The sequence below is a fragment of the Pan paniscus genome, chromosome 4 (genome assembly GCF_029289425.2).
Source record: "Pan paniscus chromosome 4, NHGRI_mPanPan1-v2.0_pri, whole genome shotgun sequence".
In the NCBI taxonomy this organism is placed as follows: domain Eukaryota; kingdom Metazoa; phylum Chordata; class Mammalia; order Primates; family Hominidae; genus Pan; species Pan paniscus.
Genome location: NC_073253.2, coordinates 100,897,355 through 101,041,533, shown reverse-complemented (window position 1 = coordinate 101,041,533; position 144,179 = coordinate 100,897,355).

Below are 144,179 nucleotides of genomic sequence, written 5' to 3'. Positions count from 1 at the left end.
ACTCAGGAGGCTGAGGCAGGAGAATGGCATGAACCCAGGAGGCAGATCTTGCAGTGAGCCAAGATTGTGCCATTGCACTCTAGCCTGGGCAACCGAGTGAAACTCCGTCTAAAAAAATAATAATAATAAAAGAAAAAAATTTAGAATATTGTATAAACTTAGTTGATAAAGCAGTAGCAGAGTTTGAGAGGATTGACTCCAATTTTGAAAGAAGTTCTACCGTGGGTAAAATGTTATCAAACAATCACATGCTACAGATAAATCTTTTGTGAAAGGAAGAGTAAGTTGATTTGGCAAAGTTCTTTGTTGGCTTATTTTTTTTAAATTGTCACAGCCATCTCAACCCTCAATAACCACACTCTGATCAGTCAGCAGCTATCAATGTTGAGGCAAGACCCTCCAACAGCAGAAAGATAAAAACTGGCTGAGTGCTCAGATGATTGTTGGCAATTTTTGGCAATAAAACTTTTTAAAATTACAGTACAATTTTTAAAAATATAATGCTTTGTGCACTTAGTAGACTACATTGTAGTGTAAACATAACTTTATATGCACTGGGTAACCAAAAAATTTGTGAGACTTGCTTTATTGAGACATTTGCTTTATTGCAGTGGTCTAGAAAGCAACCTGCCGCATCTTGGAGATATGCTGGTAATTAGCGAAACTAAAAAATTAACTTTCATAGAATTCCATTATCTAAACTAAAGGCCTTTTTTGTTATTCCAGGATCATGCATTCCATGAGCTCACATTATATCTTTTAGTTGCATTTCTTATCCTCCTCCAATCTGTGACAGTTTCTCAGCCCTTCCTGCTTTTTTTGGAGACAGAGTCTTGCTCCCTCACCCAGGCTGGAGTGCAGTGGTGTGATCGATCACAGCTCACTCCAGCCTTCACCACCTGGGCTCAAGCCATCCTGCCTCAGCCTTCCAGGTGCCACCACACCTGTCTAATTTTTTAATTTTTTGTAGAGACAGGATCTCACCATGTGCCCAGGCTGGTCTCAGACTCCTGGCCTCCCAAAGTGCTGAGATTAGCGGCATGAGCTACTATGCCCAGCCCTATTTCTCTTTAATGGCCTTGGCACTTTTGATGAGTACTCATCAGTTCTTTGTAGACTATCTTTTCATTTGATTTTATGTAATATTTTCTTGTTATTAGATTAAGGTTATATATTCTTTGGCCAAGATTACCACATACGTTATATACCTTTCATAATGCATGATATCAGCAGGTACTTTATATTAATATATCTTAGCACTGGCAATATTAACATTGATCACTTGGTTTAGTTGGTATCTGCCAGACACTCCACTGTAAAGTTACTGTATCCTTCTTTGTCTTTAATAAGTGTTCTGGGAGACATACTTAAGACCATGCAAAAACCCGACTTTATTCTTACCCATTAGTTTTAGCATCCATCAGTGAGCCTTAGCTACAAGTGTGAGCATAGTGTTCTAATGATATTTTCTATTGTCTTCATTTCTTCTACATTTACTAACTGGAATTCTTTGGAAGGAAGAGCTAGCATTTTTCCTTTATTTAATTATTTATTTAAGACTTTAAATTATTGTGCATTCATGTATATCTATTTTATTCTGTGGTTTATATTCTACTACTGTTATTATACTGTTAGTGATGTTTTTTCAACTTTGGCTATTGGGAACCCTTTCATGTTGATTCTTGTGCTTTTTGGAATGCTCCCATACATTTTTGTGTACTTTCTTTTTGTTATCACAAGATACTCCAGGATATCTTGTATTTCCCCATCCTAGCTTTGAAACCAACCAGTTCTCTAAAGATCTTGTTTATTTTTATTGTGGAATAATATTTTTTTAATCAACGTATATGTTCTGGGTGTGCCCATTGCTACTAGGATATCCTTGCTTCTAGAACATTTCAGGGAATAGAGCTTGGAAATACATGTATGTATACTGAACCCATGCACACAGACATCTCTATATTTCTAAATCTATCTTCCTGTATATATATTTTAAAGCCACAAGTTCACATTAATACCTTGATTAATTGCAACATTACAAGATTTATTTCAGCTGTCCTCCTTTCCTTATTTGCCATTTTTTTCTAACAATGTGAAGGCTGACTCTCATGATAAGATACATTTACTTATTTGTTCAACTCTAGCATATTCTTAACAGAGTTTCAGAATTCTAATCCTTACCCCAGTGAGAAAAAAAATTTGTAAACCCTGAAACCACTTCTAATACAATATTTTATCAGGTAAGTGCAGTTAGTTTACTTTTGGTATTATGCTTTAAAATCATCACAAAGTAATCATTAAATATGTAGGGAAATAAACTTTTTTGTTTTTTTGCTATTTTAAAATAATATGCTCTATTTTAAAGGAAAAAATTTAATGTAAAGCTAATTGTATTCTTATATGTTACACATTTTGACATGAGTACAATCCCTTTCCTATAGATTTTTCGGCCGAGAGACAAAAAGAGCCTCGAGTATGTCATAACATGATTCTTTTCCACATTCTAACTTAGCTATTAAGGTAGAGTGGAAATGCCCTTGATGAATTTCAGTGAACTTTCATGCTCACTCCATGGGAAAATCTGAACAAATGAGCATACCTTTAGAGTCTCGAGCACAATGGAGTATAAATGTACAAATCATTGCCATTATTATAATTGCACTACTATGCCATATTGAATAATGTTGGTGAATTAGCATTACATTATAAGGGCTAACTTACTGTATAAATAATCTATTACATTTTTACAGAATAAATGAAAGTGGAAATAATGGGCAACATTAAATTAAAAATGCAGTGCATGCATTCATTTAAGTATTATATACTAATATTCAGATAGATGCTGACATGTTTTATTGATTTTTGCTCATTTTGTTCATAAAAGATCAATTTTATATGAACTGTTTAAAAAGAAGCTTTCCTTTTTCTAGGCTAGACATAGATGAGAGAAACTTTCACATTCTGATGTCTATATAAGCATATTTATTTTAACTTCTAATAATATACTGGCTTAAAAATCTAGTTTTCAACCATATTTCTATTTGATTAAAATAGAAGTTCTCTCACAGACAAGAGTTTATAATAAGAAAACAGATCATAGAGGGAGAAAAGCACAGCTTCCCCTACATATGTAAGATGAGATGGCAGAAATTAATGACCAAATACGTAGAAAAAATATTTTGTCTGACAACATTTTGTTCTATTGTTTTTGTGTCCCAATGTGTCTTAGGCACCATTGCCAATTTTTTCTCTTAAACTGATACAATAGAAGATAAATCGCCAGTCATTAAACTCTGAGACAAAAATCTTGAAAGTCTCAAACACTGGAAAGAAAATGTTAATAAATTCAACCCATCAGTTAAATTTTACATTTTAATTCCAATCGCGTGGAGAAATACATAAATTATTACTTCTCTAAACAAAAATAAAAGTGATAAGATATAATATTAATCTAGTACATTTTGGTTATTTAAAATCCTTGAGGAAACTTAATCAGAAATGCCAATTAAAACATATTAATTTTTATATTTTTGAATTGAAATTATCCTAAAATATTCTTATCTAAATATCTTACATTCTCAAAGGTAGAATGTAAAAATAATCTCAATATTAACCATCCTAATTTATTTACAGTTTTTTATTAAATGTCTACTCTGTAGCAGACACTTTTCTGGAGAGGGGGAGGGTTGCTGGGAAGTTTCTTCAGCTGAGTAAGGAATCCAGATACATTCCTATAAGGCAGTTTAGCAACCACAGTCTATCAAGAAGCTTGTACATTTAGAAGGAATGTCTTTGCATTCAGGCAGGTAGTAAATTGCTAATCCAGCAAAGGCCATCAAAGAGAAACTACTGGCTTAAGCAAACAATGCCAGAGGAGTTGGTAGGGCAAAACCCAGAAAAACACCACCTATCCCAAAAGTACACTGAAGTCCTGGAAGCGAAGTGTCTGTGACAGAGGGATGCTCAAATGACCAAAACCTTAAGAAGGATCACAGGTAGGTTTAGAGGAGGGCTGGAGGAGAGAAAGGAGTACATCTGAGGATGAAGACAAACATGAGACAGTAATAAGAAAGAGGAAGTTTTTCTGGGTTTAGAATCTGAGAAAAGATGAATGTTTTCAAGGAGACAATATTGATTTCACAGACTTTTTATGTATTTGTTCTTTCCTGAAAAATAATTTTAAAATAATATTTGTTGCTAATACTTATGTAGTGCTTACTCTGTACCAGACACTAAGAAATTTAGAATCACACGCACAGCAATCCCATGGAAAATTAATAATATTAACCCTAATTTAAGGAGGGAATGCATGGACATACACGAAAGGCTTGAGTAACTTGCAGAAGCCACATGATTAGTAAGTCTTACTAGGATTCCATCTCATGGTATCTGGCTCTAATCTTTTCTCTTGTCTACTGTGATATATTATCTTTCAAATATTTGGCTTTAACTTACGTTATTTCCACCATCAAAAGTGCAGAAAAGTTGAGTTGTGCTGTTCTGGACATTATAAAGGATTTGTTCAATGGCTATAAACTTTATTAGAAAAAAATTCCCCAAGAAACTATTTTCATGAGATAAGAGTGGATACATATTAATTACCATATCTTCCTTAGTTCCCTTCTTTCCTACCTTCCTCCATTCTTCATTTCGTCTTTCCTTGCTTTATTTCCTTTTTTTTCAGATTAGTGTTCCTTTTGCTTTTAGCTGTCTTTGCAATAACCTGAAAAAATATTAATATGGGAAAATAAAAATATGTCAATGATATATTCATTCTTTAAACTTATTAAGCTGGATGCTTCCCAAAAAGGATCTATATGTGTATGAGAAACAGATTTAAAATCCAGGATGGCTTACCAATAAACTCTTAAACCCCCCAAAAATATCTAAAAACTGCTTCAGTTAGTCTGAAATATGAAACCTGAAGTGTTTGTTGAGCTCTGGTTGGAGCCCCTATTGGTGGTTCTCTCCATAACAGTGGCCATAATTCCTACTTCTGAGTCATCTGCATTTTGCTGTTCTGTGTGTGCGTGTGCACATGTGTGTGTGACTGTGTGTGTAATAGCATTTAAAATAGATGGATTAAATTTCTTTCAAAGATTAGCATACACAATGTGACTATTCCAATAGCGAGTCAGTTTGGAGTCTATAATCTTTGAATCATTGCGTTCCTGAGTTTTAATTAAAAGACCAAGAAAATACTTTCTTCTTAGTTCATTCATTTTTATTTGCAGCCAACCTCATGCCTAACTCTTTGTCAATATATTTTACTAATGATCCAGGCAATTCCATACAAAGAATTATGACATAATTTTATATAAAAACTAACTCTTAAAATAAAATTTCTTCTCTTTGCCTATTGCAGATGAAATATTACCAACAATCTTTCCTACCTGATTGATTCTTCCTTGCATAGGTACAGCAAAGACATGGGTAAAAAAGACCTTCGAACAGGGCTGAGACATTTGATCCACTTCAGCTGTGCTCTGCCTCGCCTCATGATTTAAAAAAGTCAATGGTATATCAGCTTAGTAGCCACTGATCCATGAGGTAATTGCACCTTCTAATGTCTTCAGCACAAAGCTTCTGAAATGGACAAAGCCAATGACTAGAGGGTAAAAAACATGTTTTGTTTGTCTTTTTTTCAATTTTGTGACCAAATTAAGAAATAATCATCTCTGTTTGCATTTCTGAAGGAAAAATAATATTTGCCTTGGAGGTGTAAAGCCACTATTAAAAAATTTTTATTATACTAAGATTATTATTCTTTTAAAAAAACTGGCTTTATTGTCCTACATATTATAGTTACCTGTAAAACTTGTGTGTAGGCTTCTAACCTAATTCATTAAAAAAGTACTCTCGATTTCATTATGGAGAACTGAGCACTTCATTTGTTTGTTAAATATGGTGGGAACTTATCCCCACTGCTTTTGTTATGCTGCTTAGAGACATCTTAACTAACTAGATAGGAATTCTTCTTTAGGAAAGAGATGTGGGCTTAAGTAAATATTAAACAAATTGAATATTAACACACAGGGAGAAAGTAAGATTGATGATCTGACAAAACATTAATTAAAAGAAGGAACATTGCCAAGATTTTCTTGTATAATTCAATTCCACATAATTCAAAAGCAAAATTAATTTACTGTTCCTTATTTGACAACAAAGAGTGAGTTTCATACTGATTTTTTTTAATGTGTGCACATATGACATGGTAAAACTCTGTAATCGGAAACATGGTTGTTTAACCTCAGAGGTTTGCATTTAAATTCCAGAATTCCATAGAGACAGAACATTTGTTTGAAATGAAATGAGCTTATACTTATTTCTGCAGGTTCCTAGGCATATACAAACATCAAATACCAATTTCTGTATTAATTAAAGGAAATAACCCTAACATATTTGGCAATTTTTACTTTGAGCAGTTGCCAGTTTGCACAGCCCAACATATGCTGAATTTTTTATATAAAGTGATTTATTACAAAATTTACCAATGATGGCTGACACTATTTTTTAAAGTTTATTTGCCCAAGTATTAACAGTTTGAAAGATTAAATATCATTATGTATTATAATGCTGAGTATACTTACTAATTTAATACTGAGAAGACTTGAAAATTATTTCACATCAGTGTCATTTCAAAACGTTATTTCCACAATAGAGATGTAGATGATGATTCTGTTAACTTCCTGTCTTTATCTCTTTCAGTTATGGTTAAAAGGAATGAATCTTTTTGGATTTCCAATCTTGATACTCAACTAAAATGTAAATAAATATGGCTTAGTAGGCTGGACGCGGTGGCTCACACCTGTAATCCCAGCACTTTGGGAGGCCGAGGTGGGTGGATCACGAGGTCAGGAGATCAAGACCATCCTGGCCAACATGGTGAAACCCCGTTTCTACTAAAATACAAAAAATTAGCCAGGCACGGTGGCACACACCTGTAGTTCCAGCTACTCGGGAGGTTGAGGCAGGGGAATTGCTTGAACCTGGGAGGTAGAGGTTGCAGTGAGCTGAGATTGTACCACTGCACTCTAGCCTGGCAACAGAGCAAGACTCCATTTCAAATATATATATATATTTGTTATATAAGTATAAATACATAAGTAAATATATATAAATAAATATATATGTTTATTTATATATAAATAAATATATTTATATATTATACATAAATATATAATATATAAATGGCTTAGTATATTGATCTGTTAAAATTTCCTATGACTCCATTTGAATTGCGTAACTTAACTGAAATTTAATTTACTCATCTATAACAAAGGAACATTTTATCTCATTCATAATGTATATAGTTTTCTTACTCTTTCTTTTCACATTGAGAGTCATTTAAGCCCCACTTGTAACAGCCATATAATACATATAATAGAACATTATGAAGCTCTTAGACAGTGAGGCATAGCTGCATATCCTCTTCAAGAACACGACCAAGATATATTTAGTGGAGCAGATGAAGTGTTACATAGTGTGTGTGGTAGAACAATATATGTCAGTGCTGTTGAATATGGTAGCCACTAGCCCCGTGTGGCTTCTCAGCATGTGCCATGTGGCTAGTTCAAATTGAGATGTGCTCTAAGTATAAAATATACCAAATTTGATGACAATATTCAAAACATCAAACACCTCATTGATGATGCCTTATGATAATTTCTTGTGGAAAATGTAATATTTGGGATAATTGGATATAAAATACATTGTTAATTTTTTAAATGTTATTTCCAAACAGTCTTCTTTTCTGTTAAAGACTTCAAGCAATAATTTTTTAAAATATTTAATTCTTCTGTTTGATAAATTTTTATTCCAAATTCATGGCTAAATGTATAGCACTTAAGTGATGCCAAAGCAAACACTCCTCAGACTTCTAAGTATCTAGAAACAGACCTTTCTGCAACAATTTTCTAAGATACTGATTAAATAGCACTGATGTAGCTGAGAAGATGTAACATCATGGCAAACTTCTGAACTTTAAATTTCCCACCCTATCAACCAGAAAAATCTCAGGACCGGATGGATTCACAGTTGAATTCTGCCAGATATATAAAAAAGAGTTGGAACCATTCTTACTGAAACTATTTCAAAAAAATTGAGGAAGAAGGACTCCTCCCAAACTCATTATATTAGGCCAGTGTCACCCTGATATCAAACCTGGCAGAGATACAACAAATAAAAGAGAAATTTTCAAGACAATATCCTTGATGAACATAGGTGTAAAAATTCTCAACGAAATACTGGCGAACCAAATCCAGCAGCATATCAAAAAGCAAATCCACCACAGTCAATTAGGCTTTATCCCTGGAATGCAAGATTTGTTCAAATTACACAAATCATTACATGTGATTTACCATATAAAACTAAAAACAAAAACCACATGATCATCTCAATAGATGCAGAAAAGGCTTTTCGTAATATTAAACATTACTTCATGTTAAAAAACCCTCAACGAACTAGGCATTGAAGGAAAATACTTAAAAATAATGAGTCATCTATGCCAAACCAACAGCCAAAATCATCCTGAATAAGTAGAAACCAGACCCTTGAGAACCAGAGTAAGACAGGGATGCCCACTCTCACCACTCCTATTCAACATAGTACTGGAAGTTATAGCCAGAGCAATCAGGCAAGAGAAGAAATAAAAGGCACGCAAATAGGAATAGAGGAAGTCAAATTATCTCTGTTTGCAGATGATATCATTCTGTATCTAGAAAACCCCATAGTCTCTGCCCAAAAGCTCTGAGATCTGATCAACAACTTCAGCAAAGTTTCAGAATACAAAATTAATGTATATAAATCAGTAGCATTTCTATACACCAATAATGTTTAAGCTAAGAGCCAAAGCAAGAATGCAATACAATTCACAATCACCAAAAAGGAATAAAATACCTAGGCATACAGGTAGCCAGGGAGGTAAACAATCTCTACAATGAGAATTACAAAACACTGCTTAAAGAAATTAGATATGACACAAACAAATGGAAAAACATTCTATGCTTATGGATAAGAAGATCCAATAATTTTAAAATGACCATGTTCCCCAAAGCAATTTGCACATTCCATGATGTTTCTATCAAACCACTAATGACATTTTTCACAAAATTAGATAAAAACAAAACTATTTTAATATTGATATGCACCTTGAAATAGCTTGAATAACCAAGAGAATTCTAAGCAAAAAGAACAAAGCTGGAGGCATCATGTTACCTGACTGCAAAGTACACTACAAGGCTACAGGAACCAAAACAGCATGGTACTGGTACAAAAGCAGACACATGTATCAATGGAACAGCATAGAGAGCCCAGAAATAAAGCTGTACACTTATAACCACCTGATCGTTGACAAAGTCAACAGAATCAAGCAAAGAGTAAAGGATTCCCTATCTAATAAATGGTGCTGGGATGACTGACTGGCCATATGCAGAAGATAAAAGCTGGACCCCTTCCTTATACCATATACAAAAATCTACTCAAGATGCGTTCAAGACTTACATGTAAAACCTAAATCTATAAAAACTCTGGTAGATAACTTAGGAAATAACATTCTGGACATGAGCCCTGGCAAAGATTTTATGACAAAGACACTAAAAGAAATTGCAACAGAAACAAAAAATGAGAAATGTGATCTAATTAAACTAAAGAGCTTCTTCACAGCACACAAACACAAAAATCAAGAACAACAACAATAAAAAAAACCTATCAGCAGAGCAAACAGACCACCTACAATATGGGAGAAAATATTTGCAAACTATGTCTCTGACAAAGGTCTAATAGCCAGAATCTATAAGGAACTCAAAAGATGTAAAACAGAATTACCATTCAACCCAGCTATTCCATTATTGAGTATATACCCAAAGGTGTATAAATCATTCTACCATAAAGACATATGCGTGTGTATGTTTATTACAGCACTCTTTACAATAGCAAAGACATAGAATCAACCTAAATGCCCATTAATAGTAGACTGAATAAAGAAAATGTGATACATATACACATTGGAGTACTATTCAGCCATAAAAAAGAAAGATATCATGTCCTTTGCAGCAACACCAAAGGAGATAGAGGCTGTCATGCTTAGCAAACTAATGCTGAAACAGAAAACCAAATACTGCAGGTTCTCACATATAAGTGAGAGTGAAACATTGAATACACATGAACGCAAAGAAGGGAACAACAGACACTGAGGCCTACTTGAGGGTGAAGGATAGAAGAAGGGAGATAATTGAAAAACCACCTATCACTGGAATAATAATGGAAATATGTAAGGAGCTTAGATAACTGTATAGGAAAAAATCTAATAATTCAACCAAAAAATGAACAAAAGATTTAAATAGATTCAAAAGAATACATACAAATAGAAAAAAGACATATGAAAATGTGCTCAACATCAGAAATGCAAATCAAAACTGCAATGGGATATCATCTCACCCCAGTTATAATGGCTTATATCTAAAAGATAGATAATAGGCCGGGCGCGGTGGCTCACGCCTGTAATCCCAGCACTTTGGGAGGCTGAGGTGGGTGGATCACGAGGTCAGGAGTTTGAGACCATTCTGGCCAACATGGTGAATCCCCATCTCTACTAAAAATACAAAAAAATAGCCGGGTGTGGTTGTGTGCACCTGTAATCTCACCTACCGGGGAGGCTGAGGCAGGAGAATCACATGAACCTGGGAGGCAGAGGTTACAGTGAGCTGAGATCGCACCACTGCATTCCAGCCCAGGCAACAGTGCGAGTCTCCATCTCAAAAAAAAAAAAGAAAGATAATAACAAATGGAGAGAATGTGGAGAAAAGGGAATCCTTGTACACTGTTGGTGGGAATGTAAATTAGTACAGCCATGATAGAAAACAGTATGGAGGTGCCTCAAAAAATTAAAAATAGAAAACCATATAATTCAGCAATCCCACTGCTGGACATTTACCCAAAAGAAAGAAAATCAGTATATTGAAGTGATATCTGCACTCCCATGTTTGCTGCAGTGCTGTTTACCATAGCTAAGATTTGAAAGCACCTAAGTGTCCATCAACAGATGAGTGGATAAAAAGAAATGTGGTAATTATATACAGTGGAGTACTAATCTAGCCATAAAAAAGAATTAAACCCTATTACTTACAACAACATGGATGGAACTGGACATCATTATGTTAAGTGAAATAAGCCAGGCTCAGAAAGAGGAACATCGTATGTTCTCACTTATTTGTGGGCTCTAAAAATCAAAGCGATTGAACTCATGCAGATAAAGTGTAGAAGGATGGTTACCAGAGTCTGGAAAGTTTAGTGAGGGGCTGGATAATTATTGGGTACAAAAAAATACAAAGAATGAGTGAGACATACTCTTTGATAGCACAACAGGTGATTATAGTCAATAATAATTGTACATTTAAAAATAAAAGGGTAATTGGATTGTTTTAACACAAAGGATAAATGCTTGAGGGGATGGATACCCCATTCTCCATGGTGTGATTATCACACATTGCCTGCCTGCATCAAGAAATGTTATGTACCTGATAAATATATGCACCTATTATGTACCTACAAAAATTAAAAATGAAAAAAATGATGTGAAAAAAAGAAAAGATAAACTACCTATGGGGTACTATGCTTACTACCTGGGTGATCAAATAATATGTACACCAAATTCCTATGGTACACAATTTACCCATAGAAGAAACCTGCACATTGAACCTAAAATAAAAGTAAAAAAAAAAAAAAATCCCAGCATAGGAATATTCTTCTTAGAAAGAGAATGTTAGAATGGAAAAGGAACTTTGAAAAGTTACTTAATTTGGCTCCACCAGAAATCAGAACTGGGGAGTAAACTTAGATAAATTAATTACTAAATTAGAGAGTGCAATCCCAGGGAAACAGAATACAAGAGAAAAGAATGAAGCAGGGAAGAAGGAAGTCAATAAACAGATGTAGTACTGAGCTGCTACCTCATGGAGCTAAGCGAAAATGATTTCTAACTGGTGATATAGATAGGCTTTGTGTCCCCACCCAAATCTTATCTTGAATTGTAATCCCCAGATACTGAGGGAGAGACCTGGTGGGAGGTGATTGGGTCATGGGGGTAGTTTCCCCCATGCTGTTCTTGTGATAGTGAGTGAGTTCTCGTGAGATCTGATGTTTTTACAAGTGTTTCACATTTCCTCCTACACATGCACTCTTCTCTCTCCTGTCACCATATAAAGAAGGTCCTTGCTTCACCTTTGGCTTCCACCATAATTGTAAGTTTCCTGAGGCTCCCTGACATGTGGTACTGTGAGTCAAGTAAACCTCTTTTCTTTATAACTTACCCAGACTGAGGTATTTCTTTATAGCAGTGTGAAAACAGACTAATGTAGCTGGAGACTTCTTCTGAAAGGCTGTAGGATTACTGGTCCCAGGGAAGTCCATGGTGAGGCAGGGCAGAGAGTAAGAAAAAAATTGTCTACCAACTTTCTTGATCTAAATAGGGAAATGTTTGCCCTGCAGGGTGTTAATTCCATACCATTTATTTTTTTTCCACAAGTATGGCCTCCAGTCAGGTCTGAGAAGTCTCAAGCCTCTGTGTCAAAGGGAAGTCTCAGGAAATAACTCAATAGAGGTGTGCACCTTGGCATCCAGGCAAGGTGCATTGTGTTGTGTGTATGTGAAGTTAAGAGAAGTCATGCAGAGTTGGTCATTACAGTGGTTAATGAACCAAAAAGTTACCAAAGCTCCAGAAGGCAAGTAAGGATAACAACAACTAAGTAGCATATAAGAAGATATTTGTAACAAAAGCAACTTTTTTATTCAGACTAGAGTAAAATTTAACATTTGGGACTGATTTATTAACCAACACTTCTGTAATTCAGAAGTGTAGCACCAGCTATACATGTAGGCACAATTTCTGAGTGAACACCTTGAAGTCAGCTATGAACATTGTACTTTATTTCCTTTATGGTGCTTATATTAGTTTAAGGAAGATCATAACCTACCTTATAGGGCAGTTGTACACTTGACTAGTAAGATAGTTCTGAAGCTATTTGGCATTTTAAGATAGAAATAACATTAGATTTTATAAACTTAGTATTATAGAACATTTGAAACTGAAGCAGGAAATTTTCCCTGACCTCTTTCTTCATGGGCGGAAACTGGAGTGCACAGGCACTAGAACTAGCCGGCCACTTCAGTGTCAGCAGGGGTGGACTCCACTTGCTTGGTGCCACTGCCTTCCATCCCTTGCAAGAGGGGGAGTGTAGGTGAGTGGGGGTAGGAGCAAGTGCCTTTGGGCACCAGCAGGAGCAAAACTCTATGAGGCCCCATGGCAGCATCTGGGGAGATGCCCACAACCCCAGAAACCCCAGAAAGAGTGTTACAATCAGTGTTCTTTTAGCTTTGCTGTCCATGTTCGGCTTAAGTGTTCACAGCTCAATGGAGGGTCAGTGTGACAGCCTTTTGCACCCACACCTGAGATCCTGTCTGGTGTCCAGGAGGAATGAGGTTGCATGAACAAATTGGAGATGGTCAATGTGAGGGATTTTATTGCCAATGACAGTGGTTCTCAGCAGGAAGGGGAACTAAAAAGGGGACAGAGCAGGAAGATAATCTTCCCCTGGAGTCCAGCCATCCCTGAGGGTTTTTATGGGCACAGGATAGGGTTTTATGGGCACAAAATGGGGGTAGGGCAGGCCATGGGTGGTTTTCGAAAAGGCAACATTTAAGTCAGAAAACAGGAATATATGTTCTCACTTTGGGTGGCAATTCCAGACTTGAGGGTAGGGCCGTCACTGGGGACCTGCCCTGTCTGCCCAGAATTTCCCTGCCTCCTGTCCGTATCAAAATTACTTTGACATTTTGGAATGAAGAAAATTAATTATGCTTTTTAAAAATATAAGTTAGCTGTCTTTATTTTCTAAGAAAAAATGTAGTTTTTACTCAAAATGGTGCTTAACTGAGTAGCATTTATGCAGAGTGACATCTATAGATAAGGACTAGCTGTTTCTAAAATCAAGTTTATTTTTGAAGATAGTTGTCATTTTTGGCAGAGCAAATGAAGGTGAATATATAGTAGTAACTATGGAGAATAAATAAATACAATAAATAAATTTACTTCTTAGTTTGCACGGTCTATGTCAACTAATCATACAGTTTTCATGAATGGCATTGTTTTATGATTTTATATATATAATTCACATTGTTTCTATTTCATTTTTACTTTTTTCAGCTCTTAAGATTCTCTTTGAATTTGGCAATAATTATATAATTTAATTCATAAACATATTTTATTTATAAAATACACATATATTTATACTATATAAATTATAAATTATATTACATAATTTATATAAATTGTATAATTTTATAATTTATATTTTATATAAATATAAATTATATTTATATATAAATTATATTTATATAATTTATATATCCTATATAAATATAAATTATACTTATATAATTTATATATCCTATATAAATATAAATTATATTTATATAATTTATATATCCTATATAAATATAAATTATATTTATATAATTTATATATCCTATATAAATATAAATTATATTTATATAATTTATATATCCTATATAAATATAAATTATATTTATATAATTTGTATATATTATAAATATAAATTATATTTATATAATTTGTATATATTATAAATATAAATTATATTTATATAATTTGTATATATTATAAATATAAATTATATTTATATAATTTGTATATATTATATAAATATAAATTATAATATATAATTTTTTATTTTAGAAAAATATTTAGATTCTAATTGGACTTCCTTTCTTCTTCACTTCTTAAAATATTAGAGTACAAATCAAGTATAAGTGAGAAAATTACATGACAACCTTCTAGTGTTTTGAATCCTCTCAATGTTCAACTTTCTCTATACAGTCACATTTACTGAGACCATATTGGTGACCTTTGCTTTTCCTTAAAAGGAATATCTGTTGGCCATGTAGATTTCTGCTAAATAATTCTGAAGGAATTAAGAATCAAACACAGTACTGAAGCAAAACACTTACTAAGTATTTTTTTACTGCAAAGACATTCCAAAAATCAGAAAATGAACTTAAATATGTTAAATATCAGCATCAATATATAATTTAGATAATTTAAATTTCTTCAAATAGGCAGATTGGGGAAAACAAAAATTCCAAGTTTAGTTTAGATTTTTACGAGAGAGCTCCAATAAATGACTTTCTGAACATTAACTTATATAACCAGTTCATGTCTATTTCTGGAGGATCTTAAAGGAAAGATAAACCATGATTGCACTCACATGTATTTGAATAACCTGCTTATGTAAGCAAACTCTGCAAAAATAAGTTTATTTGAACTCCAGAAATAATAATCTAATAATATGTCTGAATTTAATTTCAAATAATATTTTATATTATTTTAGAGTACTCAGACCCCAACCCTCTGTAAGCTCTGTGAGAATCTTTCAAAATTCAAGTCATTCACATACCCTTAAAACTTTATAGCAATAAAATAAAATAATTTATCAAAACAGAAAAAACTATATTTACAAAATTGCTTTCTATTTTTTATAATCTAACCTCAGAAGAGACATGTTTTAATGCACTTTCCAAACATGTCTCATAGTGTCTTATTGACTGAGGATTACGTAAAATAGACTAATGCATTGTGATGGTAATTAACAGCAAAATGACAGTCTGTAGGTTTTATAGAATAAAGATCCTAAACTAAGCTCCCCAACGAGAGTAATCATTAAAGGAAATTCTATTATTTATTTTATTTTCCTTTACAATTTGGCAAAATTTTACTTTAAGATTTCAAATTGCCTTTGTTTAAAAAAGAAAACTAAGCAAAAAATAGCTTAGCAGATTCATGCTACTGTAGTAGCAAATTAACTAAACGTTTAGTTCTCAGCATATTAAAAAAATGAACAGGAATAATTGATACAGCCAAAATGAATCACAGATTGGTTTAATCTGGCAGTATAACCAGTTAAAACTGGAACAAGGGGAATATTTTAGTCTAGGTATTATCTGACAATTGAGAAAACCATCTTTTTACAACTCAACCCTATTGCACTGACAGTAATAATGCAAGTTCTGATCACAAATTGTCTAAATTTGAGAATGCTATTTAAAGGCCAAGGTTTATTTTTATTTTTTTCATAAAATGAGTGTAAACACATGAAATGCATTTCTGGATATGTTGAAAGTTTAAAATTGCAAGCATTCAAAATAGGTTAAGCAGTCTGAATTATAACTCGTTTTATAAAGCTTATAGGGCTTTAGAGAAAAAAATGTACCTGAATTCACAGCTAACATGACATTTGCAATACAAAATAAGTTAACAAGGAAACCAATGACATAAGCCCTAGGATAATGCTATTTGGTAGAACAAAAGAATACCATGTATTAATACCAGAGAAGACTGCATCTACACAGAACATACATTTAAAAGAGAATGATAACATGCAGAAATGTTGCCACGTTACACAAAAATTTATCATCAGATTTGGCATATTTCATGCATCAGAACAATATATGAAAAACAAAGATATTTATCATTTAAGTGACCTAACTGCTCCTCAATTTGAGTAAAAATAATTTGAGTTTACTTGAGAATTTCCTACTACTTTATAATTTCTAACACCTAAAATATAACCATTAGGCATTTGTTCTTAATTACCAACTCCACCACGATCACATTCCTCATTAGTTGAGAAATGAATCCTATCAAATCAGTATTATAGTCAATGTCATTAAATCTTTTGCTAGGAATGTGACTATTTGTTTTCAAAACACGATACCCTTCTTGAATATGTGCTTAAATTTATCTTTGCACTGTTGTTATAAACTGTTTTGCACTTCATATATTGCTAAGGAGTATGTTTGGCTATTTAAATATTTTATTTCAGCACTGAATGATATAGTACTAGACTAGTAACTGATGCATAAAAATAAAAATGTGTGTAAATATCCTATAGTAGATTCTTGCCACTTCCTTGAAAACAGAAAAAAATTAAAATTATTTCATCTATTTTTTTCTAGTGATTGCTCAATGGTCTTGTTTAGCAGTTTCAAAAGTAATACATCAATCTATTATGAATTTTAAGTACTGATGTTTGCATCTTAGACTTATTTTAATCACAGATATTCCTTTTTTCATGCCTATGAACAAATTCATTCTTGTAGCAACATTCCGTATTATAATAGTGGTAGAAAAGGATATATTAAATTGACAACATTAATTATCTCAGGTAAATAAAACATTTAATAATGTCTTATGTAGCATTTATTCTGCTGAAGTTGTATTATATGAAAGTACAAGTATTATATGAAAGTGTTTGTATTAAAGCACTGACTGCATGCAAACATAAGCATTATTAAACCTTATCATTAAAATTATGTAAAAATAGTTCAATAAAAATATTCATAAGTAAAATAGTCAAATTGCCTTCGTATAGGTGGTCAATTAGCACAATGAGCCAAACTGAAAGTGACAGCCAAACATTTATTTATTATCTGTGACAGCACAGGAAAGATGCAAAAGAAAAAGTCGCTAGCTTCCCAGTGTTCCATTTTTCCACAGAACCTTGTGGGACTCTGAACAGATGACATCCAGGACAGATAGGGGCAAATGCCTCAGTCAAGGTTTTTCTACAAAGACATCTCTGCAAAGGTGGCTTAGAAGTCTCAGCCAATGTCCCTGATGAGGAGGCTTCCAACAGGAAGTGCCTGGGCTAGACACTTAGATACGCACATGAGCTTGATTGGTCTAGAAGTGCTGGGTCCTTGACAGCAGCTCTTTCTGGAAAAGTGCAAGTACTGACTGTACTCCAAGACTGGTGAGGGAAGGGTAGCTTCTTATTAGGCCTGACAGGCAAAGCCTTATACAATTTCTGAACGATATTGCCCATGGTTAGGCTCGAAAGTTCACACATGGGATTTTGGCCTGGTGCTGGTCTTTTTAAAAACAAGTGTTTCTTGCTAATGACAAAGTATAATCTGATTTATCTATTAATCCAATAAATACATTGAAAACTAACATAACAAAATTGTATGGTAATACAAAATTGTAAGGTAATATTAAGAAATATTTTTAATTTGTCATTCATTTTCAAATATCTGGCTTAGAAGAAACATTATTTGTTTACTGTTTCTATTGTTCAGAAACTTTTCACCTTATGATTAGCAAATTCATAAAACTCACTTCCTCAGCTTTCTTTGCAATTATGTAAACACATGACTAGACTTTTCTAACTTAGAGGCATGTTTGAACTGAAATGAAAAAGAAAGTACCAGTTTTGACTTCTGTCACTATGAGCAGTTAGATATGCTGACAAAACTGTTTCTAAAACTAACTAAAATGTTTAATGAAATATTAAAAACATAATTTCAAGTGAATTGTTGTTTGGACCAGAAAATAAGAAAAATCTCAAAAGCCACAAATGAATTAATAGTTGAAAAGCTAAGTAAGAAAGAAAGAAAGAGAGAGGTGGGGGGATCCCAGGAGGAAAAGAGGCAGGTAGGTTAAATTGAGGAAAGGAAGGAAGAAAGAGAGAGAGAATGCAAGTATTTTCGAAGTCAGATAAAGTTGGATCACTCTCTCTCAACACATCCACGAAGTTGCAGTTAATACAAAAAAATCTTGTCAACTCTATACTCTGTACCCACTTTTCTCTTTTAAGATCTTACATCATCACAGTACATTTGTCACAACTAATGAAACAAATTGGTACATTATGTTTAACTAAATTTCACAATTTGATTTCCATTAGCTTTTACCTAGTTTTGTCTATATCTAGATCTTATCCAGGATACCACATTATTTTAAGTTGGCATGCCTACTGAAGTACCTCCCTATAATAACCATTTCTTAGACTTTTCTTGTTTGCAATGATCTTGAAACTTTTGGGGATTACTGGTCAAGTGGTGTGTAATGTCCCCTCAATTTGGGTTTGTCCATTATTTTTCTCATGGTTACACTGATGAGCTTCTTTATTGAGGCTTATGAGAAAGTCAGGGGGCAGAAAATAAAGCCAAAGGCCTGTCCAGGGTGTGAGTTCCAATAAGCAATGCTTGCATATAGCTAAGTCCTGAAAGCAATACATCCTCAATGTAAGGATAAAATTGAACCACATAAAGCATCTCAGAAAGAAACTGAAAAATCTGTATTGTCTTAACATAAGGACCACGTAGAGATTAAAAAAAATATCTCCTGAGATTACATGATTAAAACCTTGGCCTTAAGCAGGTTTGCTGCTCAAGTTCACAAACCTGTTGCATTAAAAAAAAAAAAAGTCTCAAGGCAAATATGTTTTTAAAATGGTTCTAGTACAATTGTTTTCCAATTATGTGGCAAAAATGAATGGGAAAAACCTTTAATACCATTCTTTAACCAAGGCCCATAGAAAATAGTCCTAAGTGGGTGAGTTCACATGAACAAATAAAATAAAATTAAAACAAAACACACAGGGATAAAGGCACCATGAGCAAGAGTCAGCAGAATGAGGAGAGACAGCCAAATCAGATCTATAAAGACTTCTAATGTCTTAATTCACAGGCACAAAGCACAAAATATGTATGTTGAATATGGTTAAAATAAAAAAGAGGAAAGAATAAGAAACATTTTGGTTAGAAGGGAGTACTTTGTGACAGATCAACATTCCTGCTAAGAACAATCAGAAAAGCTGTATAAAATCCAAAAGTTAATTATCTGTTTAGCAGAATCAGAAAGCTATAGAAGAAGCAGCTAGAGAATTGAGGAAGAACAGAGGAAGACCACAGAGACAAATGCATGCTCTCTGTTGTTGTTGTTGTTGTTGTTCCCGGGAAAATTTGTCAATTCCAGACCAATTTAAAAAAAAATGCACAAATAGAATGAAATAAGAATCCAAGAAAAGACCAATTTTTACGTGGATTTTATATGGCATTATATAACTGTGAAAAAATTGATTATTGTATAAACGGTGGTTAGACAAGTTGCTATCCATATGTTTAAAAAATAGTAGAATACTTCCTAAGAAAATATATAAAAACTAATCGCAGGTGGATAAAATAGCAAATGTAAAAGCAACAATAGGAAAACTTAAAGTAACTATATTGATAAATATCTTTATGATTCAGAAAGCCTCACTCTGTAAATAATGAAACATTTTATATCCTTGTGGTTTGAGTGTGATATCAGCAATCTCAACCTCTGAACCAAATTTTCGGTTAGGGTTGACCCTGTTTCTGCTGTATGATCACAACAAAATAGCTTTAAAAGTTTCATAAAGCACAAATAACAAAGAAAACTTTGCACTAAAATTAGAACTCTATTAATTAAAAGATGTAGAATGGGAAAAGACAAGTTGTATCCTAGGAAAATATATTTACAATTTTGACACACTTGAAAAAGGAAAACTGTTTGTAAGTATAAATAAATTTAACATACAGTTTTTTAAAAGCCCACGTGCTGCAAATAATAAATGAACAATGACTTGACTAGGTATTTCACAAAAGAGGAAATATAATAGATAAAGAAAATTAGAGGAAAAAAGCTCAACTTCATTAATAATGATGAATATGTTAATTAAAGCCACAATATGAAATATATTTATATTCACCATTTAGCATAAATAAAAATCTGACAATAATAGGTGCCATTGGTTATAGAGCCACTGGACCTGCTTGTGGAAGTATATATTAGCAAACCAGTTTAGAAATTAAATTTTGCATTATTAAAAAAATTGAATATATGCATCCTTTTTTGGCCCGGTAATTCTATTCCAGAATCTTGGTATAGTGGTCTTCCTTTTCTCATTTCTGAGGTTGTCACCTTAATGAAAACCCAACATAAGTCTCCACCCAGTCATTCTCCATCTTTTTGTATGTTTTCTTCTTGTTTACCTAGTCTATGTTAAAATTTTATATTTACTTACTGTCATATTTGTTATATGTCTGTAACACTGGTTATAAACTTATAAATTTATTCAACATCAAAAACCTCAAGCGAGAAAGTATCTTACACAAAGTATTTGAGCAATAAAATGTGTTAAAATTACTTAAATGAAGGAAGAAATTAGCTCCCCTCGTTTGTCTGAGGATTACTTTTATTATCTCATGTATTAATATACTGAAATGTTTTGATGATTTACTGAGATAATATATACAAAACAGTACAGAGTGTAGAATACAGCCTGTCCTCATTAGATAGGGTCTGTTTCTAAATGAAAATTTACCATGAATTTGGATGCTTTATTTCCTAATGATGGGTTGGAACAGGAAGTTAATTGGACATAGGTTTTAATTTTACTCCCTTATCAACCTTTTAAAATCAGGATTTACATGTTTTGTACATATTGGGTGCAGGTGCATATTTATAAACTTTCTTTTGTCAATGAGAATTAAAAGAAACTAGTGCAAATAATAATTGTTAAAAATAAATCATATGTCACTTTGAATTGCATTTTTATAATGTATCTTACATTGTGTTCTCTCCTCAATGTTCAGATTTTTAACTTGTACAACAGATCAAACACTAGATACTTATTTGGAATTAATGTAAACCATGAACCCATTGAAGACACTTCAAAAACTATTTCTAATTTACCTATAGAGTTGACCTTATAATTTATTTTTGTAAAATAATTGTTTCTTTCCTTTCTCATCTAAAAACATAAGGCCAAAATTGCCATGTCTCTAATTATATTAATTATTTATTCAGCATTGAATGTTATGCTCTTAATTACTTACCTAATATAATCTCTTACATGCAATTTGCTCTTTATAATCTGCAAAAGAGAGGATAGCTAATGTACAAATAATCCCCCAAAAAGGAAATCTAAGAAGGATTTTTGTTTGTCTTGGTGCTATATCTTGATGATTTATTTTTCACTATTTTTCATCATAATTAAATTGTTGGGAAAATAATAAAATTTATGTAGTGAACTTTTGCTTATAACTCTTTAGTATCTATTAGTATTTTTTCTGTCAGTAACTCCTGAAAATTTTTTGGAAAATCACCTCTCTGCCAAATCTTAGCCCAATTTTAGTGGAAATGAACTCACAACCAGTTCCAGAGAGTTAATGATTCAGAAATAGCATGTTATGTAACAAACATGACACAGAGAAACATTTCCTGGGCACTGGGGAAAATTAGTTTGGACAATTTCCTGCTGGTCTTGGTAGACTAAGATAGCAGCATGAAAGAGTTAAAGCTATCTTCCTAAAACAGCTAGAGTAGGAAGCTAACTAAAAATAAAACAAAACAGAAATGCAATACAACCCAGAAATGTGTTCTGGTGATGTCATTTGGGCTCTGAATCAAAACCACATTCAGTGTAAACCCTATGTATGTATTTTGCAGTGACATAATCCAATAAATTCATGTGTTCTCTTTTCATTTTGTTTTGTTTTAATGTGTTTAAATTCCATTTTTATTCATTTATTCTGAAAAGATTCCTAATTTATGAAGTTTTTAACTCTAAACTATATAGCCATTGAAATAAGTAGAAGAACTGAAAAAAATATGTAGATTGCAGGAAGAAGTTATTGTTAAGTATACTATTTCCGGTATTTTATAGGCATGATATTCGTGTGATCAGTGGATGATTGTACATTCACTTGCAAGAATAATTATGTGATAACCATACCCAGTTGAATTTTGGACAAATGTAGCAAAAGTCTTGCCCAACCAAATATTTGGAGGAAAGAGCTTATATATAGATACATATTCCCATTGACTCATCTCTATATCACTCTTTTTCTCTCATAATATTTACTTAATCGTTTTCTGTTTGTAGACTATTCTTCATGACAGACAAGTTGAAATAAATCAGCAGTTGCATAGATAGATCTTATTTTATCATCTGTTTGCCATAAAATCTGAACCAGGAGCCTAGGATGCTCTTATTCTTATTGTTCCAATGATTAGCCATAAAGTTGAACGGAGCAAAGAGGTGTTCTATTTTTCTACATAAGTTTATTCTTATAATATGCACTCAGTAAGCCTGGAAGCCTAGAAAAGGCACATTTCAGACCTGTTGTAAACAGAATAATTGACTAATAGCCCCAGCTGCTGTCCTGGATCTACCACTGCATTTGTGTAGACGTCACACTTCCCAGCTGATTACTGATTACAGTGAGTGCACTAATGAAGGCCAGTTGTGACAAGGGACCCCTCAATCAGCAGATTTGACCCAACAACTACCCAGCAGTCTTGCCAAAATTAGAACTGCTGTTCTTACTGGAGTTACCCTTCCTCACTGAAATCTTCAGTATGCATACTTCCAGTTTTAAAATTGATCGTCCCAGGACATTTCCATTAAGATAATTCAGCAATATTACATTCCTATATAGCAAACCCAATTATCTACTTAAATTATATTATGAATCAGTGTGTCTGAATTCCCGAAATGTCTTTGGAAATTTTATGCCAAATTTAAGAACATCTAAGTCCTCAGCAGGGTAAATCTACTGTACCTGCCTTTGATGCTCACACGATGCTTTTTCCCATTTTTTTTTCTAGTCTATAGACATGAGTATTTTAACACATCCCCTCAACTAACATTTATTAAGTGTCTATCTTATATGGTACTCTGCTTGATTATAGGCTTAGAAAGACTAATAAGGTATGACAATACCAATTGATTAGTAGAGTAGAAAGTCATTTCAAATATTGGCTTATAAAAATTCAAATGCTATAGTAGAGGTCTGTATGTGGTAATGCTATGGAAATCTAGAAAAGGTAGTACAAACTTACCTTGTAGATTTTAATAAATAATGTTAACCAAAAACAAACCAAACAAAAAAAATACTTGTGTGATAGCTTGGAGCAGTATTTTAAGTGATCATATAATAACCATTTATTTTTAAAAGGTTATCCGAACATAACTAAGTGATCTTAAAAATAATTTGAGAGTTAGATATCTTTTTAATTGAAACACCACTAATTTTTCCTAATAATTGCAAGCTATTTTCGCAAGCATCAAAAAGCATCTCTATGTTTATATATATTAGTATCTTTCTTGTCATTCAGATTAAAACAGTTTATGATGTCTATTTTGATACCCTTTCTGGCTCACAGATTATTAAAATTTTTATTTAATTCTATGTGTTAGTCTTTTTGCTAGTTATTTTTTGTTGTTGGTATCTTGGTTAATTTTATCACTGTCAGAGGTTATATTCTGAATTACTGACATTTTTAAGGTTGTTTAAAAAATCCGATAGTTTTAAAATATATTACATGTGCACTTGAAATTAAGGTAAATTTTGCCACTTATAAGTGAAGTTGTTCTAAAGTTGCAAATTAGGTAAAATTTGTCAATATTATTGTTCCAATCTTTTATATTTGTATTAGAGGAATGTGTGCTCATTCTATCGTCTATTGAAAGAGATATATACTTAACTTTTTTTTTTTTTTTGAGATAGAGTCTCACTCTGTCACCCAGGCTGGAGTGCAGTGGCGTGATCTCGACTCACTGCAACCTCCACCTCCTGGGTTCAAGTGATTCTCCTGCCTCAGCCTCCCAAGTAGCTGGGATTACAGGGGCCTGCCACCATGCCTGGCTAGTTTTTGTATTTTAGTAGAGTCAGGGTTCACCATGTTGGCCAGGCTGGTCTCAAACTCCTGACTTCAAGCAATCTACCCTCCTCGGCCTCCCAAAGTGCTGAGATTACAGGTGTGAGCCACCACGCCCAGCCCAAGATATACTTAACTTTCTAATCGGATTTTGAATTTGTAGATTTCTCCTTATTTCATTAACTATTTTCCATATGTTAAGTCCTCACAATTTTAGTATTATTATATTACACTCTGGATTTACCCTTGTATGATCATCAAATATTCTTTTAATAACGCTTCTTGTCTTAAAGTAGGCTTAGTGTCTAATATTAGTGTGGCTGCACTAACTTTTCTTTGCATAGTGTTTGCACAGTAGCCAATATCATTTAAAATCGGTTGGAAACACAACAAATATCTCAAAATAAATCTAACTTAAAAGTTATAAGGTCTCCACAATAAATTTTTTGATTGCCCAGGGAAATTAAAAAAGACTGAAATAAGTGCAAGAATATACCATATTCATGAACTGTCAGACTCCATATTATAAAGATGAAAATTCTCCTCACTTTAATACATTAATATATAATATGTAGATTCAATATGATCCCATTCAAAACCCTAAATTTTCATTTCCTTTTGCATTGTTTATCAGATTAAAAACTTTACATAGTCATGCAGATACTCTAGAATATTCAAGTGAGTCTTTCAGAAAAAGAACAAAGCTGTAAGACTTATACGACCACGTAGTAAGATATATTATAAAACTATAGTAATTACAGCAGTGTACCATTTATTTAATTTATCCAACCAAATGGAATCACATCAATATTCTGTAAGTAATATCGTATTAATTTGACAGGCACAAAACATTAAAGCCACTGATATCACTAACATTTTTTAAAAGTTTATATAATTTCTTCTTAACAAATGAGAAATATTTTTAGTGGCATGCTTGAGCTGTTTTAAATAGTGCTCTTTAAACAGTTTTTACTCCATCATACATTCTTAGAAAATAAAATAATTATAAATTGAAATCTGAAAAACCAGTTAGCAATCTAGTAAACATACACTGAACAGATAATATAAAAACGGATATTCATTAGGAAGTGTAATGAGTGTTTTCATGGTATCTCATGAAACAAACTATCAATATAATTCACCAAATTCACCAGGTAAATTGCTTAGTGAAAAATGCCGTGAAAGCATGAAAATATGCCCACAAAAATTTTGGTAAAATTTAATAGCCATTAATATCAAAAGAAAAAACCTCAATAATATAAGAATATAAATAAAAATTTATCAGCCTAGCAAAAAGTATTTCTCAGAAACCTAGAGTTAGCAAGGATGCACAGAATGAGGTGTATATACCTGTGACTGGAAGTATAAATTGCATATTTCTCTCTGGAAGAAAAATGTTCTATATATGCTGATCTAGAGGAATCAATGAGACTTATGCAAATGGCCACATCCAACTGTCTGTCAACATTATTTTTGACAGTTCTCAGTTGCTATATTTATTCCTTCATTAACCTCTTGTCATTGTTTCAAGGAATACTTAGCAAGAATTAATTTTTTGCAATATAGTGCAATAAATATGGGTGCAGACAAAAGACAAGTCAGATATAGAACTTGCTTTCAAATAGGTTGTAAATCATTTGGTCTGTATATCTGTGTTTCATAAGTATGTATTTTTGTCTACATTATCTGTATTCATACATAGTTATATCAGGTTGTTTATGATAATTTTGATACTTTTATGGGTGTGTGTGTCTGTGTGCATGCATAAGCAGATAGAGAGGGAGCAAGTAGGAATAACTTAATTGAATTGACATACAAAGGCTAAAATTAAAGTGACCCATCTAAAGCCATAAATGTAGGTGTTTATCTTAAAAAAGAATTTACTAAGTAATTAATCTCATATGTTAATTACTAATTAAATTCATTAAGAGCATATAAAAATATATTGCAAAACACAGTAAGCATGTAAACTTTATTGTAATAATAAACAAGCAGACACTTGGCTTCTGAAGTTGAATAACGTAATTTAATATTTTCTCATTATGGCAATAAAGATAATATGTATGTGAAATGTAATGGTACTTCCAGAATGCACAAAGTATAAAATTTCTTAGAATCATCATATACTTATAATTATTATTTTATCAATCTGTCCCTTTGGGTGAATATTTTAACTTAATTTTGACCAAATTAAATGCCAGAAATAACATATTATATTTCATATGCTACTACCTACTAAAATCATAATGCTGATTTATTGCTGTTATCTCCTATTTAAAGCATGAACAAGAACTATTAAACTCTCATTCCAGAAAGCAAATTTTTATTATTAACAGATGCAGTCTAGCTGGGGAGTCTCACACTGCCATGAAATATGAGTCTTACTTCAAGATGCATTTATTCATTATGTGTGTGTAGGGACCAAAAGGTAGGGCAGCTCCAGGCCCAGGCTGTAGTCTTGGCTCCTGTTGTCATCAGCTCCCTAAGTGATTCTACTTCCTTTATCCCCAGTGGCCTGCCCATTGTTATATTTCTTCCTGAGTAAACATTGTTCTACAGGAGCAGATGAGCACTCTCTCCTCCTCCCTACTTTGCTCTAATAAAATCTCCATTTTTCACAAACAGGAGGACATTCATTTTTCCCGCCTCATTTTTCAAATACCAAATCATGGCATTTCAAATTTTAAGTAAACAAAAAGTCCAATTTTTCATAGTGACAGCAACTGCATTGATGTATGAACCTGAAACACTAAATGACTTATTCTTGATGATATTTGAAGAAGCCTCTTATATTTTTAAATCATGTCAGAATGATTTGTTTTGGCATTGCATTATAGCTCTTGTTTATTTAAGTTCATAATAGGCTATGTTTCATTATCCAGGGTGTAGGCCCTTCTTATAAATTAGATTCTATCTGCTAAAATCTCCTAATTAGAGGTTCAAAGGACAGGTAATGCCATATACTCTTTACACAAATAAATCTCATAAGCTTGCAGGTTGCCTGATTGTCTTACAGAGATCTTGGAAGCAGTAGCAATAATGACAAACATGAAACTTCTTTTTTTTTTTTTTTTTAACTTTTAGAGTGAACTGCAGTACAAGTATGTCTAACCAATCTCCAAGATGGACAGAACCTTTTTGCTTGTCTGGATATCCTGAGAGAGAAAAATAAGTGTCACAGCAACTGTCTTTTCATTTTTGTTCCCATCACAGAACCATAGGGATGTTTATTGAGAAGAAAATACTTGTAGCCGTCAACATAATGCTATGCCCGTACCCTGTACTGCCCCATGTGAGTGGACAGTGATGAATGGTAAGGGCTATGAGAAGCAAGTGCTGACTTACATCTGAGGCTTCTATGTTTCAAAAGTGATTTTCAGTGGTTTATGGAGTGCCAAAAAATACTTATTATTGTTCTTTCCCATGACTGTAGTGGACTATAATGATATAGTTCAGTGGTTAAGAGGTTAAGAGTTAGAATGCAAGAATGTGAAGTCTTCCTTCTCTATCTTTTACTCTTGCAGTTGGTGGAGGGGTGTCTCTTTACCCCTAATTTCATTTTTATGCTGATGTGTAGTTGACATGAAAAAACAGCACAGGGCAAGTGCGGTGGCTCAGACCTGTAATCCCAGCACTCTGAGAGGCTGAGGCCAGCAGATTGCTTGAGCCCAGTAGTTCAAGACCAGCCTGGGCAGCATGGTGAAGCCCTATCTCTATAAAAAATACAATAAATAAATAAACAAATAAATAACAGCACATATTCAATGTGCAGTTATTTAAAGTGTGGAATTTTTGTCATGTTTTGATATATTTAGACACCTATGAAGCCATCACCAGGGTGAGATAATGAACATATCAATCACCCCCCAAAGTTTCCCTTTGCTTTTTTGTACTTTCTCCTCCCTGCCCCTCGATGACTCTCCCTTATTGTCCTAGGCAACCACGTGTTTGATTTCTGTTACTATAGATTAGTTTGTATTTTGGAAGCTCTAAATAAATAGAATTAGACTAAAATACAAAAAATGTGCAAAAGATACAATACATATACAGACACCCGCACATGCAGTCCCCAGTTTATGATAGTTTGACTTACAATTTTTCAACTTATGTTGTTGCAAAACCATTGCAATTTGAAAGTAATATACAGTATTCAATACAGTACATAAGATATTCCACACTTTATTATGAAATACTCTCTGTGTTAGAAGATTTTGCCCAATTGTAGGCTACTATAAGTGTTCTGAGCACATTTAAATAAAGCTAGGCTAAGCTATGATGTTTGGTAGGTTAGGTGTATTAAATGAATTTTTTACAATAATATTTTAAGCTTGTGATGGCTTTGTTGAGATGTAACCCCATCCTAAACTAAAGAGAAGGGGTGCTCCATCTTAAGCCAAGAAGACCCCACTTTCCAGCACTGTTTCATTGAGGATTAAGTTTCCAATACATATTTTGGGGGGACACATTCAAACTGTAGTAGGTTGTTAATGTTTTTCTTCTTATTATTATTATGTTTAAACGTTAAATATTCTAGATCCATTGTTAGATACACTCAGCAAATATTTTTTCCAGTTTGTGCCTTGACATTTCATTTGTTTAACAGCATCTATCAAAGAATTTTTAATTTTAATAAATTAAAATTCACCTCATTTTATGCATTCTGGTTTTAGAATCATATCTAAGACAGCTTTGCCTAATCCAAACTTTATGTAGAATTATACTGATTTAGTTTTACATTTAGGTCTTTGATTTATTTTGACTAAATATTTTTAGATGGTGTCAGAATGAATAAAAGTTCATTTTTTAATATATGGATATTCCATTTTTTGGCATAACTTGTGGAAAATAATAGCCATTCTCCACTAAATTACCCTTATAACTTTGTTGAAAGTTATAAACTGACAATTGTCCATATATGCTATACATGTGCAGATTCATTTCTATATTCTCCATTCAGGTACATTGATGTAATTTGACTATCTCTAAGACAATATGATATGTTAGATTAAATTTGATAAAAAGTAAAGCCTTATAATATAGCTGTATAAGAATTCTTAAAATCAGATGTCTTTGGGCCTCTTATTTTGTTCGTTTTTGAAGTATGCTTTGAGGTTTTCTAGGTCTTTTATATTTCAATATAGTTTTCACCTGGGAATTAAAAAAAATTGCTGAGATTTTTGTTGAGATTGTATAGAATATATAGATTATGTATAGGAGAATCTTAAAGCAATTGAGTCTTTAGTCCCATAAATCAGTTACGTATCTCTATTTACTTAGGTCTTTAGTTTCCTTCACTGATGTTTTGTCATTTTCTCTCAACAGGTCTTACGTATCTTCTGTCAAATCTATCATTAAATACTTCATACTCTGTATTATAAAATCAAATTGTAATGATTTTTGAAATGTTTGTATCTGATTATTTTTTCTACATGTTGATCTTATATTCTACCACCTTGTACAACTCATTTATTAGTTCTGGTTAGACTTTCTATACACTCCATCAGATTTTTTATATAGATGCTCATATTATCTGTGCATAAAGACAATTTCACTTTTTTTCCCCAATCTGCATCCATTTTATTTGTTTGTTTGTTGTTGTTTTGGTACTGTGTAGAACCATGAGGACAATGTTAAATACAGTTGTGAAAGTAGATAGTCATGCCTTATTCCTGATTTTAGAAAGAATGTATTCAGCATTCTACAATTAAGTATAATAATATCTGTAGGTTTTTGGTATATACTTTTATCAGGTTGACAAAATTAGCTTCTACTCCTAGTTTGCTGAGAATTTTTATTAGAAATAAATATTGGATTATATTAATTGTTTTCTCTCAGTCTATTGAGATGATCATATATTTTATATATAGTTTTTAGTCTATTAAGATTGTGAATTATGTAACTTTTTAATGTTAAACCATCCTTTATATCCTCAGATAAATGCCACTAGGTTATTATAATTTACCCTTGTCATATATTGCTGGATCGGAAGTGCTAACATTTGTTCAGGATTTTTTAAACTAAGTTTATGAGGGAGAGTGGTTTATAGTTTTATTGATTTTTTTCCTATGATATGTTTATATAATTTTAATATCAGGATAATGGCTGCATAAAATTCTTCAACTTCCTGAAAAATCTTGAGCAGAATTGGTATTTTTTTTTTCTGAAATGTTTTTAGAATTTACCAAAGAATTCATTTGAGCCTGTCGTTATTTTTGTGGAATAGTTTCTAACTATATATTTAATTTATTTAAAATATATCATGTTATTCAGGTTATCTATGTCTTCTTGAGTGAGCTTAGGTAGTTCATTTCAATGAATTTTCCCATTTCACCTACATTCTTAAGTTTATTAGCATAAAGTTGTTCATAATATTTTTTAATTTTCCTTTTATTATTTGTATATTTATAGCGGTATCAACACTCCCATTCCTGATTTTGTTACTAATTGCTCTCTCTCAGTTTTTCTTGATGAGTCTGACTAGAGTAAAGGTTCACATTTTTGTGCAAAGAATCAGTAAATATTTGGGGCTGTGGACCACATCAGGTCTCTGCTCTACATCCTTCTTCACTTTTACTTTTTTCTTAAACCCACGGAACTGAGTTGAACTTTCTTTGTTTTTTTGTTTTTATTTTTTTAACAACCCTTTAAAATATATGCCTGGAGAGAGGACAAGATGGACGACTAGCTACAGACAGGAAGCACCACTCCTACTGAGAGAGACCAGAATATTGAGTAAACCAATACACTTTGAACAGACCTTTGAAGAGAAAACACTAAGAGTTGATAGATAGGCAACACAGACGCCAAGGCCAAAGAGGGAGGAAACTGGGAACTCTGTGCAGGGTTACCAAGTGTTAACCCCCTGAAGGGCTCCTAAGGAAGAGGTGATTGAAGGGGCAGCAGGGCAGCCCAGTATTGCTGCTGGCCCCTGGGATCCCAGCTATAAGAGATCTCATGACCCCTATAGATATTTGAACTAGCCGGGGGATCTTCCTAGAGAGTAGACAGAGACAGACCTCCAGCCTGTACAGAACCAAGGGAATTTTTGCACACAGGAAAGTTGCAGAAGAACATGGCCACAAGGACCCATTCCCAAGGCTCTCCATCTTCCTTCCAGTTGTTCTAACCCCAGCTTATTGCAGGGCCAAGAGTGTCTTTCCCATAGAACTGGGGCACATCTGATTTGCAGGTCCTCTGCCTGCAGCCTATCCCAAGGCTTCTGCTTTGTTCCTTTTGCAGAAGTGTGTGTACAGCATAGCCTCCACTGCCCAGCCTGGATGCCAGTAGCCCTGCGTGAGTACTTCCCAGAGGCCTACGGGCATTTCAGATCCCCCAGCACAGCTGGTGCCTGACCCCAAGGGACTGGAAGATGGAGTCCCAGGGCTGCAGCATCCAGCTCAGCACTGCCAAGCAGAAATCTGTGTCTGGCACTCACACAGAGGAGGAACCTGCATTCTCAGAACACTGAGAAGCGTGAGACCCATGGGTTTATGGGCTGACATGGGAGCAGGGCATGCCTCCCTCCACAGGGCCAGTCTGGGAAGACTATGGCCTGTCTGCCAGTCATGGACTCTGCCCAAGGGAGCCCTATGGCTGGGAACAACTAATAAAGAAAGTGGGTATGGTGGCACTGAACAAAGGAGCTCCCCCAAGGCCCAGGAGCAGACCTGGTGAGGGGGTCATCTCTACTCCTACCCCCTACTAGAGAGCACTGCTGTGAACACACAGAAATACAAAAGAGCCACATGACTAAGCAAGAGCCTATCTACCAGTCATTGCTATTTAGTGCTGTCTGCTGCTTCACAACCCAAATTACAACACCAAAAATATTCTGCCAATATACATAACCTGTAAAATCCAGGGCAAGGACTTCTAATTCTATGTTGAATAGAAGTGGTGAGAAAGGGCATCCCTGTCTTGTACCAGTTTTCAAAGGGAATGCTTTCAGCTTTTGCCCATTCAGTATAATGTTGGCTGTGGGTTGTTATTGATGGCTCTTGCGTTTTGAGGTATGTTCCTTCAATACCTAGTTTATTGAGAGTTTTCAACATGAAGGATGTTGAATTTTATCAAAAGCCTTTTCTGCATCTATTGAGATAATCATGTGGTTTTTGTCTTTAGTTCTGTTTAAGTGATAAATCACATTTATTGATTTTCATATGTTGAAACAACCTTGCATCCCAGGGATGAAACCTACTTGATTGTGGTAGATTAGCTTTTTCATGTGCTGCTGGATTGTTTACAAGTATTTTGTTGAGGATTTTTGCATTAATGTTCATCAAGGATATTGATCTGAAGTTTTCTATTTTGTGTGTGTCTCTGCAAGGTTTTGGTATGAAGATAATTCTGGCCTCACAGAATGAGTTGGGGAGAAGTTCCTACCCCTTAATTTTTTGAAATAGTTCTGTAGGAATGGTACCAGCCCTTCTTTGTCCATCTGGTAGAATTCAGCTGTGAATTCATCAGGTTCTGGGCTTTTTTGTTGTTGTTGTTGTTCGTAGGCTATTATTACTGATTCAATTTTGGAACTCATTATTGGTCTGTTTAGAGAATCAATTTCTTCCTGGCTCAGTCTTGGGAGGGTGTACATGCTCATGAATTTATCGATCCCTTCTAGGTTTTCTAGTTTATGTGTATAGAGGTGTTAATCATAGTTTCTGATAGTTTTTATTCCTGTGGGGTCAGTAGTAACATTCCCTTTGTCAATTGTAATTGTGTTTATTTGGATCTTCTCTCTTTTCTTCTTAATTAGTCTAGCTAGTGGCCTCTCTATTTTATAATTTTTTTCAAAAACCAACTCCTGGATTTGTTGATCTTTGGAATGTTTTTCTTGTGTCTTTATTTCAGCTCTGGTTTTTGTTATTTCTTGTCTCCTGCTAGCTTTGGAGTTGCTTTGTTCTTGCTTCTCTAATTGTTTCAGTTGTGAAGGTAGGTTGTTAATTTGAGATATTTCTAACTTTTTGACGTGGACATTTAGTGCTATGAATTTCCCTATTAACAGTTCCTTATCTGTGTCCCAGAGATTCTGGTGTGTTGTAACTTTGTTCTCATTATTTTCAAAGAACTCCTTGATTTCTGCCTTAATTTCATTATTTACCCAAAATTCATTCAGGAGAATGTTGTTTAATTTCTATGTAATTGTATGTTTTTGAGCGATTTTCATTGTGTTGACTTTAATTTTTATTGCAGTGTAGTCCAAGAGTGTGTTTGGTATGATTTTGGTTATTTTACATTTGTCGAGGATTGTTTTATGTCAAATTATGTGGTTGATTTTAGAGAATATGTTTCATGTGGCAATGAGAAAAATGTGTATTCTGTTGTTTTTGGGTGGAGACTTCTGGAAAGGGCTATCAGATCCATTTGTTCCAATGCTGAGTTTAGGTCCTGAATATCTTTGTTAATTTTCTGCCTTGATGATCTGTCTAATGCTGTCAGTGAAGTGTTGAAGTCTCCCATTGTTATTCTGTGGGAGTCAATGTCTCCTTGTAGGTCTCTAATAACTTGTTTATGAATCTGGGTGCTCCTGTGTTGAACACATATATATTTAGGATAGTTAGGTCTTTTTGTTAAATTGAACCCTTTACCATTATGTTATGCCCTTCTTTGTCTTTTTTTGATCTTTCTTGGTTTGAAATCTGTTTTGGTTGAAATTAGGATTGCAATCTCTGCTTTTTTCTGTTATCCATTTGCATGGAGACTTTTCTCCATCCCTTAATTTGAGGCTATGAGTGTCATTATGCATGAGATGAGTTGCTTGAAGACAGAATACCATTGGGTCTTGCTTTATTATCCAGCTTGCCATTCCATGTCTTTTAAGTGGGGCATTTAGCTTGCTTATATTCCAGGTTAGTATTGATATGTGTGGATTTGATCCTGTCATTGTGCTGTTAGCTGGTTATTATGTTAGCTCATTTGTGTGGTTGCTTTACAGTGGGTTTAAATCGTTTTTGTATTAGCTGGCGGTGGACTGTCCTTTCTATATTTAGTGCTCCTTTCAAGATCTCTCATAAGGCAGGTCCAGTGCTAATGAAGTTCCTCAGCATTTGCTTATCTGAAAAGGATCTTATTTCTCCTTCACTTAGGAAATTTAGTTTAGCTGGATATGAAATTCTTGGTTGAATATTTTTTTTAAATGTTGAATATAGCACCCCCACCCCGTCAGTCTCTTCTGGCTTGTAGGTTTGCAGCTGAGAGGTCTGTTGTTAACCTGATGGGATTCCCTTTGTAGGTGGCATGCCTTTGTCTCTAGCTGTCTTTAACATTATTTCTTTCATTTTGACCTTGGAAAATCTGATGATTATGTCTCTTGGGGATGATTATCTTTTGTAAAATCTTGCAGGAGTTCTCTGTATTTCCTGAATTTGACTGTTGGAGTTTCTAGCAAGGTTGGGGATGTTTTTATGGACAATATCCTGAAATATATTTTCCAAATTGTTTGCTTTCTCCCCCCTTTCATGGATGCCAGTGATTCATAGATTTGGGGTCTTTACACAATCCCATACTTCTTGAAGGTTTTGTTCACACATTTTTATTCTTTTCTCTTTATTTTTGTCTGACTATCTTATTTCAGAGAACCAGTCTTCAAGTTTTGAGGTTCTTTCCTCAGCTTGGTGTATTTTGCTGTTAATACTTGTGATTGCACTGTGAAGTTTTTGTATTGTGTTATTCTGCTCTGTCAGACTTGTTAGGTTCTTTTATAGTGGCTATTTTATTCTTCAGCTCCTGTCTCACCTTATTGTCATGCTTATTTTCCTTCGATTGGGTTTTGCAATCCTTCTGAATCTCAGTGATCTTTGTTCCTTTGAATATTTTGAATTCTATTTCTGTTATTCCAGCCAGTTCAGCCTGGTTAAGAACTCTCGTTGGAGAACTATTGTGGCTGTTTGAAGGACATCTGACACCCTGGCCATTTGAGTTACAAGAATTCTTGTATGTTGGTTCTTTCTGCTTGTGGGTGTTCCTCTAACTGCACTGTAGATTGAGTACAGTTAGCAGACCTCTTTTCTAGATTTTTCACTGGGCTGAGGCCTTCACAGTTGCAGCCGTGTTCTCTCTCACTGCTCTGAAAGTATGATTTCTTCTTCTGTTTGAGTGCTGGCTGTACTTGAAGACTTGACACTCCTGGTCTGCCCACTGCAGTTCTGGAACGACCTCGGTGTTTGTGTTCCTTCCCTAGTTTAGAGGCAGCAGAGGAAGAGATATCAGTAGTGGTTGTGGTCATGGCTCATTTCTTGACTCCTGAGGCTCTACTGCTGAGAGATGCAGGTCAGTGCAAGCCCAAGATGGAGAGTTTGTGCTGTGGGGGCCAAGCCAGAGCTTCCTCGTCTGGTGATGAGCTATTGGGGGTGTGTGGGACCCATGGGAGATGGACAGGCTTCCTCTCCTTGGATCAACTGCAGCTTGATGGAGGTGTGAATAAGGTACTTAGGGTCTTTGCTCTTTTTTAGTCTGAGGGTGGCAAGTGCAGTTCCACTGCAGAGGCAGTGGTAGAGAGGCTTTCCATTGCCGCTGGAGGCTCTGTCCAGGGAGTTGCTGAGTTGGTACTGGTTTGATAGTTCTGGCAGGAGGTGGTTGGAGACCCAGGCCTGAAGAACCTGCCTGGTGAGCAGATATGGGAATAGGCACCCACATAACAGTCTGGCCACTTTTCCATAGGGCTGCTATGGTATGGTTGGGGCCCACTCCAGTCCCTAGGCACTTTGGATTTTCCAAAACCTGAAGGAGTCTTCAGTGAAGGCTGCAAAACAGCACACATTGCAGCCTGTCTCTCCTGGGAGCTTTGTCCTGGGAAGGTATGGACCTGTTGCTCGCCAAAGACACCTGTAGGAAGTGGCTGGAGACCCTAGTTGGGATGTCCTGCCTGATAAGGAAGAATAGGATTGACACCTGCTTAAAAAAAGCAGTCTGGCTACATTGTGGTAGAGCAGCTGTGCTGTGCTGGCGACTCACTTCACCCCCCAGCTGCCTCAGACACTTCAAAGCCCAAAAGCTAGAATGGCTAAGTCACCCAAACAACAAAGATGGTGTCCTGCCCCTCCCACTGGGAGTGCCATTCCAGGGAGAATTCAGAACTCTGTTGGCTAGAGCACTTGAGCATGTATGGCTGGAGGTGCCAGTTGGAAAGCCCCATCCAGTGAAGAGGAACGGAATTGGGCACCCTCTTAAAACAGCAGTTTGGCCACGTTTTTGTAGAGCAATTGTGCTGTGCTGGGGTATTCCTTCCACCCTTGTTCAGCTCAGACTCTTCAAAGCCTGAAGGGTAGAATGGCTAAGGTATCTGAACAGCAAAGATGTCTTAGAGAGGTGCAATGCCATACTGGGAGCTAGCTGGAATTCTAAGCCAGTGTGTCTTATCTTTTGAAGTGTCATGGAAGTGGGGCCTGCAGGCTGTTGCTGCTCATCCCCCTGGATTCAGCCTCTTCCCTAAGAGTATTTACAGGACTCTAAACTCCCACTTTGCCAAAGCTGAAGCTACTTTTGCTGGAAAGCCCAGGTATCCAGGACTGCGGAGTCTCTACACATGCCTGAGTGGCTGCTCTGCCAAGACTCCATGTCGTTCTGTCTGTCAGACTGAAAACTGAAGGCCCTGGTGGAGTGGGTTCACAAGATCTCCTGACCCAAGGGTTGCAAAGATCTATGAGAGAAGCATGGTTTCCCAGGGTTGCTCATTTACTCACCACTTCCCTGGGCGGAGGAAGATGGACTCTCTGTTGCTCCCAGGTGGGCTGTTGTCCTGTTTTGCTTTTCTTCATTCTCTCTGGGGCAAGTTGTTTCCTTGATTAGTTCCAATGCACATACCTGGATGTTTCAGTTGAAGGTGTTGCATTTACTTGCTCCTTCTGTTCCTTTCTGTGAGAGCTATGAACACTAGCTGCTTCTAGTTGGCCATGTTAGCCACTCCCTCTAACTCTGCCTTTTAATTGGGAGTGGTTTGGCCATTTATTTTGTTGTGATTATTAATCTGTGTAGCCTTGAATCTACAATATTGCTATTTGTTTTTTTATTTGTACCTCTATTTTTTGTTCTTTTTTTGTTTTCTTGCCTTTTTATAAACTGAGTATTTTTTATAAGCCAATTTTCCTCTTTTTATAGATAACTATTATTTTATAGGTAAATAAACATAACTATTTGTTTTGTTATTTTAGCTGTTGCTTTAGGGCATATATTGTACATCTTGAACATCACTTTTTACCTTTAAGTGACATTATATTACTTCGTATATTGCATAGAAATCTTTAAATATTATACTTCTGTTTTTCCACTTGCTGTCTTTTAAATATTGTCCTCACATATTTTAATTATACATTTTTAAATTCACACAATACAGTGCTATTATTTTTGTTTAAGCAGTTGTCTTTTAAGAAGACAAGTAATTTTTGTAAAAATATTATATATTTACCAATGTGGTTTCTATTCTGATACTCTTTGTGGCTTTGTGTGTACCCACATTTCTATCTGCTCTTATTTTCCTTCTGCCTGAGGAGCTTCCTTTAACTTTCTTGTAGTGTAGGTCTGCTTGTGATGAATACTTTCAGGCATGTCCCAAACTAATTTGAGGCAAGCATGACTCCCAAGGTGAAAACTTTAGGAGGCATTCCATCTCTGGCTAATACAAGTGCAGGTTCAGCCCTGAAAGTGGATGCCTCCCTACATTTTGTGTCCTGTGTGACTTGCTTGCCTTACTCTAATCCCAGAGCTGCTTTGAGATTTTCAGGTCCGAAAATGTCTTTATTTTGCCTTCTTTAAAAAATGCATTTAACTAGTTTACTTTCCCACCAGCAGTGTTAAATTGTTCCCTTTTCACCACATCCCTGCCAATATGTATTATTATTATTATTATTATTATTTTATTGCCATTCTTGCAGGATTAAGGTGGTATGACATTGCAGTTTTAGTTTGCATTTCCCTCATAATTAGTGATATTGATCATTTTTTCATATGTTTTTTGGCCATTTGTATGTCTTCTTTTGAGAATCGTCTATTCACGTCCTTAGTCTGCTATTCGATGAGATTGTTTGTTTATCTTTACTAATTTGTTTGAGTTCCTTATAGATTCTGGATATAAGTCCTTTGTCAGATGTATAGATTGAGAAGATTTTCTCCCATTCTGCAGGTTGTCTCTTTACTCTGCAGATTGTTTCTTTTGCTGGGTAGAAGCTTTTTCACTTAATTAAGTCTCATCTATTTATCTTTGTTTTTGTTGCATTTGCTTTTGGGTTCTTGGTCATGAAGTCTTTGGCTAAGCCAATGTCTAGAAGGGTTTTTCCAATGTTATATTCTAGAATTTTTATGGTTTCAGGTCTTAGATTTAAGTACTTGATCCACCTTGAGTTGACTTTTGTTTAAGCTAAGAGATGAGGATCCAGTTTCATTCTTCTACATGTGACTTGCCAATTATTCCAGCACTATTTGTTAAATAGGGTGTCCTTTCTCCACTTCATGTTTTTGTTTGCTTTGTTGAAGATCAGTTGGCTATAAGCATTTGGCTTTATTTCTGGGTTCTCTGTTCTGTTCCATTGGTCTACGTGCCTGTTTTTATACCAGTACCATGCTGTTTTGATGACTATGGCCTTATTGTATAGTTTCAAGTCAGGTAATGTGATGCCATCAGATTTGTTATTTTTGCTTAGTCTTGCTTTGGCTATGCAGGCTCTTTTTTGTTTCCATATGAATCTTAGGATGGTTTTTTTCTAGTTCTGTGAAGAATGATGGTGGTATTTTGATGGGAATTGCATGGAATTTGTAAATTGCTTTTGTCAGTATGGACATTTTTACAATATTGAGTCTACCCATCCATGAGCAGGAGAGGTGTTTCCATTTGTTTGTGTCTTCTGTGACTTCTTTCAGGAGTGTTTCGTAGTTTTCCTTGTAGAGGTCTTTCACCTCCTTAGTTACGTATATTTCTAAGTATATATATTTTTACAGCTGTTGTAAAGGGGGTTGAGTTCTTGATTTGATTCTCAGCTTGGTTGCTTTTGGCATATAGCGGAACTACTAATTTGTGTACTTAGTTTTGTATTCTGAAACTTTCCTGAATTCATTTATCAGTTCTAGGAGCTTTTTGGAGGAGTCTTTAGGTTTTTCTTGGAATACAATCATATCACCAGCAAACAGTAACAGTTTGGCTTCCTTTTAACCTATTTTGAGGCCCTTTATTTCTTTCTCTTGTCTGATTGCTCTGGCTAGGACTTTCAGTACTATTTTGAATAGAAGTGGTGAGAGTGAGCATGCTTGTCTTGTTCCAGTTCTCAGGAAAAATTCAACCACTATGAAAAACAGTGTGGAGATTTCTTAAAGAACTAAAAGTAGAGCTACCATTTGGTCCAGCAATCCCACTACTGGGTATCTACCCAGAGGAAAAGAAGTCATTATACAATAAAGATACTTGGACAAGCCTGTTTATAGCAGCACAATTTGCAATTGCAAAAATATGGAACCAGCCCAAATGGCCATCAATCAATGAGAAGATAAAGAAATTGTGATATATATATATATATGCATACATATATATAAGTATACATATATATGTATGCATATGTATATACATATATACACATATATGTATATGTATATACATATACATATACATATGTATATACATATACATATACATATGTATATACATATACATATACATATGTATATACATATACATATACATATGTATATACATATGTATATGTATATGTATATACACATATATGTATATGTATATACATATATGTGTATATACATATACATATATGTGTATATATGTATATACACATATATGTATATGTATATATGTATATACATATACATATATGTGTATATATGTATATACGTATATATGTATATATAAACATGTATACATATGGCATTTACAACAACCTGGATGGAATTGGAAATGATTATTCTTTTTTTTTTTTTTTTTTTTTTTGAGACGGAGTCTCGCTCTGTCGCCCAGGCTGGAGTGCAGTGGCGCGATCTCGGCTCACTGCAAGCTCCGCCTCCCGGGTTCACGCCATTCTCCTGCCTCAGCCTCCCGAGTAGCTGGGACTACAGGCGCCCGCTACCACGCCCGGCTAATTTTTTGTATTTTTAGTAGAGACGGGGTTTCACCGTGTTAGCCAGGATGGTCTCGATCTCCTGACCTCGTGATCCGCCCGCCTCGGCCTCCCAAAGTGCTGGGATTACAGGCGTGAGCCACCGCGCCCGGCCTGGAAATGATTATTCTAAGTGAAATAACTCAGGAATGAAAAACCAAACACCGTATGTTCTCACTCATAAGTGGGAGCTAAGCTATGAGGATGCAAAGGCATAAGAATGATACAATGGACTCTGGAGACTCAGGGGAAAGGGTTGGAGGGGAGTGAGAGATGAAAGACTACACATTGGATACAGTGTACACTGCTTGGGTTATGGGTCCACCCAAATCTCAGAGCTCACCGCTAAAAACTTATCCATATAACCAAACACCACCTGTTCCCCAAAAACCTGTAGAAATAAAAAATAAAAACAAAAAAAAAAGACATTGAAATAATTGTAGATTCACATGCATTTGTAAGAAATAATACAGAGAAATCCCATGTACCATTCACTCCAGTTTTCCCAGTGGTAACATCTTGCATAATGCAATGTCAAAACTAAAAAATTAACATTGATGCTATCCAAAGAAAGTATTCAGTGTGCATTTACATGTACTCTGTATCTGTGTGTGTACTTATGTCTCTGCAGTTTTATCTCAACTATAGGTTACTCTGAACTTCACTATATGGAATCAAGATTCACAACATTTTTTTCACAAGTATCCCTCATGTTACAATTCCTCTCCCTACTGCCAAATAACTTATGACAAAAGTAAATATAATCTAATAATTTTGTCACTTCAATAATGTTATATAAATGGGATTATAAAGTATATAACCTCTTGAGATTGCCTATTTTTACTAAGGATAATACTCTTGAGGTTCATTCAAGTTGTTTTATGCATCAATTCTTTGTTCCTTTTCATTGCTGAGAAGGATTTCATGGTACAGATGTACCACAGTTTGTTGAGTTATTCATCCATTAAACGACATTTAGATTGTTGCCAATTTTTAGCTATTATGAACACAGATGCTAGAAACTTTAATGAAGATTTTGTGTGCAGAGAAGTTTTTGTTTCTCAGGATGAATGTCAAAGTGCAATTGCTAGGTTGTATGAAAAGCACATAATTAGCTTTTTGAGAAACTGCCATGCTCTTTTCCAGAGTGGCTGTAGCATTTTCATTCCACCAGCAATGTATAAGTAATCGAGTTACTCTGTATCCTCATCAGTATTTGGTTTCATCACTATATTTTTATTTTAAGTATACTAAGAGTTAGTGATATCTCCTTTGTATTAATTTGTATTTCTCTGATAGCTGATGATAATATATTTTTATGTGCTCATAGTCAAATATCTATCTATTAATGTATTTTGTCCATCGTCTAATTACAATGTTTTGTTTTGAATTTTCACTATTATGTTTTGACAGTTCTTTATGTAATCAAAATAAATGGTTTTAATTGGATAGCTAATGTGCAAATATTTCCTCTGACTCTGTGGCTTGTCTTTTTATCTCCTTTATGTGGTCTCTCACAGAGCAATTTTTAAAATTTGAATGAAGTTCTAATTTACTCATTTTTCCTGTTAAGAATAATGATTATGGTATCAAATATGAGCACTCTTTACCTAGACCTAGGCCTCAAAATATTCCTTATATATTTTTTCTAAACATTGTACAGGTTTACATTTTATCTCTATGATCTATTTTGGTTAATTTTTATATGAAGTTCAAGGTTTATTTTTGGCCTATGAAGGCCCAATTGTTTTAGCACTCTGTGTCTAAAAGGCTATTTTTTCTTCCATTGTATTGCTTTTATATATTTGTCAAGAATAGGTTCAGCATGTATGTGTCTATTAGTGGGTTCTATATTCAATTCAGTTGATCTCTTGTGTCCTAATTACTACAGCTATATAATAAATTTTAACATGCAGTAATGATTCCTCCCACTTCACTCTTATTTTCAAACTACTTTTAACTATTGTAGGCCCTGTGCTTTTCCATACACATTTTAGATTTAATTTATCTCTACACAAATCTTGCTGAGATTTTGATTGGAACTGCATTAAATCTACAGATCAGTTTGAAGGGAAATGATATATTTATAGGTTGGTTCTTTCAATCTATGAACACAGTGTGTCTCCCCATTTAATAAGGTCTTTTCCAATTTTATTCATTAGAACACTTTAATTTTCAGTATGCAGATCATGTTCATATTGTGTAAGATTTATACCTAAATCTTTTTATTTTCTTTGGAGCAATTTTAAATGGTGTTTTGTTTTTAACTTCATTATCCATACATTTCGTTTAAGTGTGTAGTAATACAGTTTATTTTTCTATATTATCTTGTATCATGCCACCTTGCTCAATTCATTAATTCTTGTGTGTGTGTGTGTGTGTGTGTGTGTGTGTGTGTGTATTCCTTGGGATTGTCTATGTAGATAACCATGTCATCCACAATGTCATCTTCTATCTCTATCTTGATGTATTTTATTTCTTCTTGCCTTAGTGTACAGGTTAGAACTTTCAATACTTAGTTGAAAAAACAATAAAACAGAGGACGCTTTTGCTTTTTTTCCAATCTTAAGAGAAAGCATTCAGTCTTTAAGCATTATGTTAGCTGTAGTTTTTGTTTTATATATGCTTTTATTTAGTTAAGAAAGTTCTCTATACCTAGTGTGCTGAGATTTTTTTATCATAAATGATGTTGGATTTTATCAAATGCTTTTCTTATGTCAATTGATCATATTATTGTATGAATTGATCATTTTATTTTTCTTTGAACCACTTTATTAAGGTAAGATTGACATGTAAAAAACTGTACATGTTTAATGTATACAACTCAAAATGTTTGGAGATAAGTATATATATCCATAAAACCATCATCCATCATTTTTTAACCTGTTGCTATTGTAGATTGATTGCCAAATGTTGAACTAGCCTTGCACACTGGGAATAAATTCCACTTGCCCAAGCTGTGAAATTACTTTTATACATTGATATATTTGACTTACTAATAATATATTTTTAAAAGATTTTTGCATCTAAGTTCACAAGAGCTATTAGCCCGCTTTTTTTAATTCTCTGATATCTCTCTATGGCTTTCTTAATTTTGAAAAATATTAAAGTTTCTAAAGAATGCTAGGTTGATAGGCTTTTTTGCTTTTGTTCTTTTAGTACTTTGAAGATCTTACTCCACAGTCTTTTTTGCTTACATTGTTTTCTGATTTTAAAAAAATCTGCTGTCACCATCTTTGTTACCTTGTATGAAAATTTTCCTTCTCTCTGGAGACTTTTAAGACTACATCTTTATTAGTAATTTTGAGCAATTCAATTATGATACACCTTGGTTTACTCTGTTTACTTCTTGTGCTGGAGTTCTTTGACCTTCTTGAATCTGTAGGTTTATCTTTTTCAGCAAATTGGGCAAATATCAACCATTATTTATTCAATTATTAGTTTTTCTTGCTTCTCTTTATCTCTTATCATTTGGATACATTTTAGACATTTTTATACATTTTTAGACTACTCACACTACTCACTCTTCATTTTTTAAATTCTTTTTCCCCTCTTTTTATTTTCAAGAGTTTATCTGGCTATGTGTCCAAGTTCCTTTCTTCTGCCATATCAAATCTGCCATTAATTACATTCAACATACATTTCACCTCAGACATTGTACTTTTAATTTCTCGAAGTTTAGTTTGGATTTTTTTTCTATCTTCCTATCTCTACATAAATGTTTAAATATGTGTAGTGTAGTTATAATAACTGTTTTTATGTTCTTGTTTTCTAATGCTAACATCTGTGTTTATTCTGAATCCATTACAATCAATTTTTCACCTCATAATGGGCATATTTTCTTCCTTCTCTATGTAGCTGGTAATATTTTATTGACTGTGAAGCATTATTAATTTTAATTTACTGGGCCCTGGTTATCTTTTTATTTCTACAAAAATTCTTGAGCTTTCTTAAGGTAAATAATTGTTATTTGGAAAAAGTTTGGTAATCTTTGGTCTCTTTTTTAATATGTGTTTAATGGAATCACAACAACATTTACCTTCCAAACTGATGTAAGATGCTTCTGAGTAATCTATTATGAATTACGACTATTCCACTCTGGCTGGAAAATAGCATTAGGTATAATTTTCTCTAACCCTTTTGGTGTTTTTTTCCTCAGCCTTAGGTAGTTTCTTCACGCATATGCACTCCACTGAGTACTCAAAGACATTTTTTTCCAGCTCTTCAACAGTTTTTCTATATGTGGCTCTATTTTTTTTTCTAATTCTCTGTCCTTTAAACACTAGTTACCTTAGTCTCCTTAGATTATTCTATAAATTTTAAATCATTTTTTAGGACTTCCTTTGTGTTCTGACTTGGCTCCTCTCCTGGCATCACAGTTGGTATACTCTCTCAAGTAAGTAATAGAGAGCAATTTTAGGGGTTGCGTCATTTGCTTTCATTTCTAGGGACCACTGTTCTTGCCTGATGTTCAATCTTGAAAACTATTATTTCATATATTTTGTCTGCTTCTTTTGGTTGTTTCAGAAGCAGGGGGGCATAAATTCAATCCTTGTTACTTCATTTATGGAAGAAAACTTCCTTCTTTACTTTTTAATATCTATGTGCCCTCATATAAGTCACATCACTTTCAGCATAACAGTTTCTGTTTTGCAGCTATAAAGAACAATACAAGCAAGAATCTTACATATTAAATATATGTTACACAGAACATAAAATAGAAATATAAACTCATTCTTAATATTACTATTTCCTTAAATCAGAAATTTCTGGAAAGTGTTAATATATCTCTTTACACAATATTAACAAAGCGTTAGTCAGAATCGAGAATTCTTAAACATAATTACAATATGTAAGTATCTAAATTAATAATCTCAAAACATTGGTGAGAATTAAAACAACTCTATGCTATAAGGCAAGTAAATTTAATAAAATTATTATGGAGACCAATAAATACTATATCAGCTTAAAATGTTTATAAATTTTGAGCCAGAAATTCTAAGTTCAGGATATTTTCCTAAAGGAATAATCAGAAATTACCAGAAAGATGAATGTATAAGGATGTTAGGCATTGCTCTTTACAATAAAATGTGTTTACTTTCCACTAAGTGTCTGAAGTAGGAGTCTGTGTAAATAAATACTGGCCCATTAATTGGATGAATAAGATGAACTGGATTTCAATATTCTATAGCCATTAAAGATCATACTCAGTGGCATAGAACTTCAGCTTATTATTAGCTAAGTTCCAAAATTGTTATTGTATGCCTTGAATTGTTCCAGAAGTTGCATACTAAAATATTGACTGTGATTATCTCTGAATGGTCTAATTATGGTTAGATTGTTTTTCCTTCACTAAATTTCATACTTTGTAATATTTCAAAAATTTACAAATATTATTTCTATAACCAGAAACCAAGTATATAAGACAAATGGGCAAGCAGTTTTTCACCTATAGTTTGAAAATGAATAAAAATTTATTATTAAAAATTGAGCCCTTCAGATATGAAGCAAATAATCCATTGATGTTTTAAGACCATGCTCTGGAAGAGAAAGTCCTAATGTCAAGCCTCAACCCTGGCTCTTGAATTTTGTACTTAGCTTCACTCAACCTCTGCTTGCTCATTTGTACCTTGGGATATAATGGCTTCATTATACATTACTGGTGTGGATGAAGATAATATAACAAACATTTGACTTAGAGAGCATTCTCAAAACATAGTAGATACTGTTATTGAAAGATTCAAACCATCACCAGGATTTGGCTTGAGTCAACATCTTTTCAGACCATTTGTACAAGTAGGAGTTTCCAAAGAAAAAGAATCCATTATATATGTACATGTATGTCTACCTGTATATATAAATATATGTGTATATATGTATATGTATACATATGTAAATATATATACATACATATCTATTTATATGTGTACCTATAGTTAGAGAGAGGAGAGAGATATTGGTTTATTGTAGCAAATTGGTTCATGTGATTATGGAGGCTGGCAGGTCTGAAATCTGTATGGCAGTTTTTTAGGCTGTATACTTAGGCAGGATTTTAAGGTACGGTATTGAGTCAGATTTTTTTCTTCTCTAAGAAAGCGCAGTATTTTCTCTTAACACTAAACTGATTGTATCCAATTGATTGATGAGTCCTACCCACGTTATCAAGGGCAATCTCCTTTATTTAAAGTCCACTGATCATACATGATTGCTAACTAAATCTACAAAATACTGTCACAGCAACACCTAGATTGGCATTTGATTAAATAACTGGCACTATAGCCTAGCCAAGTTGACACATAAGAATAGCATCTCATCTTTCATTATGAATCTTCTCAGGAGAGGAAGGTCTGGAAGAACAGTTTCTGCACTATCTCTTTAAAAAATAAGCACTTATTAAAAGTGTTATTTTAATTCAAACTTCTGTCTTAATTTTTTCTTTAAAAAGAGTCTAATATCTCAAAGGTAATTAGAAAAATTAGTTTGAGATTTTTCCTAAAGCAGATTAAAACTTATTCAGAACCCAGAGAATTCTACATTAGAATACACAAGTGATTACCATATACAAAGGAAATAGGAGGAAAAGAAAGTTTCAAGTCAAATAAGATGAAGAAATCTGAGGTAAATTAATAAAATTTCATTCAACTATGGCTGTTGTAACAAATTGCCACAGACTTGATGGCTTAAAAATAATCAGTTGATTTTATCACAGTTCTGAAGGCCAGAAGTCAAAAATCAGCATCACTGGGCTGAAATTAAGGTGTTGACAGGAGCAGTTTTCCTTGAAAAGCTCTAGGGGACAATCTATTTTTTGCCTCTTCCAGCTTCTGCTGACTGCTGGCATTCCTTGGCTTGTGGCCACATCATTCCAATCTCTGCCTCTCTGTTCAATAATCTTAATCTTTTTTTTTCTTTTCTTCTATTTTTTTTTTTTTTTTGAGGCAGGGCAGAGTGTCTCACTCTGTTGCCCAGGCTGGAGTGCAGTGGTGTGAACACGGCTCACTGTAGCCTCAACTTCCTGGGCTCAGGTGATTCTCCCACCTCAGCCAAATAACTGGGACTACAGGCATGGACCACCACAACCAGCTACTTTTTTGTATTTTTGGTAGGGATAGAGCTTCACTACGTTACCCAGACTGGTCTCAGCAATCCTCCAGCCTCAGCCTCCCAAAGTGCTGGGATTACAGGTGTGAGCCACCACCCCGGCTACCTTTTTTTTTTTTCCTTTTGTATATAATCTTCCTCTGCTTCTCTTTTGCAAAGATACTTTTGATTGTATGTAGGACCCACCTGGATAGTCCAGAATAGTTTCCCTATCTCAAGATTCTTAACTTAGTCACATCTGCAAAGATCCTTTTTCTAATATAAGGAAACATGTATAGGTTCCATCATTAGGACTTGACATCTTTGGTAACCATTATTTCATCTACTGCATAGTTTTATTCATTAGTTACTGCAATAAAAGTATTGTAACACAAATAGAATCAAAATCTCAGTTATCATGTTTCAACTAATTTCCACATAACCTGGCCAGGTTAGACTGATGCTAGACTTCATTGCCTTCAGTGTGTATGCTGCATCATGAGTCTACCTAATAAATGCCAAGAATCCCCTGGCTTCTTTTCCAGCACAGCTATGAAAAAAAACTTCTTGTATTTGAACCCAGGTAGAACACATTTCTGAAGAAATTGAACTACACTGTAGAAAAGACATATGGAAAATAACATTTTTGTGTTTCCAATGAAAAACCCAGTTGTTAACTAATTATTTGTTAAACTTATCAGTCAACATACACTACTCACACAGAATTTCTAATCAGTATTTTAGAACTTTACTCTTTAAAATGTGAGCACATTGATTGTAACAAATATATCATTGTGGTGCAGGATGTTGATCGTGAGGAAGGCTGTGCGTGTGTGAGACGGGGGCAGATGGGAACTCTGTACTTTTTGTGCAATATTGCTGTGAACCTAAAACTGCTTTAAAAATTAAAGATATTATTTTTTAAGTGAACAGTCAGCCAAAACTCTCTAGTCATTAGAATAAAGACTTGATGAAAGATAGGCCTTAAGAAAGAATTAAGATCAAGTAAAATGAAGACAATTTAAAATAATCAATTAATATCCTCATAGAGATGTTTAAGATCCTGTATCCATGAAAGAATAAATGTATGTTAAAATAAGAACAACTAGAAATCTAGTAAGATAGTCATGGAAATTAAAAATAATATAATTGAGTTTAATAAAAATAACCAAATTTTAGAAGATAAAGGGAAACAAATTTTTCACAATGTAGAATATAAATATAAACTCAGTGTTAATAGACAAAGCTCTATATTCTCTAGAGTATGTCTATGATGAGAGAAGAGAAAAAAATGTAGCAAAGAAACTAGTGAAGAGGAAATGTCTCACTAAAGAAGACATTTTTTTTTAGGTTAAAAAGACCTATCAAGTGCCTCACAAAAGGAAAAAAAAATGGCCTGATAGGTTTATTGAATGCATACCCAGAAATTGAGGGCTAAGGAAAGAATATGTCTTGTCAATTGAGAAGGAAGAAAGATCTTAGATAACGTGTCTCAATCTTTCTGAAGAGCTAGATGTTTTGTTCTGCGAAAAGTGCTTTGTTCCTTGAACTTGGATTAGAACATATTCTTAGGAAAAAAAAAAAAAAAAAAAAAAACTTCTGACATTCAGCCTCTCAATGTCAAGGCAGCAATAAACCCTGTTCCAGTAAGTAGAAAAATGAATGAAATTTCTTGGCCTTTATGTAACACAAAAGCATATATATAATAACAATAATTCTTGCTGAGAGGCTGTGAGGCAGGGGAAAGTTTCTCACAGAGAGGAGGACTTCCCTTGTTATTCAAATCAGTGTATAACAATATGGGGGAGACCACCAAAAATGATGTTATTAAGAGTAATAAATTGAACCCCATTTTTAGTGAAATACTTCAAAATATCAAACCAGTGTTTTGCTATGTATCTTTCAACACCCCCCCTTTTCACTAAATGAATGCTTTTCTTGTTTGTCTTTTTAAATATCTTTTATTTTCTTAAATTGACAGATATAATTGTTTTACTGTGTACAACATGATGTGTTGAAGTACATATACAATGTGGAATGGTTAAATCTAAGTTACTCGTAAATGAATTACCTTACCTTGTTATCATTTATGTGGTAAGAGCATGTAATTTATATTCATTGTCTTTACAATTTTTAAGAATATATCATCATTAACTCTAGTCTCCTTGCTGTAATACAGCTATCTTGAAAATTTTTTCTCCTCTCTAACTGTAATTATGTATCCTTTAACTAACATTTTCCAATGTTTGCATTCCCCCTAACCACCCAGCCTCTGGCAACTACCTTTCTACTCTACTTCTGTGTAATCAACTTTATTAGATTCCAGTAAGAGTGAGATCATGTGGTAGTTGTCTTTCTGTGTCTGGCTTATGTCACTTAACACAATATTCTCCAGGTTCATTCATGTTGTCACAAATGGCAGGTTTTCGTTCATTTTGGGGGCTAAACAATATTCCATTTTGTATATATATCACATTTTCTTTGTCTATTCATTCACTAATAGACACCTTGATTGATTCTATATCTTTGTTATTTTGAATAGTACTGCAACAAACATGGAAGTACAGATATGTCTTCAATGTACTGATTTCAATTCCTTAGGATATATATTTAGTAGTGGGATTGCTGGATCATATGCTGGTTCTATTTTTGATTTTTTTTTTGAGAAATCTTCATGCTGTTTTCCATAATGAGTGTATTAATTTACATTCCTACCAATAGTATATAAGGATTTCACTTCCTTCACATTCTCACCAGCACTTATCTTTTGTCTTTTTGAGAATGGCCATTCTAACAGATGTGAGATGATCATTGTGGTTTTAATTTGCATTTCCCTGGCCATTAATGATGTTGAACGTTTTTCTATATACCTGTTGGCCTTTTGTATATTTCATTTTGAGAAATGTTTGTTCAAATCTTTTGCCCATTTTTAATTGTTATTTCTTTTTTTCTTTTTTCTTTTTTTTCTTATTGAGTAGTCTGAGTTTCTTAGACATTTTTTATATTAACCCTTTGTCAGACTTGTAATTTGCAAATATTCTCTCTTATTCAGTAGGTTCTTTTCATTCTGTTGATTGCTTCTCTTGCTGTGCAGAAGCTTTTAAGTTTACTGTAATCCCATTTGTCTAATTTTGCTTTTGTTTATTGTGCTTTTGATGTCATATCCAAAATATCCTTGTCCAAACTAATGTGATAAAGCATTTCTCTATTTTTTTATTAGTTTCAAAATTAGATGTCTTATATTTGAGTCCTTAATATATTTTGAGTAAATTTTTGTATATGGTGAGAGATACGAGTTCAATTTGATGCGTGCTGCAAACCACTGTGACACATGTATACCTATGTAATAAAGCTGCACGTTCTGCACATGTACCCCAGAACCTAAAGCATAATTAAAAAAAAATTTAAATCATCCCTCTAGGGCTGGGCCAATGGCTCATGCCTGTAATCCCAGCACTTTGTGAGGCTGAGGCAAACTGCTTGAGGCCAGCCTGGGCAACATAGTGAGATCCTGTCTCTACAAAAGATTTAAAAATTAGCCAGGCCTCGTGGTTTGTACCTGTAGTCCCAGCTACTCAGGAGACTGGATCAGGGAGATCACTTGAGCCCAGGAGTTTGAGGCTGCTGGGAGCCGTGATCATGCCACTGCACTCCAGCCAGGGAAACAGAGTGAGATCCTGTCTCAAGGAAAAAAAAAAAAAAAAAGCATCCCTGTAGGAAGACAGTCTGGTCAACGCTCTTTCCTTGGCACTGTATTTTTTCCAAGTGGAAACCCAGTGTATGTGTATTCATTTCCTGTTGTTGTTGCAACAAATTAACTAGTATACCAACTCAGTGGCTTATGACAGCAAAAGTTGATTATCTTAACGGTTCTGGAGGTCAGAAGTCCAAAATGGGTCTCGCTGGGCTAAGTTCAAGGTGTCAGTGGGGCTCTGTTCCTTCCAGAGGCTCTAGAGGAGAATGTGTTTCCTTGCATTTTCCAGTGTTGAGAGAGGCTGCCTGTCTTCCTTGATGCCCTTCTTCCATCTTAAAAAAAAAAAAAAGAGTTCAGTTTGATTCTTCTGCATGTGAATATCCAGTTTTCACGTTTCCATTTATTTATTTATTTATTTTTATTTATTTATTATTATTTTATAGAGACAGGGTCTCCTTGTGTTGTCCAGGCTGGTCAGTAATCCTCCCATATCTGCCTCCCAAAGTACTGGGATTACAGGTGTGAGCCACCATGCCCAGACACATCTCTATTTATTGAAGAGACTGTTATTTCCCCGTTGTGAGTTTTTGGCACCTTTTTCAAAAATCAATTGGCTCTAAGTACATGGATTTATTTCTGGGCTCTCTATTCTGTTTCACTGATCTAAGTGTCTGTTTTTATGTTGATATTATGTTGTTTTGGTTACTATAGCTTTGTAGGATACAGTGAGTCCTCACTTAATGTTATAGATAGGTTCTTGGTAACTGTGACTTTGAGCTAAACAATGTAGAACAAAACTAATTTACCATAGGCTAATTGGTATAAACAGTTATGTTCTTACAATATATTTCCCATTACAAAAACATCACCAAACTTCTAAATAAGGATCGAAAACACTTCTAATATTAAACATTAAAGTAAGTGTGAGTTATATGTACACTTATGAAAGAATAATAAAAATAAGTAAAATAATTATTTACCCAATTTTTGGTGAGTCAGTGAGTGATGGCAGTGATAGTGGTAATGGATTAAATCAAGGAGTAAGTGTTTGCAAAGTGAAAATTCTAAGGAGTACCTCCTCCCATCACAGTTTGAAAACGAATAATAGCAAATATGGCAAGATCACTGAGTCCTTTCATGCCACATCATTTATTGTCATGCAGTTGGATGATTATTGTATGCTTTATGGATTTTATTTTACAATAATTTTTATTTATTCACTTATTCATTTTCTAACCTGCTTATTCCCATTCAGGGTCACAGGTTGCCAAACCCTGTCTTGGAAGCTCAGGGCCAAGGCAGAAACCATCCCTGAACCGGACACCATTCCATCACAGCGTGTATTCACAAGCCCATAATTACTCATAATGGCACAATTTAGATATGCCAGTTAACCTAACATGCACATTTTGGGGATATGGGAGGAGACTAGTGTACCTTGAGAAAACTCATGCAGACATAAAGAGAACGTGTAAAGTTTACATAAACAGTGTAGAGTTCTGGCATCAGCTGGAAATATAGATTTTTTCCTCATTAACATTATAATGCAATAACATTAAATGAAATGATCATATTTAAGGACCTACTGTACTTTAAAGTCAGACAGTGTGATGCCTTCAGCTTTGTTCTTTATATTCAAAATTGCTTTGAATATTTAGGGTCTGGTAATTTCAAACAGATTTTAGGATAGTTATTTCTATTTCTATGAATAATATCATTGGTATTTTGATAGATATTGCATTGAATTTGTAGATAGCTTTGGGAGGTATGGACCATTTTAATTATATCAATTCATTCAATAAATGAATATGGAATATCTTTTCATTTATTTTGTCTTTTCAATTTATTTCATTAATGTTTTACAGTTTTAATTATACAAATCTTTTACCTTTTTTGTTAAATTTATTTTTAGGTATCTGACTTTTTTGTAACTATTGTAAATGATTTTGTTTATTTCTCTTTCAGATAGTTTGTTATTAGCACAGAGAAATGAGTTTCGAATATTAATTTTGTAATCTGCAAAATTATTGAAATTGTATATTAGTTTCAACAGCTTTATAGTGGAATGTTCAGGGTTCTCTATATATAATATCATGCCATCAGACATAATGGCAGTTTAACAACGTCTATACCAATTTGGATGCCTTTTATTTCTTTTTCTAGCTTAATTATTCTGACTAGGACTTCCCATATTAAATTGACTAGAAGTGGGGAAAGTGGACATCCTTTTCTTATCCCAGATGTTAGAGGAAAAGTTTTCAAATATTCCCTCTTCAGTATGATGTTGGCTGTGGGTTTGTCATCTATGGCCTTTATTGTGTTGAGATACATTTTTTTCTGTAACTCCTTTGGTGAGAGTTTTTGCCATGAAGCAATTTTGAGTTTTGTCAAATGCTATTTCTGCTACGATTGTAATGATTATATGGCTTTTGTCCTTCATTCTGTTAATGTAATGTATCACATTTACTGATTGACATATATTGCATCCCTGTTATAAATCCCACTTGGTAAATAATGCTTTTATCATGGATTGAAATAATCCTTTTAATGTGTTATTAAATTCACTTTGCTAGCATTTTCTTGAGAATTTTTGCTCCTGTGATTATCAGGAATATTTGAGTGTAGTTTTATTTCTGTTGTTGTTGTTTCCTTTTCTGATTTTAGTATCAGGGAGATGCTGACCTCATAGAATAAGTTTGGGAAAACTCCCTACTTTTCAGTTTTTTGGAATAGTTTGAAAAGAATTGGGATTATTTCTTCCATAAATCTTTGGTAGAATCCAGCAGTGAAACCATCAGGTACTAGGCTTTTCTTTTTTGTTTTGTTTTGTTTTATGGGGGACTTTTTATTACCAATTTCATCTTATTTCTGGTTATTGGTTACAGATCTGTTCAAGTTTTCTATTTCTTCATAGTTCAATCTTGTTGGGTTGTATGTGTCCAAATATTTATCCATTTTCTTTATGTGTTCTAAATTGTTGGCATGTAATTGTTCATAATAATCTCCTATGATCATTGTATTTCTTTGGTATCAGCTGTAATATCTCCTTCTTTATCTCAGATTTTATTTAGATCTTCTCTCATTTTTTCTCAGTCTAGCTAAAGTTACATTGATTTTGTGCAGTTTTACTCAAATGTTGCTTTGCTGTTTCTCTGTCTGGATGATTTGTCTATTACTGAAAGTGGGGTGTCAAAGATTTCTACTATTATTGTACTGCAATATATCTCTCCCATTAGATCCATTAACATATGCTTTAAATATTTTAGGTGCTTTGGTGTTGGGTGTTTATATATTTACATTGCTTTATCCTTTTGTAAATGGACACCTTTATCATATAATGACTTTTGAAGTCTTAATACAGTTTTTGGCAAAGTTATTTTATCTGATATAACTGTAATTACTCCTGTGCTCATTTAGTTTCCATTTGAAAATAATGTATTTTTACATCCCTTTACTTTCAGTTTACATGTGTTTTTTACAGGTAAAGTGACTCTCTTTTAGGCAGTATATATAATTGGCTTATTTATTTTTTAAATCCATTCAGCCACCTTATGTCTTAGTTGAAAAATTTAATCTACTTACATTCAAATTATTGATAGGTAAGGACTTGCTACTCTAATTTTGTTATTGGTTTTCTAATTGTCTTGCATATGATTCTCTCTTTGTTTCTTCCTTACTGTCTTCCATTATGGTTAAGTGATTTTCTCTAGTGGTATGTTTTGATTCCTTGCTTTTTATTTTCAGTGCATTTATTTCATGTTTTGGTTTTGTGGTTACAATGAGGATTGCAAAAAGTTTAGTTATAAAAGGTTATTTCAAACGAATGACAACTCTGATTGCAACTTTTTTTAAGTGAGAGTAAGCTCTACTTTTTAACTCCACTCCCTGAGTCCTGCATTTTTCATGTCGTAATTTATATCTTTTTATGCTACATACCTCTCAGCAAATTGTTGCAGTTATTATTTTTAAAAGTTTTGTCTTTCAGTTTTCATGCTAAAGATATAAGTGATTTACACACAATAATGAGATTATTAGTATATTCATAATTTGACTACGTACTTTCACCAGTAAGTTACATACTTTCAGATGTTATGTTACTTACTAGCATCCTTTTCTTTCGTCTTGAAGAATTTCCTTTAGCATTTCTTATAATACAGGTTTAGAGGTGATTAACTCCTTCAGATTTTGTTTATTCAAGTCTTTACCTCTCCTTTATTTCTGAAGAACAGTTTGAGTATATTATCCCATTGTTTCCTGGACTGTGAAGTTTTGACTAAGAAGCCTGCTACTGGGCATAGTGGGACTCCCTAGTATGTTTGCTTTTTTTCTTTTGCTTCTTTCAAAATTCTGTCTTTGCCTGGGATCTGTGATATTTTGATTATAATGTCATGAGGTAGTCTTATTTGGATTGAATCTTATTGGAGGCCCTTGACCTTTCTGTACCTGGATATTTATATATCTATCTACATTTGAAAAGTTTTCTAATACTATTTCTTTAAATAAATATCCTACCCATTTCTTTTCTCTACTCCCCTTTAATCAGATTGATCCATAAATTTGCTCTTTTTATGTTTTGCATAAATCCCATAAGCTTTTTTATTCCTTTAAATTATTGTCTCTGTTTTCTCCTCTGACTGTGTATTTTCAATCAACCTTTCTCTGAGTTTAAAAATTCTTTCCTCCATTTAATCAATTCTGCCATTGATGCTGTCTAGTGTAATTTTCACTTTGCTCACTGTAATTTTTAGCTCCAGCATTTCTGTTTTTTATTATGTATATTTCTTTGTTACATTTTTTTCTGAAAAATTACTGTTTCTTTTTGTTCTTTTGAAGTCCACTGAACATCCCTAAAACAACTACTTTGAATTACTTGTCAGGCAGTTCATCTATCTCCATCTCTTTAGGGTGAGTGACTGGCACTTTATCACATTAACTTGTTGACATTGTCTTTCACTGATTGGTCTTGATCCTTGTATCCAGGTGCCAATTTTTGTGCATTGATGTAGGTATCTAATCAAGTCTTGACAATCTGGCTTTATTTGGAAGACTCTTTTAGCAGTCAGCTTGACCAGAATTTCAGGGCACATTGACTGGTGACGTCTTTAAGCACGTTACTACTTCTTCTGGTGCCAGTGTTGATGGCTGTTGTGAAACCTTGGTTCTTATCTTCTTAATTTAAAAGAATTTAAAGAAGAGTCACACAGCAAAGGAGATACAGCATAAAGCAATTTATTGCAAAGGAGAAGGAATATTTTGAAAGCTAGGTGCAGAATAGATAGTATACCCTGAGAGAGGATTCAGGGTTTGTTGCTCATAAGGATGAGACACCAAAAAATGGCACTGGGGAGACTGCCTTCATGGGAGCCTTACATGATTATTCATAAGTGGGTGGGAAGAGGTGATACTACTAAGCATGTGCTGGGTGATCTTCTGGGTACACACACACAGCAGCTGTACATGTTTGTTTGCATATAGCATCTCAGTAGCACCTTTGCTCTCCACCCAGGGGTGTGTTTTTTACTATTATAATGATCAAAGGGTCAGACTAAGGACAGGTAAAATCAAAATGTGCATTCTCTCTACCGGGGAAATTCTCTCTGGAGATAGCTTTGCTTGAATGAGATTAACTATAATGCAAATGCTGAGGCTTAGTGTGTTGATTATACAGTCACCATGGTTGCCACATCCCTAGCACATGGTTACTTCCTTGACTATGTATCCTGCCTCACCAGGGTCATGAGTCCTGTTTGGCACCAGGAAGGATATAGTGGCTTCTTTTACATGTAATGGCCTAGTATAAGGAGCTATAGGATTCTGCCCAGTGCTGAGTTTTTCAGTGGCTGGCCCAATGTTGGGGTTCAAGCCAAAGGCCTATGGTTACTTTCCTTCCCCCAAGTTGATGGTGTATCTCTCTATGCTGTGCTGCCTAAAATTGGGGCAGGGATGTTGTGGATAATGCAGAACTGTACTTTCTACCCTGCTTAATGCATCTCATCTTATTATTATGCTAAGACCAGATACTTTGATCTTTCACCTAGTTTCCTTAACTCTTATGAATTTATTTATGTGTGTGGATAGTTGTCATATTGATGTTTCTGTTAAGAAGCAATAACTGGAGAGTTCTCCTGTGACTTCTCAGTCTGTTCCTCTTTGAATGAATGCTTTTAAAGTAAAGATGAGTATATTTTACATCTGTCATAAAATATCTTTACCTTTCAATATAATGATACAAATTTATACTTACTATATTGACCTGATTGATAACTAGAGAGCTTCTCTCTAGATTTCTTCCTGGAGAGAGATAGGAATAGCCTATTTTTAGCAGACAAGATATTAATGGGCTTTTCTTTTCTTTTTCTTTTTACTCTTTACACACCTAATACTTGAAGAAACTAAATAGGCAACATAAAATGATACATTACAAACAAATAATCATATCACTTGTTATGAGAATTTCACATTTAGTACATATTCTCTTAAAAGGAAATAGGTAAAAGCCAACATTTCCAACTATAGGGAAAGATATATATTTAAAAGCATCTGCTCTTTGAGAATTTTACATCGGATTATATTTTAAATAGCAAGTAACGACAATTTAAAAAAGTTACTCCAATGTGGTAAATAGTAGGGTGTTTACTTGATGACTTATTTATTCACAATCTTTATTAATCTTCTTTGAGGTGCTAATTACTTTGCTATGGATTGTATGCTTTTTTTTTTTTGCACTTTCACAAAACTCTTAAAATACTGAAGAATCGAAAAAGATAGCTGTACTTTTTATAAATCAAAACAGTAAATTCAGTGATCATTTGCTCTTTGATAAAATGAAAGTCAAATATAATAGCTTGGGGTTTCAGTAGAACAATAAACCTGTACTATTCAACAAAATCAGTAACAGTATTATACTTAAATGAAGGATTCAGATCATTCCTATTGCATTTTTACTTTGGCTTTGAGATGAGATAACTTTTAATGATTTTTCAAAAAATTTACAGAAAGTGAGGTAGTAGGAGAGAATAATAAAGATTTACGGAAGTTAAAGTTCAAAGCTATAAAAACATTACTTTTACCAGTTTACTTTCTTTTTTAGAATAATGTTTCAAAAGCAAAATCAGTGGGTTAGAGGTCAGCTTTGTCTTGAATAGTCAAATGCATGGCCACATAATTTCTTAAAAATCTAGTACAGATTCTATTGAAGGTAACATAGAAGTTAGTGAGTGATACATATTTAAAATCTGAGATTAGACTTTTGTTTCCAGAGAAAAAATAGGCAGAGGCATTTTCCTCATACAGAAATTAAAAAGAAATAAGTAAAGTGAGTGAGAAAAGTAAGAAAACAACATGAATTTAATTAACTGGGGAAAAGGCAACCCTTAGTTTTTTCAAAATTTTGGATTTCTAAGTCAGTGTGGAATTAAGGACCCATGAATTACTTTATATATTGCAGAATGAAGAGTATTTGTTTACTATAATAATTTAATGTATTGAAAGAAGAAGAAGAATATATAATGGGACAAAATGTCTTAATAATTTAATTTGCATTTGAGACATTGAATTTACTATTTTCTTTACATCTCTTTCTGCCATATATGCCTTTATGTGCTCTGGAACAGTAAGGGGTATTAACACAATAAAGTAAATAATGTGAATGAACATAGTAGAAAATATTAGACTGGTTATATATGTGAGTTCTGATTTAAAAAATTTCTAAAGTCATACACACATTGTTAACTATATATGTTTTGTCTTATTCTTGTAAAAAATAGTATTTTGTAAAGAAGGTTTTCTGTAATTTTTAGTTTAAGAATTGATTACAATACATAAGAATATGTTCTGTTTAGGCACATAGTCTTAGATTCTTAGATTTCTTTAAATGATGAAGGTTAGCATTGATATTGTTTGGCTGTGTCCCTACTCAAATCTCATCTTGAATTGTATTCCCAAAATTCCCATGTGTTACAAGAGGGACCCGAAGGGAGATAATTTGAATCATGGGGGAACTTTCCCCAAGACTCTTCTCATGATAATGAATAACTCTCATGAGATCTGATGGTTTTATCAGTGGTTTCCCTTTTGCATCTTTCTCATTTTCTCTTGCTGCCACCATTTAAGAAGTCCCTTTTACCTCCCGCCATGATTCAGAGGCCTCCCCAGCCATGTGGAACTGTAATTCCAATTAAACCTTATTTTCTTCCCAGTCTCGAGTATGTCTTTATCAGCCAGCAGCATGAAAATTGACTAATACAGTAAATTGGTACCAGTAGAGTGTGGCACTGCTGAACAGATATCTGAAAATATGGAAGTGACTTTGGAACTGGGTAACAGGCAGAGGCTGGAACAGTTTGGAGGACTCAGATGAATACAGGAAAATGTGGAAAAGTTTGAAACTTCCTAAGACTTGTTGAATGACTTTGCCCTAAATGCTGATAGTAATATGGACAATAAAGTCCAGGTAGAGGTGGTCTCAGATGAAAATGAGAAACTTGTTGGGAACTGGAGCAAAGGTGACTCTTGTTAAGTTTTAGCAGAGAGACTGGCAGCATTCTGCCCCTGCCCTATAGATTTGTGGACTTTTGAACTTGAGAGAGATGATTTAGGATATCTGGCAGAAGAAATTTCTAAGTAGCAAAGCATTCAAGAGGTGAGTTGGGTGCTGTTAACAGCATTCAGTTTTATAAGGGAAGCAGAGCACAAAAGTTCAGAAAATTTGCAGCTGGACAATGTGATAAAAAAGCAAATCCCATTTTCTGTGGAGAAATTCAACCCTGCTGCACAAATTTCCATAAGTAACAAGGAGCCAAATGTTAATCCCCAAGACACAGGGGGAAAATGTCTCCAGAGCATGTCAAAGATCTTCACGGCAGCCTCTCCCATCACAGGCCCTAAGGCCTAGGAGGAAAACGTGGTTTCGTGGGCTGGGCCTAGAGTCCCCATGCTGTGCGCAGCCTAGGGACTTGATGCCCTGCATCTCAGCTGCTCCAGCCATGGTTGAAAGTGGCCAACGTAGAGCTTGGACCATGGCTTCAGAGGGTGCAAGCCTCAAGCCTTGGCAGCTTCCACATCGTGTTGCAACTCCCAGTGCACAGAAGTCAGGAATTGGGTTTTGGGAACCTCCGCCTAGATTTCAGAATATGTATGGGAATGCCTAGATACTCAGGCAGAAGTTTTCTTCAGGGGCCGGGCTCTCATAGAGAACTTCTGATAGGGCAGTGCAGAAGGGAAATGTGGGGTTGGAGCCCCCACACAGAGTGCCTACTGGGGCACCGCCTAGTGGAGCTGTGACAAGGCCACCGTCCTCCAGAACCGAGAGTGATAGTTCCACCTACGGTTTGCAGTGTGTGCCCGGAAAAGCCACAGACAATGCCAGCCCATAAAAGCAGCCATGAGGGAGGCTGTACCCTGCAAAGCCACAGGGGTGGAACTGCCCAAGACCATGGAAACCCACTTCTCGTGTTAGCAGGACATGGATGTGAGACCTGGAGTCAAAGGAGATTATTTTGGAGCTTTAAGGCTTGACTGCCCTGCTGAATTTTGGACTTGCATGGGGTCTGTAGCCCCTTTGTTTTGGCCAACTTCGCCCATTTTGAATGGCTGTATTTATCCAATACCTGTACCACAATTGTATCTAGGACGTAACTAGCTTTCTTTTGATTTTACAGGCTCATAGGCGGAAGGGACTTGCCTTGTCTTAGATGAGACTTTGGACTATGGACTTTTGGGTTAGTGCTGAAATGAGTTAAGACTTTGGGGGAATTGTTGGGAAGGTATGATTGGTTTTCAAATGTGAGGACACGAGATTTGGAGGGACCAGGGATGGAATGATATGGTTTAGCTCTGTGTCCCCACCCAAATCTCATCTTGAATTGTAACTCCCACAGTTCCCACATGTTGTTGGAGGGACCTGGTGGGAGATAATTTGAATCACGGGGGCAGTTTCCCCCAAATTTTTCTTGTGGTAGTTAATAAGTCTCATGGGTTTTTTGTTGTTTTTTTTTTTTGAGGCGGAGTCTGGCTCTGTTGCCAGGCTGGAGTGCCGTGGCACAATCTAGGCGCACTGCAACCTCTGCCTCCCAGGTTCAAGTCATTCTCCTGCCTTAGCCTCCTGAGTAGCCACCACACCTGGCTAATTTCTGTATTTTTTAGTAGCGACGGGGTTTCACCATGTTGGTCAGGCTGGTCTCGAACTCCTGACCTTATGATCCGCCTGCCTCGGCCTCCCAAATTGCTGGGATTACAGGCGTCAGCCACTGCACCCAGCTGATCTGGTGGTTTTATTAGGGGTTTGTGCTTTTGCATCTTCCTCATTTTCTCTTGCTGCCACCATGTAAGAAGTGTCTTTCACTTCCCTCCATGATTCTGAGGCCTCTCCAGCCATGTGGGACTGTAAGTACAATTAAACCTCTTTTTCTTCCGAGTCATGGGTATGTCTTTTTCAGCAGTATGAAAATGGACTAACACAAACATCTTAAAAATGGTGAGTCAGAATTAAATATATATGATTTTACTTTAAAAATTACTCTAAAAGCTAGATGTGCTGGCATATGCCTGTAGTCCTAGCTACTCATGAATCAGAGGTGGGAGGATTGCTTGAGCCCAGCAGTTCAAGTCTGCAGTGATTGCTTCATTGCACTCTAGTCTGGGTGACAGAGCAAGACCTCATCTCTAAAAATAAATAAATAAATATTTAAAAAAATACCACTATCAAAATGTGTAACACCTCAAATATGTCTTTATTGCCAACGGCAAATTACCAAACCTATACCTTTTGTAATCTTACTTTCCTAATAATTTAAACTGAATTCTAGTATATTTTATTGATATGATTACCTGAAAAACTGGTGTTTCTTGGCCTGCTGAGTAACAATAACACTCCACAAGAATTGCAGGTTTTGAACAAAAGGACTCTTATTGTTTGGCACAAGTAAGGAGAGCACTGGGAGTATTCTCCAAAGCAGTGTCTCTCCAAGCGAAAGTGACAGGAGGGTTTAATGGACAATGGAGAGGGAAAAGCATTCATCACAGCATGTAGTGGAGGGGTCCCAGTTGTATAGATGCAGTGAGTCATTGTGCCAGCACACAGGTCACATGTTATGGTAATGAAGCTATAGCTCCTCCTGGGGTGAAAACCTTAACATGGTAATACAGAAAGTTCACTCAGGTTCATCTGTAGGTGGCTCGGGTTTGTCAGGAACTGATTTCAACTGACTAGGTGACTGCATTTCACATAGGATTTGGGAAAAACAGCCTACAGGGTAAAACAGGGTAAAACAGGTTGATTGCTGAGATTAAATTCTTTCAATCCCTGGAGACCTTCCCTGTCTGTTTAAAGTATACCAAAATAGCAAGTAATCTATTCATTTATTCAATAATCATTGAAAACAAGTTATTTACTAGTCCAGGCACTGGGCAAAATATAGCTCTTCTTTTCAAAAATGTATCACATACTGGGTAAGACAGATAACTACATTTTGAGTTGATAATTACTATGATGATTATAATCAAATATGCATAAGAAAGAGAGCAATAAGAATAAACACTGATAACTATCTGATTTTTTACAAAAGTGTTACTTTTAATGAGTTTGACTGAAAGTTTTTTCTTTTAAACTGGAGTTTCAGCAAAGAGAGGAAGAGAAAAATAGCTCCAAATGAGTTCATCTATTACGAAAATCAACTGTAGAAACGATTCTCCAGAAACCAAAGCTATATTATTGCAAGGAGATAATTTATCATATTTTTTTCAATGGCTTTTTAAGGCCCTTATCAAAATTACGTTGCTGTTTGGATTTTTCAAGCTTCTAACTCTGGGCTTATATTCAGGTCAGAACTGAATAACAATAAGTTATCATCCTTTTAACTGAAGATTATTTTAAAAAATTAAAATGACAAGAAATTTTCTCTTTTCTTTCTCCCTCCTCTTCCCATCACTGCTTTACTTTATTTTTTCCTTCTCATTTTTTTCTTCTTCTTCTCCTTGTTTTCCCCCTGGAAGGGTAAAGTACATACAAAAGGGTCAAACAAAGTAATTAAAAAATTAAAAAATAAATTCATCTGGAAAAAGTAGAACAACATAAAATTACTACTATAAAGATAATTATTGTTTCCAAATATTAAATATTTACTTTGCTGGCTGTGTCCAGATTTTTTTAAATTATGGATATCTCATGTTTCATTTATATTTTAAAAGCTAGACTATTAGAAACTAATGTAAGTCCCTCGTTTTATAAATGAGAAAAAAAAAAAGAGGCTCCAAAAATATAAATGGTTTATAATGTCAAAGCAAGGCCCAGTTTTCCAAAGTTTCACCTACATAGGTCAAGCCTCTTTATTAAAGCAGACTTAGGGCTAGGTGTGGTGGCTCATGACTGTAATTCCAGCACTTTGGGAGGCCGAGGCAGGTGGACTACTTGAACTCAGGAGTTAGAGTCCTGCCTAGAAAACATGATGAAAGCCAATCTCTACAAAAAAATACAAAAATTAGTCGGCATAGTGGGTGGCATGCACCTGTAATCCCAGCTACTTGGAGAGTTGAGGCTAGAGGATTACTTAAACATGGAAAGTTGAGGTGGCAGTGAGCTGAGATGGCACCACTGCACTCCAGCCTGGGCAACAGAGCAAGACCCTGTCTCAAACAAATTAATACAAATAAAATAAAATAAAATAAACATAATAAAGAGGACTTAGATGACAAAAAGGCAGGAGAAATCTGACAAGTCCAGAAAAGGCCATTAGTAGAGCCACATTCTGCTATATATTTATTTAAATATTGTTTTGTTTACCTATATGATGATGTATAAAAAATTGAATAGCTAAATAGTTGAAATCATTTGGAATTATGGAAGCCAAACATTCGTATTACTAAGTAAATTTTCAGTTTCTCTTTGTGCCTCCAGCTCTTCTTATTCAGTATCTCATATATCATAAGTATGACTTTGCATTAATACATTTTCTGAACTTGATCAACTTCATATTGTAGATAATTCTAAAAATCTATATTCCCAAACCAATCCTTCTTCTCTGTATTTTCCTTCTAGAGACATGTTTTATGGTGGCTGCGCTTTCCTGTCTAAAAAGTACAAAACCAAAATGAAACAAAATAAAACACAAATGCAAACACAAAACCACCAAAAGCATTTACCTATTCTTATTTTCAGCAGAGTGTGTATGTGTGTGTGTGTATATATATACATAAAACATTCAGATAGGTCACCTCTATTTCAACCAATTTCTTCACAAGTCTTTCTCATGAGGTCCATTTTTACTACGACTTTAATTTGAGTGTTTTTCTAAGATTGAAAATAAGGTAAGTGATCAGGACAGAAGCAGAAGAGAAATTTGCCAGCATGGGTGTCAGTGTGACTTATTAAGGACATAGCAGAAATCTTCTTCAGTCCCAAGTTCTATTCTACTATAAACACAGTAAAGGCAATTTTCACATTTGCCTTTAGAAATAGATTGTATAGGAAAGGGGGAAACAAAACCTTTTCATCTACTTGCCCAGGTTCCTTGACTGGGGTCCTGTGAAATAGACTGACAAAATGCAGATTAACAATAGAGAGAAAAAAAAAAACAGAGTTTATTAACACATGTGGTGCGTACACATGGAAAAAAATCAGTGATGAGTAACTCAAAGTTATGGTTAGAACTTGGGCTAATATATTATCTTAACAAAAGCTATGACTTTGTAGAAACATGACCAGACAAAGGAAAGAGGTTTAAGCTCCCAAGGATGGTGAACTGTGGGAAGGTATATAAATATAAGTAATAGAGTAAGGTTTATTTAAATCCATCTCAGCACTAACTTCCCATCTTCTTCATGGCCATAAAACTTCCCTGGGAGATGGGATTTATGGTAGTCCACATTTCTCAGAAGTTTCTGCTTTTAGTCAGATAAGGGAAGCTCCAAGAAAGGCTTCTTTCTGCCATCTGGTAAATCGCAAATATCTTCAGCTCAAAATAATCCTTATGCCAAAATGGCTTACTTTGGGGTGGCATATGCTGGTCTTCTACAGTGAAAAAAAAAATGGATACAACATGACAACTCAGAATGGCTGTCATTGAGCTTGAAGAAGTAAATAGGCAGAACAGGGTTGGGAATGGTGGCTCATGCCTGTAATCCTAGCACTTGGGGAGGCTGAGGTGAGCGAATCACCTGAGGTCAGGAGTTTGGGACCAGTCTGGTCAACATGCTGAAACCCTGTCTCTACTAAAAATACAAAAAATTAGCAAGGCGTGGTGGTGGGTGCCTGTAATCCAAGCTACTCAGGAGGCTGAGGCAGGGAGAATCGCTTAAACCCAGGAGAAAGAGGTTGCAGTGAGCCAAGATTGTGCCACTGCACTCCAGCTTAGGTGACAGAGCAAGACTCTGTCTCAAAAAAAAAAAAAAAAAAAAAAAAGAGTAAATAGGTAGAATACCCACAGAGATGAGCATCCTATGGCCAGTTGGCTAACTTGACATCAGCCAAGACAGTAGCCCCCTTCTTTAACTGTCACTGGTATCAGCAATTATAACCTCAGCTTTGCATGCTGAAAAGGTGGCACATGATTAAAATAACCAATTCAACCCTTCTTTAAGGAACTTTTCTTCCTCTTGTAGTTCGATTGAATGCATACACATAGTTGCTTTCTATTTTATAAAAAGAAAAGTTTTAATAGCTTCTATAGAATAAGAGCTATTTAAATGGAGACAGAAGGTATAAGAACTTTGTTTCTTCTTTTCTCTTAACTACAAGCATTTACATAAAAGGATAGATTCAAGTTTTGTAGGCCTGAAATTAATATATTTGGCAACCCTCTTTAAGAAGAAGGAGACAAAATTAAGACTATAGAATTCAACAGGGAACAATATTTATTTAGAATGAGAGAAATGGAGACTTGAGATTCGTGAAAGAAAGAGGCCAAGAAGTTGAATTTTCATGAGCTACATAGTATACCTTCCTCTATTTGGCTGATTCTGCTGTCCCTCGGCAAAAAGCCATGAATGTTAGGTATATTTTATCATATTGTTTCATACTTCTGAACTATTTATTTAACTAAAATACTCTTTTCTAAATCTTGAAAGATATTAGTATGTGGCCGGGCACGGTGGCTCATGCCTGTAATCCCAGCACTTTGGGAGGCCGAGGCGGGCGGATCACAAGGTCGGGAGATCAAGACCATCCTGGCTAACACGGTGAAACCCCTTATCTATTAAAAATACAAAAAAAATAGCCAGGTGTGGTGGTGGGCGTCTGTAATCCCAGCTACTTGGGAGGCTGAGGCAGGAGAATGGCATGAACCCGGGAGGTGGAGCTTGCAGTGAGCCGAGATTGTGCCACTGCACTCCAGCCTGGGCAACAGAGTGAGACTCTGTCTCAAAAAAAAAAAAAAAGATATTAGTGTCTTCCAATGTATTCATTTTATAATACTCAATGAGATACCAGAGAGCCTAAATAGCTTTATTGATTTTCATATGTTCTCTACTATGGGAAAAACTTAAAGTAGTAATTAATTTCAACAAAAAATCAAGGAGTACTAATGGACTTATTTGTCAGATTTTGATTAAGAAAGGACACACAGTAGAGGTAATACTTTCCCAACACATATACTTCCTTTATATTTTTAGAATAAGTTAAAATTGAAAAATTATTTTACTTGTTAGCTGAACAAAATAAAGATGACTGCTTATGTTAAAAAAATCTGGAATACTTGATAGTTTCATGCTGCATGAAATTGAAAGTAAGATCATGTATTTCCCTCTAATCACTATAATATATTATATACCAATGACAGATCAAAATTATTGATTATTTTGAGATTTTGGTTGTAGAGAAATGAATCATGCAGCCAAGTCTCTATAAATCATCTATATAGTGCTATAGTCTAAAGTTTCCCTACTGAGTAGGCAAATGAATTAACTCTACTAATAAGGTAAACATTTAAACAAATAAATGCTGCATTTTAAGAATAGAGGTTTTTTAAATCTTATCCTTTTTCTTAGATGACTAGTCTTACCTCCCCAAAAATAAATTATAAAATATTTCAAATAACATAAAAATATATGAAGCTTACTAAAATGTTATCATAACACATATATTTCAGGCTTACAAGTTCTCAGGTAGGTTTTAGAAGATGCTTGCATGGCAGTGATTTTTCTTCCTCCAATTTTACTAAAATAATCACCGGCATTATAGTCACTGAATAACTTGCTAAAATAATGGTATAATAGGGTAAAATTGAATCTTCAAGGGTAGGTCTCACATAGCTCATTTTTTAAAGAAGATGTCCAGGGGATTCTTTTATTTTAATTTTTTATTTCTTCAAATTTATGTATTTATTATTTTTTAAATTGACATAGAAACTTGAATATATTTCCAGGGGATTCTTTCATATGCTTTATGAACCACCATAACAACTATAATCTTGTTGAATTTGATTAATAAACACTTAAAGGTAATTATTTAACTATTTTTTACATTTAGCTACAAATATTGAAATGTAAAATCAATCTTAGTTTAAAAAACAAAGTTTACCAAAGTGCTACAGATATTTGCCAAACCCTTATATTTATATTCTTACATACTCATTAGATTATTTTAAGATTCTTATCACTTATAGCTTTGGATATAGAACTCAATAATCAGATTAAAATGAGTTTTTTTCAGGAAGCATGAGAGATATTTAATAATAATGACTGAAAAATTATTATGAAGATCTTCTAATTCATATCATAGACAGCATGATTAAATTAATAGTAGTACTGTAGGCAAGATACTATCATGATTTCTAAACAAAGCAGAGGAAATAAATGATGTTTGACAAAATCTGCCAAGTTTTGATAACATAAACCTAACTATCTAATTTAGAAGGAAAATGGGTTAAGTTTGGAGTTGGTTCATATGAACCATTACTTTATATAGTCAATGGTTAGCCACAAAGATATATTAGAATAGTATTGCAAACCTCTCTAGGCATATTCAAAGAAGCTATCTGCAAAGAACTTACGATTCATAGAATTCAAGTAGAGATGTATTTCCTTACCCATCCATATATTTTTAATCTAACCATCTATTGTCTGTTTCCCATTTCTCCCTTGGCATTGTTAGAGTAAATATAGGTGAAAAATAAAAGTTACCTAAAGGTTATTCAATCACAAATATACACAGATTTCCAACATGGAGAGATCAGTGACCTCTGGGTTGGTCTGTGGTCCGTGTCTCAGGATTGAGAAGCAGCACTGAATGCTTTTTGACAGTTTTAGCCCAGTGTAGTCTGTCCTATTCCAGACCCTGGACACCCTTCCTTTGCCAGAATGAGTGCTTCTAGAAAGTAATTTTGGATTGAATTAGAGCTTTCTGAGAGAGACAAAACATACTTTACAGTAGGCAAATTGAATTTCTCTGGTTCAGTGACTTGCTGTGCCACGGCGCCTCTCAAGAAGATTTTCGCATTATTGAGAGCTGGTAGATTTCCTTGTAAAATAGCCATAGGCAGCACACACACACTACGCAGAGCATCCTTTGTCTGCCATTTCTCTCAGAAATATTTCTATCTCTCTTTCACATACATACAAAACTATTTAAATGAACCATACAAACAGATGACATAAATTATTGTATCTTTCTTTGAAAAGAATATGTTTCAAGTGGTTACTAATTCATGCAGAGGTCTCCATGGAAAGGCTTAGCTTCAGTACTTGCTATTGTGGAAATTCAAAGTGTTTTTAATGAAGTGAAATGGAAAGAATATTTACTTATCTCACGTAAAACTATAAATGAAGAATTGGAAACATTTGCATTGACTTGATTAGCTATACTGTGTGGTACCAGCTGCGGGAGATATCTATTTATCTTAATAGTGTGCAAATAAATGGGCCTCTTCTTTTTCATTTTCCCTGTTGGGACATTGCTAAAAAGTATGGACTGATTTGACTTTTAAAAAGATGTTACTTTTAAAATATTTTCATTCATATAAGCCAGAAATTTCTGAGCCAGAATTTTCTTAAGTGTTCAAAGTTTACAGATATAGAAGGTACTTTGGTAGAAATCAGTATCAGAAGAACTGACAGCACTCATAAGAAACAACACCACACATTCCAAGTCTCATTGTTTACTCAAGCATATTTTTTATGACTATAATACTTCCTCATGAAGACAACAAGTTTTGTTTTGTTTCCACAGATAGGGCAAGTGTTTTTTTTATTTATGTTTCTTTTATTTTTTCTGTCAATATTGTCTTTTATTTCTTAAACACCTCATCTAGCTGGTGATTTTGTAGCCACATGACCCCAAGGAAAGCATGTCTTCATACATTCCTGTCACTTCTACGTGGCATGAGGTTCCACAGTCTAACTTACACTGTTTTCTCCTACATACAATGCCACTTTATATATCTCAGGTAAAATTTCATGCTAGAAAAAAAAACTGTCAAGGTCATTAGGCAATGAGGAGCATTCATTCTGACATAGGGAAGAGGATGGCATTTCACCAGAAAATACAGAGTTCTCTGTGGTGATTCTTCTCTCAGAGGTCCCCTTAGGCTGGGAGCCCTAGGAACAGATGTGATCTCAGGCCTGGTTTAAAGAGAACAAAGCCATGGGCGGAAACACCTCCCCTCCATCAGTGAGGCAGCTCCTGCCAGAAGCAGCTTTCTCACCAGGAGGACCCTAGAATCACTGCCAAATTAGAATCTGCCTGGTGAGAAGTCACTGGGCATAAAATCTCCAGTGATTTGGTGCTGTTCACTGAGCAAACCAGAAAGCATATGTGAAGAATTCAGGACAGGGCTTGTGAGCCTGTGCCATAGCCACTAGGGGTGGGGGGCTTGTTGGCTTCCCTCCTAAAAGCGTTTTCTTGGAGTTGCTATATTGTTTGAAACCTCTGGCAAAATTCGGGTATCCGAACATATGGGTTGGGAAGGTTGATATTATGCACTTTTTCTTTAATTCTGTTTGTCGCAATAGTTTTGTTTGATTGTGTTTTGTGAAGCAGGACAATAACAAAATCATCTGGTTTCTATTTTTCTTTTCCTTTTTTTAAATATAAATAGGACCTTAAGAAGAAATTTGAAAACACACTCTAATACTTAATATGCCTAGCAAGATATAAAGGGGCTCTATAAATAAAATCACTGTATAAAATAGATTCATTACAGAAATATTTTAACCTTCACTTGAAAGAAGTAACATAACATTCAGGGGTTTTGCCTTAAATTATAAAACTTATTGGTGTAACCCCCGCAGACCCTCCACACACAGTGGCATAAAGAATTCAAAAGTGATAAATGTACCGATACATTGTACCACACAATGCTGTGATGAACATATTTTACATTTTAGCTACCTGGTTCCTTGGCATTTTAGACACTTCTGTCAGAAAGAATGCCTGGAACATTTTATTCTGTTTTGTTTCAGTGGCCTGGAGATCCTAGGCATTGGCCAATTTAACAGCAAAAGTTACATTCTTACTGCTTTGCATATTAATCAGTTATTTAGAACACCCCTGCTGAGAAATATCATCGTAACAACAACACCATTTTAATGGAGCAGTGCAAAGATACCCCGGAGAATCAATTACAATGAAGGCCTATGAAAAGCTGTTTTGCTTTTCATTATTTTATGGGGTTAGGAGGACAGTTGATGAGGTAATGAGACCTGAAGCATTTCCAATACTTCTAAAGGAAAATACAGTTAAATTCAGTTGGATCAGAAGTGTTAGCAAAGAGCTACCAAGTTGGAAATCTTGGCCTCTATGACTCTGAAAATGGAGAAGCAGTCCCCTGTTCTGCCATATTAATGAAATAATGCGATACACCTCCAGTAATGGTAATGGTGCAACAACCAAAGTAGTATTTGGTTCTGCTAGTTTGTTTGCAGAAAAGGAATTACTAAATAAAATACTGTATGATGTGAAGTTCTGAATTCTATACCAGGCAAACTTTCATCAGATCCAATCTGAAGAAAGTTGGTAAATAGTGATTTTAAAATCAGCTACTAGGAATTACTTACCTAATCAGAAGTCTTCAGTATATAGTTGAGAATTTTGTTTTAATGTTTTTTAGTTGGGGTGTATTTCTCAGTAGATGACCAAGACAATAAAACCCTAAAGATAGCAGTGAAGCCTCTTCCTGGAAAATTCTCCAATGCAATTCACTTTAAGTAATAGGAAGGAATGAGATACCAAGTGTTTCCTGTAACAATTTTGCAAGACTAAATGAGAGATAGCTTTCTTTTAATCATATGTCAACTTACACTTTTAACCTTGCCAGAAATCCTTCTATCCCCTACTCTTTCATATCATATACATCATTTCTGCTCCTGAACCACCCATTAAACCCTCTTTGACCTGGTATCTTTTCTCTGCCCCAGAGTAAACTACCTTTCCCTTATTTTCACTGGCTCAATGCATGCTTAGTTTTCAAGTCTTAGGATTCCTTTTTCCTTAAGAATGCCCTAATCCTCCCAGCTGAAAGTAATTGGTAAAGGGCATAGACTGCTGTAACAGCAATTTGAAAAGCTCTCAAAATACTTAGCACACCCTGCTTTGTATTATAGAGATGTACCTCTCCTCAATTCGACTAGACTCTAAGCTCCTTGAGGATAAATATCACACTGTATCACCCATAATATGAAACACAAGAATCTTAAATTTAATAGGTGTTTAATGTAATTTTGTATTAACTAGGTTAGTAATTATTAAAACTATATCAAAAAGCACCCATTTATTTTAGTTTCTATATTTAACAAAACTTTATTTGGAAAACTTACAAAATCTGGGAAAGTTCCTATTGGTGTCTAAAGCAAATGTAGAAAATGATGAAAATTGCAGAACTTTTTCCTCAAAAATCTACCTGGTCAGATGAATAACAGTATGTTCATATCAAGTACGAAGTATCAAATAGTGCAATTTCCTTTTGGCAAAAGGCACTGACCTCATTGATACAAGATGAATTATTATAGTGTAAATTAAACTACAAAGATTAAATTCTAATCTTTATTATGCTTTCTGAAAATAAAGTGAAAAGTAAAATGATACGGATAAAAATAGTCACTTATCCAAAATTTGACCAGATTACCAAATCTGGGACTCATTAATAAATTCTTAGCATAGTTGGGAATGATTTTTTGAAAGGTGGATGGAATTAGAGCTGACAGATGCAATTTACATAACGGCGAACAGGAAGACTATTTCTTTAGACTTTAAGGAGGTAATCCATGCCTGTTGATTTGCAAAAATATATCGAAACTATAGTTACATCTTGTTGAAATTTGTTTGCTTTGTAAAATACTTTGTAATATAATATTTTTATTGGCAAGGGATTTCATTGTGTGAATTCATCATCATTTATTACATATCTCTAAAAATTGGACACTTACTATATGCAGGAACATACTTCAGGTAGGCCTGAAGCCTGCGGTTCTTAAGGGCAGTAGCTCCAGGAAGACACGCTGAGAGACTGACCTTGTGTTTACCCTCACATAAGCACTCAGGAATGTGTTGACTTCCTCACCATTTATTTGAAGCAATGGGCTGGCAGAAATATATCCAGGGACCCCATAATATTTCAATGAATATGAACCACTTTCCACTGTTCCCCTGGCCTCCACACAGTACCTTTACTGCTTGAAAGGATCTGAAAGAAAATGTAATCTGTGACAGGACATTTTCTGGTAACTTGAAAGACCAGGAAGGTTTCTTCCCTCCACTGAGGACAACACTGTGGAGTCGCCTTCTTTTACATTGTCGTTGTACATATTATATATATTCACATATACATATGGTAGAAATTTATATGTATATTCTCTATTATGTATGGTACTAGGTGGGCACTATGGTTCTTTTGATTTATTTTATACATTCTCTTAATTATTTTATTGGAATAAATTCTTAAATTTGGAGTAGGGACGTGAATAGGGGTGGGTGAAGGGGCATGAATGCATTGTTTGTTGTCCTATATATCTTCTAGTATGAATTTATTATTTAAATACACTATATATTCTGTAATTTTTTAAACAGTTGAGCAAAAATATTTTCTCGGTGTTTTTGAACTTATGTTTTCCAATTTTTTACTTTTGATTTGTATATTCTCTTTCTTCTTATTTGAGTATGCCAAAAATACTTTTGAAATGCATTTTTCAATACACAAGGCATATATTTTGTGGGATAAACTCCATAGCTCTCTGGTAGAGTTTGTTGGCATTCTCTTGGAGATATGTCAGATATAATTGTTGTTCTGGTTTCACAGAGGTAACCTCAGGAATGTTCTTGGATCAGGCTGCTTTCTCCAATAGTATAATGTTGATAAATCAGAGCATTGTTCACTCAAGAACTGTCGATTCCATAAAGTCTTACTTTGAGTTGTCTACTCTGAGATGGATGGAGTACATTTGACCCAAATAAGCTGTCCTGTCTTACATATCCAGACTATGCTAAGTTCAGAACTTCTCCAAATGCCTTGGAGAAGCTATAGTTTTTGCAAGGCTGGGCCTTAAGAGAGGATGTTGTGCTCCAGGTGTTGGTATTTAAACATCTGCACCCTTTGGAAATCTCTTTTTGTGTTGGTGAGTTGTTCTATAAATATGTTTGTCTATTGTCATTTGTAAATACTATTTACTCATTCATTGTTTTCTGATGAAGGAATTATTAAATTACTCCTAAGTATTTCTTTCATTTGAAACTTATTTTATTATTATGTTTCTAGCATTTTTTGCAATGGGTTACTTTATCTACTTTTTTTTTTTTTTTTTTTTTTTGAGACAGAGTCTCACTCTGTCACCCAGGCTGGAGTGCAGTGGCATGATTACAGCTCACTGCAGCCTAGGCCTCCTGGGCTTAAGCTCTTCATGCCTCAGCCTCCTGAGTAGTTGGGACCACAGGTGTATGCCATCATGCTGGACTAATTTTTTTTTTTTCCCCCATAGAGATGGTATCTGCCTATGTCGCCCAGGCTGGTCTCAAACTCCGGGGCTCAAGCAATCCTCCTGCCTCAGCTCCCTAAATACTAGCATCATAGGCATGAGCCACTGCACCTTATCTTTTTAATTGGCTTGTTTATGAGAGTACCTTAGTTATAGATTTCTCCCAGTGCAGTTATAGATGTCCCGTAATTTATTAATTTTTATATTTTTAAATTTTCATTATATTCTAAATAAATTTAAAATACCATTTGATTTCTTCCTTAACCCAGGCTATCAAGTAAGATGTTTAAAATTTTTTTCCTTAGTTTGTTTATTGTTTTATATTAAAATCTAACATAATTACATTATAGTCAGATAATATCTATGTGTAGTATTACTTTTTAATACATTGAAGTATCATTGAACTTAATCCACAGTTTTTGTTACATTTCACAGACATTTTGAAATAATGCATTTCTCTCTCCCCTCTATATAGAGTGAAGCATCTCTAATTCTCACAAGTTGGTCTATGAATAAGTAACTGAGACTCACGTATTTAAAACTTTTTGAAGTGAGCACTGCTCATCTTTAACAAAATTGGGACTAGATCTCCTGCCTGTCTCTAAGGGTTTGCTATCATTACCACTTCCTAGGATCTTCCTTTGGGATCCAGGAGATGAAAATACACAAACAGTTAAAGTGGATGAAAGAAGGAAGAAGATTGCAATAAAGTATCAGGACACATGAGCAAAACTAAAGAATAAACCAAAACACTGGCACGATATATATATCATATATATACACACACTATATATATATATGTATATATATGTGTATCGAGATGAAAATAACTAGCTGGGTGCGGTGGCTCTCGCCTTTAATCTCAGCACTTTGGAAGGCCAAGATGGGCAGATCATGAGGTCAGGAGATGGAGACCATCCTGGCCAACATGGTGAAACCCTGTCTCTACTAAAAATACAAAAAAAAAAAAAAAGAATTAGCCTGGTGTGGTGGCATGCGCCTGTAGTCCCAGCTACTTCTGGAGCTCTTCTGGAGGCATGAAATTATAGGAGAAGAGGAAGACAGAGTTTAGCCGTGCATATATATCTTACATCTTCTGTGCTTGGGGAAATGGTGATATATGGAAGTAAATAACAGTCCAAAAGAAATAAAAAAGCATTGAGCATTTGGGGAAAAAAAAGTCGGCAGCATCTATATTATCTTCTATAAATATCTAACTATCTTCCTTTTAGAGTAGAGATGGAGAGCCAAAAGTTAAGTAGCAGAAGGATATGAAAATGTATTTCATCATGCAGAACCAGAACGTTTTAGTACAAATATATGTATTTTGATTTAACAAAATTATTTTGATAAGAAATTTCACTTTCTGTTTGCTTTTTTATTCTTAATTTATGACTTTTGTAAAAAAAAAAGAGTTTGAGTTTTATGAGTTTCTATACAATAGAGATTTTTAGATCACATGAATTCATGAGGCTGAGAAATTTTGAATGCTTAAATGTGACTTTAAAATAATCTACTTAAATAGTGAACACATGGGCATGGTAAAAAAAGAGTTAACTGGTATAGAAAAATATATAATAAGCAATAGTAGGCTCATTTTTTGTATCCTAACAATAAATAACTCCCTGTAGATAAACTTGTTATATTTAGAATTTTATTTTTAAATATCAACAAGCTATTTTTTATTTTTAATTATTAGGGATACATAATAGCTGCACACATCTATGGGGTACATGTGATATTCTGAAACAAGCATGCAGTGTGTAATGATCAAATCTGGGTAGTTGGGATATTCATCACCTCAAACGTGTCTTTTTTTGTGTGTTGGGAACATTTCATATACACTCTTATTATTTGGAAATATATGATAAATTATCATTAACTACAGTCACCCTATTGTGCTACTGAACACTAGAACTTATTCCTTTTAACTAACTGAATTTTTGTACCCACCAACAAGCTATTCTTACTATCCATTGTAGCGGACTCTTTTCTTATGCTTGTGGAAGGTGGACAAAATAGCCTCACCAAAACAAAACAAACAAAACAAGTGCTGTGTGTAAGAGAAAAGTGGGTGAATGCCAGGATGAGGAACAGTGTAAAAGGGAAGACATCAGGGAGCACCATTTAAGTCACAGAAGCATCTCTCTACAGAGCTGCCAAGATCCCACACAGTTTTGGTTATTAAACCAAATTTGCTACTGCCCAATTTGTTGATTTGGGGATTACGGGGAACTTTGAAACTCAGGTGCAACTACACCAATTCACCAACCAGAATTATCTCACCTGATACAGGTGAGTACTATTCTATACATCTATTGTTAGTAATTTTTAAGGGTCTTGTTTATCCACTGCTAATAAACTGTACCCTGGTTGCCTTCTAACATGAGAAGTCTTGTCCAACAGAATTTGATTGATTAGAGGCAGCAGTTCACAGGACAACATGAGTCTTTGTGCTCACGAGACATTTAACAATCATTCGTATAGTGCTTGCAATTCAGTTGCAGCTGAAGAATTTTTCAGGGATAATCATTGCAAATAAGACGCAGAGTCTTCCTGATCCCTTCAATTCTCTGACTTTAGCACAAGACTTCATTAATAATAAGCAGCTGTAATGATACATTTTTGAATTGATATCAATATGTATAATGTTGCAATTCTGAATACATAACTGAAGTATATTTCTGCCTCCCTGCATTTTGGTATGCTTGAATCAAGGAAGAGATACTTCTTGGCTTAGAAATGAATTTATGGGATAGCTTTTTTCAAATTCTACTGTAATGGGGTATTAGCTCCCAGATTGCTGCTTTCCTGATGTTACACGCTGAGGCTATAGATGTATATGTTGAAGAAATCCCTAGAGCCATATGTATTCTTCTGTTATGATAATGTTACCATTAGTCTTGATTGCTTTGATAGTTTCTGGTTACAGAATTGCCCAAAGCAAGAAGTTTAGTTTGTTCACATTTTTCCCCTTAATTTGGGAGAGTGTTTTTATTTCACTTTTATTTGAAATGAGTTCCTGTGTTGTTATTATGGCATTTTATGTGGCTTGTCATTGTAGTAATCAATTTTATATTTTCTTCACGCCAGTTCAACATTCTGCTCTTGACGAGCATTTTGTCATATTTACTAGGGCTCTCGTCATACATAGGAAAACACTTCCTCTATTTGTCTCCTAAATTTTCTTTTTCCCTTGTTAGTAATTTTGCTATCTCTATATCAATGTTCTGGCTGGTTGCAATTACAAGTTTTCCCAGCTGGGAGCTTGTAGCATTTTCTCAGTCTCTGCAACACGCTGATCTATGCTGATATGAGTTCCAATTGTTTCACCTCCGTGTTCTGCATTTTTACCATGGTTTGTTGAAAAACAAAAGTGTCGAAATTTGAGAGGGTAGCCATTTGCTTTTTGTGTTTTTCACCTGTAACAAACCTCATATTACTCAAATATCTTAGTTAGATGGAATCTACTTTTAGGTTAAGCTCTTAGAATTGCTGGCTAGGGATTACAATTCAAGTTTAATCTATACAATTGTCAAAGGCAAAAAACAATACAGTTCAAATCCTTAATGGGAAACTAATTGACCCTGTCTATGGCAACTAACAGAAAAAGGTTCTTACTTTCTACTCATTGATATTAAATATCTGTGTAGGTATGTGCACATAAGTGTATAGGTATATATTCCCCTTGAGACCAAAGCCTTTATTTAACAATTGCCACAAATTGGTACCATTTTCTTATTTTGTTTTTTCAAAAGCATTCTGTTGATAGTAAAGATGTTCATTTAGTAGAGTGATTCTCAAACTATATGAGTCAGAATCACCTGGATAGCTGGTTAAAACACAGGGATTTAAAATCAGTAGGTCCTAAGTGGGGCCTGAGAAATTGCATTTCTAAGAAATTTCCATGTACTGATGAAGTTAGGGGACCCTACTGCTCTCAGCAATGAGGAATTTTAAATTAACTGGTCCTAAGTTTCTAAATCAATACCTCTCATAATTTTTAGAAGATATTTGAATACTTTAGGCATAATGGCAATCATGAGAAGGCCAACACCAGCCATCATTACTACTAAATTTAATATTTGAGTCCAAAACTTTAAGTTATACACCCACACATACACACATACTTCTATGCAAATTCTGTAAATGTGGACACGTTATTGATTTGGCTCAAAAATTTACTTCTGATATAACACGGATTGAAATAAAGAAACACTTATCTGCAGTGCTCTAAACCATTATTTCAAATGCATACAAAAGAAAGCAAATGCACAACAGTGAAAGGAAATTTGATACTAATAATTTAATTTGAAATGACATCAAGGCAAGTTTTATTTACTACTGAAAGTCATTATTACTTTTCAAGCTACAAAAAATTGCCTGATAACACAGTTAACATATAAGCATTTTTTAAAATTTGATTAGTGAAAGTCAGACAGAACAAACTCCACGTTAAAAGAGTAAAAAAAAAAATTAGAATTTTTCTATATTAGAACACTTTGGAGGCTCAAAAGTTAGGGAAATAACGGCAAATTCACAGAATAATAGTAGATTCACAATTATTTATTTTATTTAAGAAATTCAAACTGGCTAAAACCAGTTATTAAAATAACTAAGATAACTGTTTTTAAAACGTCGTTATAATGCTACTCTCATAGCATTTTCTTAAATATTATTTTGGTGTTAAATAACCTGTATTTTGATCATTATATGAGAAGCAAAATCTCAGAGTTGTTAGGAAAATGAACTGAAAGGACTGAAAACAGTGTCTGGAAAATAGAAGAACATCTTTTTTTTTTTTTTTTTTTTCTGGTTTTGACTGTATCACACATCTCAAAAGTTAGGCACAGAAGTATTTGTTATAACTATTAATATTTCTAGTTATTTTAATTGCTTTTACTCATTTATTATCTAATGACTATTATTTTTAATAATTGAGATAAAACTGACATACAATAAACTGTATGTACTTAAAGTGTACAATTTGGTAAAGTATGCATATATGTTTATTCCTGTGACATTGGCAAAGCAATCAATATAGTAAACATACTCATCAGCCCTCAAATTTCTTTCTGTCTCTCTATAATCCCTTCCTCTCACCTTTCCTATATTTCTCCCTGTCCCCGGGAAACCAAAGATCTGCTTTCTGAAACTATATATGATTGTATTTTCTAGAATTTTATATAAATTGAGTTATACAGTATGAACATATTTCGTCTGGCTTTTAAAATTCACCTTAATGATTTGGAACTTCATCCACGTTGTAACATTCATTCAGAACTTTTTAGTGTGCCTTTCCATTCTCACAGTCTCTCCTCTACCAGTAAGCAGAGTGAAAAAAAGTAATAATTGTCTGCTACAAAGCCACGTTTCAGGAGTGGCTACAAAAGTAATAAAACAGGAGCTGAATTATAAGATTTGTTTTCTCTCACCTCACAACTTGCTGGAAAAAAAAAAAATCCCAGTTTTTACTTCATAACTCCACCCCACCTACAATCTCAGTTCTCTAATGGGACTTGGAGAAGAAAATAATGTGAGTCCTCAAAATACTTTCCCAAAACAAGTCCTAGCTGAAAGTCAAACATTCTGAGGGATCTTTCAAAAACAAGATAAAATACATCTACAATACAATATGCTTATAGAAAAGCTATTCAAAACAGGCATAAATCCCTCATCCATCCCAGCTTTTCCTGACTCTCCTTTTCCAAATCTTCTTGTTCTTTGGTGCCTTATCTAAATCTGGTCTCCAGACCCCATAGACCTTGGCTTCCCCACACTGGGTTTTCTTGCATCTTTGTTATGGAGAACTCTGATAAAGAATATTAAAATTGTAGCAGAGTTAATTTGGAATATGGGAAAATTTCTGGATGACTTTCAGAGATATAGTATACACTCCTGAACCAAGCCTATATAAGTTAGTCTAATATCTAGATCAATATGTAGCCAAAGAGTTCTGTCTACTGAAAATGAAAATGTAACACCCCATTTTTAAAATTAAAAATGGTTAATTTTTTAAAAAGTTAAATGTTTACAAACAATTTTGCCTTTATATAAATATCAAAACATGCAGATAACATAAATGTTCAAATAAATGTTTGAGATATTTTATGAATATGACTGTTTTTAGAAAACCATTTTATATGAATTACAGGTTAGTCCCAGTTAAAAACATAATCAAATTTACATGTTAAGTGATTTGTGGACAATTACATAGCAAATCAAGAAAAGAAACCAAATTATGACTTCGCAATTTTATATTTAGTTCATTGAATAACCCTTTCAATCGTACTGCTACTGATGGTGGGCACTGAGTACCTTTATTCTGTAAATAAATAAATCTCATGCTTCTTTCTGGATCTGTCTATCTATCTATCTCCCCATCCATTTGTCATCTATCATCGCTACCTTTTCTTTTTTTTAAGATTGGTTACCTATTCATTCCATTAGAAAAGTTTCAAAGTTTGTGAAGTTTTGAAATCAATTCCCTTTTATCTACAAATATAAGACTTTATTTCTGAAAGACTCTGGGACAAATACTTCAAAAAGTAAAATAAGGTACTATTTTTTTTTCTGGTTTTCCGTCAGAACACTTTATTATAACCTGGATCAAGAGCCCCTGAAGCACACATAATTCCATGGCAGGAGGCACCTTCACATTTTAATTTATGTGACAATGCCTCTAATAATTGAGCAACGCACCACCTGGGCAGGCCTACGTAACAGTCCTGTCCTGAATTATCTGTGACTCCATCAATAGCCACAATTTCAGTATTGTTTCTCATACTATTATCAGCAGTCATTACATTCTCTGACATGTTTAATCTAAATGACTCACTACTTCTCACAACTAAAGAATAACAGAACAATATGAAACATCATAAAACATAACGTCATCTCTTCCTATTTCATTATATATTCTCCTTGTAACAGGTTGGTCCAAACATCCCTTCAATATGATTAGATAAGTGAAGAAATTATATTAGATTCAGTTCCCTGAAAGACCATCTACAGTAAATACATCTCTGGGTTTCAATTTAAATTAAAATTGATTGCATGCTTATTGGTTCTTCTAAGCTTTGGAACTGGAAAATTAAAAATTCACACGTAGCAATTTTGATTTGCTTCTGAGAGAAAGTTCTTGATTTAGATACCCAGCAGGCTGCCAGTAGGTAAATATAAAAATGGGGAAGATATGAAAGTATTCTATTTGGGAGGTTATCATAATTGTATGAATAAAAGTGAAAGCGGAATCTACCTCTGGGCTTCTTAAACAATTATATCATATTGTACTAGTTATTGTTTTTACTGTTTAATACACGATAGGCTTAACATACCTCCTACTTGTCCTGATAGTCCAAGTTTACAACTGCTGTCCTAATGTAATTTTCCCAGTGTTCAAATTATCCAGGTTAGACAATAATTTATATTGTCATCATTCATACATTCGGATGAAGCTGCTTTTAACAACAACCTCAACAACTTGAGGCTGGGCTATTTCTCCTTTATTCAAAGGTAATTTTTTCCAGCAGTGTAGTGAGGTTAAACATCATCAAATTTAAGCCATTTAAAATCATATTTGGATTTCATAAAGACAGGTTACTGAATGGTATTTAAGACACTGAAGTTCTGTGATTCTAACAGAACAATTAAATTTGTATATAATTTTACATTCAAGTGGGAATTGAAATAAAAGAAATGAAATTTGTCTTCAACACTAACACTGTTTAGTCATCCTCTCCTCTAGTCTCTGTTTAAAACTAAGTTTTTAACACTGTTTAGTCATCCTCTCCTCTAGTCTCTGTTTAAAACTAAGTTTTGGAAGACATAGATAGGTATATAAGATAAAGATGAAATATGAACTGCAGGAAAAATTAGAAGGAAAATAAGAAATCCACCTCAAAATATTGTGTATATAATTGAAAACAAAAGACTAGAATTAAGAACACTAATATAAAAAAATAAGTGTGACACTCAATCCATCCACAGAAATCTAGAAGAATCTGGTAGAAAATGTTATAATTCTGGAAAATAATATTAAAAGCTATGCCTATCAAATACTTATATGCCAGGCACTGTTCTCATCTCACCAAAAAATGTACTAGGTACTTTTATTATTTTCACATTACAGGTGATGAAACTGAGGAACTAACTGTTCTATTGTTTATCAAAGATAATGTTTTTAGAAAACAATGAAGCAAGGACTTAAATTTGCATAGTCTGACTTCTTTAACTACCAATCTGCACTCAAAAGAATAATTGTGTCATATCTTTTGCAGGCTAATGAATACCTAGATGTATGAAAATAAATAATTATGTAACTTTAAAAATATCAATTATATAAAAAGCCCACAAATCATTATTTATATAAACATTTCCATAATTTGGCCTTGATATTAGTACCAGATTTATTGGCATAAATTTAAGATATTTATATTTTTCCCTTAAAAATAACAATGTTAACCTACATTGTGACATAAAATATCTCACTTGTTTCTCATGATTCCACAGAAATTGTAGATAATGATTCATAAGACACGAAAGTGCCAATAAATAACACTTAGTGAGTCCTCACTGTGTTTGTGGTATTCCAAACACTTAACATATATTATATCATTCACTTTTACTTAAACCTCATGAAGTGGATACTATAGTTACCCCAGTTTTTACAAATAAATCACTTGTGATTCTGAGACTCATTGAAAATATCTAGATAACCTTTTTTATTATTGCAAATAATGTGAGTGTTAAAACTCTTTTAAACTTTTCATGTATTACCTCATTTAAATATCAAAAGAAACATATTAGTTGGGTAGTATTTTATTTTATAGTTGATCATTTTAAATTTCTTCCAGCAACACAGTGCATATAAATTAGGGTCGCCTGAAGAACTGGAATATACTCTTTTTCAATATCAGCCCTTTCTTTTTAGTATTAGTTCTACAATTTACAGTGCAACAATTCCTATCATTCACAAAAATAATTAATATACACTGTGAGTTAAATTGCCTCACTCTAAGTTACATTATTTAATGACTATAACATTAGTCTTAAGCACCACGCCAATATACCTCCCCCACTTTTTTTGTTATTGTCATCTTACTTGTAACATAAATTTAAGAGCCAATTTTGATTTTTTTCAACATTTTTTCCCTTCAGAACTAACCATATTCCAAGCTTTATTTTTCCGCTCAGTTTATTAATTTGTATCACTCCTATATTTCTCTGTTAATAAAAACAGTAACATTAATAAAAGCAATGGCTTCTTCAGTACTCACTCTAAGCCTGATGCTGACAAGAAATAGGGTGGAACAATCAAATTATTGGGGCTGACAATACAAAAGAGGTCAAAATTCATCATTTAGAGCATCCCAATATATATTCCTCCTAGAGCAACCAAGTGTGTCTTCTTCAACTAAGCTTACTTTAAAATGTTTCATTTAATTCACGTAACAATCTTACATACTAAGTATTTTAATCTCAATTGAGAGAAACATAATTCTTTGAGAATTAAGTAGCTTGCATAAGGCCACATCATGATGTGCTAGAGATCCAGGATTCAGACCCAGTTAGGCTGATTGCAGAACTTGTACTCACAAATATCACCATGTTGCCCATCTCTGCCTGGCTGGGTTCCCCTTCACTGCTCTTTTCTGCCTTCTTTTATCAGATTTTACTTTGTTTCTCTCCTCTTTCTCTCATATTCTGGACAAGAGGAGCACAGTATGTCACACCAGATAGGACAAAGAATTGAGAACACAGGTCTCATGTCCTCTCTCTCTCCCCCAACTATCTGTACATTTCTTCCTTTTAAAAAAAAACTCTCTGAAAAGATAACTTCTAAAAGCTGAAAATGAGTTAAATTTAATATCAGAAGGTTCTATTATTGCAGGGTATTGAGTGCCTTTAAGATTTTATTTTATAGATGGAAAAAATGAGACAGAGCAGTGAAGGGATTTGCCTCAAAATCACACATCTATTAAATGGCATAATACAGCAGAAGACCTCGGTCTTCTGAGTCTTGTATCCACTCCACTGTTTCCGAAAATATGGGCTGTTGAATGAGTTACAACTCTCAAGGTAATTTTAGCTGTTACATGGCAACAGCATTAGATAGCAGTAAATCACGTACTGAAGAAGTTATTCCCATTTAAATTCCTTGCAATCCTTCAATGAGAAACTCAGTTTAATGCTAGTATATCTTTTAGCCTCACTTAAACAATCCTCAATCCTTGCTATACTGTATTGAAAGACATGAAACGAATGGCACACCAAACACCTGTGTCTTTCCACTGCCTTTGAGAAGCAAAATATTACTAGAGTTAAAGAATGTATGAGCCTTTCTCTTATTTTATCCTCTTCCCTTTCTACTGCATTTATGCATTACAATTTGGGGATTTCAAAGGAATTTAATCAAAGTTTGAAGGATAGCCCTATACTTAGTTTTACCATGTATCAATCTATTTTTAAATCATAAGGAACTATTTTGCATTTAAAAATACACTCAAATGCTATCAAATTATGAATATGCTTCTGAAACTCAAATTTTAACACAGTTATATTATCTTTCTGAGATTTATCCATGTTGATGCCTATGGCTTTCATTCACTTATTCATTTTTATTGCTGTATATTATTCCATCTGTCTCTTCTGTTACTATGCATTTAATTGTCTCCTCCCCCACAACTTGTTTTTTGATACAAGTAAAGTTACTTTGTGTATTCATATTTATGCTGGATTGTTAATAGGTGCACATGTTCCTATAATTTTTTGAAAATGGGAGAGAAATGACTGAGTCTATATATTTTCTAGGTTGTGCTATTTTTTTTTCTAAAGTGGTGGTCCTAGTTTTATACTCCAACATAATCAATTGAGTATCACTAATCATTGTCATGCTCATAGTTTTTAAATTTTTACAATTCCGAAGTAATGAGTAATTGTGTCTTTAGATTGCCTTTCCCTAAATATTAGTGAAGTTAAGCATCTTTAATACGTTTCTTGTCCATTTTTATTTACTCTTGTGTCAATTGCATTTTCATGTTTACTTACTTCCCATCCACTTTTTACCTTAAATATTTATGTATTTGTGACTTTTAGATATTCTTTTTATATTCTAGACACTAATTTCCTGTTGGTTTTATATGTTTCTGCTATATTGTCTCAGGATAGACCTAGTATTCTTAATTTATTCTTGTTGTTTTAGATAAAGTAAAATTATTCATTTACCTGTAGCCTATTTGTTTCAGATTTTTAAAGGTTAAGGGTTTAAGTTAAGAAATCCTTCCCTTTTGAAGATTTAAAATATATTCTGCTATATTTTATTCTAACACAGATATAATCTCCTATTAAACATATAGAGCTAGATAGATAATCATATATGCAAATGATGATACTTTTAATTTTCTTCAAAAGTCATTTACCTATGTACTTATTCATTCATTAAATTATTTATTTGTTCTTTAGTTTGCTTACAACCTAACAAAAGTTTAAAGACTAAACAGTCTGGCATTACAATCTTGATTTCAAAGTTTTTATATAGATTGTACAAATTGTACAAACAAATTACAATTTGCCCTTGGTTGAGATAAATTACTTTCATTAGATAAGAAGATTCTTTTTTAGTCTTAACTTGATAATATTTTATCATGAAGAATGTTAAAGGTTACTGTATGTTCACACAATTATTGGTGTGATCATTGGCTGTTTCTCTTTATTAATATATGGAATTATGTTGATGGGATTTGTATCTTTATTCAACCTTACATTTATGGAACCAACCTAAATGCCCATCAGTGGTGAACTAGATAAAAAACTGTGATATATATATATATATATATATATATATATATATATATATATATCTCAGGTAATACTACATAACCATAAAAAAGAACAAGATCATGTCCTTTGCAGCTATATGGATGCAGCTGGAAGCTGTTATCCTAAGTGAATTAATGCAGAAACAGAAACCAATTACCACATATTCTCACTTATAAGTGGGATCTAAATATTGAGTACACATGGACATAAAAATGGGAACAGCAGAAATGGGACTACTAGCAGGGAGAGGGTGGAGAGAGACAGGGGTTGAAAAGCTAACTGTTGGGTACTATGCTCAGTACCTAGGTGGTGGAATTATTCATACATAAAACTTTAGTGACACACAGTTTATCCATGTAACACATGTGCCCCCTGAACCTAAAATAAAAATTGAAAATCAAAGAAAAACTTGATTTTGACATGATTAAAATTATATATATATAATTCTATAAATATACATTATATAAGTAAATTTACCATCCCACCACATATATATGTAAAGTGCTGTGAATAGTCTGAGATTTTATGGTACTTATAAGCAAAGGGTTAGCAAGTTTAACAGATACTAGCAGAAGACATGAAACTCTTGGGTCAAAGATAAAAGACTTTAATATGCATAGCAATCATTGTAATTAGAGTATCAGCATGGAGAATTCTCTCCCAATAATGTCTCATCCTCATTTCTACACTGTCTTGCTTTTTGGCAAATTTTTCCACAATTACATCATTCAGTAGATCACACTGATTAATTTGACTGACAAGGCTGGAACTAAATTCATTCAATTTGGCTCACTCCATATTTAATTAAAACTACTTATAAACAAAACTCCAAACAGCACTTGAGTCTAACCTTCAATATTGGGCTCAGCTGTGTCCACAGGGTTCTGGAGATAGCCAGGTAAACAATTCCATAAAATTTAAGGGTCTACCTTAAAAAGCCAAATGGCTTTCCACTTACGTTCCTGTCAAGCCTTTCTACTTGACCCAAGGCTTTAGTCAAGGCAGAGCACCACGCAGGCTATATATTGGCTTACAAGGAGGAAATCTGAATCTGTTCTATCATTTATGACCGTTCTGGCTAGTGAGTTGCAATCCATCTGAATGCCAGGGATAAAACAGTGTCATTAATCTCTTCATGTAAATTCTGGAACCAATGTTGTATTAACTTCTGCAATTGGATGCGTCCAATGATGGGAATAACTGCCCACTGGTAACATAAAGCAATAAGTCAATTATCCCTACAGGAAGCTCCCCTAAGGAAACAAAGGTAGCCACATTTTGGAGGGATCTCCAATTTATCTGAGGGATACATGTTGTACTGATTGAACTTCTATAATCCCATAAATAAAAGTCCACTTTGAGCCAGAAGTTTTGATTTCGGTGACAAAGTAGAAGGATAATGAATGTTTCCCCAAAAGGGATAAGTGAATCTCTTTCAGGTAAAGTTGACATGCTACTGGGGCCATCTTTTTTAAAAATGTGTTATTTCCATTTGACAATTAATGTTTATTAGGTCCTTCCAATCTTATTAGTCACTATATTCAAGTTTACTTACCTCAAAATGGCAAAACTTGACTGAAGAGTAACAAGCCTTCCATGGTAGAGACATTCAGTTTTGACAAAAATGCGGCCCCCACCCCTCCCGCCCAAAATCCCACCACCTCAGTAGCAAACAAATAACTGTTTTTTAAAATGGACATATCTCTATGCCAGGGAGATGATGAATCCGAAACACTAACATGTGCCTACCTTTGCTGGAGTCTCTGATAAACAAAATCATCAGTCATAGAGACTTCATAGTTCAAAAGGTCATTAGATTATTTGCCTTGAATGCAGAGAGCATGCTACAGCTTGCTAAACATCTCTTCCAACCCTGACTCTTCATTTGGGCCCCTCTCTAAGTATGATAATTTGTGGTCTATGTGATATATAGGTACAACTGTAATAAGAAAGTGAGGCACATTTCCAATACTCAAAGAAACCAGAGATAAGAGTCAAGATTCAAAGGTTCAAAGAGATAAGAGTCAAGGTTCAAAGAGATCAAAGATTTTTCTAGACTACTGAAGGGATTGAGCACTGTGAATCTCCGCACACAGTCCAACAAAATCTTTCTTAGCAAGAGGGCCTCTGAAAAAATTTTCATAGGATAATAACACTGCATTCAGATCTATTGAGTCTAAGACTTCTGACCTGCCAGCCAACATGACATCATCTATATAACAAAAGCTCTGGACCTCAGAGAGTAAAGCCTCTCACATTAAATTCTGATCTGACTTCTGGCAAAAAGAAGGTATTGCAAACTTATATTGGAGAACTTGCTACATGAATGCTAATTAGTCTTGGTCATCAGATGCCAGTAGGATATAAAAGAGGTTGTTAGCAATGTCAGCAATGTCTAAGACAGCATACTCAGTGCCATCAGTCTAAGTAATGGATTCAGTGTCAATCACAGTGTCTGAAACAGTCAGGGCCACGGGAGCAACGACTACATGCGTGTGGCAAAAATCCACTGTAAGTCTTTAGATCATATGAGCCTTTTTCACTAGTGCACATTGCTGTTACATTGAAATATTTCATCTCTTACTATTCCTGCTGCCTTTAAGTCCTTAATCAAGGCGGTGTTTTTCATTTCTCCCTATGGGATTTTATCTTGCTTCTGTTGGACCATCAGAGAGGGTACACAAGCTTGTTCAACCTGACTTATTTTGGTTTTGGTTTTGTTGTTGTTCTATTTTGTCTCATTTTAGGATTTTAGCAGCCTGAAGCCATCGTTTTTATTTTGTCTCTAGTGACAGGCAGAAAAGAGGGATGAGAAAGGGGCTTTACTGGCCCAACCAGAAACAGAAACTAAGAACCCATGACTGTATTCTCTCCCTTGGGCACCCCTATCAAGGAGGTGTTTAGAGAATGATTAACGTGTCCCACCAGCTCTTCTCTACATGCACCTCTTCCCAATCAGGTGGGTCCCCTTGGAACTCAAGAGCCCTCACATTACATGCATGTAAAACTGCAATCACAATGCTCAGATGCCAAATAACATCTACTATTAACAACATCAACACTATTCAGAAAACATGACCTCAATGAATGAATCAAACAAGGCACCAGGGACCAATCCTGGAGAAATAGAGATATGTGACCTTTCAGACAGATAATTCAAAATAGCTGTATTGAGAAAACTCAAAGAAATTCAAGATGTCACAGGAAATGAATTCAGAATTCTATCAGATAAATTTAACAAAGAGATTGAAATAATATAAAAAGAATCACACAGAAATTCTGGACTTGAAAAATGCAATTGGCCTACTGAAGAATGCATCAGAGTCCCTTAAATAGTGGAATGACTCAAGCAGAAGAAAGTATTAGTGAACATGAAGACAAGCTATTTGAAAATACATGGTCGGAGGAGACAAAAGAAAAAAAGAATAGAAAACAATGAAGCATGCCTATAAGATCCAGAAAATATTCCCAAAAGGGCAAATCTGAGAGTTATTGGCCTTAAAGAGGAGGTAGAGAAAGAAATAGGGGTAGAAAGTTTATTCAAAAGGATAATAACAGAGAACTTCCCAAACCTACAGAAAGAAAGAAAGATGTCAATATCCAAGCACGAGGAAGTTATAGAACACTGGCAGATTTAATCCAAAGAAGCCCACCTCCAGGCATTTGATAATCAACCCCCCTAAAGCCAAGGATAAAGAAATGATCCTAAAGGAATCAAGAGAAAAGAAACAAATAACATACCATGGAGCTCTAATATGCTGGCAGCATACATTTCATTGGAAATTTTACAGGCCAGGAGAGAGTGACATCACATATTTAAAGTGCTAAAGGAAAAAAAAAAAAAACCTAGAATAGTATATCCAGTGAAATTATCCTTCAAACATGAAGGGGAAATAAAGACTTTCCCAGAAGAATAAAAGATGAGAGATTTCAGCAAGAGCAGACCCGTCCTACAAGAAATGCTAAAGGAAGTATTTCAATCAGAAAGAAAATAACATTAGTGAGTAATAAATAATGACCTGAAGGTACAAAACTTACTGGTAATAATCAGTACACAGAAAAACATAGAATATTATAGCACTGTAACTGTGGTGTGTAAACTACTCTTATCCTAAGTAGAAAGACCAAACAATGAATCAATCAAAAATAATAACTATAGCAACTTTTCAAGAGATAGTCAGTACGATAAAATATAAATACAAACAATAAAACATTTAAAAAGTGGGGGACAAAGTTAAGGTGAGTTTTTATTGGTTTTCTTTTTGCTTGTTTGTTTGTGCAGAGAGTATTAAGTTAGCAGGTTAAAATAATGGGTTGTAAGACAGTATTTGCAAGCCTTGTGGCAACCTCAACCCAAAAAGCATACAATGGATACATAAAAAATAAAAAGCAAGAAACTAAATCATGTCACCAGAGAAAATCACCATCATAGAGGAAGACAGGATGAATGAAAGAAGGAAGAGAAGACCACAAAATCACCAGAAAACAAATAACAAAATGGCAAGAGTTAAGTCCTTACTTATCAATAATAACATTGAGTGTAAGTGAACTGAACTCTCCAATCAAATCAAAAGACACCAAAATCAAAAGATACCAAAATCAAAAGACAAAGAAGGTCATTATAAGATAATAAAGGGGTCAATTCAGCGAGAGGATACAACAATTGGAAATATATATGGACCTAATACTGGAGCACTCAAATGTATAAAGGAATTATAGCTAAAACTAAAGAGAGAGCTAGGCCCCAATACAGTAACAGCTGGCGACATTAACACCTCACTTTCAGCATTGGACGGTTCTTCCAGACAGTAAATCAACAAAGAAACATCAGACATAATCTGTACTATAGACCTAATGGATTTAATTGATATGTACGAACATTTCATCAACGAGCTGCAGAATACACATTCCTTTCCTCAGCATATGAATTATTATCAAGGAAAGACAATATGTTAGGTCACAAAACAAGCCTTAAAACATTAAAAAAATGAAAAAAATCAAACATCTTCTCTGGCCACAATGGAATAAAACTAGAAATTAATAACAAGAGGACTTTAGGAAACTATGCAGATACATAGAAGTTAAACAATATGCTCCTGAATGACCAGTGGGTGAATAAAGAAATTAAGAAGAAAATTGAAAAAATTCTTGAAACAAATCAAATTGGAAACACAACATACCAAGACCTATGGGATACAACAAAAGCAGTACTAAGAGGAAAGTTTATAGCTATAGGTGCTTAAAAATGGACAAATTCCTAGATAAATAAAACCTACCAAGATTGAACTAGGACGGAATCCAAAACATGAACAGACGATTAACAAGTAATGAGATGGAAGCTGTAATAAAATGTCTTCCAGTAAAGAAAAGCCCAGAACATAATGGCTTCACTGCTGAATTCTACCAAACACTTAAAGAAGAACTAATACCAATCCTACTCAAACTATTCCAAAAAATAAATAGGGAGGGAATACTTCCAAACCCATTCTATGAGGCCAGTATTACCCTGATACCAAAACCAGACAAAGACACATAAAAAAAGAAAACTATAGGCCCATAAATATTGATGAAAAAATTCTCAACAAAACACTAGAAAACAAAATTCAACAATACATTAGAAAGATGATTCATCATGACTAAGTGGGATTTATCCCTGGGATACAAGGATGGTTCAACATACGCAAATCAATCAACATGATACATCAAATGAAGAGAATAAAGGATAAAAACAGTATGATCAATGCAATTTATGCTGGGAAAGCATTTGATAAAATTTAACATACCTTCACAATAAAAAACCTAAAAGAACTGAGTACAGAAGAAACTCACCTCATTATAATAAAAGCCATAGATGACATTCCCACAGTTATTATCATGTTGAATGGGGAAAAACTTAAAGACTTTTCTATAAGATCTGGAATGTTACAAGGATACCCATTGTCATTGTCAGCACTGTTACTGAACATAGTACTGAAATTCTAACTAGAGCAATCAGACAAGAGAATGATATAAATGGCATCCAAATTGGAAAGGAAGAAGTTAAATTATCCTTGTTTGAGGATGATATAGTCTTATATTTGGAAAAACCTAATAGACTCCACAAGAAAACTACTAGAACTGATAATTACATTCAGTAAAGTTGAGCAATACAAAATCAATATACAAAAATCAGTAGCATGTCTACATGCCAACAATGAATAATATGAAATCAAAATTCAAAAAGTAATCCCATTTGCAATAGCCACACATAAAGTTAAATACCTAGGAATTAACCTAACAGAAGAAGTGAAAGATCTCTATAATGGAAACTATAAAACACAGATGAAAGAAATTGAAGAGGACACACAAAAATGGAAAATATTCTGTGTTCATGGATTGGAAAAATAAGTATTGTTAAAATGTCCATACTACCCCAAGCAACCTACAGATTCAATGTAATCCCTATCAAAATAAAAATGACATTCTTCACAGGAATAGGAAAAGCATTTCTAAAATTTATGTGGAACCACAAGAGACCCAGAATAGCCAAAGCTATCCTAAGCAAAAAGAACAAACTAGAGGAATCACATTACCTGACTTCAAATTATACTACAGAGCTATAGTAAGCAAAACAGCCTGGTATTGGCATAAAAACAGATACATAGACCAATGGAACCAAACAGAAATCCCAAATCCACATGCCTACAGAGAACTCATTTTTGACAAAGGTGCCAAGAACATTCACTGGGGAGAAGACAGTATCTTCAAAAAATGATGCTGGGAAAACTGGGTGTCCATATGCAAAATAGTAAAACTAGATCCCTATCTCTTGCCATATACAAAATTAAATTAAAATGGATTAAAGATTTAAATCTAATACTTCAAACTATGAAAATACTACAAGAAAACAATAAGTAACATCTCCAGGACATTGGTCTGGGCAAACATTTTTTGATTAATAGCCCACAAGCTCAGGCGACCAAAGCAAAAATGGACAAAAATGATCACATCAAGTTAAAATGTTTCTCAACAGCAAAGAAAACAATCAACAAAGTGAAGTGACAACTCACAGAATGTGAGAAAATATCTGCAAACTACTCATCTGACAAGGGATTAATAGCCAGAATATATGAGGAGTTCAAACAACTCTACAGGAAAAAATCTAATAACCCAATCAAAAGATGGGCAAAAGATTTGAACAGACATTTCTCAAAAGAAGACATATAAATGGCTACAGGCATATGAAAAGGTACTCAACATTATTGATCATCAGAGAAATATAAATTAAAACTACAATGAAATATCATCTCACCTTCATTAAATGGCTTATATCCAAAAGACAGGCAATAACACACGCTGGTAAGGATATGGAGAGAAGGAACTCTCATACACTGTTGGTAGAAATGCAAACTAGTACAATCACTGTGGAGAACAGATTGGAAGTTCCTCAAAAAATTAAAAGTAGAGCAACAATATGATCCAGCAACCCCATTGCTGGGTATATACCCAAAAGAAAAAAAAATCAGTATACCAGAGATATCTGCACTCCTAGGTTTGTTGTAGCACTATTTACAATAGCTGAGATTTGGAAGCAACCTAAGTATCCATCAACAGATGGTGGAAAGAAAATGTAGCACAATGGAGTACTAGTCAGCCATTAAAAAGAATGAGATCCAGTCATTTGCAACAAAATGGATGAAACTAGAGATCAATATGTTAAGTGAAATAAGCCAGGCACAGAAATACAAACATCTCATGTTCTCACTTATTTGTGTCATCTAAAATTCAAAACATACGAACTTGTGGTCATAAAGAGTAGAAGGATGGTAACCAGAGGCTGGCAATGGTAGTGAGGAGTTATTGCGGAGGTGGAGGTGGTTAATAGGTAAAAAATATAAAAAGAATAAATAAGACCTAGTATTTGATAGCACAATAGGGTGACTACAACCAATAATAACCTAATTGTATATTTTTAAATAACTTAAACAGTGTAATTGGATTGTTTGTAACTGAAAGGATAAGTGCTTGAGGGCATGGACACCCCATTCTCCATGATATGCTTATCTCACATTGCATGCCTGTATCAAAACATCTCATGTATCCCATAAATACATACTACTATTATGTACCCACAACAATTTTAAAAAAGTAATAAAAAATTAAAAATAATAAAAAATATTTTAAAAATTGCTACTGGAGAAGAGTTATGGGGACAAAAAACAACAGTCTGAGAAGATGCATTAAAAAGATAACCAAATGAAATATTAATATCATGTAGTGTTTTTAGTTATTAAGACAGACTACTTATATCTGCATCCAAAGAATAAATTTGAGCATATAAACTATTTTAATAACTTTATTTATTTATTTTTGTTTTGTTTTGTTTTGTTTTGTTTTGTTTTGTTTTGTTTGAGATGAGTCTGGCTCTGTTGCCCAGGCTGGAGTGCAGTGGTACGATCTCGGCTCACTGCAACCTCTGCTATCTGGGTTCAAGTCATTTTCCTGCCTCAGCCTTCAGAGTGGCTGGGATTACAGGTGTGCACCACAAAACCCGACTTTATTTTTTATTATTATTTTTTAGTAGAGACAGGGTTTCACCATGTTAGCCAGGCTGGTCTCGAATTCCTGATCTCAAGTGATCCGCCCACCTCCAAAAGTGCTGGTATTACAGGCATGAGCCACTGCGCCTGGCCAATAATTTTATTTTATAAACAGAAGTATACATACAATAATCATTTTATATAAACATGGAGAAAATTGTCTAAGGATATGACCAGAATGATGACATCAGATATATGGATATAAAATTATAGATGGTGAGAGAATGATTATGTGGAATGTTGCATATATTTTATCATATGATAATAATATATGATAAATAAGACAGACTTTGTATTTCTATCTCATATATGAAAGTTAACACTAATATTTATAAATATAAATAATGTTTGGTATTATCTGACATATGAAGTATACATATTTATATGCATTATACTTACACGCAATTTTAAGTAACAAATACTTCGTAATATATAATATGACAGTAACATATACAATAAGAATATGCAGAAATTAGCATGCTTGTGTCTCTTTAAATACATATGATATATATGTATATATATGCACAGAAGATTAGAAATATGGAAACAAAAGTAATATCAGCTATTTGTGATAGAAATTCACTTTATTTTTCAAACTTTATGTATTCTTTGAGTTGTTAAAATAAAAATGCTTTTTTCTAATAAAAATACAGCAATTTATTAATTTCTTAAAAACACACAAACACAATTTTAAATTAGAAGTGCTTCTATACTTCTGTTCTATCATTTAATTAAATTTGTAGTTTCCATTCATTTTCCTAGCTTGCAAAGACACAAACTCACTGCTAAATTTATCTTTTAAATGAGATATCTACAGTATTTGTGATGTTTACTTCTTTCCTCAATATAATAAATTTCAAGATCTTCCATTTCTAGTTATCTTTTTTTAACTATATCGCTTGACTTAGAAAGAAATCTGGAGCATATTATAAATAAATAGCTACACTTTCTCTAACAGTCTTTATTTTTCATTTTATTTTTTAAAAAATTATTATTTTTAAAATTTTTATGGAGATGAGGTCTCACTATTTTGCCCAGGCTGGTCTCCAAATCCTAGGCTCAGGTGGTCTGCCTGCCTCACCTTCCCAAAGTGCTGGGATTACAGGTGTAAGCCACCACACCTGGCCTCTAACAGCCTTTATATAATGAAGATGCACTCACATTTTTCTCTAAAAATTGTCCTATAGAATTATTGTATTTGTAAACTGAATGCACATAATTATATAACTATAATACCAAAATAACTTACAAATAAAAAAACAGAAGTTCAAGAAAGTGCAAAGGGTAATCATATTACCTGTTTGATTTAAGCACAAAATCATTTTAATAATTTAATAAGAGCTAATAGAGATTTGCTATATACATTCAAACTACAAACTAAACAAAAATTCTAAAATATTCTTTGCATTTAAAATAAAGCCATATATAAAAATCTTTTGTCATTTTATATTTAAACTGAAGTATATGTTAATCCTATTTCCAAAACTGAGCTTTACAAACAGGTTCCAGTGTATCTGGGAATAATAAACGTTTTATAAAACAGTGACATATTAGCATTCAAACAAATCTCACATAACAGTTTCACCTTGATGATGTATTCTAAATATGAAGCATTTTGTTATAACAAAATAGCCTCCAAATCCTAAACATGGGATTCACTTTCATTCCTAAAAGTGTTTTGGAATAAAATTCTTAGACTTTTCTTATTGTCTTTCTCTTTAAAATTTTTTTACTAGTGGCTTACACTTTTTCTTTTTGACAAGTAGTCCAATTTAGGCATATTAACTGAGAATACTTTGTGTACCCAGCAGAGAGTTGGCAATAAAACTAAGATATCTAATTTTGCAGAAATATGGGTGATAAAACTAAGATACCTTCAAAAGCTCATAAAATATTTAAAATAAAATATTTATATTTATGACATTATTACCAGATGGCATTATACAGTAAAGAGGCAATTAAAAGAATTACTTGAAATACTAATGAATACTAAAGAAGGAATAGGAAAGACAGATACACAGAGAGGACCTGAATTCATCTGATTTTAATACGAAATATTGAGCTTTCACACTATTGATTTGTTTCACATAAAACTCTGACAGTTATAAGTAGAACTTCACTAAAGTAAATATGTAAATGTGTATCTTTTATTTTAAATACAGCTCTTGAAAAAATAAAATACATTAAGCAAATATAATGGAATATAATTTCTGCATTCAGAAGATTTTTAAAAATAGGCTCTGAAACCTGATAATGAGATAAACATTACAGGATAATGAGTATCTTTATGTTTCTGTCTAAATAGTAATAGATTTCTGTGTTGCTATGTACAGAGTCACTTGGAAAAAAGTCAAAAGCCAAAATTTAAAGTTCTTTGTGAATGTGTGGTGCCCATTCCATGATTGATCCTAATGATATCAAATATTCACTATTAGTTTGTTAGTCCTAATGGTCACAATAAAAAAAAAAACTTTTAAAACTAGGTAACATTATTATTATTGTTGTTATTATTGTTATTATTATTATTATTAAGATGGAGTTTCGCTCTTTCACCCAGGCTGGAGTGAAATGGCGCGATCTCGGCTCACTGCAACCTCAGCCTCCCGAGTTCAAGTGATTCTCCTGCCTTAGCCACCCGAGTAGCTGGGATTATAGGTGCGCGCCACCACGCTGGGCTAATTTTTGTATTTTTAGTAGACGGAGTTTCCCCACATTGGCTAGCCTGACCCCTGACCTCAGGTAACTCACCCGCCTTGGCCTCCCAAAGTGCTAAGATTACAGGAGTGAGCCACCGCGCCCGGCCACTAAAATTAATTTCATTAATACATTTTACTTAACCAGTTTCAACATATAAGCGATATGAAAATAGTGAGATATTTTACTTTCTTGTCATTTTTACTAAATGTTTAAAACCCAGCGTATTTTACTTACAGCCCATCTCAGTTAGGACCAACCACATCTCAGGGGCTCAATGGACACTTGTGGTGAGTTGACAACCCTATGGAAAGTACAGACCTAGATTTTTTCTCTCTCCATCTCCTGGCAGCTAAGGGTCCTTCACTAGGACCCCGCTACTCAGGAATTTAAATCTTGAGTGTGTAATTCATGGCCGTTGAATTGTATTAAAGCAAGAACAAAGGTAGTTTTTACAATATGCTTACTTTCTGGCCAGACTATTCCAGATAAAAGATGGTTTTGTGACTTTCAACTTTTTGCTCCTCTGAAGTTACTTTATTTAATTAAAGGCTAGTTTCTAAATCTGCTTTTCCTCTTTCTCATTGCTTCTCTGGGCCTGATATCCTTCCAAACAATACTATAATTATTTTTTAGGAGAAAGACAAAGTCGGATACTGTTATTTGAAGCTAATGTATTCCTAATTCGTATGTAATAAAATTTTTAATAAAAGTGAAAATACTGGCTGGGCAAGGTTGGCTCACACCTGTAATCCAAGCACTTTAGAAGGCCAAGGCAAAAGGATTGCTCGAGCCTGGGCAATATATTGAGATACCTGTCTCTATAAAAAGTTAAGAAAAGAAAATTAGTCAGGCATAGTGGCATGTGCCTGTAGTCCCAGCTACTCAGTAGGATGAAGTGGGAGGATCGCCCGAGTGCAGGAGGTTGAGGCTAGAGTGAGCTGTGATCGCACCACCGCACTTCAGCCTAGGTGACAGAACGAGTTGCTGTTAAAAAACAAAACAAAACAAAAAAAGGAAAATACTAGCCATGCTCCAATTTAAACTTTATTTAAAAATATTCACAATATGGAGTTATTGTATATAAAGACTGTTCTTCTTTAGTAATAAAAACATAAACTGTGAAGTGCTGTGCATACTCCAGATTAAAGCCGAGGTAATTAATTGCAACTTGGGAACTACCTTCATTCTTTCACTTATTTACTATCTCTTTATACATTTTTTCAGCAAATATTTATGGAAATATGTTCAAAACACACTGAGACATAAAGATGAATAGTAACACAGGATATCTAATTCAAGGTTTTCAAGTGGATTTTTATCACATACATATGTATAAAATATAAGACCAATATCTCATGATTACAATAAACATGATTCTTTTAATGTGAGAGAATAAAGTGGCGATGGTTTGTAAAAGACATGTCAAATGTCTTAAGACTTAAGGGATGAGAAGAATTTTAATTTGAAAAATATGAATGACACAGAGGATTAAAGAAAAAAGTTCATAAAGGCTGGAAATCACACACAGAGCATAATTTGGACCCAAGAGTGACCAGTTTAACTGAAACATAATAGAGCTACAGTGGGGCAGTGATGTTGCCTGAGTGTTATTCAACTGAGATTTTTTAGATTTCAGCCATCCTCCAACACTTTATTACCTGGCTTCCTTTTTGTGAGTGGGGCACTTTGCAAGATACGTAGTCTGAGAGCTGGAGCAGAACAATGCTAATTGGCCCATGCAAGGATTAGACCCTGTGCCTTGACCTCATTAGCACCAAACTCTAAGCAGCTAAGGCATCTAATTGAAACTGGCTCCAAGTAAAGGCCTTTCTTGTTACCTTCTTTTCCCTTTATTTTTAAAAAATAAGTACAAAGAAATGTTCTAATAATATTACTCTGTACAAAACACTGCATGAAACTTTTTATCTTTATATACCCTTATTAACATTTTTAAAGTAGACGTCTAAAAGAGAATATTGTTACATGTATGTGTGCATTTTATTTATGAGCCAATGAAAACACTTTGTATGTAAAATTTTAGAAATTAAATTTTTATTAGAACATTAGAATATAAATGTCATGTGCCCGTTAGAGTTTAAGAATGTGCTTAACTAGTACAGTTCTACTTGCCCAGTTAAAATAGTACTCTTTTTTGTTAATTCATGTAGAATAACAAATCTTCAAGAATAAACACATTTCAGCCATTATAAGGAATTTAGGAGATAGTACAATGCATAACACATCACAGATATAAGTAATCATATACCCATTTTCATGGTCTGTTTCTCTAGAAAAACAGTAAATTTAATTATATGTTTTAACATTATATTTTAACTTTTTCATCTCACTACAACATTCATGAAAAAATTGCTGTGTTAAAATATTTTTTAAAAGCTGCTGTTACTAAATCAAGTAATTGTAGTTCCCTAAGAAAAAGAAAGTTGTCTACATATTCAATTTAAAAAAGGTCTTCCATATTCATGGGTTCCACTTCTTAGATTTCACATCTGTGAATTTAACCAGTCGTGGATGGAAAGTATTAAAAAAAAACACACACACACACAAGGCCGGGAGTGGTGGCTCATGCCTGTAATCCCAGCACTTTGGGAGGCCAAGGAGGACGGATCACAAGGTCAGGAGGTCGAGACCATCCTGGCTAACATGGTGAAACCCCGTCTCTAATAAAAATACAGAAAATTAGCGGGGCGTGGTGGTGGGCGCCTGTAGTCCCAGCTACTCAGGAGGCTGAGGCAGGAGAATGGTGTGAACCTGGGAGGCGGAGCTTGCAGTGAGCCGCGATCGCGCCACTGCACTCCAGCCTAGGCAACAGAGTGAGACTGTCTCAAACAAAAACAAAAACAAAACAAAACAAAACACATACACACACACAAATAAAACAATATAGTATAACAACTATTTACATAGTTTTTACATTGGATTAGGAATTATAAGTAATCTAGAGATGGTTTAAAATATATGAGAGAGTGTGTAATGGTTATATGCAAATACTATGTCATTTTATATAAGGGACTTGAGCATCCTTTGGTACCCACAGGTTGGCAGCAGAGGTCCTGGAAATGCAGATACTCCGGGGCAACTGTCTGTTATAGACACCTTAAAATACCACCTGAACCATGAAATAAGGAGATTACCATGAATTTTTATACATTGGATATTTAATGGTGAAGTCAAAGAGAAAATACACAGTACTACATGTGGACACTAAACAGTGAAGGGAACCAGTTTTTCAATTTTTTTCATCGTTCTGGGGCGGTTTCCTAAACAGGCGTGGGGTTAAAATACAAAGGTATATTTATTTTACTTCCAAAAGTGCTTACAATAGATGATTCAGAATCTGGACATTATTAGTAAATAAGCATGAAATAACTAAACTACCCTTTATTGGCTAAAGTTAATCACATTGTACAATAATTTTATTAATGAAACCAAAGCTTGCTTCATTTATAGAAGATATAGTGAGTCTTGCCCTAGTGTTTTCTGAAGACTGAGCAATCTGAAAACCAAACTAGAATTTATAGAGCTATAGAATTTTAAATTTAGTTTTCTCTTAGAAAACTTTCCATTATATTGAGTAGAGATAATATGTTACATTATTTAAATGTAACATATAATCACAAACTGGATTTTGATGAATTTATTACACTTCTCTTTTTAATTTTTATTGCATAAGGTGTTTGTTAAAGGAAGGCAAATTCCAAACTGACTCCATTCCCATAGCTTTCTAAGTGGAGACTGGTGATAGTCCATGAGAAGCATCTGCAGCTGAGCCTCAGGAGGCCTGGGATTTGCTCTATCCTCTGCTTTCCTAATGACCAATGCAGTCAAGCACCTTTTCATTTGCCATTCCTATGTCTACATCTTATTTGGTGACAATTTTATTCAAATCTTTCACTTAAGATCTGGTTTCTCTTATTATTGAGGTATAAGAGCTCTTATTGCTTTATATAGCTTGTATTCATGTCCTTTATCAAATATATAAATTCCAAATATTTTTTTCCTGGTGGCCTTTTATTTCCCTAATGCTATATTTTGAAAAACTTTTTAATAATCTCAATGGAGTCAAATTTATTTTTTTTAATTTCATGGTTTATGCTTATACTGTACTTTCTTTTTGTCATTGTGTGACTTCTTTTAAAAACATCTGTGTTTAATTCAAGATGGCAAATAATTTCTCCTATTTTTTCTTTTAGTTCTATACTTTTAGTCTTTGCTTTGGATTTATAATCCACTTCCAGTTAGTTTTGTAATTCAGTAAGTAGTAAGTCTAGAGATATACATTTTTATTTGTACACGGATATCTAATTGTTTCACAATTTGTTGAAAAGACTATTTTTTATCTGTTGAATTATCTTGGCACCTTTTTTAAAAATCAATTGACCATATATGTCTCGGTCTATTTCTGGACTCTAATATATTCCAATGCAATTCTAACACAACAATACACTCTAAATTATTGTAGTTTTATGGTAAGTCTTGAAGTCATACAGTATGAATTATCTATCTTTGCTCCTTTTCAAAGTTGTTTTGGCTTTCTTAGATTCTCTGTATTTCCATAAAAATTTTAAAAGCAGTTTTTCAATTTTATAGTGAAGGAAATAGCCTGTTGGGGTTTTCATTAAGATTGCATTGTAACTGAAGATTAAGTTTTGGCATCTTAACAATATTGAGCCTCGTGATCCATGAGCATGATGTTTCTCTCCCTTTATTTGTGTCCTCTACAGAGGACACAAATTTTATGCTCTTGTATTTTATGCTCTTGTAAGTGGTCTTTCTTAAAATTTCAATTTCCAAGTATTCATTTCTAGAAATGGAAATACACTAATATTTGCATATTGACCATGCATCCCGCAACCTAGCTAAACTCACTTATAAATTATCATAGTCTTTAAAAGTTCTTTAGGCCTTTCTACATAGATGATCATGCTATTGACAAATACAGACAATTCTATGTCTTCCATACAATCTATATTCCTTTTATTTCTTGCCTACTGCACTGGCTAGTACCTTTCTTACAAGTCAAGTGTAAGTAGTGAGAAAATACTTTCTCATCTTGTTTCTGATCTTGTAGGAAAACATACAGGTTTTCACTGTTATACATAGTGCTGAGTATAGGTTTCACAAAGCTGCCTTTATCAGGTTGAAAATGATTTCTTTTGAATTATGGAGTTTTTTAAAAATGAATGGTAATTTTCAATGCTTTTTCTGACATTAAAAATTATCATATGGATCCTTATTTAATCCCTTTATATAGTAATTCCATTATTTTTAAACATTAAAACAATTTTATTCCTCAAATGAACCCTACTTGGTAGTTGAGTATTATCTTCTTAATGTATTATTGAGTTCTACTTGCTAAAATTTTGGTAAAGACATTTGCGTCTACATCTCTGAGAGATGTTGGTCTATAGTTATATTTCCTTGTAATATCTTTGAAAAGATTTCACTGACAGGATAATGGTGGTATCATCAAAATAGTTAATTAGTGTTCTTTCTGTCTTTATTCTGTGATGTATTTGTATAAAGTTGGCATTATTTTCTTCTTAAATGCTTGCTAAACTTCCACTGTGAAGGCAACCTGACATGACAAGAGCTTTTCTTTTTTGGCAAAATTTTCCACTTCTTCATAGTAGATATGGGCCTGTTCTGGTCATCTACCTTTTTAATGAGCTTTGGCAGTTTCTGTTTTTCTTCTTAAAATATCAAATATATTGGAAATAATTGTTTGTAATATAACCTTATTGTTCTAATGTCTATAGGCTTTGTAATTTCCTCTCAGTGTTTTCTGACATTGGTAATTTTGTATTTTCTCTTTTTACACAATCAGTTTCCTAATAGAATTTATAAATTTTATTTGTCCTTTGAAAGAAAATACTTGGTGTTTTTTTTCTCTGTTTTTATTGTTTTCTGTTTTCCGGAGTCTTTTCATTTCTGTTCTGGTATTTCTTTTTGTTTTAAGTTTAGTATTGTTCTTAATTTCTAGTTTCTTTAAGTAAAAAGTTGAGCATTAATATGAGGCTTTGGTATTTTTTATTTCTTTATTAATTTTTATTTTTGTGTATTTGCGGGGATACAAGTACAGGTTTCTTACATGTGTATATCATGTAGTGGCAAAGTCTGGGCTTTTAGTTTAACTATCACTTGGAAAGTTACATTTTGTGATTTTCTTTCTTTTTTTTTTTTTTCTTTTTTTTTTTAATTTGATGGAGTCTTTCTCTGTCACCCAGGCTGGAGTGAAGTGGTGTAATCTTGGCTCACTGCAGCCTTCACTGCCCGGGTTTAAGCGATTATACTGCCTCAGCCTCCCAAGTAGCTGGGACTAAAAGTGCGTGCCACCACACCCAGCTAATTTTTTTTGTTTTTTGGGGGTTTTTTTATTTTTATTTTTTATTTTTTAGTAGAGATGGGGTTTCACCGTGTTACCCAGGCTGGTCTCGATCTCCTGACCTCGTGATCCACCTGCCCTGGCCTCCCCAAGTGCTGGGATTACAGGCATGAGCCACTGCACCCGGCCACTTTTGTGATTTTCTAACATGAGGATTTTGACAGAATTTCTGTAAGCCTGGGTTTAAAGACATTTCTTAAATTTTAGCATGTTATATTTTTCAGCTCAACACTTTTCTATTTTTTATGTGATTTCATTTTACTCATCAATTAATAATGTTTAGCTTATTTCCAAATATGAGGACAATTTTTAGACAGCTTCCTGTTACTGATTTTCTTTTTATTTTTATTGTGGCCAGAGAATACAAGTGGTATTTTCCAATTTATGGGCACTTTTTGAAATTTAATGACGCTTCATATGGCATGAAATATTGTCTGTTTTGTAGAATAATCTATGTACCATTGAAAATAATGTATGTCTTGTTATTTTCATGTGAGTATTCTCTAAATACCTTTTAGGTCAAGTTAGCTGATAATGCTCTTCAATATGTCCTTATTAGTTTTCTATTTGTTCTAATAGTTTTGAGATAGCAGTGCAGCAAAAATCCAATAGAATTGTAGATTTCTACAGTTCTCTCTCTCCTCACTGTCTGTCTCTCCCTCTCTCCTCTGTATTCTATTAAATCTTGCTTTATGCATTGAAACTCATTTCAATGTATAAATATTTCTCCAAATTAAATATTTCTCCAAATATTTAAGAATATTATGTCCCCATTGATAAACTGAAAAAAATATTGTTAAAGAAGTCCTACTTTATGCTGGTAACATTTCTTTTTCTGATATTCAAATGGTCTTATATGAAAACATTATTCCAGTTTCCTTGGATTAATATTTGCATAACATTTTTATTCTAGTCTTTAACTTTTCAAGTACTTTTCTAGTAACAGATATTTTAATATCCATTTTAAAGTTGTCTCTCCATCATCTTTTGGCTTGCATATTTTCTGACATCATGTACTTGGATCTATTTCTGGGTAATCTATTTTATTCCCACTAGTTTCTTGTCTATTCATATGCCAATGCTACATTTCTTAATTATAGAAGCTTAGTATGTTGTAAAGTCTGACAGTACTAATCTCTATAGTAGTTTAGTAACAACCTCTCTTCTGCTCTCAATGGTTCCATGTTCATTCTCACATGTTTGTCTACCATATGAACTTCAGAATCAATTTTTCTAACTCTATAAAAATTATGGAGTTATCTTTACTGGGGTAACATATCATTTATAAATTAAAGAGAACTGACATCTTTATAATGTTGAGTTATCCTGTCAAACAATGTGAAACATCTTTCATCTTCTCTATGTCTCTGTCTCTGTCTCTGTCTCTCTCTCTCTCTCTCTCTCTATATATATATATACACACAAACACATATATAACCTATACATTTAACTATATAAGAATGTATGTTAAATTTATTTATATTTAAATATCTTTAAAACATATACAAATATATTGTATATATTTCTTAATCTTTTAAAAGTTTTTCTGTATAAATTTTGGACATTTCTTATTAACAATTATGTATTTATTTTGTGTGGTTGCTGTTTTAAATGTTTTTTTCTCTACTATTGTGTTTTCTGTTTGCTTATTGTTTAGTATAAGAAGGCTATTGATTTTTATGTATTGACTTTATATTTTGTTATACAATGAATTATTTTATTGATTGAGCTAATTCCGTCATTGGTGTTTTATGTATTTCTAGGTATACTGTCATAGCATGCATAAAAATAGTTTTATTCCTCTGACACATCAGCAGGTTATATCTTCATTCTGTTGATTGTTTCTGTTTATGTGTAGAAGGTTTTTAGTTTAATAGAGTCATATTTGTCTATTTTTGTTTTTGTCTCCTGTGGTTTTGAGATCATAGGCTTATTTGACTAGAACAATGTCCACAAGGGTTTTCCCTAGGTTTTCTTCTAGTATTTTTATTTTGGGGGTTTTTACATTTAAGTCTTTAATCCATTTTCAGTTGATTTTTGTCCATAGTGATAAATAGGGGTCTGGTTTCATTCTTTTTATATGGCTATCCAATTTTTCTGGCACCATTTATTGAAGCAGTGTCCTTTTTCCAATGCAATTATTTGTTGGCTTTGTCAAAGATCAGTTGGCTATAATTATCTGGCTTTCTTTCTGGGTTATCTATTATTTACCATTGGTCTATGTGCCTATTTTTATACCAATATTATGCTATTTTGATTACCATAGTCTAAAATGTAATATATTTTGAAGTCAGGTAATGTGATGACTCTAGCTCTGTTTTTTTAGTTCAGGATTTCTTTGGCTATTCAAGTGCTTTTTTGAATTCATATGAAGTTTAGCATTGTTTTATCTACTTTTGTGAAGAATTACATGGTATTTTGATAGGCATGGCCTTGAATCTCTAGATTGCTTTGAGCAATGTCATTGTAACAGTATTCTTACAATACATGAGTATGCAATGTTTTTCCATTTGGGTCATCTTCCATTTATTTCATCAATATTTTGTAGTTTTCCTTGCAGAGATTTTTTTTTTAACTCCTGGGTTAAATTTATTCCTAGGTAATTTATTTTATTTTTTTATAACTATTATTATTGGGATTGCATTCTTTATTGGCTGGATCATCATTGGGAAATAGTAATGCTAACAATTGTACCTTGATTTTGTATCCTGTAAGTTTACAGAATTTATCAAGTCAAAGACGTTTTGGATGGAGTCTTTAGCTTTTTTCCAGATATAAGATCATATCATCAAATAATGAGGGAAAATTTGAGTTTCTCTTTTCTAATTGGATGTTTTTATTTTTTTTCTTGTGTCTTATTACTGTTGTTAGGACTTCCAGTATTATGTTGATTAGGAGTGGCGAAGGTGGGCATCCCTGTCTTGTTCCAGTTCTTAGAGGAAAGGCTTTCAACTTTTTACCATTCAACATAATGTTAGCTGTGGGTTTATCATACATGACCTTCTATGCCTGGTTTGTTGAGGGTTTTTATCATGAAGAGATGTTGAAATTTATCAAATGCTTTTTTTCTGCCTACTGAGATAATCATAATCGCATGGTTTTTGTTCTTTTTTCTGTTGATATGTTGTATCAAATTTATTTGTTTGCGTATGTTGAATCATTCTTACATCTCTGTTATAAATCCCACTAGATCATGGTATATTATCTTTTTAATGTACTGTTAGATTTGATTTGCTAATATTTTCTGGAGGATTTTTGCCATTAGGAATGTTGGCCTGTAATTTTGTATTTTGTGTGTCCTTGTCTGATTTTGGTATCAGAGTAATGTTGACCTTGAAGAATGAGTTGGGGAGAATTTCCTCCATCTTGCTTTTAAACAATAGTTTCTGGAGGATTGGTATTAATTCTTCTTTTTACATTTGGCAGAACTCAACTGTTTATCTGGTCCTTGGCATTTCACTGTCGGAAGGCTTTTTATTACTGATTCAATCCAACTACTCATTATTAGTCTCTTCAAGATTTCTATTTCTTCTGATTCAATCATGGTAGGTTGTATGTTTCCAGGAATTTATTCATTTCCTTTAGGTTTTCCAGTTTGTTAGCATATAGTTGTTCATAATAGTCTCTGATAATCTTTTGTATATCTATGATATCAGTATGTCTCTTCTTTCATTTCTGATTTTGTTTACTTGGACCTACTTTTTCTTTCCATGGTTAGTCTAGTTAACAGTTTATCAATTTTGTTTATCTTTTTGAAGAAACAACTTTTTGTTTAATTAATCCTTTGTATTTTTTTAATCTCTATTTTGTTTAATTATGCTCCAATCTTTATTTTTTTTCCTGCTAATTTTAGTTTTGGTTTGTTCTTGCTTTTCTAGTTCCATGAGGTGCATTGTTAGACTATTAATTCATAATTTTTCTACTTTTTTGATACAGGCATTTATTGCTATACGTTTCCATCTTAGCACTTCTTTTGCTGTATCCCACACATTTTGGTATGTTGTGTTTCCATTTTTACTTGTTTTAAAACACTTTTTGATTTCCAGTTTAATTTATTAACTAACTCAATGGTCCTTTAGAAATATGTTAATTTGTATGTATTTGTGTGATTTCCAAAGTTCTTTTTGGTGTTTATTTCTAGTTTCATTCCATTGTGATCTGAGAAGATACCTATATGGTTTTGATTTTTTAAAATTTGTTGTGACTGATTTTGTGCCCTAACATAGTCAATCCTGGTTAATGTTTGATGTGCTGGTGAAATGAATGTATATTCTGCAGTTGTTGGATAGAATTATCTGCTAATGTTTGTTAGGTCCATTTGGTCTAAAGTTTAGTTTAAAGTTAATATTTCTGTATTGCTTTTCTGTCTAGATGATCTGTCTAATGCTGAGAGTGGGGCAATGAAGTCTGTCACCATAACTGTAATGCAGTCTATCTCTTTATTTTTATTTTATTTATTTATTTATTTAGAAACAGAATCTCACTCTGTCCCCCAAACTGCAGTGCAGTGGCACAGTCTTGCCTCACTACAACCTCTGCCTCCCGGGTTTAAGCTATTCTCCTGCCTCAGCCTCCTGAGTAGCTGGGATTATAGGCACCTTCCACCACGCCTGGAAAATTTTTGTTTTTCTTTTAGTAAAGATGTGGTTTCACCATATTGGCCAGGCTGCTCTCAAATGCCTGACCTCAAGTGATTCGCCTGCCTCAGCCTCCCAAAGTGCTGGGATTACAGGTGTGAATCACCATGTCCAGCCCTATCTCTTGCTTTAGACTGAGTAATACTTGCTTTATAAGTCTGAGTGCTCTAATTTTGGGTTTGTATTTACTTAGAATCCTTACAACCTCTTGCTGGATTGATCTCTTTATGATTACAAAATAAGCTTCTTTGTCATTGTTTTACTCTCTTTGATTTATACTCTATTTTATCTGACATAAGTATAGTTACTCCTGGCTGAGCGCAATGGCTCACGCCTGTGATCCCAGCACTTTGGGAGGCCAAGGCGGGTGGATCACCTGAGGTCAGGAGTTTGAGACCAGCCTGGACAACATGGCAAAACCCTGAAACCCTGTCTCTACTAAAAATACAAAAAATTTTAGCTGGGCGTGGTGGCACGCACCTGTAATCTCAGCTACTCGGGAGGCTGACGCAGGAGAATTGTTTGAACCTGGGAGGCAGAGGTTGCAGTGACCCAAGATTGTGCCACTGCACTCCAGCCTGGGCAACAGAGCAAACTCCATCTCAAAATAATAATAATAATAATAATAATAATAATAATAATAAGTATAGATACTTCTGTTCACTTTTGGTTTCTGCTTGCATGGAGTATCTTTTTCTATCCTTTACTTTCAGTCTATATGTGTCTTTAATGGAAAAATTAGTTTCCTTTAAAGAAGCATGTAATTGGATCATGTTTTGTTTGGTTTTGTTGTAATCCATTCAGACATAATGTATCTTTTAAGTGGAGAATTTAATTCATTTAGGTTCAAGATTATTATTTATATGTGAGGCTTTGTTTCTGTCATATCGCTAATTGTTTTCTGGTTGTTTATTCTTTGTTCTTGTTTTTCTTTTATTGTTTGTCACTGTGCTTTGGTGGATGTTTGTAATGGTAGCATTTGAGTTCTTTCTGTTTCTTCTGTGTGTAATTGTGTTACCAGTGAGTTTTACACTCTTATGTGTTTTCACAATGGTAAATATTGTCCTTTCTCTTCCAGGTTTAGAACTTCCTTGAACATTTCTTTAGGGTCAACCTAGTGGTAACACATTCACCACTGTTAGTCTGATATGGTTTCCATTATAGGTGACTAGATGCTTTTCTTTTGTCGTTTATAGAATTCACTCTTTCTCTTCGATTTTAGACAGTTTGACTATAATGTGTCTTGAAGAAGACTGTTTTACATTGTATCTGCCTGGATATCATTGAGCCCCCTGTATTTGCATGTCCAAATCTCTCTCTAGACTTGGGATGTTTTCATCTATTATTTCAGTAAATAGGTTTTCTAATTCTTTCTTTGCTTCTTTGCCCTTTATATGCCGATAATTTCGTATTCAATCACTTGGTGTTATCCCAAATGTCATAATGAATTTGCTCATTCTTTTTTGTTATTATTTTTCTTTATTTTTGTCTGATTCAATTATTTCAAAAGATCTCTCTTCAAGTTCTAAAATTCTTTCTTCTTCCTGAAGGTTTTGAATGTATTTTTGCATTTTCTTCAATGAATTCTTCACTTCCAGAATTTCTATTTAGTTCTTTTTAAAATATCTCTGGCAAAATTTTCATTCACATCCAAAAATTGTTTTTCTGATTTTGTATTATTTTTCTGAATTCTCTTTTATGTTACTGAGCTTTAAAATCAATATTTCGATTTCTTTATCTGGGATTTCAATTTTTTTGGTCACTTAAGATCTATTGCCAGAGCATTAGTAGATTCCTTTGGAGGTGTCACATTTTCTTGAATTTTTTTATGTTTTCTATGTCTCTTTTTTTTTTTGATATGTATGCATCTGGTGTAACAGTTACTTTTTAGTTTTGAATTTACTTTTGTGGGGATCCTTTTCCTAAGGATGTATCTATGGTGTTAGTTGGGTAAGGTATTTTGGCTTTGATTCTGTGTGCATGCAGTAGTGTGGTCTCTGTATGATTTCTTTGACTGTACACTTTGTTAGTTGCATGTGAAATTCCCTCAGTGGCTTAGGGTAAAATTATTAGTGGAGGTTGGGGTGAGTTATGCTGGGGACTTGAATGCCAGCTTGGCCAGTCTTCAGGACACAGTGGTGGCAGTGGTGAGATGAACATGCCTATCTTTGTGCCTCAGGGTGGTGTATACTGGCACCTGTGTTGGCAGTTACCAGTGGGCCAATTCTTGGGCCTCTAGGTGGCTTGGTTGAATTCTACAAGCAATCTCCAAAACCTCGGGCTATGTGCTCTGTCTCAGGGGAGGGGCAAATCTTGGCTAGGTGGGCTTATACTCAGGCTTCCCAATGATAAGAGCAAGCACCAGCTCTGGTGTGCAGGAGTGGGGAAATCCTCAGGCTCCAGGTGAAATGCTTGAGTGATAGCAGGTTTGCTGAAGCCCCACCACTAAGAAGAATGGTGCCATCCTTGGTGACCACAGCCTGGGCCACTGAGTAGGAACTGAACATTCCTCTCAAGCCCTATACCCAGTGGGCTTTCCCCTAGCGCTGGTGGTGAGAGCTTGCACCTAGCTTACATCTCCACCACAGCTCCAGAAGCCCCCAACCAACTGTTGACTAAGTACCAGCAGTAACTCACATTCCGCTGTGTCCAAGTCTCTGTAGAGCAGTGCTCACTAGTTGGTACCAGCAACTGCAATCCGTACCTTGCTTGCTTCTTATCCCCAGCTGTGGCAGCATTCCCAGCTCACTCCTCAGTTCCATCATTGACAGCGTGAGTTTCCATAACACATCAGTTTCAGTGCTGCTAACCTCCAGGACAGCAAGCAGTCTGCCAAAGCCTAGATTTAAAAACGGCACTTTGATGTAGCCACTTAGGTCTCAGAAAGGGGATGGGACCCAGCATAAGCTCCCTCTATGGAGCAGTTCTATCAAAGTTCTGTCCAGTTCTCACGAAGCTGCCTCCTGGCAGCTTCCTATGTTAGTTTCAGGACTTGGGAAGAGCAAGGGGTCCTCCCATGGCCAGGATTGAATAATTGCATGGTGGGAACATGGGGCCCTGGAAGTCTCTCACTCACCTTTTCCCTGCATTCGGAAGTCATTTTCAGCTCCCAGCTGATCCCAGCCAGGAAGGCTGCCTCTCTCCCTTCTTCCATGCCTTGGTGTTTCCTGCCGCTTCTGTGTTGAATTCCAGCATTCTCTTTTGGGTAAACTATTCAAAGTGTGACTGACATACACTATTTCGGTTCTTCTAAGTGGAAGAGGTGGGCATGAAATGCTTCTGGTAAGCCATTTTGAAGCTCCTTGACATTAATATTCTTGAGCGATTTTGACGCCCGCCTTCCTTCCTTCCTTCCTTTTCTTTCTTTTCCTTTCTTTCTTTCTTTCTTTTCTCTTTCTTTCTTATTTTTTTCTTTTTCTTTCTTTTCTTTTCTTCTTTCTCCTTTCTTTTCTTTCTTCTTTTTACCAGCTTTAGGTGTCACTGCTATCCCTACTTTCTAAAAGGAATTAGAAAGGATTTTTCATTTTAAGTGCTCTTGAACAATTTACAGCACATTGAAACCATATGGTCTTTGAAGTTTTCATAGAATTCCCTTTTGAAACAATGCATGAATCTGGTTATTGTTTGTAGAGTGACTGCTTAATAATTTTTCTATTCATAGTATGGTAATTTATCTGCTTAGACTTTCAAACTCTACCAGGGTCAATTTGGTTATTTGTGTTTCTCAGAAAATTCCTAAGTATGTTCAAATTTGTTTTCATAGACATGTGCAGATTAGAGTTTTTAATTTCTTTTGTTTTATTGGTTATTCATGCTTTGTTATTTCTTAATGATCAGCAAATTTTCATCTTGCATTGTTCTACTTCTACGTAAGTACTTTCTCTTAAAATTTATTGTACTGCATTTATGCTGGATGAAGTCCCTTAGCTCCTTACATATCACAACACAATGTTTTTTATTTACCTGGCTTTTTCAAATATCTATAAAATATTTGTCAGTAATTAAAAACATTTATCTTCCAAATTATATTGTATCTGATTAGAAATCTTTTGTCATTATCTTTTTGTTGTCATTTATATATAGCTACCTTTAAGTTAATCTATAAAATTGATTTCAGGAATTTCATTAGATTGTAATTGGAGTGATTTTCTTTCTGTTTATCCTACTTAGGGCTTATTTAGCACCTTGAACCTATAAAATTATAGTTTTATTAAAATCAGAAAATTTTTTGCCATTATTTCTCCAAATATTTTATTCAGCCCATTCTCACTCCAGTTTTTATTTTGTTTTATTTTTAGGTCTTTATTAACAGTTTTGTTAGACTTTTTGATCTGTTTTTCAGGTTTCTTTCTCTATATGATTCTTTTTACATAATTTATACTGCCATGTCCTTAGGTTCACTTATCTTTTTTCAATATGTAGTGTTTAATCTGCTTTTCTTTCTATTTTGAGCATTTTTTCTTTTAATATCTGTTTCATCTGTATAAATTCTGTTGTCTTTAACAAATATACTTTTTATTTTCTATTTTTAAACTTTTAATACCTTTTCCTAGAATATGGTTAACGATTTTATTTTGCACCTTTTCATTTTTCTCCATCATATTTTTTTTCATTTGTGCATTTGATATTTGATACTTATATGGCTTTTCTATTGTTCTGTGTAGTCTTTTAAGATGCTCTTAATTCTTGGTTCAGATAGTTGTTGCCCACTTACTTGTTTATCAATTTTCCTCTTTCTTTTTCTCTTTAATCTCTTTTGCCTTCTTTTCTGTGACTCAGTAGAAATTTCCAAGTTTGTTTTTCAAATTACGATTACAATTTCCAAAAGGCTATCATTACTGTTAATGATAGTAGACACTTAACTGTTTTATTGTAACTTGCTTTCTTTGATTTTAAAAACTCTTGTGTAACTTATTTCTATTGTAATTAATCTTATGTTGTAGACACAAGGTTGATTGGAGTAATAATTTAGATTTCTCCTTAAGGTTGCTTATAATAAGGGTATGCTTTACCTGCTGTTACTGTAAAATTAACAAAGTTGAAAATGTGTTTGATCTGTTTTTCTTGTAGCTAGATGTGAACATATGATTCAAGCTTAACTAATGAGGTAATAGCAGAGGTCTGTTGTACCTTTTAATGCACAAGGAAAAATGAATCTACCTTAATTAGGCTTGGTCAGAAAACAAAAATTAAAGCACATATTTTACTAGATATAGTCACATAAAATGAATGTATTAACTAGATATAAATGCTTGGTAACTGGTCAACAAAGAAAAAAATAAGATCATAATTACATAGGTATCAACATGTAGAAACTAGTTACTACCCTTGTGTGTGAGGGAATAAAGGGGAATATCTGAAATAATGAAAATTTAAACTTTAGAAGAGTATCCTTGAAAAGCTGAAATTTAGACTTCTCAAAAGGTCATGCTGCTTGATTGGTTCTGTTGTTTCTTAGTCGGGGGCTGTGAAGTTGGCTCTGTACATAAATAGAAAACTGCTCACTGTCTCCACCCACTGTTATGGGAACAAACTGTTGCTGTTATAAAAAAAAATTAAAGTAATGCTGACATGAAGAAAACAGAAAATCCCTGCTTTCTTAGCCAATAAGTCTATAATGCCCCCATTGGTAGAACATAATAGGGAAACAGCTGACCAATTAGAAATATGATTTGCACATGGAATAGTATGCAACCATAAAAAATAATGAGATAATGTTCTTTGCAGCAACATGGATAGACCTGGAGGCCATTATCTTAAGTGAATTAATGCATAGGTGGAAAAAAATACTGCATGTTCTCACTTATAAGTGGGAGCTAAATACTGAGTAAACATGGACGTAATGAAGGGAACAACAGACACTGAGACGTGCTTGATAGTGGAGGGTAGGAGGTGGGTGAGGATAGAAAACCACCTATCTGGTACTATGATTATTCCCTTATTATCACTCATTACCTGGGTGACGAAATAATCTGTACATCAAACTCCCATGACACACAATTTACCCATGTAACAAACCTGCACATGTACCCCCTGAACACAAAATAAAAGCTGGAAAGAAAAAAATAAACAAAAACGAAAACAGCCAAAGAAGATAATACAGCCATAGAAAGAATAAAATCATGTCCTTTGCAGTAATATGTATGCAGCTGGAAGCCATTATCTAAGTGAATTAATGCAACAACAGAAAACCAACTACTGCGTGTTCTCATTTGGAAGGGGGAGCTAAACATTGGGTACTCCTGGATGAGAACAGTAGACACTGAGAAATGCTACAGGGGGAAAGGGAGGGAGGCAAAGGCTGACAAACTCCCTATTGGGTACTATGCTTACTACATGGGTGATGAGATCAACAATCCCATAAATTTGTTGCATCCCATAATGCAACAAGTTTCAGTATTATGTAATATACATATGTAAGCAAACCCCTCAAATCTAAAATAAAAGTTGAAATAGTTTTTAAAAAGCATGGTTTGCAGGGTTCTAGTCCAGCCTCACAAAGCTGACTGGAGAAGTGTGACTTCGGATCTGCGAGTAATAGCTTTTTAACTGATAATAATTTCAGTAAAAATTGTTGAAAATGGAAGTATATTTTTATCACCCACATCTGAAATTCAGAGCAGGCTCTCTCTAATGTCTAAGTCTATGTCTATATGTACATATCTGTACATCTGTCAAACTAAAATTGTAAGCTATATATATACATATATACACTAATATATTTATCTAAACTGAAAATAAAACATTTCTTATAAATTTCAGTATGTTTGGCTGATTAGTTTGACAATATATATGGACTTTGCCAATTGATTTATATGGTAGATATTTTATATAAATTGAGTAGCTAATAGAGTTTTTAGCAGATAGATTTGAAAATATATTTGGTCAGAGAGGTCACCATGTGAATTTTGCCTATAATATGAAATGGCTTTAAATAATTTAATGACAAAGATTTACATTCACACACACACACACACACACACACAGCCTCATTTCCATTAGGTTACACTTGTGAGAAAGATTTCTCAATATTTAAATGTATCACATGAAAAATTTGGGATTCAAAATAGATTCCCAAATGCTGATACAAAACTGTGTTTGAAGGTCAGCCTTTTGTGTCAGCTTGGCTAGGGTACAATCCCTAGATACTCAAACACTAACTTTCTTATTTCTGTGAAAGTATTTTTTTAATTTTTAATTTCAATTTTTGTGGGTACATAGTAAGTATATATATTTATAGGGTATATGAGATATTTTGATGCAGGCATGCAATGCATAACAATCACATCAGTAAAAATGGGGTATCCATCCCCTCAAGCATTTATCCTTTGTGTTACCAATAATCCAGTTCTACTCTTTTAGTTATTTTCAAAGGTACAATTACATTATTATTGACTTTAGTCACCCTGTGGTGTTGTCAAATACTAAATCTTATTTTTTCTTTCTAATTTTTTTGTACCCATGAACAATCCCCACTTCATCCCTACTTTTCCACTATGCTTCCCAGTCTCTGGTAACCATCCCTGTACTCTCAATAGCAATAGAGTTTAATTATTTGGATTTTTAGATTCCACAAATAAGTGAGAAGATGTGACGTTTGTCTTTCTGTGCCTCACTTATTTCCCTTAAAATAATTATCTCCAGTTCCAGCCATGTTGCTCTGTATGACAGGATTTCATTCACTAGTGCTCCATTGTGTATATGTACGACATTTTCTTTACCCATTCATCTGTTGATGGATACCTTGGTTGTATCCAAATCTTGGCTATTGTGAACACTGCTGCAACAAACATGGGAGTTTAGATATTTCTTTAATATACTGATTATCATTCTTTTGGGTCTATACTCAGCAGCGGGATCAATGGATCATATGGTAGATGTATATTTAGTTATTTGAGGGCCTTCCAAACTATTCCCCACAGTTTTTTGTACTAATTTACATTCCCACCAACAATGCACAAGGGTTTCCTTTCCTCTACATCCTCACCAGCATTTGTTATTGCCTGTCTCTTGGCTATAAACCATTTTAACTGGAGTGAGATGATATCTCATTGTAGTTTTGATTTGCATTTCTCTGATGATCAATGATGTTGATCACCTTTTCATATTCCTTTTTGCCATTTGTTTGTTTTCTTTTCAGAAATGCCTATTCAAATATTTGACTCATTTTTAATTGAATTATTAAAATTTTTCCTATATAGTTGTTCGAACTCCTTATATATTTTGGTTATTAATCCCCTGTCAGATGGGTAGTTTGCAAATACTTTCTCCCATTCTGTATGTTGTCTCTTCACTTTATTGATTGTATCTTTTGCTTTGCCAATTTTTTTAAACTTGATAAAATCCCATTTGTCTATTTTTGCTTTGGTTGCCTGTGCTTGTGGAGTATTACTCAAGAAATTTTTGCCTAGCTCAATGACCTGGAGAGTTTCTGCATGTTTTCTTGTAGTAGTTTCATAGTTTGAGGTCTTAGATTTAAGTGTTCAATTTTGATTTGATTTTTGTATATGGTAAGAGATAGGGGTCTAGGTTTATTCTTTTGCATACGGATATTGAGTTTTCCCAACAACCTTTACTGAAGAGACTGTCTTTTTCCCAGTGTATGTTCTTGGCAACTTTGTTGAAAATGAGTTCACTGTAGGTGTGTGGATTTGTTTTGGGGCTCTCTATTCTGTTCCATTGGTCTATGTGTCTTTTTTTATGCCAGTATCATACTGTTTTGGTTACTATAGCTCTGTAGTATAATTTTAAATTTGGTAATGTGACTCCTCCAGTTTTACTATTTTGCTTAGGATATCTTTGGTGATTTTGGGTCTCCGGTGGTTTCATATAAATTTTAGAATTGCTTTTCCTATTTCTGTGAAGAATGTAGTTGTTATTTTGATAGGAATTTCATTGAATCTGGAGTTTGCTTTGTGTGGTATGAACATTTTAACAATATTGATTGTTCTACTCCATTAATATGGAGAATCTTTCCATTTTTTGATGTCCTCTGCTTTGAAGGTATTTTGTAGATGTGAATAAAGTCCATAACCTGTTTCTTTAAAGCAGATTATTCTACATAATCTGGTGGACTTGATTCAATAAACTGAAAGGCTGTAAAAACAGAGCTGAGGCTTCCCTAAAGAAGAAATGTTGCCCATTGATAGCTGTATGTTCTACCAAATAGTCCCAGGAGATCATTCCTGACAGACTGCCCTATACAATTTAGTCTGCTGAGCCAGCCCCCAAAATCATTTAAATCAAAGATTTGCATTTAATCTCCTAATATATATCTTCTGTTGGGTCTGTTTCTCTGGTTGGATTCTAACTATCACAGGTTGTCTCATTCTAAAAATAAGTAAATTTCTATTCATGGATATGTAAATTGATTGAAAAAACCCTATTTTAATCTCATAAATTTTTTCCAGTTAAGAAGTTACTTATTATAAATAATTACTTTTAATGTAGTGTGTTCATATTCATGATTATATTTTAATATTAAATATTGTCACAGGATCATTGAGATGTTGCTTTTTTCTAGCTGGAAATCTCTGTGGCCGTTGGCTCCTTTGCCTGAGTTTTGCTCGGGCTGCTGGGCTCATTCCACCCACTCAGCCTGGCAGGCTACACTTAGCCTGCTCTATCGCATGCCTGCCAAGGGCGAGCCACGTACGGAGGGGCGAGTGGTGTGTGAACGAAGGAGCATGGGGTCTGGCCACTGCTGCGGTGGGGCAGACAGCTTCAGGCACCGGCATGGGTGTCGGCTCCCTTCCATACTATGGCTGGACCATGTTTACCACAAGCAGCTTCCACGGCTAGCACAGGGGAACATGGTGGCACCTGGAAGCTTGGAGACGCCAGGAACTACAGAGCCCAAAAGAGTGTCACAACCCTGGTTTGGGATACCCAAAGGGCCACAGCTCTTCTCTCTTCTCTTCTCTTCCTCTCATCGTCTGCAAAATGGGGAGTAAAGGATGTGTTTCAGCCCTGTTTGTGTTACAGCCCTTTCAGCCCCACCATTCAGTGGGGCCTGAGTTCTTGTCCCAGGTCCAGAAAGAATGAGGTATGCAGACGAGTGGAGGGTGAGAAGGTGAAGAGGTGCTTTATTGAGTGACAGAACAGCTCAAAGGAGACTTACAGGGGTAGCTCCTCTCTGCAGGCAGATCATTCTGATGAGACTCCAGCTCTCAGCAGAGAGGAGACCTACAGTGGGTAGCTCCTCTCTGCAGGCAGGGCATCCCAAGTGTTCAGCTCTCAGCAGAGAGGATACCCACAGTAGGTACCTCCTATCTGCAGACAGGTCATCCTGTCCACTGTCCAAGTCTCGCTGAGTCCAGGGGTTTTTATGGGTTTCAGAGGGGAGAAAGTGTGTGCTGATTGGTCCATGGGCAGCAATGGGCAGGCCTGGAAAAAGCACCATAAGCTCTCACTCCAGTCCATGGAACTGGCAGCCTGGCCCCAAGGCCTCAGGCCCCCTTGCTGGAAGGTGGGGTTTCACTGGGAACCCACCCCTTTCTGGCCAGGAGCCTGTCTGCCTACTGCCGCCATGCCATTAATCTGCCATCTATTGTGCTCAGGGCCCCCAGGCTGTTTGTGCTGAGGGGCGCCTGCAGACCCACGCAGAGCTGCCCCTAGACCCCACTTGGCCTCCTTCCCATGCTTGTCAGTGCCCAAAGTCTGATGGGGTCCCAGGCGGCAGGGGTTGGCATGTCAGTGCTGCCCCAAGCTGCACACACCCAGCTGTGTCATGTCAGCGTCCAGCCTCGTCCACAACTTTGTTCCAAAATCAGAGCAGGCGCCAGGAGCAGGGAGAGGCTAGGCAGTAGGAGTAGGCACTTCCAAGCCTGCAGGGGAGGGGAATTTATTGGGCCCTCGGGAATGCAGAGATGCCCGGGTCTGCAGCCATGGTTAGGCAGCTGCAGTTGTGTCCAGTAGGGTGGGGCTCCTGCTACTCCTACTTGGAAGTGGGTATGGCTTCTGCCCGTTCCCAGCTCCAGCTGGCTCCGTGGAGCACGGCAGGCCCAGCTGCGCCTCCCTCACTGCAGTCTTCATCTTAGCTGTAGCTGCTGGAGACAGGCTGCTGCTGCCATCAATATGACCAAAAATGCTGAAATTTTTCGTGTTTACTTGAGTTACAGGAAATTTGAACAATTATTTTAATTGATAAAAATATTTTCATTATAGAAAAGTATGATAGGGTGATATATATATACAAATATATTTATAATTATTATACAATTTTGGGTGTCAAATAACTCTATTATATAAATTTTATAACATGCATTTTAAGAAGTTGTGTTTCAACATTTTGTAAATGTCAACATTTATAAAAAATCCAAGTTATATTATCTAGAGATATTTCAACTTATAGTAATATGATAAAATATTCATATTTTAACTTAAAGTAAGAGAACATAGCTTTTCAAATTTCTGTGAGAGGCTATCTAAGCAAGTTGTTGGCATCTATATCATGAGATCTTCTTTTCCAAATCCTTCTCCTAGAGGCATGCCGTTGTAACTCAATGAATGAAATTCTGTCTGCTATAAGGAGCTATTGTCAGGAGCTGTAAGAAAATGCTCTGAGCAGGATACATGGTCTGAGTTTTTTGTTCTCTTGCACATCCATTTCCAAACAATACATTGGATCTAAGACCACCTGATGTCACTTAAATTCTTTGACAATCAACCAGCCAGTCCAGTCCTCCCCTGTAGAAAAATAAAGAGGGTATTACCTAGAATTCTATACTAAAAAGTGGGGATGGTATTACATTATGCTGCCATTACATAACTGGAATTTGTCAAATATTATCAGAAAAAAGTGTTTAAAAACCACAGTAGCTTTTGACAGCTGCCATTTACTAGCAATGATTTTATTCTTTTGCTAGTAGAGCAACCATACTTAAATAAATATTGACCAGAAATATTTTTACATTATTAAGTTTAATTTACATATTTTGTATCTAAAAATATTTATGATACTGTCTAAGTTGCTGGTGTGCTTGCCCAAAAGCTGATCATTTTATATTCTATACACGGCATATTGTATTTCCTATTTATTAAGTAATTGCCCACAATTAGAATTTTATTGGTTATGTGATTAACAAAAACTCCGTAGAAAATTCTATTTACACTTAATTGACAATATACCAACATAAGTTTTAAAAATATAAATAACGGAGACATATATGACAGTAATACTTTTCAATATGGTACAATATCTACACATATTTATTAAAATATTATTTTTAGGAAAATTATGTAGAAAGGGAAGTATTATGAACCAAGCTTCTCACACTATATTTCAAAGAAATTTTGCAAACATGAAAGCTATTTTTAACATTGCTAGAAGCTTTTAACGTACTAATTCTGACATAAAATTCTCCATATAAAAGAATATTAAGAAGAAAAAAATTGGAAACACAATGATAAAAGTGATTATACAAAGAAGAAGTATAGAGTTTTTTTCTTTCTTCCAATTTTTTCAGTATTCCAAACGTTCTTCAAGGATTTTTTGATAATTATAAAGAAGAAAAATATTATTTTAAAGTTATTACTAAGTATATTGCATATGGTCCTTTAAATTGTTTTATATGCTCAAATTTGAGATGTCAACTTGATTGCCAATAATATAAAATTTTTAATAATATGCAATAATAAATGTGGCCTCTAACTCCCTTTATTTTTATTAAAACATAAATATGGTTTCAGTTATAAAATATGGATTTCTCACATTCTTACTTATCCGACAAGTATAAGTGTATTCTGAAAATTCCCTAGAAATTGAAGACATGCTATGTTCACTAGATTAGATTTTTTCAAAATTTTGTAATACTGAAAAACCCAGTGGAATCGATATTTTATTATCTCTTGTTTCTACTTTTTATTTTTGATGGTATTCTGCTGCTCCCCACATGAATGACATTATAACAGAATTTAATTCATCAGTTTCTTATCTCATGTATGTGACTCTTTGTGAAAAATGGTACAAAGGGGAAGGAACTAGTGCTCCCTAATGGCTAAAGAAGTTTAGTAAGAAGTATGGGTCAGTGCAGTGGCTCATGCCTGTAATCCTAGCACTTTAGGGAGCGGTAGCTCATGCGTGTAATACTAGCACTTTTGGAGGCTGAGGCAGGCATATCACCTGAGGTCAGGGGTTCGAGACCAGCCTGGCCAACATGGTGAAACTCCATCTCTACTAAAAACACAAAAATCAGCCCGGTATGGTGGTGCGTGCCTGTAATCCCAGCTACCTGGGAGGCTGAGGCAGGAGAATCACTGGAACCCAGGAGGCAGAGGCTTCAGTGAGCCAAAATCAAGCCACTGTACTCCAGCCTGGACAATGGAGTGAGACTCTGTCTTAAAATATATATATATATCTATCTATATATATATATATAGATATAGATATATATATATATGATTGGGGAAGATTCTCCTTTTCACAGTAGTTTGTACGAAAATTTTTGGATTGTTACCATGATAGGGGTAACTAAAGAAAATTTAGAAGAATAATGATTTTTAGGCAATAATACTATTAGCCTGTCTAGGCCCATATAATATTATACATTCATCAAAGTTTTTACCCATGTAATGTTAAGAATTGCTTTTAGCACGTATAATCTATATAAGCATTTCTAGTTCATATTCCGCTGTATGCTATGCCAAGTGTGATAGCTTTTTTGCTGAAAACAAAACAAAACAAAATAAAACAAAAAAGTGCTTAAGAATCAAAGTTTGAAATGCTACATAGTAGGTCATCATGAAATATCATGAAGCATACTAGCACAGAAAATATTTGGAATTAATAAATACAGATATTATGATTCTAAAACTTATTTTAAATGCTATCCTTACCAATATCCGCTGATGTTAACAAATGCTTGATTGTATTATAGTTTTAGTTTTTTAAGCTTCCACTAAACTAACCCTTTAGCATCTGCAATCTATGCTTTTCTTTAGTCAGTTCATAGGTGTTTATTAAATGCCACCAATAATGTTTGCTAATGCATTTATATATGAAATTGACAAATTTATTAATGAAGTTTTACCAAATGTTTTTAATTATTTATGTCCCCTTAAAAGGATATGTTGAAGTCCTAACCCCTGGTACTTCAGAATGTGTTTTACTTGGAAATTGGGTTTTTATAGACGCAGTCAAGTTAAAATGAGGTCATTAGTATGGGCCCTAATCCTATATGATTATTGTCGTTATAAAAAAGAGGAAATTTGGACACAGAGAGAGACGTGCAAACAGGGAGAACACCATGGGAAAATGAAAGCAGAGATCAGGGCGATGTATCTATCAGCGAAGTAACACCAAAGATCACCCGCAAACCACTGGAAGATAAGAAAGAGGCATGGAGGTAGGGCGCGGTGGCTCACGTTTGTAATTTTAGCACTTTGAGAGGCCGAGGCAGGCGGATTGCCTGAGCTCAGGAGTTCGAAATCAGCCTGGGCAACACGATGAAACCCTGTCTCTACTAAAAATACAAAAAAAAATTTAGCCGGGCGTGGTGGTGTGCGCCTGTAGTCCCAGCTACTGGGCAGGCTGAGGCAGGAGAATGGCTTGAACCCAGGAGGCAGAAATTGCAGTGAGCCGAGATCGCGCCTCTGCACACCACACTCCAGCCTGGGCGACAGTGTGAGACTCCGACTCCGAAAAAAAGAAAAAAAAGAAAGAAAGAGGCGTGGAATAGATTCTCTTTCCGCTAGTAGAAGGAATTAACTCTGCCAACATTTTCATCTTGAACATCTAGCCTCCAGAATTGTGAGAAAATAAATTTCTGCTTAAACCACTCAGTTTGTGGTACGTTGTGTTGGAATCCCTAGCAAACTAATGCACCAACTAACGTGAAATATAAAATGTTAATATATATTTGTAGATGATCAACTATATATGATCATCTATATATGATCATATATAGATGATCAACTATATATGATCAACTATATATGACTTAAACTAATTCCAAACTTAAACTAAGTCAATGATCAACTATATATGACTTAAACTAATTCCAAAGTTTTGTCTAAACAGTAAAAATAATTAAATGTACTTATTCAAAATTCTAATTAAAACAATGTTTATGAAAACAAATTCATTTTTATATTTCAATATACAAAGTACAGAATGTACTACAAAGTATTGCAACATGTGAAATTCAAAATCATTTATAGAAACATCATTGATTAATTCAGAACATTGATCAATGGTCTTCACACATTTTTAATTGTTATTATGGGCACACTGAGATTCAAAAGTCACTGGAAAAACAGAAATCAAATTATGAATAATTATACTCTTTGTAATAACATAAATGGAAATATTCTGAAATTTCCAAAGACTTTTGGGCACAGTTCTGGAGAAGGATAAAGGATATTTATGGGAAAAATAGTCAAAATAATTTCCATTTCAGGCATTAGGAAACTGTAATTGCTTGGAGGCAGGCAAGTGTACAGTAAATGAGGAATTTCATGGAGTTTGTGTAGAGTGCTTACAAATTATAATCTCCTAAATTTCACATTTAACATTAGATATATTTGGTCATGCCAAAACACCGATGAGATGAAAAATAACACTATCAACCTGTGTTATTGTGTTATTACATCCATCAAATTTGAAAGCAGGATGTCATCCTTAACTGTGACAATGAAGTCATTACAGCTTAAATTAGTGAAATAAATAGAAGCTAGATAACTTAGCACCTATATTTGACGAAGAATTTATGGAATGTAATGGTTGACATGGTAAAGCTAAGGAGTAATGAAAATAGGTAGCTATGTATCTGGAAATATCAAAAAAGTGTAGATTTTAATTATTCAAGGGAGTACTATTTAACAAGGGAAACTTCTTAGCTATAATATGAAATTGTATGATAAAAGATAATTTTAAAAATCGTATCTATGTCAATTTGTGTAACAAAATTTTCTTCATGTTTGAAACCAAATGATATCCAAATATCAATCTTATGGGAATAAATTAGTTTTCTTAAGATTTCAATCAAAATCACAAAGATTCAGTTGATTTTGACACCTAAAAACAAAACAGTTTTGGAAAATGTCCAGCTTCTGTTGTAACCTAAAGTATGTTTATTCAAAAGGTGTGTGAACTTTGGTCCAATTTATTCCAATTAGGGAATGGATTATATATTGTACTTTGCGAATCCAGCAATAATTCCTTGCTCCAAACTCTCTGGTTTGTGTTCTTTTTATGTATTCCTTTCTAAACCCGGCATAGGCTTAAAAATTGGAAGAAAGGGTCAAATGTAACAGACATGACCTGTCATCTGCATCTCTTATAAATGATGCAAATATGTTTCTCTTAGGTCAGAGATCAGATGTCACCATTCACCATGCAATTATAGAGTCTGTACCTTGAAAAATGCCAGAAAAGAATCATTAGACTTCTCTTGCCATGAGCAGAAAAATAACCTGCTCTCTGGAGTAATAAGCAGTTTAATTTTGAACTTCTACTGCCAATTTTAAAGAGGAATATTAAAAAGTTTAATGTAATATAAGTTTTTTAAAAAGGTATACTTTTAAAAACAGAAATATTGGCAGATTAGTATTTACTAACTGAAGAAAAATTAAAAGGCCAAAATTGTTGTCCTTTAAGAGTAAATAGCTTAAAGCAAATGGCAATTCTGTATGTAAAATAAACAATTACCTTTTAAAAATAAACACATTTCAATTCTTTTGTTATGATGGTAATCTCCAAGCACAGCCACACTAGAGTTTACATCTGTTAAAAGTGATTACATATTAGGCTTCTCCCTCTCATTTCCATTATCATTAAGTGGCTTTTGCTGATGCTTCAGTTTTCAGAAAAGATAAGTTAATAAAACTAGTAGATTCGAAATATCTTGTCTCTGTGATGTCTCTCTTAATCCATGGGATATTAATTTGCTGTTGTATATTCATTTAACTTCAAAGTTCCTATAAATTTATCTCGGTTATTTGCCTGCAGATTGCTTCAATTTTTTTTTCATCTTTGGAGAGTGTAACAAATCTTGACTATTTGCTAAGAAATACTATTACACTTATTACTTGATAAGAAATTAAGTTTTGTTATAAATTTTTCTCTGAAAATTGAAATACAAAATCTTATTTATGCTATACTAAATAATATTCGGAATTTTCTTACGAGATTGTATAGCATGCAAAAGCAATTTGTTACAAAATCTTACATTTATGTAAATACACATTCATACAGGTCTGTGGTTAAAATTAGCTTCTAACAATTCCATCATTTCTTACAATTCACAGCCCTCCTGTTGTTAATGATGAAGTCAAAGGAGGAAAAAAGTATCATGGGGAAACCAATCATCATTAATCCAATGTGTTTTTATATCTTCTGGCTTGAACTCTAATACACCTATAAAAAGCATCTCACTAATTTTACCCTTAATTATTGTAATAACAATAATGCTAAGTCATACAAGTATAGATGTTATGTAACAGATTATTAAACACATATAATCAACTTAATCTTATAATAAATATCTGTTATTAATGTTACTATTTCTACTTTTAAGAGAACTAAAGTATAAGGTAGTAAAGTAATAATCCTTTCTTTTCACTCCTATGTCACTTTTTCTTTCATTCATTAACTCATTCATTGGCTGTTCAATAAAAATTAGGTGTTTACCACGTGCCAGTCATTATGCTAATTGCTAGGCGCTTAAGGCTGAGTCTTGTAGATGTTCGCCTTGTTAGAAAACAGGTGAATCTGTTTGATAAATTAAAAGGTCACTGCTATTATACTTCGTTAAGTAGTCTTCAAAGATTTTCTAAATACATTTTTCAAAATTCTCAGTTATTCACAAGTATAAAAATTAGTGTGTAGAACATACATTAACTACATAGTTCAGATCACATAGCTGCTTTATACTATATTTAATTTGCAATTTACAGATGCAGCAACTGAGGGAAAGTAAGAGTTAAGAGCAGTAGCTCTGTAATCAAACCATCTGGTTTGAATTAGTCATTTATGTAGTGATATTGGATTCTGAGTCTCATTTTTGTCATGTTTCAAGAGTGAATAATGATATTAGGCTTATTATGAATATATAAATTGCTTGATAATGCCTGCCTTTTAAGAAGTACTGAGAAAACATGCACCTCCTACCCAAAACAAAACATCCTCATTTTATATTACCTATGTTAAATAGGGCCCTGACTATTCAGTAACTCAAACTAAAAACTCTGAATTCTTATCAACTATCTCATATCTCTCAGTCTTGCATTAAGTAGTTAGTCATCAAGTCTTACAATTCTACTTCCTATATTTCTCTTACTTAGAACCTGTGTTTTCACATGGGCACTGATTTAGTGTAGACTCTTGCCACTTTTACTTGGAGAATTTAAGCAGATATTTCATATAAATTTAAAAACATATAATTTCTAAGATTTAGTGGGAAATAAAATTTGAATTACTACTTTTACTCACTTGGAGCTTAAGATAAAGTTTGGGAAACATAACTGTTTAAAATTATAAAGATATTTTAAAAATTAAACTTTGATGTGTTGTTGTTATTGATTCCACAGTCATATATGATTGACAAACAAAAAACATATACAATAATTAATATGGGAGGGTTGAAAATCAGGGATTATCATTAATTAAAAGTTTTTAGGAAAGCTTATAATTTAATGGTGATTTGACTTGGCTACATTTCGATCAGCCAGAAATAGTGAGCATGCTATATTACTAATTCTAATATCAAATAAATTAAAGTAGCACTGCTTGATGTATCTAAAATTTACATTTTATTGAAATTATATTCCCTCATCCCTAGGCAGTAAGAGATTTGGGTGTTTGGCTTCTTTATTCCTTTTGTCCTGTAAAGCAGTTTCTGGGAGACATCATGATATGGTTTGGCTGTATGTCCCCACCCAAATCCCATCTCGAATTGTAATCCTTATAATCTGTGGAGGAAGGAACTTGGTCGGGGAGCGGTTTCCCCATGCTGTTCTCGTGATAGTGAGTAAGTTTTCACGAGATCTGATGGTTTTAAAAGGGGCTCTTCTCCGCCTCACTCTCACCTGCCACCATGTAAGACGTCTCTGCTTCCCTTTCAACCGTGATTGTAAGTTTCCTGAGGCCTACCCAGTCATGTGGAACTGTGAGTCAACTAAACCTCTTTTCTTTATAAATTACCCAGTCTCAGGTAGTATGCTTAAAGCAGTGTGAAAATGGACAAATATACACTAACAGCCTTAGCAGCCTGCATGATGAACAGCCTTCAAAGGCTGGCTCGGGACGCTGGAGCACAGAGCACGAAGTGCTGTTCGTTTCTAATTAGTTTCATAAATGAGTGAAATCTGAGAACCAGCTCAAAACTGTTATCTCACTGAGGACTTTCCTATCACTTTCTAGGCATTGATGGTTGTTCCCTCTTATGCACTACGACTATACTTTTGCACTAGTTTTTGGTTTCACACTGTTTAGTAAATATTAATATTCCTCCTTTCTCAAGAAAGCAACTGTATAAAAGCAAGAGAACGTTCTTTCAAATTCAGTACCAGGTAGCATGCATTAGTAATCACTCACTAAGAGATTTTTGACTGCATAGTTTTACATTATTCATCACTCATTTTTTTTTTCCAGATGACAATATAGCAAGAACTTGTTTTTTTATTTATTTATTTTTTTTTCACACTGGGTTGATTTTTTTTTGGACTGAGTTGAATAGATGTGTGGGTATTTGCTAGATATAGCTCTATTTTGAATAATAGCTGTACTAAGCTGGCTTCAACTGATAGCTGTTTTCCATGTCCTATAGGCATTTTGATTGATTTTTACAATTCATGGGTTCTTTAAACTTGCCTGAACACAATTCTTTCTCTACACACATCAAAGAACACACACTGTATTTCATTATCTCAATTGATCGTTTTAACTTCTAATCTTCATGGAAGGGTTCCAATCACTTCCCTGACTCCTTAAGCCTTTTACTATTGTTAGTCCAAACCTCTTGCTCATTTTATTTTCCAAACCAAAATACTTCAAATGCTAAATTTAAAGAATGGGGAACATATATATGTTTTTGCTCTCTCTTGCCTCTAGGCTTTTTTGATGCTTCTGCCTAAATAAGGTCTTTGACAGTCCGCAAATTGTATACTCTGAATTCTTGTAGTCAGTTTACAATAAACATAGCAAACATGTAATATCCATAATATTTTGAAATACATGCTGATTTAAATGCCCATTTCAGGAAGTTGGTCTCAAACCTCACCAAACCTCATATACTCCTATAACTACAGAGAAAGTGAAAATAAGTTTGTTGCCTTTAAAAGGATAAACTATAGCATTGTGTGAAAACAGGATTATTGTAAAACCTGTTTTGAAATAATTTTAATTATAAAAATGTTGCAAAAATAATAAAAATAATTCCCATAAATCCTTTCACCCACATTACTCAAATGCAAGTATCTTACCAAGGGATATTTCATATCATTCTCTTGCTTTATATGCATATTAATTTCTGAATCCTTTGAAAATAATTTGTTGAAGTACCATGTGCCTCTAAACAATTCAATGTGTTTCTTAAATATAAAGACTTTTAAAATAACCTTAGAAAAATTATCAAAATAAGGATATTAACATTTATACAATAATATATCTGATAGGCAACAGTTTTATTAAAAATGTTTTACTTGTGCCAAAACCACCTCTATACCCAAACAATCAAAATAGTATTTTTTATTTTTTCTTATCTAGCAATCCATGGTATATTGAGTTATCCCATCTCTGCTTCCTTTAAACTGGAGGTGTTTCACAATCTGTTTTTGCTTTTCTTGAACTTGATATTTTTGAGTAGTACAGGGTAATTATTTTGTAGAATGTCCCTCAAATTGGGTGTGCCTAGTATTATCTCTGAATAGAGTCATGTTATGCATTTTCACAGAAGTGATATTTTATTCTCAGTGTATTACATCGGGAGGTAAATGATGTTTGTTGAACCTATTACTGGTGATATTAACTTGGATTACTTGGCTAAGGTGGTGTCTACCAAATATTACAATGTAAAGTTAAGAATTTTTCATTTTTATTTAGTAAGTTCCACTCACTACTTTTATCATTCATTGATGATCCTTGTCTGTAACTATTATTACTATGGCGGTTGCTAAATGGTGATTTTCTAATTCTGTAATTCATTTTACATTTAATAGATGGAATTATATCACAAGAAAAAACTTTCTTTGCTTCTCTATTTATATATTGATTTATTTATATCAGCATGGGTTTATGGATTCTAATTTTAGTCAACAGGTTATAATCACTTATTATAATTAATAGTCTTAAACATAAAGTGTCAGTGGAGGATGATACTATCAAGGTTGTCCATGTATTCTTTTGATGTATTCTGTCTTTTCTTTAATATTTTCTTACTTTCTGTCACAGAAGTATACATTTTATTCTGGCACTTTTCTTGCCCAAGCTCAGAAGAAACCGTTTATGAAAGAAGACTTTGTTCCTTTTAGTGAAAAAAGTTAGAGTAATGATCTGAGTGTCTGGTATGCTTATTTCTATTTGTGGGGCAGTGCTTCTGTTACCTCTCCATGGACAGAGCTAGTAAATGCATGAATATACAAAGGGAGACATACACATATAAAATATAAATTTATCTATTCCATGTGAAATATATTTTATATTATTATTATTATTTTTTTTTTATTTTTTGACACAGGGTCTCACTCTGTAGCCCAGGCTGGAGTGCAGTGGTGCAATCTCGGCTCACTGCAACCTCAGCCTCCCAAGTATCTGGGACTACAGTTGCATGCCACCATTCCTGGCTAAATTTGTGCTTTTAGTAGAGATGAGAATTTCACCATATTTACCAGGCTGGTCTCGAACTTCTGCCCTCAAGTGATCCACACACCTTGGCCTCCCAAAGTGCAAGGATTACAGGCATGAACCACTATGACTGGCACATTTTATATTAATTGACAAATTTCATAAATATACAACAAACTAAAGATGTTACAAGAAAAAAAATGGAGAAGCTGAATAGTTCTATACCTATTATTGGACATACATTTATTACTATTCTATTTTCCCTAAAGAAAACTCTAGATACCAATGGTATTCCTGCTGCAACCTGTCTAATATACAATACAAATAACACCAATATTAAACTCTTTCAAATATATAAAATTCAAACATTTTCCAAGTTGCTTTTTGAGGTTAGAATAACCATGATAGTATATTTATTTTTAAAAAACTCACAAAAGTAACAGTTCACTTTCTTTCATGTACATAGGTACAATACCATCAAATAAAGTCCAGTGACATATGAAAAAGGCAGTACATTATGGTCAAGTGGTGATTATTCCAGAAAAGCTAGAATGTTTTGTATTTCATAGTCCGTGTATTTCATCACAGTAGCAAGAGGAGGGGGAGAGAGAGAAAAAGAGAGAGGGATCAAGATCAAATCATCGTCTCAATATATATGAAAACATCATTTTAAATAATTTAGCAACCACGCATGATTAAAGCCTCTTAAAAATCTAGGACAGAAAGGCTCTTCCTTAAATGTATGAGAAATAGCTCAAAATTCTGGAGTAAACACCAGGCTAAATAGTGAATTATTAAGTTTGGCTCCTAAAATTGGAAATAGTTAGAGGATAACAATAATGGCTACTTCTGTTCAACATTGTGCTGGATGTCAGTGCCAGTAGAATAAGGCAAGGAAAAAAATGTGTGTGTGTGTGTATGTGTGTGTGTGTGTGTGTGTGTATGATGTTTCCAAATAAATAATCATTCCTAAATGACATGAATGCATATGTAGAAATCCCAAATAATCTACAAATATTATAATAAATTAATAAATTTAATAGAATAGCTGCATAAAACATTAGTAAATAAATAAAAACCAAATCACTTTTATTTCTGTACACCAGAAGCAAACAACTAGAAAATAAAATTTTTAAATTACCATTTATAATAGCATGAAAACATTAATATCCTGGAATAAATCTAAGGAGATGTATGCAAGGTATATACACTAAAAATTATGTAATGCTCAATAAATTAAATAATATTTTAATAAATAAAAAAATACATAGCATTCATGGGATAGATTACCCAACATAGTAAAGATGTAATTGCTTTCTTAATCAGTCCATGGATTCAATGAAATTTTAATCAAAAGTTCAGTAGTTTATGTGCAGTATACAAAGCAAATTCTAAAGTTTACAGAAAAATGAAAAGGGCCAAGAGAAACTGAGACAGTCTTGAAAATAATGTATCTGGATGCCTTGTGTACTACCAGATGTTGAACTTATTATAGATCTATAGTAATTCATGCAATTTAATATTAACTAAAGATCAATGTATTAAAAAATCTATAATCTACTTGTGGCATACCAATATGTGGCAGAATACAAATATGCAAATTCTGTTATACATAGAAAACTAAAGCTGATCAGTGGACATGCTGTCAACATTGACCTCTATTGAATTCAGCAATTCAATTATTTATAAACCTTTCATACAGATTTTTATAAGCTGAATTGTGACCCACACCCCCCGCCGCCGACCCCGCCAATCCATATGTTAAAGTCCTAACTCCAAGTACCTCAGAATGTAAGCGTATTTGGAGATAAGTCCTTTAAAATAGTAATTAAAGTAAAATGAGTTCATGAGGGTGAGCTGTAGTTTAATATGAGTGAAAAGATTACAAAAGGAGATTAGGACACAGACAGACAGACACAGAGGAAAAGACCAGATTAAGAAGCCAGAGGAAGATGGCATCTACAAGCCAAGGAAACAGATCTTACAAGAAATCAACTTTACCAACACCTTGATCTCAGACTTCTAAGCCCCAGAACTTCGAGAAAATAAATTTATGTTGCATAAGCCGCCTAGTTTGTGATACTTATGGCAGCCCTAGCAAACTAATACACAGATCTAATTTAAAATGAACATGCAATTGAAAAGGGTGATTTAAAAATTCCCATTTGTATTGGCAATGAAGAAAATAATGTACCTAGGACATATAATTTTGATTTGTTATTAAAATGCTATATAAAAGTCAACTTAAAATGAAGATATATAACATTTTCATGAATCTGAAGACTCAATATTATAAGAGTCTTGACATCAAAGCAATTCCAGGAAATACTGTAGTAACTTTTTAAATCCATTTGATGATGTGATGAGGAAATTTTGCTGTGTTGCTGCGATATGATTCATCTTTCTAATGTTATGCCTTAAATAATTAAAATATACGTTTTCAAATGTATTTTTTCAGTTCTTAGCATAGTAACTAAATTTCTTTTAAATTTGTTGATACTTCTCATAATAATAGTATTGTTCAACTTATACTTTTCTATAGCCTTTTCCCGCTGTTCAAGCCCAGTGTGCCCTGGACTGTGACGTTCTTGGATACAGTTTTAAATTTTTTGGTACTTTTCTGGTTTCAGAAACTTCTTTTTTTCTAGAGTCCAGGGATTATTCTTCCTTCCATCTTTTTAAGATTTGTTCTTTTTGTCTGTATTTTCTCTTTTACTTTTTCTTTCTCTTTATATCTCCTCAGTATTTATGTCTTTGAATTGGAAAAGGGACCTATCTTTATCAGCCCGGTTTTACGTTTCCACTATTTGGCATTTTCACTATAGAAACTATACTTATCATTTGGAACATGTATATTTCTACATACTATTCCAACCACATTGTACCTATTGGCTAATTTAATGCTAACAAATATCTTATCCGATGGTTAAGTATTATTTCATTTAAAAAAATCCTTCTTTTGCTCAATAAGAAACATGAGGCAAGAGGAGTTTGGTAACTTTCCCTGTATCATATAGTCTATATGAAGCAGAGTCAGGAATTTGGATTTAAATTAATGGCAATCATTAAAAAGTCAGGAAACAACAGGTGCTGGAGAGGATGTGGAGAAATAGGAACACTTTTACACTGTTGGTGGGACTGTAAACTAGTTCAACCATTGTGGAAGTCAGTGTGGCGATTCCTCAGGGATCTAGAACTAGAAATACCATTTAACCCAGCCATCCCATTACTGGGTATATACCCAAAGGACTATAAATCATGCTGCTATAAAGACACATGCACACGTGTGTTTACTGTGGCACTATTCACAATAGCAAAGACTTGGAACCAACCCAAATGTCCAACAATGATAGACTGGATTAAGAAAATGTGGCACATATACACCATGGAATACTATGCCGCCATAAAAAATGATGAGTTCATGTCCTTTGTAGGAACATGGATGAAATTGGAAATCATCATTCTCAGTAAACTATCACAAGAACAAAAAACCAAACACCGCATATTCTTACTCATAGGTGGGAATTGAACAATGAGAACACATGGACACAGGAAGGGGAACATGACACTCTGGGGACTGTTGTGGGGTGGGGGGAGGGGGGAGGGATAGCTTTAGGAGATATACCTAATGCTAAATGACGAGTTAATGGGTGCAGCACACCAGCATGGCACATATATAACTATGTAACTAACCTGCACATTGTGCACATGTACCCTAAAACTTAAAGTATAATAATAATAATAAAACTAATGCAAATATCATAAAACTTATACCTACAAAAAAATTGTAAGATTATATGGCATTAATATGCTATCACAGTTTTCTAATTTTCATGTGTTTTTCTTCACTTCAGTTAAATCCAATGATTCTTATGGGTAGAATTTTGAACTGAAATTTGTTTTCTTTTCCCAAAGTACCTACATTTGAAAATTTCACTGCATTTCTTCCTCGATTCCAGGGAGTAGTTAGTGGCAAATTTTGAATTTTTTTCTTTTTAATGTAAAAGTAATGTAATTATCACCATCCTAGTACTGCACTATGAAGGAAATAGTTATATGTCCTATTTGCCACAGCCAAATTATCTTGTCTTCCTTCTTAGAATGACCCCAATCTCCTTCTGACCACAATCTCTCCACCAGCAAGGCTGTTTTACATCTTTTAGAATTTCTTAAGATACCTGAACTACTAGGAAAATCTGTGCTTTGCAATTTCTCATATATTTTTGCCCTAAATATTTTCAGAATTTACACAACTCTTTTTAAAAAATAAAAAGTTCAAGCAATATCTTGAATTCTTTATGTAGAGTTACACGTTCCTAAGTTTCTGAGAATGACTCAATCAATACAAACAGATCACTAAAACCTTTAAGAATATATACACAAGGGAAAGCCGTGATTAGAACATCAACAACAATTAAAAACAAAATTATCCAGCATTTTAAGAGTTAATGAATCAATTAGTTTTTCATCTATTGACTCATGTATTTATTTGCTAATTCATTCAGTAATTATATGTATATATGTATGTATGTATGTATTGCTGACCTATTGTGAGCCAAGGAATATTTCAAGCACTAGGAATATAACAGTGATCAACAACCATAGAATTTGTGCACTCATGTAGTAAAAATTTCTAAAGAGAAAAAGAAAATAAGCAAATACACGAAGTAGATATTTATAAATTATCATTGTATGAAATTTTCCATGGATTCCTCAGGTTTCTGCACAGGCTGGCTCTTCTAAGCAAAATCCATGTTTCAATAGCAAAGAGCCTTAGAAGCTAGAGAGAGTGTTTCCCTCTGGACAAATTTAGAGATATATTTTGTAGATGTCCAAGGTAGTAAAGGTAAAACCCTCTCTGTTCCTTTCCCAGAGACATATGCTTACGTTCCAGGATAATAAACCTATGGAGTTTTCTCTGTTCCTCCAGGAGGATTTTTTTTTTTTTATATTCCAGAAAAATGAGTAATCTCGCTCTCTACAGAGGAGGGTAGGTGGATTTGCCAGCAGTCTCATAAACTCTAAGAGGCTCCTAATTTCAGGCTTCCTCTCCTGTGGTGCAACCCACTGCACGTGCAGGTGAACATCTGGTCCTCATCATGTTCCTCTGTGGGATGTGGGGTATGGGGAACTTACACAAGAAGCTGCTCTGGCTACTGTTTTTGTTCTTTTGCTGTGGTCTGTTTTTGACTCAGAAATCAAAATCTTTTGTTCTTTTATATATGTATGTATTAGTCTGTGTGTTTGGGAGTGTGTGTGTGTGTGTGTGTGTGTGTGTGTGTGTGTGTGTGTGTGTTTATGTATCTGTAACATTCTGGCAGGCTAATAGCTCAAAAGTAGGGTAAAATCTCAGACCCAGGCTGGGCACAGTAGCTCACACCTGTAATCCCAGCACTCTGGGAGGCCAAGACAGGAGAATTACCTGAGGTCAAGAGTTTGAGGCCAGCCTGGCCAAGATGGAGTAACCCCGTCTCTACTAAAAATACAAAAATTAGCCAGGCATGGTGTCGCACACCTGTAATCTCAGCTACTTGGGAGGCTGAGGCAGGAGAATTGCTGCAACCCATGAGGTGGAGGTGAGCTGAGATAGCACCACAGCACCCCAGCCTGGGTGATAGAATGAGACTCCCCCTCAAAAAAAATAAAAATAAAAAACCTCAGACTCTTAACCCTTTCCAATTTAGTAGCCATATGAGCCATATATACTAGACAAAAATTACATAGTGTATGATGAAAGAAAATAGATATATAGATTGGGAGAGACATGTTTAAGTAAAGGCTCTTTGCCATTGAAGCTGAGCTCTGAAGATAAGAAGGTATAAATAATGCAAAGAAAAAATAATAATATGAGCAAGAACATAAAATATTCAAGAAACAATAACAAAAAAGACCAGGACAGAGGAAGCCTAAAGTGTCAGAGACTGCTAAAGATGTGGAGTTAAGCAGAATCCAGATCTTCTGTGTGTAGCTGGTAATTATGATTATATTGAGAAAATTAGTGGAAGCTTGAATTGAGGCTCAATCATTTGGTTTAAGATATAGTACTTTTGATATTGTATATAGAAATGGAAATGCTGATTAGACATTTGGATTTATGTCTGTAGGTGAAGGAGGAATTCTGGGATGGAGAAAAACTAGCCTATGTATAGTCTTTAAAGTCAAATGACTGTATATGCTCACCCTAAGGAGATGGAATGGACAGTGAGGTGCACTCAGGAGAGTCGGAGGAGAGCAAAGGGGAAAACATTTAGGCAGCGAATTACCATAAAAATAAGAAAAGCCATGTTACTGAATATAGCTGAGGGTGGGTTTTCATATGATGTGACAATGATTGCTATGACAGAGAAGTGTCCACTGTTTTTGGCAATGTGAAAGTCATGGGTGAAATTCCTAATATTCATTTTAGTGAATTGGTTAAGGTGGTAGTTGATAAGAGTGGGTAGGAGGGAAGAATACAAAGATACTGAGTGCATTCAATTCCTTGTTTGTTTTTTTTCTTAACTGGGAAAGGTATAAAGAAAGAAATCGAGAGATATATAGGTTCAAGTGAATTCCTTCAAATAGAACTTTCTTCAAGATACGGTTATTAAAAAGAAAGGACTATCACTTGTTTTGAGTCTTTGACTGTTAACAAATCTATATTGGCTGTTACAGAAGATGCAGTTGTATATGAAAAGTGAAAAGAACACTGGAAAACGTGGTCTGGGTGTTAAAACATAGTCCTGGGTCTTCTGATTTTGGGGGTGTTACCCTGGAGTAATAATCACTCTAATCCTCAATGTCTTCATTTGTGATATCAGAAAATATTTTCTACCTGCACAAAGCCATGTAAGATTAATGTGCATCTAACTATGAGAACACACATTCAAAACCAGCAGAAGTATGTAAATATTTATTTCACCAGTTTATGCTAAAACAGAAAAACAAAACCACTTGATATATTAAATAATGTATGAAAAGAAACTATAATATGCAGCACAATGTGCTCTATGTGCTAACTTAAGATTTTAAAATAGTGTTTATTATTTTTATTTTAATATAGAAAACGTAAAACTTCTATAAGAATAAGGGAGGGCCGGGCACGGTGGCTCACACCTGTACCCTCAGCATTTTGGGAGGCCGAGGCGGGCGGATCACAAGATCAGGAGATCTAGACCATCCGGGCTAACATGGTGAAACCCCGTCTCTACTAAAAACACAAAAAATTAGCCAAGTGTGGTGGCGGGCGCCTGTAGTCCCAGCTACTCGGGAGGGTGAGGCAGGAGAATGGCGTGAACCCGGGAGGCGGAGCTTGAAGTGAGCCAAGATCACGCCACTGCACTCCAGCCTGGGCAACAGAGCAAGACTCCGTCTCAAAAAAAAAAAAAAAAAAAAAAAGAATAAGGCGCAGTGCTTTCAGGTCATAGCCATACACATCCATGGCATTAGAAATCCTACAAATTAGTCAAAATCCTGGCTTAGCTGCTGAAATCTGTTTTACCTAGAAAACCATGGATTGAGGATACATAGGTAAAATAGCTGAGAAAAATGTAATAAATTGTGTTTTTACATGTTTACCCTAGAATACAGAAGGTTTTAATTATCTTGATATTCACACTAACAATTTTAAAGGCCAAAATTATGCTTTTTCAGAAAAACAAGATATATTATCTCCTAACTTTTAAATGGTTTACTAGCCATTTAAAGTGACTTGGGAATTCTACTGTCAACATTCCTTTCCACTGCTCATTGAACATGAAAAAAGGACAATCAAAAGAAACTTTTTGAAAACAAATTTAGGGAGTCTAATGTAGGTCATGAAATTGTGTATCTTTAAAAAAGATGTAAAAGCACTGATTAAATTGTCTTTCTAATTGTGCATATGATGGAGCCCTTTATTTTATTCTTGTAGACAAAAATTATGTAGCCCAAGTTAAATCTCAAATTTTTACTGTCAGAACTTTTAGAAAATATTACATCTATGTTCAGTGGTTTGAGAATAATACCTTGGTCTCCATGGCCTGCTAGTCATCAGATTGTTCCTTTTTATTTCTGTCATACCCCTTCTAAGATACTTACTAGATGTCATATATTTGATTAAACACAATTTTAGAAAAATGATATTTCTATTTGATGGAACTAAGAGACTGCTGTTAAATGTTTCTTCTCAAATAGCAACTTGAACTTCTTCCCTTAGTACTCAAAACTTAATATATGGACTACATCAGAATATTTATTAAGGATAGAACTTGTGATAATTAGAAAAACAACTTTTCCCACATTGAAGGACGTTAAGTCTAAAATACACCCGGGACATTTAAATTTTTTATCAGCTTTTGAGTTTATTTCTGGTATAAATGAAAGTATGTTTTTCCTTAGATATTAAAGACATGACTGTAGTTGCAAGGAAATAGTTAAATTATCTGGCCTGTGATCCATTCATTCTTTAACCAGAGTGCAACACCAGGAGAAAGAAAATAGGGCAGGTGACCTGGCCTTATCTCCTTGTCAACTGGACCTCTGGGTAAATAGGCTGATGATATTTGCTAGGAGGAAGAGACTTTGTCTATATAGCCCCTTAGCAGGATGCCCCTGGCTAAAGGATTATTTATAGTAAATAAAATTACAATCACCGGATTTATGAGGCATGGCTCCCTGGAGAATGTTATACAACTCTGCGGGTATAAAATAGAGATGTTATATAACTTAAATGCCTCCTGCTGTGTGAGGTAAAGCCACAAAACCTCCCTTGGAAACCTCATCTATTATTGGGTAGGGGAGTGTTGGCTAATATTGGAAGGAAGGATTTGGTAGGGTTGCCAGATGTAGCAAAATACAGATGCCTAGTTAAATTTTTGTTGGAGACAAACAATGAAGTTTGTGTGTAAGTATACAAGCATGTCCTATCCAATATTTGGGACTTACTTTACTAAAAAACAAAAAACAAAAGCTGTGGTTGTGTCTCTGCAATTCAAATTTAACTGAGCATCTGTACTTTTTGTGGCAAATCTAATACCTAATCTGGAGAATCAGGTGGAATGTCCCAGGCTTGTAACTTATCTTCTTCTTTGGGTTCAGATGTATTGAGATACATCTCAATAAATGTATACAATATGTATGCAATACAAATTGTATACATTGTTGTATAATATGATGATTCAATATATGTATGCTTTGCAAAATGATTACTAGAATCTAGGTAATTAACATATTCCTCAACTTACATAGTTACTTTATGTGCATGCTGAGAACATGTAGAAAATGGCCTTTACTGTTTTTGTGTTCATACCAACATTCTGATCATGATCACTTAAGTAATCTCCAAGAAGTTTCAGACATTCCCTGTAGCATTCCTCTTGTTTGGAGTCCTTACCAGAATCACCCTTAATACTCCATTAACGGCAAAACAGGCTTTTTCTAGCCTGCTTCTCCTCCAAAGTCTTCCAGCCTCTAGCCATTAAAGTTCTCAGGATGCTTCCATATTTTCCAATGTTTGTTATAGCATCACCCCATTTCTCTGGTACTGGTTTTCTGTATTAGTCTATTTTGTTCTATAACAATATGGCACAGACTGGGTAATTTATAATGAATAGAAACTAATTAGCTGACAGTTTGAAAGCTGAAGAGTCCAAGATTGACAGACCAGAACCTGGTGAGGGTCTTCTTGGTAAAAAGGCAAAAAGAAGCACGAAAAAAAGATTAAAATGTGGCCAAACTCCCGCTTGTATAACAAACCCATTACCACAATAATAAACTCACTTCTGCAGTAATGACATTCATTCATTCTCTCATCCTCTTCTTAGGCCCCACTAAACACTGTTGAATGGGTGATTAAGTTTCCAACACATGCTTTCTGGGGGACACATTTAAATTATAGCACACCCATTGCTATTTACTATCTGAAAATAAGGAATATTGATTGAGAAAATTTAACTGATCATAGGACTAGAAGTCAATAGGAATTTTCTCACTAAGATCTTCATTAAAATCTTTGTAACATTAGATAACACATTCAACAAATAATTTAAGCATCAGTTTAATATGCCTTTTGTTAAGCGTTTGTTTTGTTTGTTTGTAACAATAGCATCAGTATAAGATGGATAATTTCCATACAACTGCTATTCATATACAAATGCAAACATTTTGAAGGAATTGTTGAAAGAATGAAGGGCTGTAGAATACAATAATTTCATCTAGAGTAATACTTTAGAATATGTGAAATCCATTCAACTGGATTTTTAGGTAACTCTTGAACTATACTATCCATGAGTTTTTACCCTCTTAAATGCCTCATTTGCCAATGTTACACATTGCCAGTTGAGAAGAGACTCACAGATGTAACTGTACTACAATCACAGTGGGAGAAGAGTGAAGATCTTTTTGAGAAGGTTCAGAGGCTAATGATGACTTTTGCCTGAAGAGAACTCCTTCTCCGTCTGCCCTGAACTTAGCTGCTGGCAAAGCTATGTTTCTTCTTAAAAAACGACTTTCAAACAACTCCACTACACTGTCAACTGGGTTAGAAGAGCAGAAAAGCTTGACCCACAGAGTTAATAAGTAGTAACTTTGTAATTTGAACCTAGTTTATCTAATCCCTCAGTCTCCAATTTTTCTAATACAACATTAATAACCTTTTATTTTTAGCTATAGATATTAATATTACTCTGAACATTATTGCTCTATTGTTTATAAATACATGTATTTTAAATGATGATGCAAGAATCATATTCAATAAATACTGCTACTTCTCCATGAATTTCTACAAAATGAATTGGCTCTTGAAAAGAAGTTGTTTTGGCATTCCCTACTAAGCATCTGACTGCTCATTAAGAATGAAAATGTGTTTCACATATGCTGGTCTTTGACCTTTCTATTTGTAGAGCATTTTACATTTATGGTTTCATTACCTCCTCCAAAGCTCTGACAATATTTGGCAAGTTTTACAAAATAGTAACTTGATCAGTTTGCTTTAAGGCCACCCAGAAAGTCAAGAGCAGCCAAATAAGGGCAAGATCCCAGATATTTTTACTCTCTTTTTTTCCTATGTTATACAAAATTATTTATATGACAAAAATGTTTTTCCTCAGAAATCTATTTAATATCTATATTTGATAAATTATTATCAATAAATTACATAATGAAAACTTAAGAAAATAAAAGTTTATAGTGTTATAGGTTCTGTAACTAATTTTCTTCAGCTATTAGTACCAGTAAGGTGGAGCTTTCTGAGTCATAGTTATAATGTGTTTGAAACATGATTGATAAACAGCTGCCAGAAACACTGGTTATAAGAGGAAATATTTTGCAACTTTTGTGCTAAATGTAATTTTTAGTACATGTCTTAAATGAATATTTATTTTTCTGAAAATTATGACAAAAAGTAAGAGGCTTATTAAATTAACTCCATAATTCATATGAGATAATTTGCATAACTGTTGCAATGAAGCTTTCCTCCCTCATGCTAAATCCATCCCAAAGATAATTGTAGAATAAAATTATAGAGCTTTACAAGCAAAGAAGCCCAATGAGATAATTGTTGTCCTTGCTATGTATGTAATGAAGCTGAGGTCAAAAAGATTAAGTGATTTGTTCAAGGTCACACAACTAATGGGTGAGTAGAATTTAGAGATCCTGACACCCACTCCATAATCTTGTGTTTACGATCTATTTAATAGCTTTCTGTGCAAGAGCAGTAAATAGCTTAATCACTTGATCACAAGGGTACATTGATTCAACAAGTCAAATATGACACAGCTTAAAAGGTGAATTTTTATGAAAGATGTTTACCTTATCCTTGTTTACACAGCAAGGAATGTTGAGGAGTTAATTTCAAAACTGTAAGCTGCATGAATCAACTTTGATGGAAAACAAATAAAGTAAATCAAAACAACCTCTAAATATTCTAAGTAGATAAACAATAATATAACTTAGAAACATGCCATATTGTGTTTGCAGTTCAATGGAAAGAAAGCTACTTCAAAATCTTAATATCAAGTCAGCTTACAAAAAGATCAAGAGAGTAGAAATAAACCCAAGTAATTAAAAAAACCACTGTGATCATTATAAATAGAATTAAACTTTCTTTTTGCTCAACTCTTTTCTTAGAAAGTAGACAAGGAATAAAGTGAAAGATATCTGATCTATGGCAAAAGAGTTTCAGTACACACATTCCATATCTGGATTTTTTTATATAAATAATAATATTAAAATGGACACTATACATTCAGAAATGAAACTTAGATATTTGTACAATTTCACTAATATACATAAGACAATGTTTTCAATAGCAGATGCTTAAGGTATTATAATCTTAAAGAAGAATATTTAATCATTGTGAATTTCTTGTCTGTGCTTTGAAAACAGACTGTGGAGTCATAATGTGAACAATGAGTGTATTGATTTTTTCACATTTAGAATCAATCCATACATATTCCTTGGTAGATTTATATATTAGGTTTATAATATTTTATGTAAAGTTTTTAAAATTTAAATTTGTATAAGTTGTATATTAAGATATGAGATAGAAAGAAGAAAACCTTAAGGAAACATAAAATATAAAAATATTCTCATTTTACAAAGGGAAGAGTCAAGAAGTGTTGTCTATAGTTGATAGAAAAGGAAACAAATGTTGAGCTTATTTTTCAAATAAGAAATTTGATCTATGGACTAAGTAGAATGACAAAAATTATATAAAGGAAAAAGATAATGCAAATGTGTAATAAATATATATTCTCTTCTGCCACAGCATACAGACAACAGGTAATGTTTAACCTTTATAAATCAAGAAAGAAAAGCAGAGTATGTTATTCATAGTTATGAAGTTAGCCATCAAGAAAGAAAACCTACTTAAAAATACCTGCGAGCAAGAATGAATTAGTTCTTAACAATGGGCAAGAGATTTTTCTTTTATATTCTTTTATTTTGCAAATCATGTGTATAGGTTAATAAGTTTAGTTATGGATTCTCTATTAAAATAATATTAAATATGATCATTAACTCTGGCTTCATGTTGTCACTAAGTTTCTAATCTTTTATAAAACTATTTAAAATTATAGAATATATAGCCAATTTAAAGAATATTTAACAAATACATTGTTGCAAAAATAGCATGCGCATAGCTTAATTGGTAGATTGATAGTCTTCAGTAATATCTCAAATTAGGTCAAAATAGTTAACACCCTACCACGATTAGGAGGAGAAAATAGAAATAGTGCAAACTTGGTAGGTTGTTGACTATATTAAATTAAATCTCACTCTGACTTCTGTTAGAAAAGTCCTTCATAATTGAAAGATAATTTAAAACAAATTTTGAAATTAGTTGAAGATTATAACTCTATCTAAAGTTGACTAAAATGTTAGACATTTTGAAAAATGTCTAATACTCATTATATCATACATTTTTATTATTCACTGAATAATATTTAGTAACAGGAATAATGTTTTTCAAACCAGTGAGAACAAATGAGAACCATATATTCTAAGCAATTAAAATTAACCACATATTATTTTAGTGCTATTAATGGTATAATAATATACGGGTATACTATACTCAGCAGTTTTACTCTGTATAAGCATTTTAATGTATTTTTACATGGTAAGAATATTTAGTTTTGATTAACAATTTTAATAATATAAACTGGTAGAATACATTTTAAGCAAGATTTTAAAATTTAAAAGGATATTGTATTATAAAAATGTCTTAGATTATTTAATAGTTCTAATAGTACATATGAATTATTCTGTATAAAATGACAATATAATATTCATATAAATATTTATGTGCCATGTAAAATTTATTGTGTATATATCTGTCAAAAATATTTAAGCTGTATTTAGAGTCACTAAATCTTTATTCTAGTCTTTACTCAGATCTGCCGGGAAGTGTTTGTGCAACAGTAGGTGAGTCTAACTACTGAGTTAGAGTCAAAATAAGGTTTGTAAAATTCTAAACAATGAATTATTTTTTACATTTTAAAGTTTTTAAATG